The following is a 144,179-nucleotide window of genomic DNA, read 5'->3' as shown; positions in this document are numbered from 1 at the left end:
GGGGAGGGATCTGCCTTTTCTGGGGGCTTCATGGTGCCAAGAACAATGTTACAAGGTTGTTTGGGCATTAGCACAGATTACATAATACTTAGCAGCCAGCTAGCTGTTTAATTAACTGTGAGCAGCTGACCTCATCTCACCTGTGTTCTTTATAGGAGATGGACACAAGAAAGTGGATGTTAGTCAGATGAAGCTTTAATCGACAAAAAACTCATTAATTTTAAATAAAACAGGGCACAATTCCTGTGGCTCATTTACCTGTTGTCTTGCTTTTGTGTCACGCCTGATGAGACGTAAGTCCGTGCGTCGCAGTTCACCTCCAGCACCTTACCAGAAAACCAGAACAAAACTTGTGTGTACAACTTCCATTAACCTAGGGAAAAATGAACTTTTGTAGATTGTGGTTTGCTTACTGAGTTAAGGTGCAGTTTAGCTGTCCTCAAGAAAGCACCTATAAACACCCTGTGCGGAGTTTGTGCTGTCAGGAGGGACGGTGCAGACAGAGGAAAAAATCCAGATACAGTCTGCCCAAGTGCAGCAGCCGATGTCTTAATGACTTACTGGAACGATGGCGGGTGGTTAGTTACACAAACACAAGCAGGTTCAGGAGCAGTTCCTCCAACAAGGTAAAGATTCTCAATCATCTTGGCTGCCAGTCTCAAATTCCTGGTGGAGTCGATGGCAGCTGTAGATGCAACTTTCAGAAGTACATCTTTAAAAGAGACTTGGAGGGTGCCTTGGGGAAAAGTGCTTTCCCGCCTCCCTCCCCTGCCCCCTACTATTACTACATGATATACAAAGAGGTCTTGAAAAGATGGAGCAGGGAAATTTTCAAATGAAATCCTTCTGGGTCGTCTTTTTATATCCTAAAATAAGCTGAAGAGCAGAGGCCTTTAAAGGCTTTTCTTTTTGTTAAAATGTTTTAATGATAAGTGTATGAACTGACACTGATCTCTTCATGCTAGAGTTTATGATGCTGAGACTCTGGAGATGTTTTTAGGTGATAAAGTTCTGCTCAAGTACTCCATAAATAAATGCAGTAATAGAGAGAGATTTGGCTTATGTCAAGAAGAGATGAGCTGAACAGAATAGACTATAATAGGCAATTTTTTCATGAAAATATTGTAGTATTACAAGAACAATGGGGTTGTTCGGTCTCCTTGTCGTCTTTGAATTCAATGAGAGTGAGTTGTGTGTGGTCTTATTTTAAAGATGGGGGAAGTTGGATCAGATCTAAGAGTGGCTTTCTAAATTTTCCTCTTGGCTCTTCTGTCATCTTTAGTAGATGTTGCTGATGCAGATCAATGTTTCTGTTGATGTAAAGTAATCTTGCCATTGGAAGAAGTCTAATTTAGACGCAGCCTAATTTAATTTGCTCTGTTTGGACATGCTGTATAATCCAGTGTTGAAAAACGAACCTTAGAACAGCTTTTCCTGACTGTACTGACAATTAGACAAGTTAAGTGGTTGTGCCTTTTGGGACAGCATGTTCACATCTTTGTGGCAGGTTTATATTTGTTTTATTTAGGTGCTATTTCAAGTCAGGGTTTATGTGATAACCACTCGGGCAGACAAATTAGCTGTTTCTATTCTAATTAATCTCAAATAACTTCTACTGGAAGCCTTCAGGAGTATTACTAATGAACATATTCAAGATAGATTACTCATAAACAAATACTTATGTCTTTATTCATAAACCATCATTTAAGTCTGAAAATGTTATCACACGATTTCAGAAAGTTGTGTTCTATCCAGCATAAATGTAATGATTACATTACCATCACATTCACAAGCTGTCAGCTGTCAGATTTTACTGGTAAATATATTGAAGTAAATAGCGAAGCAGCATTGCAATTTCTTATGGTAATATGCTTCTCTAGCTATTAAAACAGTCTAAATACATAATAAGTAAATAAAAGTCAACTTTATATAAAATGCTGACACGGGAGATGATTTGTTTGCCTCTCTGGCGGTTTGTGGCATTAATGTCAGTGTGAGGTGGGGACGCTCTGCCGGTGGCTGGGATCAGGTGTCCCCGGCACGTTCCGCACTGGCGGGGACACACCTCGCTGGTCACAGACCTGGCGGAGTGTTTTGGGTGCAGGTTGCCTGATGCCAGCCTCTCGGCCTCTCGGAGGGACTGGGTTGCTCTGTTGCTGAGTTTCCTGGGGGGAGATGGTAGATAGAAAAGCTCACATTTCAGAAATGAGAGAACAAAGAGGCAATTGGTTTTGTGTTGATCTAACAAAGAGGAGGGGAAAGTCAGGCTAGCGGGGTACTTGGGTGAACGTAGCTGTGGGCGCTCTCAGTGCATAAGGAAAATGACCCGTCCTTCCCCCCAGTGCAGACCCATTCCTTGCTATGGAGCTGAGAATAACACTGAAGTGAACAGTAAAATATAAAGTGCACCATCTTACAGTGTGACATATCATTTTTCCTTGACATCTCATAACTTACCCTTTTCTACAGCTTTTTGTTCTGAGCCAAATGTCACAAGTTAATGCATGAATAAATGAGGACGGTTCTCACCACTTTCATGATATGTTGCAAAATATACACAGGTGGTGCTTTAAAGCTTGCCATTTGCCTCAATAACTAAATACCATTTGCATTTTACTGGCTTCTATGTGTGTCAGATCCCGCACCTGTTCAAGACCGATTTCAGTAGGCATTATACGAGCGCCTATATTTTACTCCTTTCCAGTGGTAAATAGGTCAATATTTCAAGACAGAAATCTATTAAACAGAAAGTAAGTGTTCTGTCTGAAAGGAAATATGGTACGTATGAAGTTAAATTAAAAATAAATTGGGTAATAATCAGTCAAAAATGATAGAAGTGCTGAAGAAATCAGTCCAAACAGGAGGAGTAAAAAAATCCAAACAAACCCCAACTGCAAACTCTCATGCATTAAACTCATGTTTCCATGAAGCCTTTAAGTATGTACTTAACTTAAATATACGACTTGCCCAGCTGTAGTCAGGGTGAAGCACATATGCTTGAAGTTATACTTGTTCTTATGTACCTTGCTGATCTCTGGCTAAAGTGATTGAGTTGATTAAGTATCTCTGGAAAGCATATTTCTGATTACATGTAAATAAAACCCACTTATGTTCACAATATTCATTATGTTGAATATTCCTTAAAACACAGCAAGTTTGACCACAACTGGAGGCATTGTGACACTAGATGCTGAGACACTTGAAGAACAGTACCAAGATTTTCTTAAGGGTTATTCTGAATGCATAAATGATGCAAAGGACGAGTGGCTTTGGGAAGAGGTGACTTTTAATAGTCCTGTCAACACCAGGTGCTGCACTAAGAAAAACTCCATGATCTTTCAAGGCATTATACCTATCTGGGATGATTACTGGTGGTTTTCAGCTTGCTGTACCCTAGTAAGGTGCTAGGAGTGTTCCCAGTGCAAATTTGAGCAATCATGCCTAAAACCATCCATCATCATTTGCAGACATTTCATCTCGTGCCTCTCAGCCCCAGCTAAGAACTTTGAATCAGTCTGAATGAGAGTGTTTGTGATGTTTACAGTTTACATTAAGTGCCTTTTAAAAAGGAAGAAAAGCTTTTATTTCATGAATTAGTTGTTCTGCATATATTATTATGATGGTACTAATAGAAGCTAGTATACACAATAAAAGCAGAATCAAAACATGTCAGCTCTGGTTGTCAGGAAAATCAGAGTTTTTAAGAGTTGCATGTATACAAATTAAATTATGTTAAGAAATTTGTAATGCTATTAGGTGGCCTTTACAGGCTTTAAATTTATGAAGCAAGGCTTAGGTTTTTCCATTTTCCACTGTCAGTGGGCACGTGGGTGCCCTGAGAGCTCGAACTGGAGAGAACTAGAGACCAAAATGGACACAAGCCCAAGAACATAATTCGGCTTATGACTGGAAAAACAAACTACCAGGGACTTGAATGAAAAAGTGCTTATGCATGTGGATACAGAATTAATGGGAGGCACCTACCACATAAGTGTTTAGGTCTGCGACTGTCCTGTTGATGGAGTGGCTCTGCACCCCAAGAAAGCAGTTGGCTGCATGGGCTGATTAGATGTTGTTCTCACCGGAGCCGAGTGGGAGATGGACTGTTGGCAACAACAGGAGGGCTGGAGTTGCATCAGCCCTGGAGGGGCTGCAAAGAGCCCTCTGACCTTCTCTTCCTTCACAAAATGCTTGGGTGATTTGATGTAGTAGCATTTTGGGGGACTTATTTTTCCACAGCTCTTTTAGAGAGAGAATAAATAGAGGAAAGGCTGGGTTTCTCCTGTTGACCTCCGTTGATACAGGTGGAGCGGTCAGGAGTGTGAAGCACTCAGACCCTCACTAGCAGAAGCCCTAGTGTAGAAGTGGGCTCTTTGTACAAACTGTGTTTTCCTGAAGCAGCTTGTACAGGGCTTGCTGGGGGAATCTTAATCTTGCTTTGCTGATACCTGTATTCCTGTCCCAGAGAGACAGGTTTCCCCAGAAACTGCTCTTGCTGTGGATGTTAGTATGACCAGAGGCCCTTCAAATTGGTCTCACAACACAAAAGTTACAGAAAGGAATTGGTCACATAGTGATTATGGAAAATATTAACCTTGAAACAGAGGTGGACTACTGTGAGACCAATCCTCTGCTATCACCAATAACTCTGTAATAAATGTCCAGAAGAGTTCTCAGGAACATCTGAGCCAAAGCACTCCATGCTTCATACCTCTCCTCAAGGCACAATAAGCCAGTATATTTGTTTGGATGAAGAAGTGAAAATAATGTGACTTCAGCTCAGATATGTGCTGTTTGTTCTTCAGCATTAAAAAAAAAAAAGTAAGTATTTCAGAAATGTGTAGCTTTTTCTGCAGGAAAGTGTGGAAGTTGTATGTCAATTAAAATGACAATATTTATAAAGTAAAGGTAGTGAAAGCGTTTTCGCAGTGTAATATTTTGACTTTTCTCTCCTAAGCCATTATGAGAAATACAAATATCCATCTGGAACTGTTGGAAAATACCATTTATTGAAAGAAAATTACTCCATCTTGGCTTGCTGAACCAATATCTTAACGGCTGAAGTACATTTACTCCTACTGGAAGAGAAAAGATGTTTTCTAGCCTCAATGACAAAACCAAACATGATCAGTAGCATAGAGTTTACCTATGTTTTTCCCGTTTTCCTGTAGCAGGAGGAAGCACACAACTATGCTGCCCCACGAGCAGACCCGGGAGATGTGTCCTCCTAGAGTAAAATCAGGGTTACATGAAAGTTGTGACCATTTCCCCCCACTGAGTGGCCGTGGTGGCGTTTTGGCCGGTGGGTTCTTGCTTCTGGTGGCTACTGGGTGGCTGTTAATGGCAGCAGTAGTTTTCCCTCTGCTCCGTGTCAGCCCCTTCGGACTTGCCGTGCGTGACCCTTTGCTGCGTGAGCTGCTGAGGGAGGTCCCAGCTCTGCCTTTCTCACTGGGACTGGTGCCATTTGCCGCAGTGCAGCCCTCATTGTCACCTCCTTCGTACAATAAATTAATGAAGAAAAGCACCTATGCAAATAGAAATTATGTGGTGCTGAGCTGTTATTCCTAAATATAGTGTCTGCTAACCCAAGCCCGGGTGCTGGCACCATCTAGCCTGAGGGTCACTGTGCCCCATGGTGTGCCTCTTCAGTGGGTCTGAAGGAGCTGAGCGGTGCAGCTCCCGCTGCTGGTGAAGGAAACTGCACAACTGATGCGCCAGTCACTCTGCCAAAGTTTTTCCTCTAGAAATATCATAGAGGGAGCCGCAAAGCACACAAAGTGCACATCAATCACAGCTGCACCCTGGCTCAGTGCCTACCTGCTGCTCCGTTCAGAGAGCTGCAGCGTGCAGTCTCTCTCAGAAGGTATCTGCTCTTATCTGGGTGGAGAGAGTTACAGCCTGTCTTATACACCGTGTGGAGCTGCTGGCAGTGAGTCGTCCTGAGAGGCCATGTAGAGTGTTTTTGAAACACTGTGAATGAAATGGAAAGGAATTCCCTCCTTGAGTGCTTCAGGTTGGGAAAAATGTGTTGCTGTACACAGCACAACAGAGATTCCAGATAACTTTGCTGTCCATAGGCCATGTTCCTGTATGAATTATGGCATCTTAGACCCGCCATCCTGTGCTGTTATTTGCTGTGTTCTACCTCCAGAAGACACACCTCTTGGCAGCAGACAGCACATGCTGCATTTCTGATGCAGCCGATTTGCATTCCTGCATGCACCCCTCAGGCCACCCCTGGGGAGTCAGTGCCTGCAAGTCACTGCCCAAACATGAGCATTTTCCTATCCACATTTAAGCAGCTTAAAAATTAGGCTTTTTGGCAAGTAGGCTCACCTGTAGCTTCCCTTGGCTTCAAAAGGATGACTTCTTGGTGTTTCTTGACATTGGACTAGTGTTTGATTCCTGAGCTTTGTCCAGCATTTTCAAACCTAACGTTGTGAAATGTTTCTTGTGTCTGTAGGCCGTATGATAGGAAAGCTATAGGATGAAAGCAGAATCACAGATTACTAACCACAACTTGCTTTAATCATGGGTATAACAGCCTGTTCAGAGCTGTCCTTCCTTCTAAAAGAGCAAATTCTTTAAGTGTTCTTTAAAAAGCAGCTAAAACTAATGTGTATTTTCATTTGCAAAGTTTGGATTTTTGTGACTTTCTGTTTTCCCAGTTAAGTTCCTTTTGACTCTTGCTCCTGCAGATTACGGTGTAAATTTTCCTTGAGCATAACGATTGTTTGGGCTGCTACGTGCACCTCCTTGGGTGTAATGATCATTACAGTGGTGCCATCATGGGTACGAAACCTCAGCATCTTCAGAAATTCTGATCATACCAAAACACCTCTTCTCACAAATGCTCTCCGAACTTGAAGATGCCAAAATCCTTTTGGGTATTTACCTGTTCTTGTGTTTAAGAAGCTTTTCACTAAACACACAACATTTCTTATGTGCTTGTTTACTTGGAACGGTAGCTGCTGTTTTATAAACACTGACTGCTGTACTGTAAAGGGTTGGCATGATTCTTATAGCAATTAAGTAATATTTTTCCTTCTGAGATTTATTGTCTACATTTCTGCATCAGACTGGAAAACTACATAAAGATAAGCCCTTTTAGATTGTCTGGTACAGACTCAGTATAGTGGAACATGGAACAAACTTTTATATATTATTGAGGATTTCTACAGACCTTCAGTCTGGCAGGAGGTTGACGGCTGGTGCGAGCGTGCCTGGCTCTGTTGGGTTGTGCTCGAATGTGCCCTCCTGCCCCAGCCGTGAATTTGGCATTTAGACTTGTGTTTGTTTGAGTTGTAGGCTAAAGGAATGTGCAGGGATATGGGCATTGTTTTGTTGGCATGGAAGTTACCCAGACTAATGTATGTTTATTTTTCTGAACCTGTGGGATGAAGTGCTTGATACGGTTAATTTATTATGAGACATAAATTCAGTAACATGGTAAAGAACTTACTGTGAAATGATGGACAACTTGTATTAGAATTCCTCTACTAATGCTGTGCAACACTCATTTATTATTATTATTATACATCCAAAAGTGCTTTTGGCACAGTTTTGACACACTCTACTAACAGACATCCCGTCCAAATTTATTACCCAAGATAGATCCCCATAGGAATGGCAAACTATCCACACTCTTCCTGCACTGTCAGATACCACATGCTGCCAGCTATCCAAACAACTGCAGGCAGAGCGCCAGGGAAAACATATTATAACATATTATAAAACTCTATTTTGACTTGCACCTTTGTTAAAAAAATAGGAGACTGAATTTTAAAGTAATAATAATAGAAGAAACGCTTTTGAATTTGGGACCTAGTAATCTAAAGGCAATTCAGTGACCCATCAGGTTGATCACATATAAAGACTAGGCATAAGCATCCAGTAAAATTCTGCCATCAGTGCAGGGAATTGAAATGCTAACTCCTACACCTTGCTATTAATTTTTTTTCTTCCCTTTATGATTTAATATTGAACAACAATGAAATATGTCATCCATAATGGGAGAACTGGCTGAAGTGATTTTCCAGTAATTAAAAAAATGTATGGAATCTGGGTCAGTCTTCCAGCAAAATACCCTATATAAATTCAATCAGAGAGAGCCTAATCCTTGAAACATACGATTTCAGTTCATTATCTGATTCCTGAAATGTAGTACCTGAGGATCTTGTTTTCATTATCTAGGCAGATGGAGAGGAATCCAAAGTCCCTTTAAAATGGGAGGATGCATTGTAGCTTCCCCGCAATGGAAAGTGTACTGGACATGATTGAAGGGAGTGCCAAAACTTCAGCAAGTTCAATGTGTAGGCAGGGAAAAGCATGTTAGATCTCAGATGCTGTGGTGGTCCCTAGGTCTGTCCAGCAGCGATGGGCCAAATCCTGCTTGCTGCAGCCATCCAGTTAGTTTGCTTGAAGCCAACAGCATTATTTTTCTAAGTAAGAAAAATGGTCTTTAGCTGCATTAATTGCACTCCTTTTTTGTATATTCATCAAAAAAACTGCCCACTGATTTCAGTGAGCATTAGATGCAGGGTTTATAGCTTATTTCTTTTTTACTATGGTAAACTCTACTTGGCTTCTGAGATGCTTTTCTGGCAGGAAGACTGCAAGTTCATCCAGACTGCAAGTAACTCTCTGGTAGGATAGTTATACCTTTTTTTTTTTTTCCCAGCATCAGGAACTATAATCTCATTTGAGGCCAGACGGTTCCTCTGTTCCATTGTCAGTAATTTCAGCAAAGTAGATTTTGAGATTTTGTTGTTTTAAAATTAGAACCTCTGTATTCCTCTTTCATTAGAAGTAGTTCAACAGATTTGTAATAAAGGATTTGAAATCACTCTAATTTAATGGAAGCTCTTTCCTAATATGAATGATAGAACTGGTACATGACTAATCAAATATACTAGTGCACAGAATGGAGATTGCATAGGCTCATTTGTCTTTTTGTCCATGTTTTATATTGTCTATATTTTACTTTTTTTTTTTCTTTCCTTTACCTTTTCTCTGAACTTCAACTGGACAAATTCACTTAGAGTTTATTGTAAGATGGTCCTGGAGTACATTACATAGTGCTTAATGGATTGTATTTCTGCAAGACCATTGAAGTTATATTTATTAGGGAGTTTAGTTTTACAGAAAATTAATACAAATATCAAAAGTTTTGTAACATTATGTATGTTTGTGGGTTCCATAATTTTAACAGTTTTGTACAGAGGTCTACCTTCTGTGTAGATCTAGCAAGTGATATGTCAAAGAAACACATTTGCCACTTTCTATTGAGTTTTGATGTTACACTCGGTTCACTTAAGATATTTTAAAAATCAAGAAGTCATATAAAAGTTAATTAGGTCTTTAAAACCTGAAGTGTAATCAAAGAGTTTTGCTTCATGTCTGGATTTCAGTGCTAGACTATTGGCATCATATTGCATGATTAAGAGTCACTCTCCTAGTTTAGCTATTAGACAATCATTAGCCTGATTACTACATATTGACTGCTGTACTTAGCTCTCAGATCATACTACACGAGGGAAAAAAAAAAGTACCAGCAGAAAGGAATAATTTACTGATGACAGCTTTGCTTAACAGTTCTCAGAGCTGTTCTGGTTTTTAAAATGTTTTCCCTTTCAAAGTAAATGCTCACCTTGGCATTTAGTGATGTAAAAGCCTGTCAGGCTGTTACAGAGACTGTGTGGCCAGGGCTGAATTTCATGCTCTCAATGGCCAAATGCACCTTTGTGTCTTGGGCTCTGAAGGTCACCCCAAAATCAGGCTGTATTTTCATAGTGGGAGAGGGAGAGTGTAATTCTGCTTCTGAGACCCAGAAAGCTTGAAAGTCGTATTTTAGTAAACATTTAGGTTCCCAACTCTCGTTGAAATCCTTCTATGTCACAGCTTCCTGCTTGGAAAGTAGGAATGAGGTTAATTTGGTCTGTCTAGCCCAGTTAGACTGGAAACCCTTGGGAAGAGGGGCTGTGTCTAACCATATGCTGGTGCAGTGCCTGGCATAGTGGGGACCCGACTTCAGCCGAAGCCTCCAAGGACAATGGCAATACAAACAGCAATGATGCGAAGTCAAAGAGGAAATTTTGACCCATGCAAAGTTAAAGTGATACTACATGATCCAGAGCCTTCAGTGTCACTTTTCCCCAGAAGTGTTGTGGCAGTGGACAGCCGGTCCGCTCTCCTGGGACATGGACCTAGGGACCAGCATCCCACTTGCCTGTCACCTCGCATGAGGCTTCCCAAGGGCATCTCCTCCCTGCGTGTAAAGTCAGCTCCCACACGACAAGAGTGAAGAGGAGTCTTTGCTGAAAGGGACGAGTGAGAAATCTTTTATCTCCTTTTTCCCTGCGTGCCTAAACATCCCCGTTCAGGCTGCTCTGAGCTTATCAGTGTCCTCTCTTGCCTGGGACACCTCACCAGGGCCCAGGTGTGTCAGTGGGTGCATGGGGTCTTCCCGGAGCTCAGGCAATCCTGGGCATAGCTCTGCTTTCCTGCCATCCCTTCAAATGTTTGTGGAAATGAGCTTTAGCTGGGTCTAGGGATGGACAGCAAACCAGGACCGTTGCTAGTGTAAAAATGGGTTCTGGTGAAATCTAACCAATGCCTTGATTTAATTTGGGGCAAATTTCTCCCTTCTGAGTTTGTTTTGACATAATCAGGATTTTTGAAGATGAAGTCCTTAGAACATTGCTCTGTATCACCTGTATTAAGGCTGATAGCTGTTGGTAATAACTGATACTTTCATTCTTCCTCATCCCAGCCCCATGACCACCTTTTGTGCTGGTCTGTTTGGTGCCAAAATGGAGCTTGTCATACCTAGGATGAGCACAGGTGCGTTATCCACTGCATCTGTGAGGCTTGCTCCTTGGCTGCGTTCAACAGCATAGTGAATATCATCCATAGTAAGTAGCTAATTTAGCATCTCCTGTCTGAAAATGTGGTAGTGATGAATAATCAGCAATGATTTAAATGATCAGAAACTTAAATACTTTCTGAAAGACTGAAGGATGAAACTGAGATCTTCTGTGATAGTATTTTATGTGTATTATATAATGGCGAGTGCCTATACAGACTCTTATGTTAAAAGATAACATGAATGTTGTTGGGACTTAACCCAATGTAATGCATTTTTATTCTCTCACCAAGTAATCTTAAATGATTTTCCTTGTCAGGATGATTGACTGATCTTGGTTGAAGAATCTTTCATTGTTAGAGAATACCTTTTTGTTTTATAATTTCACTAATTAGCTCTAAATCCTGCTACTCCTTTCTGTAAAGAACTGACGTCTGCCAGAAGTAACTGCCCACATAAATGCAGACCCTTTTGAATACCGTCTCACAAAAGTTTCTTTTCCATATCAAAAGATGTATGTGTCACACAATAAAGCTAAATCGCTTCAGCTAGAAAAATGAAATTAAAGAAATACTGCCTCAGATAAAATACCAATCTGTGCAAGCCTCCTTGGCATACACAAGACAGCCCTGGACTGCTGGCGCTTGGATGCGTTCTGATGGCTTTTGAGGACGAAGCCCAGCTGTAGGGACCCTGGTGTGCAGCATCCCTCCATGGCTTTGTGGGGAAAATAGCCCCGATTTGCTTTCTGGCCTGTGGAGGTTGTGGGTTAAGGCTGCTGGCTGCTACTGGTGCCTGTTCTTACATCTCGGTCCAAAGCCTCACATTTCTTTTCTACTTCTTTCTAGTTCTCTTCAGCTTCCCACCGCACTCCTGAAGGGCTTTTCTCTTTAGGGGTGCAGTTTACAGCTTCAGAGGAGGTGCACGGAAAAGAGGAGGAAAGCAGCAGCAGTGGGTGTCGAGGCGATGCCGCAGCAGGAGGTGGCTGGATGCCGGTGGGAGCTGCCTGCCGAGCCCGGCCGGGCAGCTGAGCTGCCCCATGTCCCCTGTCCCCACACAGCGCTGGGCTTCGCTGGGTCATGTCACCAATTAGGACTGCTCCGTGATGGGGAGGTGACCTGCCTGCAAGCAGAAAATAGGACCAGTCTTGGTTTTCTGAGGCTTTCAACTGTATAAAGGGTTTAGATCAGCTTTGGACAAGTTTCTGAGCTTAAGCTTTTGTGGGGCATGAATCTTTTTTCTACTCACGTCAATGTGTTTTGAATCAGGCCTCTTGTTGGGATAGGCTGACCCTTTTGATATATTAGCCTGTTGCTGATTAAATGTATATTTCACTTTTTAAATTTCACTTTTTAGGGTAACCATTGCTCTAATGGAGACCCTTTTAGCCATTGCTATAGATCAAAAAAGCCAAGCTTCCTCTGCACCTCTATGGATTTTCCATGGAGCTGCCCATAAGAGCCTTGAAGTTATTAAATCCTTTTGTTTTGCTGTCAATTAAAGACGGGTAAACATCAGTCAAGGAAGGGTGGGTTGGTTTTTTTCGGTTTGGTAATTAATCAGTGAGCTCCTTCTCTCTTTCCTCTCTGCTTTCCCTCTCCTTTCTGTGCTTTATTTTATGTCTGTCCTGGTTTCTTTCTAATAGTAGCAGGCAGCTGTACAGCGTGGTCTTCAGTGCTTTGGTAGCAGAACTCTGTGTCCACATCAGTCACAGCCTTACAAATTAGAACAATCCCTGGTACGCATGTCAAAATATGAAAGTGAATAGTCCCTATTTCATTTTATTTTATTTTATTTTACAGTGCTGCTTTGCACACAGCACACACAATGTACTTTTACATTAAGAAATGAGTTACATTTCCTTGATGGCTCGGTTTCTTATTAGGTCACACTTGGCATAACTGTTCAGCTCTACTTCTAATTATTCGTATAATATCATCTTACGTATGAGGATGGCCCATTTTCCACTAATTTCTCAACCCTGTTTTTCTTTCTCTAATGGCATGTGACCAGCTCCTAGCATAAAAAGAAAAGAAAGGAGGGTGAATAAAAGGATAGGAGAAGAAAAAGAACTCTGCCGTACAACTGAAACGAGTAATTATGCTCCTCTAAGCACATCGCTAGAGCCCAGCTGGCACAATTAAAGAAATAGCTGATCAGTTCCAGTTATTGATTCTGCTAACATGTTTGTTCACGGTTGCTTCTTGTCTAATTAGTTTTTTCTGCTTTCTTAGTCTGAAAGCATACCTTTTCAGTCAAATCTGTTTTCAGGCATCGGATAGCAATGCTTTATTTAGACCACTTGGTAGCCATTTATTTTAATGCAACAGTACTTCTGTTCACTTTTTTTTTTTAACCCAATGTGGGGCTGAGTCTTTGGAACAGTGTTGGATTTCCTAGAGCTTTTCGAGATAGCCTGAAATTTAAGATGATGCTTCGTAACAGTAAAATGAACAGATCTGAAAGTCAGGGTTAGAGGATCTCTTGGCAGGACCTAAAAACATGGAGATACCTCTTGCAGGTTGTAAGAAGTTGCTGGCTGTACTTGGCAATTAGGGAAGAGTGAATGTTAAGGCCCTGTGCTTGCATTTTAATTGTGTGAATAGACAATTTTAACTCTTTAGAGACTCTTTTTACCTGAATCTGGTCTTTTTTTCTCTTTTGAAGAAAACATCTCCCATATAGAGAATAGTGCTTTGACAAAATGGCCCTTCTTCACAAAATGGGGATTTGACAAAGAAAAAGGGAGTGGGAACTTAGTGAGAATCCACGTGTGCTGGGTTTTGTCATTCTGAAGTGCAAATGTGTAGCTATAAAATGCTTTTGGTTTCAAATGTGCATTTTACGTAAAAATGAAGATACAACAAACAAAAAATAATTTTCCTCCTCTAGCATTGCACCATGCGAAAACATTTAGAAATGTAGCTCTTTGCTCTGATTCAGAACAGCAACAACAAAGAAGAAATCCTGGACTGTTTTGCAGGACAGAAAATCTATTTTCTAACCAGCTCTAGTTCTGGTGCTCCTTTGTGCCACTGAGCAGCTCTCACACTGCACCTCAAACACGGATACATTGCAGTGGCGGATAAAGCTTTACATATTTCAATAAAGAATAAATAGATCATTTCAGTCCAAATAACTTTTATATTTAAAAACAGTAAACAGGCAAGAACATGCTGCAGTCTCCATGACACAATGTGTGTGTCTGCACACATGAATGAACACAATGAGCCTAAAATGGATAGTGGTAGTCTGACAGATTTAAAGGTGCAGAACATAGAAAAGGCATCATAATTCTCCAGCTTAAAAATGTTGTTCAGCAAGGATTTCTTCAGGAAAGAGAATTGCTTATTACTTTGTGCAAAGATATTTGAAGGAGTGCATTATCTGAACAGAGAGAATAAAAATGACTTTTATGTCTATTCAAATCATGCTGTTCTTAAGATTTCTTTTTGGGTTATTAGAGCTGTATAAATACAGGTTGTTATTAACTGCTTTCAGCACCCAAAGATGTATACACATTTTAGATACTGTCTTCGTGACTGACATCGCTCTTTCCTGATTTCCCATTTTCCGTTGAGCGGGGGAAGCCAAGGAGTACTGCAGCTGTTAGCAGATGAAACCTGCTCCCTACAACCTGGTTATCATTCCAGGAGCATCCAGCACAAACATCCAAACGGTTTTGAAACATCTGGGCTTCATCACTTCTTCTCTGGCCAGAATATTCAGTGCAGCTCTTGTCCCAGCCTCTCTGGGACACTGTGTCCCCCCTGCTACCCGAAGGTACCTTCTGCAGGTGCCTCCCCGCTACAGCTACATGGCTCTCCCAGTGTGGAGGAGCTGTGAGGAAGGAAGGAAAAGGTACGAAGGAAAAGGTGTTAAATGTACCGGGGGTAGGTGCTGAAAAAGTCTAGGGAGCCATGGCTGCGTACTGGGGATATGGTTGTGGAGGATGTGGGGACCTGCAGAAGGTGGCTCGGTGGGGTACAGCATGTAGTACAACGTTGCCCAGCACGGGGGGATTTCTGAGGTCTGGCCTGCCCAGGGCACTGGTGAGATGCTGGGGCAGGCTGGCAGGGAGGCCAGGAACGCCCCACCAGGAAACACAGGATTTGGGGTGATTAAAATGTTGAAGACATCACAGCGAGTCCCCCACTCTCCACTCTCACAGACTGCTAGGAGGATTTTAAGAGATATTTTGCTCTGCCTCAGTTTGCTGCAGAAAGTAAAGAAAATGTGCTTCTCTCCACCCAGGGGCATCATTTGTGAGGATGAAAGGCATTGGGGTGCCGGGCGTGATGGGCAGCGCGGCTGGAGGAGTGAGGAAGAGGAGCTGCCGCTGGCAGAGGCCCTGGTGCTGCCGCGGCCGTGCGGCTCTGCACAGCCAGACGCGGGGGCCGTCTGAGCTGTCTTTGTTGAAGCTACAGCTCATTGAGGTGAAGCTTTCTCCTCTTCCCACCATAAAAAAACCTGTAAATTTGAAGGGTACAGCACTTCTCATAAAAACTCTGTGTATTTATATTGAAACACTGAAGGCACACCACTCCCTTTTGAAAAGCCCTCAGCTCTATTGTTGCACATGACTAGCGCAGAAAGAGACCATGATACTCGGAAAAAATGTATTTTCCTTGCTCATTTTCCTGGAAACAAAACCTTCCGAGCCCTGGTGGCATAAGCCTCACCAAATGGTATTGATAAAGAAGGAGAAATTGCACATGGCACTGAATCACCGGCTCCGTCTGAGAGGGAAGGGATAAAGCTCCAAAATATGGCAACAGATGCCTGTGTGAAATGGCGAGATTGCCTTTGTGGCAACGCAGAACAGTTTACCAATAAAGCTCTCTCTGGCTGTTATAGTTGTGTTCAATAGCAATGACAGCTGTCAAGGAGCTCGGGGACTCGCTGTGATGCCTTCAACATTTTAATCACCCTAGCAAAGGCACGGAAAAACTGTTTGTGTTTGGAACACTGTTATTGCCATATGATATTTAAAAGGATTTGGTAATTGTTATTTACCTAAAAATTAGAAGGAGCTTTTGATTGTTACAATACAGCTCTCATTTCTGTAAACAGAAAGGACAGGTCCTCTTGCATTTTAATTCTGAGTAGTTAATTGGTGATTTACATACCCCCTTTGCCATCATGCTCTCAATCCTCAGACGATGAACTGTTTTTCCCTGAGAAGTTCAACTGATGGATTTTAATATTCCATTAACTCTACAGTTTTACTATAACATTGCATCTTGAGACACTGGGGCACTTTGATTCAAACTACAGGAAATTAATTTTCTCTCTTTTATTATACCACCAGTAACTACCTTAAAAAAAACCCCAACTTTAAAACTCCTGATGACATGAGTATAATATGTAAAAATGACAGGAAGAATTATGAATTTTATTTCCGTAAGAGAAGGGAAGGGGAGGTAATTATAGTACTGAACCATTGTATTCCATCTGAAATCAGGATACTTTTCTAAGACATGAAATTTGCCTAGTGAAGAAATGATCATGATGTAAATCTTTGCTGTTGAAAGGCATTAACAGTGGTTAACCCCTTTTGTTGCAGCCAAAATGTTTTGACTGAATATTTCTGCAAAAGAGAAAAAGTAAAAAAATTTAGTCTTGAGAAGACTGAAGTTTTTCATCTTGTCTAAGATGACCACAACTTTTCCTGGGCAGACAAAAAAATATAGCTGCTTCACTTAAATTTTCTCTCTCATTTGAATGAGTTCAGTTTCTTGGTAATATTCTATTATGGCAAAGGTCTAAAGTCACGCTGAAATACTTGCAAGTTATGGCAGTGTGTTAACCTAAATTTTATAGGTGAATATAGAATATATAGATGAATATTAGAATATAGGTTAATCTATATTATGCAGACAAATATGTATTTCAATATATACGAGTATCTATATATTCCCTGAGCACAGACAATGGCTAAAAGTTAAAATAAGTTTAACTGGAAGAGCGTGTTGTTCTTCACATACAAAAAATGGCAGGTGTCTGTACTGAGAGGAGAGGGGTCGGTAGTGGTATTAAAACGGCGCTTCGCAGGGCAGTGCAGATCGTCTTGAGAAAAGGTCAGCAAACGTCTGTCTGGAGCATGATCCTGCTTGGGGACAGCGGTCTCGGTTTAGACCTCTGGAGATCCCATTTGTCCTATTTATTTTTAATGATTCAGTGGTTAAAATGGGGCAAGAGGACTGGATTTAGGGAAATCTGTCTGGCCAAGCAATGACTGAGAATATGAAATAGATTCTGAAATGTGGTAGTGTAACCCATATTATTGGGATCATAGAAGAGCATGTATGGAAGGATTTAACACAGCTTTGTTTTTGTTTTTGTTTTTTTTTTAATTTTAAATCAAACAAGGATTTACAGGCTCCCATGCCATAGAATTATTTTTCAAAAAGGGATTACACAGATGCAGATTTCTTTCGATTTATCTGAAGTTTAAACAGAATGGATTTTCCCCTATTGTGCTGGGTTGCAAAAGACCTGGGATGTCTGCACATCATCAAAGGCAACGAATGATATAATTGCCGCACAATTTGCAGCACAGGTTGAGAAGGCACATCAGTTGCCAGGGGAGGGATCCTGCTAGCAGAAAGGTGCTGATTGCAAAGTATTCACTGCTTCTGCTTTAAAACAAAAAAAAAAAAAAGAGAGAGAGAGACAGCAGCCCAGAAAATGCTTATCCACAATAAGAAAGTGAGATTTCTGATTTGCTTTTGGAAGGTGGGAGAAAATATGAGCACTGCTTCCGAGGAGGTCAGATGAGTTCCAGTGCAAAGCAAACCTGCGCTTGCTCTGTATTGCTGGATTTAAGGCAATCATATAGAGACTGAAATCACCTGAAGCTTCTGTCTTCTCTTTTTCAAAATAGTAATATTCCAATAACAGCGTATCTCCTTAGCTCTATCCTAATGAAACTTTTGTCCACCATCTTAATCTTTTAACGAATTCCTGTTTATGCATAATTACAAAAACAGAAAAACAGATTTTACTCCTACTTTTTGTGACACCTGTGTTGGATTAGGGATGACCTGGGAGTTATATAATAGTTTCTGCCTGCTATTTTCACAGGGCTTTTAGCAACTAAAACCTGTGCATTTATATCCATGGGTGAAGGATTAGTCACATGGAGAGGAACCTGTGCGAAGTAAACAATGTGATCCTATATTCCCTGCTGAGATAATAACTCCACTTTCACGACAGGATGAGTAGAGAGGTAATTGAGATCTCAAAGAAATTAATTACATGTACATTGCAAGCCAAGACTATGGCTCTAGTAGCTTTATGTTACCATAACATTATAGCTTTAGTATAACTTCCGTGTGCTTCACAGGAAGCTGAACAGGGATTTAAGAGTTTTTCAGTGCTAGAACAGAGTATGAACATAAGTGGCTCCTTGAGGCTTGCACTGAGATTTGGTAAATAGACTTTGGCATTTAGAAACAACTATCCCGATGAGCTCTTCTGCCCTTCATCCACATGTTTCCCATAGCTTGAGAAATTCTAGCACAAAAGTGTTGATTAATTTGTATAAATTATCAGATGGAAACTGACATTCATCCTTAGCCAGCCCTGTAGCCTCCTGTGATGATTCTGTATTTATTATTGATATAAGATTTTGTCTACGAGGTGATAACGGAGAGCAGAGGACACTCCTCGTGGTTCTGCCACATAGATCTGCTCTGTCAGTCCTCTGCCATTTCAGCCAAGCCAGCACAGTGGAAGGGAAGGAGAAATGCCAGTTGTGTCACAGTGAAGAAGTGTTTGTGGGGTTTGAGGCAGTTGTTTTATGTAGCTCTTACCTACCAATGCTTTTTCTCTCACAACCGAAGATCCCTCTAGTCTTTCAGCTTAATCCCCATGAAACACAGTAGTAAATGTAGGTCATCTTACTGTACTGATTCTGAGCCCTGGAAATTTTACTCCTCCGTTCTGCTTTGATAGCTTGTGAAGAACCAGCTTTAGCAAAACAGTATTGCATTTTTACTCTCAACCATAAATCCAAATCCCATTGACTTCAGGTGCCAGAGCTGGCACACACTTGCGGGCCCACTGCGGAGCTCCTTGCTAAGCCAGAGCCAGCACCGTGCAGGATGCTGGTGGGGCAACTGTAATGCTTCTAGTATTTTCATATTGACAATACAAGCACCTGAGAAGCTGCAAATATTTATTGCTCCCTTTGATTTATTTGTAAGTGCCTGTTGTGGGGCAAGTCTACTGTAAAGGAGCTGTGGAGGCTGAAGGTTTCCATCACAGACGCAGCCGCGCAGCCTGGCAGCGGGGAGGTGGCGGGACGGGGTGTCCCCCCCTCGCTGGGCGCAGGGCTCCTGCCGCGCTCCCCCCGCCACTCGCCTGTTGCCATGGAGAGCAGATTTTGTCAGGCACACTAGTGGGTCCCGCGCGTCTCCTCTCTGTCAGGGTAATCTGCTGTCACGGCGGTCACCACAATAACTAGACTTTTTTTTTTTTTTTAATATACTCTTCTCAGTACCACATATTACTTTCAGCTGCCTAGGTGTGTTCTTGACATCAGCAGCATGATGTGCTGCTGCTCGTTTAAACTAGGAGACAAACAGATACACGCAGCTCAAAAAATTGGTACGACTGTATATTCTGCAAGGTTACTCAGGATACATGCAGCAGTGTTTCACCTTTTGTCTTTAAAGTGATGTAGGATGAATGTCTTTCAAATGAAAAGACAGGCGACTGGAAAAAAAGGGGGAAAAACAAGTAACAAGATCAAAGACATAAATAGAACAAAATATGCACAAGAGATCTCATCTGAGATCAAAGATGTGAGCGTAATTACCATGAATAAGACGTGCAGAGCTCACCAGAACAGAATGGTCTGTGCGCCTGGAGAATTCTGCAGAAATAAACCATTCTGTGGGAAATCGAACACTCCACAGAGTGAGGAAAGAACATTTTTTCTGCATTGGAGGGGAAACAGCAGAAAGTTCACCATTACAGCAGGTTTTTTTATTGGTGGCTGACCCTGTGCAGGGCTGCAGCCATCAAAGTAGCTCAAAGAAAACCTCTGAACCCTTCATGTTAAAAAGATTTTGATCTGGGGAAAACAAACAATCAAAAAACAACCACCAAACCCCTCACTCTTTAACCCTGGGAGATGTGGAGTTTTCAGGCAGATGTTTTCAAGGCTAAATGTGGTGATTGTGTTACAGGTGCAGTTGGAAAGAAAACTATTGCTTGTTATTTAACGCATAGAAGAATTGTACAGAACATGAAGAATTTATTGTGACTAACTGTGTTCACTCAGGGATTACAAATGTATTTGTGATTTTTGTGGCTGTTATGTACATGTGTCCACAGGCTCTAACAGAATATCCTTATAGAAGGAATAAAAAAGTTGCCTGGATGAGTAGGTAAGGAAAGTTACAGTGACTGAGCTGAAACTGCAAAATGCTGATTCTTCCCAGGGAAAGGTTTTATGAGCTATGTGCTGGTCATATGCACCAGAATACTGTTTGATTTTTAGTGGAGTTGCTCCAGATTTATTCTTCTTTGCCCGAGAACACATTCTGGACACTGATCAATCCTTGCTATTCTTCCAGACAAGATGTACCTTATCCATCAGTATCTTAAACAAGGGAGAAGTGTGGAAACCCAGGAAGTTTTAAGAGTGATTTTTACTTTAATACCTCTCTCTTTCTGTCAGCATGAACCAGAAATTCAAATACAGGTCCACATGTCAGGCTTATTTCCACTTGGAAGAGGGGACAAAAAGGAAAGCATGTATGCTGAACCTACCATCAAAGCTTATTTTCACAGAAACTTTACAGCAACTGTGTAGCATATAGATTTTTTTTTTTTTTTTTTAGCAGTAGCTTGCTCCATCTTTGTATAGAAACACCTGCTGTAGGGAACCTGGAGAGCATGTGCAGTCTAGAAATTAATATTTCCACTCCCATCATTCTTCTAACTGCTTAGTTTTTCAGAAGAGCCCAGCCCTGCCCATGGGTTCTGTTGACCGTGACTTTGAGTCAAACACTGAAAGTACAAGCACTGTGTCAGATCCCATATTGATCTGCCAACTTTACAACCTGTGGTGGCATTCCTGCTCTTGTGACAATAGACTGTCTCTATTCCAAAGTCCCTATCAACAGTCATGGTGATGTACTGTGCCAGATAATACCTTCAAAGGGTTGTTTCTGTATAAAGCACATTTCTTCCTTCCATGATAAAGGTATAGAATGATTCTGCTGCATACAATAATTTTTCAGGTACTGTAGAATTTTTATGGTACAATAATTAATTTTAAAATGTGTAGTTTTCAGCAGACAAAAAATCAGTTTACTTAAAAAAAATATTGCACAACCTTTTCTATTCTCTTCAGAATTCTGTCTCCTGTCATGTCCCCACGATCTTTCTGAAACAGAGGTATACAGATTAAACTGAGAGAAGATTTTGTCCTCTTGCAGGAAACATCATTTCATAAAAAGAGCACTGTCAAGTCTTTAGGCCAAGATGATTTATGATTTTTCATCTTAAGGTCATCAGATGTTGTCAGATTAGAGACTTGGGAGAGTTTATCCAGTGAAGTCTCCTACTGCTTCTCCTGTGGGCCTTTGCTTTGACTTCAATGTCAATGCTATCAGGAATCTATAAGCTCACTCATAAAATGAATTTTTATATATATATATATACACACACACACATATATATTTAGGTTGAAAATGTTGCTAGTATTCACAGATGCTTTTAAAACAATGAGCATGCCCATGGTGCTGGGCAGCCTGCTATAGGTGACTCTACTGGATAAGACGACCTCCAGAGGTGTCTGCCAACCTCAGCCAGTCAGTGACTCTGTATTTGTAACTCCTCAGTCTCTTTTATTTTGATTCAGATGATATAACACTAGAAACCTCCATCCTGTTTTATTCCATAAACTGGATCTGTTCTCCAAAATGGGCTCCACAGGAATGGTGATCGCAAGTTTTGTATGTGTCTAATATATTTAGTTATTTTTATTAGATAATGCTATAGGCTTTTGTTCAACTAAATGCTTAAATGCCAAAGGCAGGCATACGAATAATCCTGAGGAAGTCAAGAGAGGTGCTTTTATGGTGAATACTTAAGTGCTTGCCTGAATAAGAGCCGTACTCATGATTTTCATTAAAACTGTACTGAGAAGAGCACGTAGTTTGTGCAGCAGAGAGAAGGGCACGCGTTGCATGCAAGTCTCTACCTTATACGTAATCTTTGAGATTTTGATGCTTAGCATTGGTGAAGGATGTAGAGTTGTCTCTGAAAACACCATTCAGTGTTGCTTAGCAATGAAGTAAACTGGATTTTGGTTAAACACCGTCTTGCCCAATAACCAAATGGTAATTTGGTCTTTTTGCTGGTAAGAGGGAGCCGTCGAACCTATTTTCTGGGCCAAGAGCAATGGAAGAGAAGTTCTTCTCCCTATTGCCTCATCCAGCTATGCAAGTATTCAGTCAGTTCAAATAATTTATTATTACATGAGAGTTTCTGTAGCTCAGGGCAATTGTGAACAGCTGCAAGGGCATCAGAAGGCAGCTAAAAGGCAGTACGGCAAAAGAAAGCCATAGATACTCTAGGTTCTCTAAATATATCTCCTCCTTTCTTGACTCATTTAACTGAGGTTATACTGAATTTAGATAAACTGTAAGATAAAGATTATTATGCCAAAGAGCTGGGTCTCTACAGCATGTCATGGGACGCTGTGGTCTTGGTTCACCCCGGTAAAGAGTGGCCTGGACGCGACTGCTCAGCATGGCAGGGTGCACAGGCTCATCACTTTCTTTCAGAAATGCTTTCTGTGTCTTTACTGGCATCTGGGAAGTTCTACACAACCATGGCATCTAAGTAAAGCAATCCAATGAGAGTTGGGTTTCAGTACAGTAGGGTCAACACAGGTCTTGGACACCAGTCAGGATCAAGCCTTTCATTCCATGGGTGGCAGTGCTGTCTCTGCAGTGTGGTACCTCCTGTTTGAACTGGCAATTTCAAATATGTTCCTCCTGTGTCAAAATATTTTGTTCTACCTTCTCCCTAAGACTAAAGCCTTCCTTGCGATTTCAGCAGTGAAAACAATTTTACAGTGTGTGTAAAGATAATGCAAACCTTCGTTTAAGTGGGAATCAGGCCCAGAGTGTGTGTATTGAAGACTATTTGCATTACATTCGACACTGTTTATGGTTTCTGAGGAGTTGTAGAGCCTGTTAAAAATGAAACACTGCTTACGAAAGGGGTTTATGTTTTCTATTCTGCTGAAAAAAAGAAATAAGGAGGAAAACATATTTGTGCCTGTTCAAAGGCTGCCCAAGGACAGCTTTCATTCTTTGTGACCCAGTTACATTAAAAGCTTTCACAGTAACTCCTCAGATACTTATTAAAAAAAAAAAAGAGAGAGAAAGAGAAACAACACAGATCAGTGCTTCTAATCTTCACTCTGATGGTACATACAGGCTTAGAGCCATTGACAGATATCTTGCATCCCTAGTTACCTGTATGAAAAATAAAGCAATAGATGAGCAGCACTGGAACTGAGAAATTAACTCTGTCTGTGTAAATATTAAATAGCGTAGCTTAAGACAATTTTGTTTTTAAGAAATTGGACAATCAATTTTAACTTCAGCCAGCACAAGATGACTTTTGCTCTTGTCCTCTTTCCTCAGTCAATTCTTTTTTTCTTTTGGCACAGTGTGAGTACTTTGGGTATTTTGTCTGGTATTACCAGACCTCCTTGAGTTCATCTGGAAGCTTTCACTGGCTTTTGATGCCCATGCTGCAGACACCACCACGGTGCACATACAGTCAAAGTGGTGCTTACTGAACTCTCATCAGACAGGAACCTGATAACTTTGAAACCTCTTTGTGTGGCAGGAGAGCAGCACTGATGGGCCTCTGTGACAGATGCACTCGACCCCTTAACCAAATGAGCAGTAAATTGGCACAGGCTCCAGAGGAGGTAAAGGCCTGAGCCATAGTTGGGCCAAGAACTCCTCTAGTTTCAACCTGCAATTAACCTATGAATAGTAGGTGGCTTTTCCAAGACTCATTTATCATGGAACAAAGAAAGTTTTGGGTACAAGGAGTCTCATGTCTACCTTTCGATGGCATGCGATTTGACTATGAGCCAACCCCTTTATTCCACAAATATGACAGCCTAAGCAAACGCTCTTTGAGCTCTCCCTGCTCAGCAACATGGCTACGTGGCACCTCTCAACATTGCTCCTCAAGGCAGAGAGACCTTTTAGCAATGGCAGATCTTGGTAAGTGACTGACAGCATGCTGAATTAATAGTAATGAAACATTACTAATCCATGTAGCTACTCAATATTAATTACTATAAGCTTTGTATAGATAATTCTATTAGACATAATTGTCCAGGTCTGAGACTAAGATTGGACCTAGCTGCACATAGGCTCCATAAGGAGTTTAGAAAGCAAGGGTGTCCACTCTGAGCCTCATGACTCAACGGGGAGGATCTTCCTTAACCTTTTGCATCTCCAGTCTCTGTGCGAAACATTCTAACTAGTTTCTAATTAAATTTTCCTTTGTATGTTTTTTTCCATGCATTTATTAATAGGTTGAACTTTGTCATCAAACTTATTGAACCTTGGTAAACCACTGTTAAACTTTGTGAAATTCCATGAAATTTATTGAACTCTGACAAATTATTATTTTACCTCAATAAAACATACCGCTGCTTCTCTCTTTTGAGTGAGGTGCATTCCACTCGTTCTCAACAACCGCAGCCTTCCCTACATCTTGAATCCTGACTAGATTTACATGGGACCTGATCCTTCTACCTATTTGAATCAGGATAGATATTGTTGATAAGTCAAATTTGTTTTAGACTTTGTTTCATCCTTCCTAAAAACCAAATCAGTCTGTGCTCTGAGGGAAGAGAAACAAAGCTTTTCCTGATACTTCTTAATGTTGTATCTGAGTAAGGATGTTTGATGCTATTTGAAGAATGTGCAACTGGAAGGATTTCTCAGGGCTTGTGGTCTATCCCTTTGCACCTCCCAGGGCTTCCAGAAGGGAAAGAGAGAGCGCAGAGAGCTCCAGAGAGCACCGGGAAGCAGAACTGCAGGTGCACAGTGACAGAAACAGCTTTTTGTGTAAACAGAGGGAGTTAAATGTTAGGTGTGGTAAAACAAGTGCACTTGGAGTCCTCTTCGGTATCTTGTTGTCAGTGACTAAAGTAGTGGCAAATATGTTCTTCCTGATATTGTTGCATCCTAACAAAGAAGAAAATAGAAACTAACAAAGTCTGTTGTAGTTGCTTGTTGTGATTTGAAGAAGATATTCACTGTCCATTATACTAATTCTTCTGGTACCGTGCCACATTAGATCTGCCAAAATAAAAAAGATATTAAAAAAAAAAAAGTCAGTGTTTTCTCGATATGAGCCCTGAATTCTTTTTTCATCATATGAATATTGAGTCATTTATATTATATGTGTCATACAGAATAGTTGAGATATCAAGAGAAAACTGGTGGTTTGCATAAGCCTCCCGGAGGCATTTTTGGCTTGCCAGCATGCAGAAGCTTTAGCCTGTTCCCTTTGCATGGAGTCTGCTGTAAGGCTGCATGCCAGAGATGATAATTCATTTTGTGAAACATGATCAGAAGAACCTTTATGGGGGCGCGACAAATGCAGCTGTAGCCATCACTTGAAGCACTTTCCCACAACCTGAAAAACATATCTGCTGATTTTCTTTCTTGATGACATTTTTAGGCATTGTTGAGTTGCAACTTTTGCACGCAATGAGATGCCTGAAAGAGCAAGGGGATAAAAAGGTTAAAGTGCCTGCAGCCACAGTTTCAGGACTTGATTGGACACTAGCTACTCAACTATGAGCATTACCCCAAAGAATGGTGGAGTTCTAGTAGGCTTCAAACAATGGAGATGCGTGGGTTGATGCCATCTGCAGCCTAGGGCTTGTGGAACAAAAAGATGTTTGAAGAAGAAGGAAATTCTCAGAGATATGGTAGAATAGGAGTGATCTGAAAGCAATCAATCATTACGGTGACATAAATCACAACACACCACAGCCCACAGCCAGAAGATGTCAAATACCACCCGCAGCGCATCAGTCTCTCTGGCATCATCACTTTTGTGTGTTGTGCCACTGCTCTTTTGTGGGCCATTAATTTTGTTGGGTGATGAAACTCAAGAATGCCGCTATTCCTCCTTCCTCGCTAATGCAAGCTTTATGATTGCGCACCCTAACGTGCACTTAGGGCGCATTCATCCTTTGACCCGAGCTAACAATCGATTGTGAACTGGGTGCCAAATCCACCAGATGTTGCTTGATCTCATAATTACGTTAGTGCTATTGCTCCAGCGCAACAGCATCAAAACAATACCAGCCAATCTGAGGCACAGAGAGTGTCTGCGGCTCTCATGTGGTCATCTGGTCCACGCCTGACATTTTTGCCTAAAGCTCTCAGATGTTAAACTTAATTTCACTTCCTTGATTATAAGCAAAATGATCTGTGCACAATATTAAAAAAACATTTATCAGCTGGAAAACAGTAAAAGGCATGGCATAAACTCATGTAAATGTTAATGAAAGGCAGACAAAATTAAGCAATAGTATTGTGTTCCTCAGGCTCTTACACACTTTTACTTAAAAGAGGATCTAGTAGAGAAGGTCAGACCAGAGTTGGAGGATAAGCAAAAATCCTTTGTTTTGAAATTTACTTCAGTTCTTCTTGAGGATCAAAACACAGGTCTGGAAGTCCTGTTAAACGGAGCAAGCATAATCCTTCTTTAACTTATTCCAATACTGATCATCAGATCAATATGAATCATAAATCTCTTTGTTTCAATAGAAAGGCTCCATCTTTCTGCTGTTGCCTATAAAGTGAAACACGAGCTACTGGCTGCACAGCTCCTACCATGAAAGTGTCCTGAGTAGTTAAGCTTTGACTGTGGCGGTTGTCTGATGGGGTCTGATCCTCCAAGTTGGAGTGGTACTGTGTCGATGGTCTGCAGGGCAGTCGAAGCACAAGGCTCCAAACCCCAGTACAGAAATGCCTGAATGCAAATGACTCAAGCTACGTTATCCTTCATCTTGTCAAATCGAGCTGTAGTCTGCCAACCTAGAGCCGAAATAAAACAAGGACGTTTTCAGCCCTCACGCACCCGAATTGCCAATGGGCACAGTGTCCCTGTCCCCTTCCCCTGCCTTCCAATCTGCAGAGCTCTGAGACCTGCGCTCCAGCTCTTCAGCACTGCTGGTGTACATAGGTGTAGAGTCTCAGGGTGCACTAGGGCATTGCACATAGCGCACTGTAATTTTCTGCTCTTTCAAAATGAGTGGGTGAGTTCCCATCAGCGGCAACTGCAAAATTACAGCATTTTCCTTCCCTCTCGACTGCGAGCTACAATGCATATCTCAAACCAGGCACAAGGAAAATTGTAGCACAGGACAGTAACTATCAGCTAGAAAGAATTTCTAAACAATACGAGTTGGCTTTAGCGTGCCGTACTAATATTCCCCATCTTACAGTATTTTCATTTCAAATAAGGATATAAAGTCTTACTACACATAAGAGAAATTTTATTTCCTGTACTACTACATTTTTTAAGCATAATGGCCCATGTAGACCAGTGGGCAAATATTATATCCTAAAGTTTCAAATAATTGCCATCTTTATGCTTCATATCCGATCTTTAATAAATGTTATTTTACACAGTGCAATTAGACTTCAGGATGTAAAACTCTGAGAGTAGTCCTGAACCTTTTAGCAGAACTGGGTATTTTCAGGGTGCACTGACATCTACATTCTGATCTAACTAATGGCACAAATCTGAAGCAATTTCCTTGAAATCCATACAATTACATCAGCACAAACCCCATAAAAGTGGGATGAGAGTCAGACCTTTATTTCTTTTCCAGTCAGCTCTAGAGATATAGTATTTTCCGTTTAGTCAACTGAAAACAACTATAAAGGAATAGCAAGAAATGATAAAACTAAATTTTATTATTTAACATGTGGAAAACTTGGTTATTATTTTACCATGAGCATATGTAGGAAAAAGAGCCTGCTGAAGTAAAATGGAAAAAATTCACCTCAGGTGTTGTATCATGAAATCCAAGGAAGTGACATCAAAGATTAAACCCGGTCCATTCATTTTTAAGCTATTTTGCTTAAGTATCAGATTTTATGTCTGGAGTTTTTCTCTACTCTGTGAAATTTTTTTTTGATGACCATAAAACTGAATAAGGTTACAAAAAAATTTATTTTGTCACCTCAGTAGCGACATAAGACCCTCACATTGGGCATTCAAATTCTTTTGAGGATTTTGGGCATTGTGTGTGGAAAAGCTGCAAACTGGGGACAACGTACACAGCAGGTGTGGTGCACTGGTGGCTTTAGCCGAGCAGAAGGCAACCAGTTGCCCGTAGAGAAGCCATGGCTCACCGAATGCCAGAGAAGCCTTTCTATTCAAAGGACTTGTGGACTACTTGGTCATGCTGGGATAATCTTAATTTTCTGTTAGATAATGCTACCTCTTGGGCATTCCTCTGTCTTGGAGTGGGAGCACCAGCATTCTCGGGCAGTCGGAGCTGCCGTCGTGTGTCCCCTCACCCTGTGAAGCCACAGCCCATTGCACCAGCTGGGGAAGAGACGTGATGCGCAGCACTGGCTGCTGCGGCCATCTGAATTGTTTCACTAGTTCAGAAGAGGGAGAGAACACCCCTTTGGAAACCACAGGAAAACTTCCAAACTCTTACAGGAAGAAGAATTAAATGGGCACAAAAGGTCTTGTTTTGGTGCCAGCAGGGAAAATGCATCGAGGAGAGGTGAGGCAGGGACCTTGGCAGAGCTGGCTCCAGGGCCACCCGTTCCCTGCGGGCAGCAAGGTGCCCTGCAAGTCCTCGGAGGATGCAGGTCTCCTTTGGGGCTCCCTGGCACAGACCAGCCTTCCTCCGAGGGCTGGGGCGTTCTGAAGTATTTACCTGGACTTTCTGGAGCTGGGGAAGTTCAGAGGAGAGTGGAAAGCTTGGTACGGATAAGACACGTATCCGTCATGCTGAACTTTGTTCTAAGTCCAAAACCGAAAACCTTTTTGTGGGAAGAAGTTAACTGGAACTGCTAAAGTTTCTTTTCATGGATTATTTAAACAGTACAAGATGTCGTTAATTCTGAGTTTCTTCCGTGTTATGCAGGAAAGTATGTCTGATTATGTAAATTAAAAGTTGCTGCTTAAAAATATTTTGCTTGAGAGATTGCAAAGGCAACACAGTAAATGAATTAAGATCAGAGTCTTGCTCAAGTGAGAAGACTGCATAAGTAACCACATGTGTTATTGAAAAATACATATTGTTTACAACGTATTCTTACAAGATCCTTAAATATTTCACTTTGAGGTTTGCTTGATATAAAATAGTGCGTTCGTTCAAGTTGTCACACAGGCTGGGCACTAAGCTGATTTGCAGCTACATGCAGATTAAAACCACTATGTTGTCCCACTGCAATTTTGGATTTAATTTGGTTACTCTCCGTCTTTTTAAGAGAAACAAGAGAGTTTTCAAACCAAAAGGCATTGACTGCTTACCTAATTAAAAATGTATCCATCTGCTGGTTTGGTGGCTGACTTGTTATTCAAAGCATGCAGATCTAAGTAGGTTGATTTATTTATGAAGACCTTATGACACTGAGAGATATGCACTCAAAAACATATAAAAATAAATGTGGCTGCAGATGGGTAGACACACACAGATCTTTATGGGGTTCTAAATAACAGATAGAGAGAATTTGGAAAATGTGTTTTACAGGGAAGATCCTTTTATGTTGCTTCCACGTGTTTAACATTTAGAGCTCAAATAACAAAGCAGCCAGCTAACATGTTGTGAGATAACTCTAGTCTAAATATCCTATAGTGCCTTTTAAGTTGCAATGATTGTTTCTGAAAGCTTCATGTGAGTGATAGACTCTTAAGGAAATGCTGGATTTTAAGCAATGTTTTATTTACAAGACACTTTAAAGTGAATTTTAATTAAAGGGTAAAAAATCATTATTCACAAACACCATGCGTCGGAATCAGGGTAAATGCTATCTTCTTATATTTAATTTCGTTGATGTATTGGTGAATCTCTAACTAATTAGGTTTCTTTGTAAGTGTGCTTAAGCAGCTTTGGAAATGTCAGGTTCAAATAGACTCGTTCTCAATGGTAGAAATATTGTTGCAATCCTCAGGTGAAGTTTATTCATTGGTTTATGGAGTCTAGGAAATTCCCAGCCTAATGAAACCATCACGGTATTTGCTCGTGTTAAACCTCACGTCATTACTGGTGCAATTCCACTGTTGCGAGGTGGCTTCTTAAACTAATACAAATGGAATAATACCCATGACTTGTATATAACGCTCTCTACGAGGCTGTATTTGTTGGTGGTCTGCAAAGGCCACCTGAGAGGTATGAGGAAAATGGAGAATGATGTGGCTGGGACCAACTTTGGAGTAGCTTTACGGCCTCTGTTTCTGTTTACAGCACAGTTTCTAGTGAGTCCTTCTGGGGTTTTCTTCCATCTATGTGCCTGGCAGCACGTTTATTCAGGTTTTGTACATGTTTGCATGTGTGTTTGAGTTCATAGGTAAAACAAATCATTTTATCCAAAACAGACAGAAATTGTTCTTTTATAGACACTGGTATCCTCTTAAATTGAAACTGTCTTCTGCTAAATGATAAAGTTGCTTTCAGCAGAAATGTATTTTTTACTGTACCATGCATTGACAATTGTGTTAACTTTCATAAAAATGTATTTCTCTAATCTCAAGGTCAGTTTAAACTGGTTCTCCAGTATATACATTTTTAAATTCCCTGTGAATCTCTTTTTATTTCCATGTCAAGACAAGTATGTGGGTTTCTTAGTGCCAAAAAAATATAGAAATACAGTTTGTATGTACATTTAGCCAAGGAGGATATTAGACTGAGCTGGCTTTTGGTAGGAAGCCATCCTGGCATTTCTTTGGAAAACTCCAGAGATGTTTGAACAACCCTTATACTAACAGATGTCACCACTGGGAATCTGTTTTACTTTTACAGCTCTTTATTTGAGTGTCTTGCTGGCATTTTTGGATGTTTTGGAATGGTGGGGAAAATTCAAACAAATCTACATTGTCTTTTACTTTCATCTCTCCCAAAGATATATTTTGATGAACGTTTCAGATAGTAACCAAGGGAAGAAAAAACATAAATTTTACTATGCAGGCTCCCTTTGTGCAGAAGAGAGTGAACAAAAAAATGACCAGTAATCCTTTCCTTTTGTTTCCAGCACACTGCAAATGGCTCTTTTCTGTTTTCCTGGTACTGTGCAAGCCCTTAAAATGGGGGACAAGGGATCGCAATGGATCAAGGCAAGTAGTCACACTCTTCCCTAGAATTGAACCCATTGTTGGAGTAGGGTAAGCAAGTTTTACATCACTAATTTTAGTCTGCATTAGGAACTGTGGCCAATGCGGTAATGTGAATAAAGATTAGTAATGGTGATGGGCAGGGTAAGGGTGGCATTTTTGTGCCTATCGAAGCTGTAGTGGTTGCACGTTTCTCCCCGAATGTAATATTTTTGCTGTTTACCTCAAGATACTGCAAGACGAAATGTTTGGGAAATAAATGCTGTTGGAAATATCAGCTGCATATGTGTTAGGAAAGTCTTGCAATTGACTGTCTCAGTAAAGCAATACCAATGAGTCATTTCTAATGGAAACCTTGCCTTAAGGTAGAATTCAGAGAGATGTGTTCCTGCTCTTTACTGCTGTTACAGACCTGTGTACAAGAAAATATATCCAGGGTATGAGGCTGACTTCCATTAAAGGAATGAGACGGTTATTGCTGAAGGAAAACTTAAAGGAGTATGGGATTTGACAAAGAGTGGATGCAAAGAAAAATTTTTTGTTGCTTCCATCACTGTATGAAATAAGAGGAGGTAATTTATACATCATTAGTTTAAAAAAAAAATCTTAAAATGAGGTTCATGCGTGTATAACACAGGATGCAGGTACAGACCTGCGCACATCTTTTGTTCTAGTGCTACAGTGATGGTCTGATCCCTGGGAGTGGATTTGAGATCTGGTTGTGCTAGAAGGCATACAAGAATCTCTCAGTACATGAAAAGACCCAGCAGATGGGTATAAATAAGAAGAGAACAAGGAAATACAGTGGCAGTGTTGCCCAGCACAATGAACCGTTATACCTGTTCTCTCAACTCTTTCATGGCCAGTAACAGTACTGAGGAAAGCAATAGCTGCCATTTTTCTGACATGAAAGTGGTGGCTCTTTTTCCATTGTCCTTCTTACAGGTTTTCATTTCTGTGCCTGCTGTTTTGCTTAGGTGAAGCTAATCCAGAATTTGCAATATTCTGCTATAAAAATCAGTGCAAATACTGAGCTAGAAAACACAGGTATGCATATGCTCACTTTCCCCAGCTAGTTGTTCCCCTGAAGTAGGACAAATAATTTCTTAGATAATAAAGAGCTGTTCTTTGGTATTTATAGCTTCTCTGAAATCAGGACGGAGAAACACAGGCAACGCTTCAGATTCTGAGCTGAGCTCATTGTTATTGCTTTAAGGCTGGCCAGTTTATAGACCTCAAGTCCCACAGTGCTGTATAGGTGTAACCAAATGAAACCGTACATCCCCATATTCTTTGCAAGAATGGAACAACAGGTGTTGGATGCCTACAGATCTCTCCAATTTGATATTTATTTAACATTGCTGTTTGAAGGTGGGCATTTAAGGTAATCATCTACATCGAACTTCAAAAGTTTTGCTGCAGTGGCTGTTTAAGGTCCCTAAGCAAGCCTGTGCAGAACCCAGAGCAGAACCCTTCTCCCAGATTAAATTACCAGTATTAATATTTCTCCTGTCCTGTGAATGTACCAGTCGTGTCTGCATGCACAGGAAAAATGCACAAAAGCTTTCCACTTTTTTAGAACGAAAAGCAAGGATTTTTAATTTAATGATAAAGACAAAGAGGCTTCTTCTGCCCTACTATTAAAAAATGAGAGGTTGCTTTTGTTTCTTACTTTAAACACAAATGGTTTTCTTCTATATGGTTGCAAACATTTTGTTCATAATAATGTGCGGACCATCTCAGATAGGATGGTTTAATCCCAGTTAATCAGGATCTACACTCTATTAGAAGTGCCAGAAATCTTCAGTGCTCTGTAGGGAACCTGTCTCTGGTGCAGTTTGATTGGTACCATCATTGCATAAATAATCTCTGAAAAGATCGCTGTCTCTGAACACACAGAATAAAAATGAATTAGAGCTCTGACACTCTGTTCTTGTGACTATTTTACCAAAAAGACAATTCAGAGACTTTGCACAAAAGTTATCTTTATTTATACAGAACATTTAATGGTGTAATAAAAGTAATGCTGTTTCTTAAATTAAAAAACAACAACAACAACAAACTAAACCCAAAACAAACAAAAACCAAACAACCAAAACAACCTGCAGTAGATTATGGCAGAAAACCTACAATTCCAGTATGAAAACAAACCTGGGAAATATTTTTTCCACTTATATTAATTTCAGATTTATTCTGTTTCACATGAAGGGCCCAATTTCGCCTACCTATTAAAGCTCAGTAGCTCAACTGGTACTAAAATTCGACTTTACCTTAGTATAGACCAGAATTTAATTCAGAAATTTTAAACTGTGACCTATTCTTAAAAGCAGAAAGCTAAGTCTGTCCGACTAAATATTTTTCTTTTCCCCACTGCTGAAAAACGGGTGCGTGCTTTTAAAGAAATCTGGATGCGGTTTGCAATTCTCCGTGCTTACGCCCTTCCAGTTCGACGGAGGTTGCTCTGAATCGCTGCGGCCAGGTTCCCCGCGGTTGCGGGCCGGTCGCTGGCGCCCGTTCCGTGGGTCCCGGGCCGGCTCTGGCAGCCGCTCCAAGGGGACGGGGGTACCCCGCTCGGCCGCAGCCGCCCCGCTGCCCGCAACCACCCTCCCGGAGGCCAGTCCTACATCTTCATCCCGCGAACTGCTGCTTTCTGGAAGCTGATGCTACTCCCAAATGATCGTGGCTGAGTGAGACGCACAGCTGCTGAGGAATGGCAGTACAAAGCCAGCGATATTTGAAAGCAGTTTGTAATAATTAAGGTGTCCGTTAACCTCCACAGCTTTAAATAACCTTTCAGTGAAGCATAGGCTGGCACATTCCTCCCTGGGTTGCCAAGCATCTGTGCTAGCACTGCAAACAACTTGCAGCCCTATACAGTTATTTGCACTGGTTTATTGGTCACACTTTTACATGAAAAAACCCTGCAGGTTGCTGCTTGCTCCTGCTCTGGAGGCGGCCGAGAGCCGTGATGAGCTCAGCTCACACCTACATTGCAGAGGTGGGCACTGGTATTTATTACATTGGATCTGCTTGTTGGGTGAAAAGCGGTAACACCTGGTTTGACATTCTGGTGCATTTTATTTCTCCTTTCTTTGCTCCGTCTGTACAGCTTTTCAGATTTTACCTTTTGCCAGTGCCCTTTGATGTTTGTTTATTTGAGGAAGCAGAAACTGCATCGTAAACGCTCCTGGCTTTGTAAATAGTTTTGGTGATAGGGTTTCCTTTCAGAGACTTGATAATAGCATATTATAAATTTTAGACTAACTATGAGGTTTGAGCTATGTTGTCAGGAGCAATGTAATAAAAAGTACTACTTGTCATTTAGTTGTCATTAAAATCCTGTTACGTTTCACTTACGATTATCTAGTTTCCTTAGAAAAGGCTGGTTAGAAAAGGCAAAAAATCTATGCATCTGCCTGTCTGTGTGTTGTCAAGCCACCACATGTGCCTGGTCTGAATAAAGACACAGTCACAGGTCCTGTAATCAGCATCAAGGTGGTAATAAATAGGAGACTCTTGTGATGATGATCACGATTAAGAAAACGAAGTGTAAATAACCTGCAGTACCTGAAGCTCATTTTTTTGCAGAGTGGATTTGCAAATGAGCTATAAACCTGATCCTTTTCTTATCGAGGTCAGCAGCAGAACTGCTAATCCCAGCGGAAACAGAATCATTCTGCCAAGATCGCTTATAGAAATGCATATTACCTTCACGTAGATGTTTGACCACTCTGGATATTTGTAGTGCAGACCGCAACTTCAGCTAACGTAAATGTGAGCTAAGGGATGAAATCTTACTCATATCAGATAAAAAGATGTTATTCTCAAATAGCTAACAATAAATTTTGTCAAGTAATTTATTGGTAAATGTTTAATACTCACAGGTCCATCAAGAATCAGTGAATCCACGGAGGGAAAGGCCAGGCACATCTGAGCACTTGCACGGGGAGGGAGCAGCAGTCAGGCTCTGGTGCCAGGCCGGATAAAGGTGAACCTTTGGGGCATTATTCCCCTGGACAATGAGGCTCTGTGTGTGTGTGAGTGTGTGTTAAACTTCCTGGGGTTATTTTGCACTCTTTTGCAAATAGCTGAGTAGTGTGGAAGTTGTGTGGGAGTGGAGTAAGCAGGATTGCATTTTTGTGGGAAAAGGCTTTTCAGAGGAGCTGGGTGAATTTTTTCCTGCAGGCTGTGGAATTACATACTAAAGGAAGAGCTTGTGCATCCTCCCCCCTGCTTGCCTTTTTTTTTTTTTTTTTCTTCCATCTAAGTGTAGTGCTGGGCCTCAGGAGGCCCATGAACACACAGAGCTTCTTACTGACGTTGTCACTTGACTGACAGCAAAAAGCTTCTGGGGAGATGGACGAGCACGAGTAGGTGGACATAGAAAAATGGAGAATGAAAAGATAAAGTAAAAATAGAACAGAATGTTCACCCAAAATCACAGCCCTTTGGGGGGCTGTAATATGCTTAGCTTATGAATGTTGTGTTTATGATTGGAGAAAATGTAAAGCATATACATATACATGTATATAAGTGTTTGTTTGTGTAAGAGACACTTAATAACTATTCAGAATGCTCCATTAGAAATTATATTACTTCCAGAAATGCATCCAAGACAAATCATGTGTACCAATGCCCAACTATTGGTATATTGACATATTTCCTTGGAGTTCTAAAATAAGAGGAAAACGAATTGTAAATTAGTGGGAAATACAACAATCTTTCAATTGTTACATTTCAAGATGATTTACAGTTTCTCAAAAATTCTGTGTTTGTGTGTTCATGTACCTGTTTGTCTATGCCATGTGAGTCCTATAAACAGCTCCCTAAATAATTCAGCTGGGGTTGACCTCTGTGAAACAGACAGGATCAAACGTTTAACACATTGTTGTAATTATTGCAGTGTGTGCTGCAAGTGAATATAGTTTCGCTAAGGAGCTGAGACAAATACAAGATCTGAGACAAATATAAGAGACACTGCCAGTGCTTTTTTGAGCTGTATTAAACTGACCATTTAAATGGTGTAAACTTGATTATGCTGCAAACATGATTATTTTCCGTCAAAGCCAAATCGCTCCTGATAGTGAGTTACAATAATATAAGCCGGCAGGTTGGCAGCAGCGCAGGCTGCTCAGTTAATAGGCAGTTAAGAAAAATGTAACAAATCCAACAGCTGTAACAAAATTTCAAGGAATAATTTTTAACGTCAGGTACTTTGTTGTAACGTGGAGTCCCTTGCTGAAGCTGAGGAAAGAATTTAGTCCAAGTATCAATGACATCTGCTAAAACCAAGCTGGGCTTTTACGATCCGTTGAAATGACACAAAGTAAGGAAATTGTGATTATTTTGGCAAGACTTCTTAAAAAAACCCCTTTATTGAAGCCAAAATGTAGTGGATTTGGTAGAATTGTGAACATTTTAGTTTATGACATTTGCAGGCCCTTTTTACAGTCTGTGTTTATTTTATGTGAATTTTTAAAACAAATTAATATTGCATTAATATAATAAAAATATTTCTAAGGTTTCAAAGTATTTAATTTTTTTAATGACAAGTGACTTTTCTGGCATTGTAACAAAAATAACCTCAGTTAAAAAACCAAGACATTTTGATGCTCCACTATTCCCATAAAGTTTGTTGTGAATTACAGTAGATCTGTCAGATACATCAAAGATGTGAAAACAAGAACACTCAAATTGCTTTAATTGAGGACTACCTGTATTTTTGTGTAAATAATAAAAAAGGAACTAATCCTTTTCTTCCTCCTCATTAGGCCAAGAATTCTTGTAGATAGTTAAAGTCAGGAAGTACAAGTTTTAACAGTTGCACTGACTGTGCTACGCTGTTTTCAAACTTCCATTATCCAAGCAGCCGCTTAAAAGATTTATTTTCTACAGAAAGAGAAAAATACACCAGCTGTCTTTGCAGAGTAATCTCTAAGGTTCTGCCAGTGGGTGCTCCAAAATAAATGTTCAAGGCAAAGGAGAACAATCTGAGCCTCAGACTACAGAAACCTCATTGTAAATATTGTGTTAATAAACCTTTTAAAGCTATTTTACAAACAAAAAAACCCAGGTATCCCATCTAGATCTTGACCTAAAATTAAAACAGGTGAAAGATACTCTATATTTTGAAGCGAAGAAGTACTAGTAAAACTGTGTTCGTCAGTATGATGTTTTACAGATATTTGAATCTGGGAAAAAGTAGAGTGACTTAAAGAGAAAACAACTGATTCACGAGAGGCAGTTTCCTGTTGCACACAACTGTTAGTCGAGCTTCAAAATGTATTCAAAATATACTTTTTTTAATCGGGCTTCTATAGGGTCTCTGTGCTTATACTGAAGTTAATGTGGCAAAAATCCGTTTTACCCCAGACAGAAGCAAACTCTCTAGAGAGTTTGGGTGCGATTCCCTGTAGCCGGGCTGTTGTTGGGATGCGGCAGCCGGGGTGTTGTTGGGATGCAGCAGCCGGGCTGTTGTTGGGATGCAGCAGCCGGGCAGGATTTGTGTCCTGCGCGGGGAGCGATGCTGCGGCTGCCCGGGCACACGCACCGCTGCCGGGTTTGCTGCCACAGGGTTTTGTCCCCAGCCGAGGGGACAGCATGCCCGGGTGCAGGGACAGAAGGAGCTGCAGCCACAGGTGAATGGGTTTATTACCGCCCTGCTCATCTGGGGGAACTGAGGCAGCGCCACCGCCAAGTGTCTCCGGTGAAAACCACGGGAGGTTTCAGTGCCCGGGAGCTGGAGGCGCCTCACAAAGTGGCGTTTGTGAAGCTTTTCGAAGCCGAAGCAGCGCAGGGTGTTTCCCGCAGCGTTGCCGAACGGCCCGGCAGGGTTTGGGGGGCGGCGGCAACTGTCCCGCCGGAGCTCGGTCACCCCCCAGCTCCCTCCGCGCTGCTCTGGGAGGCGGCCGGTGACAGGCAGGCCTGGGGGCAGCTTTGTTAATATGGGCTGTTTAAGGACGGTGTCTGCCAAGATAACACTGCCTGACACACCGAGGGCTTAGCGGACTTTTAGAAAACCATGGATTTATTGTAAATATGCATGTAGGGTGGTTTGTTTGTTTCGTTATGTCTCATAGTGAAAGCGTTCAAAGCAAAGTAAGAATGCAACCTCATACTTCTTGTTAAAATTAACATCCTTTCTGTTACTGTAAAGACATCAGGCAACGCAGGTGCTATTCGGGGCACAGCTGCTTAGAATCGTGGGGATGTTCCTGTGTATATGTTCCATTTATAGGTGTGGAATAGGGCTGTGTGCATGAGCGTGTGCTCAGCGTTCGGAGGGAGTCACTCCGGACCGTGGCTTTTTTCTAAGCCACCCCCCCGGGCTGCTGCCCTTGTGCATAAAAGCGTTAACGATTTGCACTTTCGTAGTAAACGGGGGGCTCGTCCTCTGCCGCTGTGGCCGGGGAAGCTCCGCCGGGAGTTGCTGCGGGTCCGGCCGAGCTGCCCGCTTCTCCCACCGCTGCCCGGCGGTGCCCGGGCCGCCCAGCCCGGCGCCTCCCGCACCCGGGGCACCGAGGGGCGCCTGGCCCCCGCCAGGTGGCGCTGTTGCTCAACGGTGGCGCGCGCCGGGGCGGCGGGAGGCTCCCGGGACCTGGGGCCGCCCGGGCTCGGTGCGCGGAACGTCCGTTTGCGGGCGCGCCTGCGGCTGCTCCCGCCGCTCCGCGGCACCGGGGGAGAGCGGGAGGGCTACTCCCAAGCTTTTTTTTTTTTTTTTTTAACTTTTTCTCTTTTTCCTTTTCTGTTTTTTTGTTGTGTGTGCGTTCGGACGCTGTTAATGTTAAAGACCCCCGCGGAGCGTCCTCCTCGCGGCGGGACCGCGGCCGCTTGCTACGGCGTGCCGGCCCGGGGCGCCGCGGCCCCTCCGCCCCCCGCCGCGGCGCCGGCCCCGCTGCCAGCTCCGCGCCGCCGGGCGGCAGGGGCGGGGCGCACGGCGCGGGGCGGGCGGCGATTGGCGGAGGTGTGTGACGGGCAGGCGGCGCCCCGCCCCCTTGGCAATGTCTATCGCCCGCCGCGCGCCCCATGTAGGCAGTTATTCCACTGGGATAGAGCGGCCGGAGCGGCGGCGGCATGGCCGGGGTCCCGTTCTGCGCCCTCCTCCCGCTCCTCGTCGGTGTCTGCGGGGCCGTCACCGGCTCCCGGGTCTATCCCGCCAACGAAGGTGAGGCGCCGCGCTCGTCCCGCGGTCGGGCTCCGCGTTCCCTTGGCGGGGCGCCGGGGGAAAAGTTCGGTGTCCCCGGGCGTGCGGCGGAGCCTCATCGCTTCTCCCCTCGCCGCCGGGACCGCGCTGCCCCGCCGGTGCCTGGGCGTCCGGCAGCCGCTGCCTGGCCCGAGCGGCGCTCCGGGGGGCCGCCCGCAGCGGCAGCGCAGGTGTCGCGGGGCGGAGCGGCCCCCGCCTTCCCCGCGCCGCCGCCGGTCCCCTCGCTCGGGCCGGCCCGCGGGGCTGCAGCGCTCCCGCGAGCGGCGCCGGGGCGGCCGCGGGCCGGGAGGGCGGCTCATTAAACCGGTTCTCCCGGGAGCTCTCGGCGGCTCCGCGCCGTTCCCCGGGGCCGTGCTGCAGCCCGTCCCGTGGGACGGTTCGGCGGGGGAAGCCCGCGGCCGTCCCGCTGTGCAGCCGGGCGGGCGGGAGGCGCCGGTCCCGTCGGGGAGTCCCCCGCGAGGTGTCTCGGTGCCCGGCCCCGCTCCCGGCCGGGACCGGGCGGCTCCCGAGCTCCCAGTAAGCAGTTTTCCACTCATCGCCAGCGTGCGGCTGCGGCCGTGGCGGCCGGCGGGACACGCCGCGTACCCGGCGCTGCGGAGCGCAGCCGTACCGGGCAGCCGGTAAAGCGGGAGCGCCCTGCGGTGCCGCTGCCAGATGCGCCGGCGGGTTCGCTGTTCCCTCCGCGCCCTCTGAGCGGCTTTAACGCGCGAAGGAATGAACGTGCGATTCCTCAGATCTAAAACTGACTTTCAAATTATGTAAGGTATTGGCGCAGTCGGAAATAACATTTCATTTCAAGTTGAAGGTGGATGCGATCGTGCTCCACACATATGGAAACGCTCAGGTAAACGATTTATTTTCATATTGCCTTTTGGCAGCTGGAATTTAATCTATTTTATTTGTACCTTTCTGCAGTTACCTTGCTGGATTCCAGATCAGTTCAGGGAGAGCTGGGGTGGATAGCAAGTCCCCTGGAAGGAGGGGTAAGTTTTAAACCGCTATCTGATCAAAAGGGTAAAGGGGATGATTAGTAACTTTCAGAGAGTCCTAATGGCTCGATTATTGTTGATTGTGGTGAAGAGGTCAGATTTCTTCCCTGGCTTACCAAGTGAATTACTCTTTGTTGGAGAAACTCTATACTCCCTTTGGATAGTTCTGTCATGGAAGAAGTAGAAACCAAAAGGGCAGAAAAGAGGTTTCAGAATTAGGAGATTGGTTGAGGCATGGGCTTAGGTGCCTATTTAAAACTGAAATACCAACAAGAAATGTGATCTGGCAACTGAACTGGCATTCTTGACTGTAATTATTGTATCTATGAGCCGTTTCAGCTGGGAGATGTTCAGGGCAATTGCTGTTCTCATTCTGGATGAAGGAATATGGATCAATATACAAGACAGACCTTCTGGCGTGACGGGCCAGTTGTCCTATTTCAGAGTGTAAACATAATTTGTTTTGGTCTCTGAACAGATAAACTGAAGCACCCCATGCTCGATAGTAATTCCTTGGAGTTTCTTTTTATGTACTTTTCAAAGAGACAATTGTAAGAGAAGATTGTTTGAAATCACTGCCTGATGGTGATGTAATGACATTAAGAAATTCACACATCCATCGCTGGGGCTTAGAACCCCTTGGCTAAGTGAGCTGCTGGCAAGGTATCTCTACTAATTTAGGTTCATATTAGTGAACGGGCACCTTGCTGCTCCCTCACCTGTGCCCCATCCTGCAGGGCACCCAAGGCCTCTGTGGGAAACTCCTGAGAACGGTGGACTTCACAGCTGCTGGGATCTCTTGGCATTTTTTTTAATAAGGGGTTACAAAGGCTTTTTGTTTCTTAAAGTGAACAATTAAAGAAAAATGCCAACAACGCACACTAAACATTAATATATATATATAAAACCTACCCTCAAATCCTTTTAATATTAAATGAGTAAAGCAGCTTAATATGCTTAAGCAGTAGTAGCTAAGCCAAACTGATTGAAAAGTAAAAGTGCTGGAAGATCGAGACCTGAGCACAACAAAGCACTGGATTCTTCAGGAAAACTACAAATTTACTTTTTTGTGTGCATTCCCGGTGGTAATTAGAAGAAGCAGAGCTAAGGAAACAGCAGTGGGCGGAAAGAATCCGAGGTTGCGTTGGCCGGTAATGCATTATGCATAAGCTCTGAATAACCATAACATGGGAGAATGGGGGATTGTTTTGCTCCCCCATTGTTGTTCTGGGTGAATTTGACTACAGTCCTGCTCTCCCCCGAAACTCGGGTTTTTCAAAGAGTGGGGAACTGATTGGCAGGCCTGTGGCAGTGCAGACATGCACATTCCCTGCTGATCACAGGCAATTGCCCTCAGCTTTTGACGGTGTGGAAAGGTACAGCTCTATCTTGGTGAGAGTCGAGCTTCCTTGTTAATTCTATGCCCTGGAAAGCTCAGTTAATGAGACAGGGTCTTTCATATGGCTCTCTGAGAGATACCTATGCTGTATATTAAAATAGCACCTAAAATACAAGTTCTAAGTCGTCAGTAGTAGAATTGATGATCAGAGGACAGCTGTATATTATTAACAGCTGTTGGATTCTCCCTTTTCCCCCATGTTTTCTCCAAAAGCACCATGCAAGCTTGAGAAGGGAATGTGTGCTCTTATTGTGAACGTGACTTATTTCACTAAGCCTACATATGTGTGTTCTATTTTTAAGCCAGTAGTGAAAAATTTAAGAGTACATGGTCTGTCTCTGAGATACAGTGCTTGGAAAGCATTTATTTTAACTTCATATGCTGCAGTTTTATTTCAAGCAGCAGAAATGGATTCCTCCTTCATCTTCCTGGGGACATTCTGTCCTTCAGTGCTAGTTTTTCTTTAACTGTGAACACCTTACTGTCTATTACAAAAGGTATTTTTCTAGAGCTATGCCATGCAGTTCCTGAGGTGGGACAGTTGTGTGGATAAGAAGGGCTGGAGATAAACATAGGCATTTAGCAGTGACTAGCAGTAATCAAATATACGGTAGCCCTGGCGGAATTAATGAATTACATTATAAATGTAATTAATGATTTACTCTTGCATTTCACAGTTCAAAAGCAAGTTTTGTGCTCAGAATGTTTTACTCTGCATCATTAAACTGTGGGAAGAGTTGCATTCTAAAAGTTAATTTTAGGTTGAAAGCAAAAAGTTACAGCTTTGACCACGTACTTAGCATTACAAATAATTTACAGTGGCTGGAAACTTGGGGCTGTAGTTAACTTCAGCCCTGGCAGTAGGATGCACTGAAGTTTGTTTTGTGTATGTGTTTAAGAAAGAAGAAACCCAGCTTAATCTATTTGCCTGTTTGTCAGGAGACAGGGACATGTTGAGAACTTGGTCCGAAACTTGGTGAATTCAGCTGCAGTCTGTCCGTTGACCTCAGCGGTCTCGTTATTGAATCCTCTAGCAGCATCCTCCATTGTATAAATGTACTAAAGGAAATCCCATCAACAAGTATTATTTCCCTCTGCTTCTTCCTTTCTCTTGTACCACACACAATATAGGTAGCGTAGACAGTCTGAAGATAAGCAGAATGGAAAGTGATGGATCATAAAGACAGTATTGTAACAGTAAACTAGCTCTGTAGCAGCTGTAAATTAAAACAACTCTGTCTTCTTAATAACACTGCGTTATACTTTACATTGATAGATGACTTTTTAAGATTTATTTTTTCCTTTTCTGTGAAAAGGAGTGACGTGCTGACTATTGATTTCCCCCTTCTCCTTCACTTTAATTTGCAGTTATCTCTAGGCAGCAAATAAAGTATTATTCTTTCTGCTCCTAGTGGCTCATGGTACTAACTACTGTCATTCTATAAATGGATTCAGCTAAGCTGGAATCTTAAGAAAAATCACTTGCATAAGAGCAATCCTTGAGGAATGCTGGATATTATGCAAGAAGCCCCTAATGTTAAGAAGGCTTCTGTTTATCAAAGCCACAGCTTCAGTAGTTCTGAAAAGCACTTCTGGGAAGTTTCTTTAAAGTTACTGCTGTTTTCCAAGGGTAATTTTATATGCTTCATTGTATCGCCTGCAAACCCAGAGAGTATATCATTATCTAATCTATTATTTTTTTCTTTTTAAAGAAGGATTTTTCTGACACTGAAGTGCTATGAGGTTTTTCCTGGAAAGATGTCTTACCCTAACGCCCCTACATCCCCCTCTCTCCCTACCAGGAGAGCACTGTGATAAACTTTCTTCTGTCTACGATAATCTTTTAAAACTTTTTTTTTAAACTGTTGGTTATGCTTGCTTTCCCTTTGTAAGTTCATCATGCTGAACTACTGAATTAGAGCCAAATCTCTTCTTTCCATACTTTCCTTGGATTGTTGTTATTTCATAATTATGTTGCCTGTTAGTTTGGCACTTCTGAAGTTGCCTGAACCTCATGTGAAGAGTGTAAGACTTTTGAAGCATGCTGCTACCCTGATCTTTCAGCACTCATCCTCTCTGCTAACCTTTGGGGTTTTTGAGAATATGAATTTTGTTATTTCCTGACATTTCTTCTAGGACAAGATGTGTAATATTCCTTTTCCCACCTTCCCACTAATGAGAAATTTTGTTTGGATTGCGAAATTATGGCAGTGTTGCTGGTGAACTGATGATGTTTTCTTACCTATCATTTCCCTGGAAAAAATACAGTCTCCATGTTAGTAGTGGAAGTTCAGATTATGTTTGCTGGCAACCTCTGTTGTTCCTTTTAAGACTGATGGATTTTTCTTCCCTTTCCCCTCTTTGCAGTGGGAGGAAGTAAGCATTATGGATGAGAAGAACACTCCGATCCGCACCTATCAAGTCTGCAATGTGATGGAGCCCAGCCAGAATAATTGGTTACGAACTGATTGGATTCCCCGTGAGGGGGCTCAGAGGGTATATATTGAAATCAAGTTCACACTAAGAGACTGCAACAGCCTGCCAGGTGTCATGGGAACTTGCAAAGAGACTTTCAACCTTTATTACTATGAATCAAACAATGATAAGGAGCGTTTTATACGAGAGAGCCAGTTTGCCAAGATCGACACCATTGCTGCTGATGAGAGCTTCACCCAGGTGGACATTGGTGACAGGATCATGAAGCTGAATACAGAGATACGGGATGTGGGACCACTCAGCAAGAAAGGGTTTTACTTGGCGTTTCAGGACGTCGGTGCCTGCATTGCTTTGGTGTCTGTTCGGGTCTTCTATAAGAAGTGTCCCTTGACAGTCCGAAACCTGGCACAGTTTCCAGACACCATTACCGGGGCTGATACATCCTCTCTGGTGGAGGTTCGTGGCTCCTGTGTCAACAACTCGGAAGAGAAGGACGTGCCAAAAATGTACTGTGGGGCAGATGGCGAATGGCTGGTGCCCATTGGCAACTGTCTGTGCAATGCCGGCTATGAAGAACGTAATGGTGAATGCCAAGGTAGGATGAGCCATATTGTCCTCTTCATTAGGGCTTAGTTGAATGCATAATTGAATCGGAGATGAGAGTAAATGGAGTAAAGCCAGTAATTAGCAGCCCCTGTGGGATGCGGTGGGACAGAGGGGTTTAATGAAGAAGTCCAATAGCTCCAGGTGGCAAGGCTAAGAATTATATAATGCAAAACAAATGATGCTGCCATAACAGGCAGAAGGCGAAATGCATTTTCTAGCAGGCGCCTTGATTTGAATTGGCTCACGATTGTTGCCAAAATGTGAATGACTGCAAAACAGTGCAGTCGAGCTACCATTGTTTAAAGAGACAAATCTTTATGAAGTTTTATCGGAAGTGAAATTTGTTAAGCACAGGAAATTCTGGCGAAGTCTGCTTTGGATAATGTAGTGGGGTAAGAACCAGTCGGGGAGGGGGAAACAGGATTTTTAGCTGGGTTACTTTCACTCTTTGGAAAGGGGAAGTCTTGGGTGTTTTACTTGTTGCAAATTTTTACCACTAAATAACCCTTTGATATTTGACACTGCTGCCTTTGTTAAATATTTTAATTTCTCAGAGGGTCTCTATTGTCAGCTTAATAATAGAGGTGCTAGGATACTCTTAGAAATGCTAGAAGTCTCCACCCCACCCTCCCACACACATACACATCATCCTGTGTGCTGCGGAATTGGGGATTAAAGTTTTATATAAAAGACAGATTATCCTAAAAAGAGAGAACCCCTCAAAACCTATGTTCTTTTCACCTCCCCTTTCTGGAAAAAGAAGTAGTAAAAGGTTAGGAAAGGAGAGAACAGAGTTTATAAATAAAATATCTTTAGCCTTAGCTTTTAACTCTTGCTCATGGAAGCATAAATTAAGATCAAACTTGAATGGCTTCTTGCACAGGTCAGTGGGCTTGATTTTTTGCTGGGTGCTGAACTGAAGGTGCTCAATTCCTTAGTGGATTTGGACTCTTGTTTTTGGAAAAGGTTCTTTGGAGCCAGATGACTTTGCTTTACATCTTCTTGTTGTTTTTTTCACTGGGTCATTTTTTTCATCTTGAGACTAAGAAAAAGATAGCAGAGCAAGTAGCTGCTTTTGTGCTAGACTCCATGAGAACAGCATCTTTTGAATGCCCTACTTGATTTCTTTTAAATGATAATTTACAGTCAATATGGAGTTCATTATTATGCTTTGAAATTAAGCTTTGGTGGGGGTAAGCACTGAATATAAACTTCAGTCTTTATTTTTAGTGTTTTTTGCTATATGGAAAAAGCCTGAGTGTGCCATGTCAGCAACAAAATTAACATGGGCTTTAGAGAGAACTGGAAGGTGAGCAGCATGATGACAGGGCATCCTGTCTGGGGTAAATTACTCTTCTTTTTTTATTTTTTTTTTTTTTTTTTTTTGCATCCTGTGTGATGGAAACTTGAAAACCTGTGTGTTGTTAAACATGTGAACCTGTGGCTGTGGCACTGATTGGGTGCTGCTGGGGAGATGCTGCTACTTTAAAATGGCTCGTTAGCTTCTCAACACCTTTACAGCCTGGGTTGTGACAGGAGGAAGTAGATGAGGGGAAAAAGCATTGTGGTTTATTGCATGGAGATTATTTGGCCTTCTCCTAAAGGCCTATTAGGTCAGTACTGGGTCACTCCAATTGACACAGATCTACCATTTTTCGGTGTCAGTGGCCCAGACGTGATGAGCTCATTGCCTAACAAATCCTGTGTTGTTCAAGGGAAATCACTTGAGGTTTTACTGGTGGGCAGTGGTGATAGTGGGATGCTTCTTGTTTTTATTTTTTTGTGGTGTTGGACTAGACCTTGGGGCTGGATGTCAGCTTATCCGCCGGCTCTCAGCTGCAGCCGGGGAAGCTTGGGCTTGGGAAACCCAATTCTCAGTTTCCCAAGTAAAGGAAGATCAGGCAATACCATATTGACCAAGGAGATAGAAATGTTCCGTCTCTTGGGCTTTCCGCAGTGAAGTTGGCCTGTACAACTCATTTTGAGAGGATTCGAGCCAGCATGTAATTTGAAAGCGCTAAACCCATTTCATCAGCGGTTATTTGTGGTTTCCTTTTTCTCGCATTTGCCTTTCTCCAGCCAGAACAGTTTACTGGGAAGCTCCTCTTCATGAATTCATGAAGTTTACCAGAGCTATGCAGCTTGCTCTCTGGTTTCCAGCGAGGCCATTAAAGCGGTTTGGCCTTTAACACCACTGAATGAGGCTTCCCCTTTTCATACCCCACTTAACTTCATAGTTCAGCAAATGTTCTGCTCTGACAGGTTTTTGGAGGGGAGGAGGATTCCTGCAGTTTTGGTACAGAGGATTGGGGGCGGAGGGAGAGACTCTGAGTTTGGGAAAGGCTATAAAAGGGTACCGGGCTGGGACCGGAGCTGGTCAGCAGGTTCCACCTCAATTGTTTTTCAATAGGTTGGCTGTGGCAGGACAAATACAAGGAAAGGTCAGAGGTTGTCTGTTTCCTCATCCATCTTCCCCTGTGATCCTAGGGTCAGAGTTAGGATTGATTAAGATCTTAAATGTTTGACAAAAGCTTGGTGGGCAGAAATAGTTTAGGCCAGTGGGTTGGGGCTTTGCACTTGTTGGGAGATCCATGGGAAACGTTGGAGCTCCCTGTCCTGGGACGTGTCCTCTGCTGCCAGTGCTGGGATGGACCAACTGGGGCTTGGGTTGCCCTAAAAGCTGCTTCAAGTTCACTCAACCTTCTGATTTTTAAAGAGTACATTTTCCTTGAGCTGCTTTTGCCTTATTTCTGGTTTGTGTGTGGGAAGCATAATGGGAAGCCACTTCACATTGAAAGTGGTTCCTGTAAGGGGAGTTAATGACTCTCTGACCTTGAACAGGATTGCTAAAAAATTGTGCCAGTGGTATGGACATGTTTGAATAGATGACAAAAAAACTTTCCTTCCTCTGACTGCTATTTTTTTTTCCAGCTGACTTTATTGACAATAATTATCTTGCTGAATATCCGTGTGTGTATATACACAGGGCAGGAGGGGAAAGGAGTAAAGTATTTAATCCACATTTATTTGGGAAGCTTCTCAGGTGTATCACAGAAGTGGTTCTGCAAAATTGGTCCTGATCAGTAGAAATATTAGGTGAGCACTGATTCTTTTCTTACAGCTGAATTTGTAGCTGTGAACGTGATGCTAAAACCCCCCAACTTGCTGTGTGTTGTGTGTGGTTTTTTTTTTTTTCCCTTATTACTATTTATGCTTCTCTAAAGTTCCTGTGTTAATGGGTATCTGTTTAGGAAAGCATAAATGTGGAATATTGTTGATGGAACATGACTATCCCAACTAGTGGCACATCTCAAGGCTAAGGTAATTAGTGCTTCAGGGCGAAGTTGAGACAAAATAATTTTAAACTTCACTTGTATGCATCATTGTTATGTAAATTGTTTTGTTACACATTAATAAAATGTGGTTTGGATTTAGTTAGATTTCCTTATGATAAAACGCATATCTTTTTAACTCAAAGCAGGAGGGGGGAAACGAGGAAGGGAGAAAAGACAGATTAAAGAAGCAGTAGACTGTAGCCATCTGTGATGATTTTGATGCTGTGAAATTACAAATCTCAATTTTAGACCTGCCATTTAGTATAAATATGTGAGACAGTTGAGATTTTTACTGTGATATTGTAAAGGTTATGAGAGCCAACAGCTTTGTCTTCATCTACACTTGCTTTTTTGAGTTGTGAATTGGCCAATTGGCAGAAAATCCAGTGTCATTTAAAATATGGCTCAGTCCTGGTTTCATATCAGGGCTGTTTGTAGCATTTTCCTTCAAACTTTGATAAGAGCATCCCTAAGAAGTAATAATTTGAATGATAAGATTCTTTTTATCTTGGAAGCTTTGAAGAGTGGCTGTGATCACTGAGAGCAGCAGTTCAGTTTATATCAGAAGAGTACAGTCTAATTATATTTTTTTTCTGTGATAAGATTTTTGGATAGTGGGTTTTGTAAGGGTGGGGAAGTGAAGTAATTTGTGTGTACTTTCCCATTTTAGTCATAGACAACTTTTTTGTCAGAATAACACTGATGAACAGTCTGGCTGCACAAAAGGGTAATCAAAAGGGTGACTAAGACTGCACAGACTCGAGACTTCAGAAAGATTTTTTTTTTTCAGGTTGATTATTTTTGGCAGGGGAAAAAAATGCACAGACTCAACATGTTATGTTTAAAAGGAGCTGAGAAGATGGAAGCTACCAGGAGGGGCCTGGGAGAGACACCATAACACAGTCTGTCTGAACTGAATTTAGTTGGTTCTCTGCTGAAGGAGTGATTTTTTTTTTTTTTTTTTTTTTTTGTTATGTTACCTTCTCATGTAGCTCAATAGATCTTCCAAGGGTTGCTCCTTCTGTGATTTTTGTACCACATGGTGCATTTCAAAATCTCCATTTAAACATCATTGCAGGCTCTGTATTGCTTTCTTCCTCCGTCCCCCTTGGAAGTCAAGCTACAGTTGTCAAGCAATTGTCCCTTCATGTATCCCTTGGAGAAAGGCTGGGATTGCATCCTTCTGAATTCCTGACAAAATCCGTGCTGGTACACAGGGGAGCAATATCTGGTCCTTATTCTGCATGTTACTAGTAAAAAGCACGGTCCTCAGAATCAAAGCCAGATGAGCTGTTGTGGTGGTATGAATTTCATGGCAGGTCTGGGTAGTCTTTTTTGGGGCATACAGACCATCCTCTCTGTTGTGTGGTGTCTGTGGTGTGTGTTGTTTTTTTTTAATTACAAACCAAAACTCTCAAGACAACTGATCTTGTGTGAGATGACTTCAGTATTTACATCTTGGCTGGGTAAGGGTTATTATCTGTCTAATAACATGCTCCACTGAGCTTGGTCCTTGTTGTGCTTGTGAGAAGTGATTAAAGAAATGCTCAGCAGTACACTTCAGTCTTTTTAGACTGCATCAAAAAGCCCCCCCAAACTTGTGAGATAAATATCTTATCTGGTTTTGTTCCTTTATGCCACATCCTTTTGATATGTTGTGGGGAGCAGGTGAGGCCACGCAGTTTTGTGAATCTGAGACAATTAACACTCCAATGACTAAATGGCCATTTTATGAATATTCAGAACCTGCTTCTCCTCCCTGGGAAGCAACATGTTGGTTCCCTTCTCTTTCCTCCTGCTGAAGACTAAGGAAGCTCTCCCTGTGAATGAGGATTGGCAGCTGTCGGCCGCTTTGCCTTTTGCATGCAGCAAATTCCTCATTTACATTTTTTGTATACACCCTCATGCAAAGTAGCACACCCATTTCCCCATTTCACAAAGAAGATAAGAGCTTCCTTTGGAAACGCCAGCCAAAATCTCCTTCTGCTTATGCAGAGCTCAAAGATTTGGATTTTATGCAAATAGATTCTGTTTTGATTTTTGGTTTTTTTGATCTCTTTGTTTAAGAGAGAGTGTAATATTTGCACAGTGTGCTCCTTGTGTCTCAGGGTCTCCTCCTGACTATGACTGTCACTCTTTCCCCAATCTCCACAGCCCACTTGCTTGATTCAAGGGGGTGTGTGGGAAAGCGCTGTGCTCCGAGACCCCGGCCCTGGTTGTGGAACAGGGCTGGCGGTGTGGGCAGTGCTGCTCCTCGCGCCTGCTGGGGCTGCAGGCTCCTGGGTGTCATCTCTAGATGTTCACCGGTGACCACAAAGCCCTTCTGTAGCTACGACCTCAGCCAGGGGGATGATCATGTTCAGGAGGTGGGATCCCCCCATGCTCCGAGAGTGTGCACACATGTGCATGAAAAAGCGCTACATTTCATGACATTTCTGTGTGTTGAGTCAAGGACCTGCTCAGCCCTGGTGCAGTGCCAGGCGCCTGGCTGCAGAAGTGGGCTTGGCCAAGGCTTGTAGTTTGGTGCGAAGGGGAGTAAACACGCACAAATGAACTGCTGTCGTTATTTATCGAAATAAAATAATCTGTGAGAAAAGTTCTGCTTTCTCAAGCCTTGTGATTGCACAAGAACGCATATTTTATTTTTGGTTTTAATGGCTTTCTTTTCTTTTTAACTTTTCTTTACTTAAAACTGCCTTTAGCTTGAAATAAAGCTGAGGCTGATTAAATGCTCCCAAAACACAGCCTTGTTCAGAATGGGTTTGTTGAAAGGTTTATTGATATAAGTTAGAACACATGCTGCATGAATGTACTGTATTTCTTTAAAGTACTGCTTTTCATTTTGTGTCTTTATAAGTCAGTGGTATGAAATTGGGACCTTGATTGTGTTGGGGCTACATCCTATAAGAAACCAGAAGGAAAAACAAGGTTGTGGGGGGTTTTAGTTTTTGTTGGATGTCCAATTAGTGTTTAACTTGAAGGTAATTTCACAGGGGTAGTAAACTGCGCAGTGTGAAACCTGGTGGCATAATTAAATGGAGGAAAGGCTCTTTAAAACAACAAAGGAACGTGCAGAAACTTTGCATTTGTCCTAATAGCCACCCAGAAGGGGAGGTCATGCTGTTTAAAGTACAATATGGATGGGCTATTAAGATTTAAAAAAAGGAAAAGCTATACTGTAAAGTTAGTGTATGTGCGTGTGGTGTTTTTTGTGGTGGTGTTTTTTGGCTCATTTAGTCATGTCTAGAGAGCTGAGTTTTCTGATCTACTTTTCTGGGGGTTGTTTGTGTGGTGTTTTTTATTCATCTATACAAGCCCACTGAAAGAGGTGTACTCAGAAGCAGGCCTTGTATTTCCTGGGGCCTTGGTGCAGCACAGCACAGACTGTAGAGGCTGCGGTGTGGGCAGGGGGAGGAGGAGGAGGAGAAGGAGGAAGGGTGCCCTGGTGCTGCAGCAGCTGAGGATGGAGGGAGGAAGAGCAGGTGACTTTCCCAGAAGCACGCAGCATGTCTGCCACTGAGATGAGACCAGAGCCAAGACTCGGTCTCATGTCCTAGCTGCAAGGCAGCTTCTCTCTCCTTACACTCCTCAGAAGGCATCGGTCACCTTTCTCTAATGAGTTTCCCACCTTCCGTGCTGGAACTCCCTGAAACGTTTGAACGAAGGTGATCGGTAACTATTGCTTCTGCTTGTGTGCGTGAGTACTTGTACAGCCACAGTACAAAGCTGCAGTACGGTGTCTTAATTACCCAGATAATCCTGTTTGCTTGTATTTTTAAACTATGGATCGCTGGGTAATTATTCAATTCTTAATAGAAGGCAAATGGCAATGTAAACAATAATTAGGATGTTAGACTAATGTGCTTCAGCGCAGATTGGATTTTTTCATACTGTTCAGCATGAAGTCCCATAAAGCTAACAATTTAATGGCAAGGAAACAAGTTCCATTTTGTTAATATTTTCTGGTGTTGTCTCTTCATGCCTTGTTTCTGTGAATGAGTTTGATGCTGCCTACTCCAGAGCCAATGCCAGGCTGACAATTGGCTCCCCCCTGCTCTCCCATGGCTTCCGATGGGGTTGTTGTCCCCTGCGCACAGGGGTTAGAGGTCAGCAGCATCCCAAATCCCAAATTCCCTCCTGCTGCAGGGGCGGCTGGTGCTGCGGGGGCAGCCGGGGCTGGACTCGCTGGGTCTGGAGGGGCAGGCTGAGCTCGGTGGCCGAGGCTCGTCCTTCAGCTCTCGCTTGCTGACAAGGCTGGATTCGGCCTTGGAAACAGAGGTGTACTTGAAAGGAAATTCAAGTTTTCGGCTCTATAATCTTTGAAAGTAAGGTAACGCGGTGGGTCAGAGCTACAACTCATTATCTCCCTTAGCGTGGAGAGCGCTCCTGGTTTTCACAGCTCGTCTCCGGTTTTACTGGAAACATGTGAGCCACAAACAGATGCAAAACACTCAATTGATTTCTGTTCTGTCTGCAAATCTTGTGTATATAACATATTTCAGTACTTCCACAGACTGTTAATTAAGTCCTGTCATTGTATCCATTCCTAACATTGTATTTAGCCAGTGATCGAAGACTGTATGCTGGTAGCAAAGGCGTCAGTCAATAACACTGCTGCTTTCTGAAATATTTTAATAGGGCCTCTGTCACACTGAGGATTTTGTGTGGCCTTTGCTGTGGGTTATCAGTGGTCTTGAAGGGATTGAACAACTGGCTTTATTTTCCCTATTATCAATGCTAAGAAAGGCTAAAATGTTCTCCAGTGTTGCTGCCGAATTACAGAAACTGAAGTATAGAAATTTAACTACATTTTACATTTCTTCTGAGAAGTGATGGTCAGGGAAATCAGTGGAACACTTGAAGAGTTTATGGCTGAATTTTTTTTTGATACTATGCAGGCTATCTTTACATTAAAGTGTTTACTTAAAGGGTGTGGATTTTCTTATTTTAAATCCTGGAGGATCCTTGCCAGGCCACATTTTAATAGCATTAATTAACAAGTCTGTCTTTCTATACATCAAACATCTCTGTCTGGGGAGCTGAAGAATACCGACCAGTGCTTCTGTGAACTTGGTGCTTGAATTTTTTTTTTTTTTTCCAATTTTAAGTGTTCTCTGCAGTTGAAAAAGACATCGCTGCTTTGAAAACAGTTTCCTTTTGAAGTGTCCAGCCTGGGAATGACTGAAGCAGCCACTGGGCAAATTAACATGTTAAAAGGACCGGATCAATACCTTCCCCTCCTCTGGGGCTGGGTCGGGGCAGCCCTCGCTCGGGGTCCCACCAGCTGCACCCTGTGTTTCAGGGGAGCCGTCAATAGCAGTGTGGGTGTTATCAAGCTGAGACAGCTTGATCCAGTGCCCAGGCTCTTTCAAGGATGGCCATTTGAAAATGGTTTTGGGGGAATTGACAGCTTCAGGAAGATCAAGCAGCTCATGTAATTATGGAGAGGATTAGAAGGAAAGTATAGGGAGAAACAGGAGATCAATCATGGGGCACAAGTTGCCTGAACTCATCTTCATATGCTGGAGTATTCCGTTTTGTACTTTGCTGGTGTGTGTAGATGATTTCTCTGGGTTTTTTCAAGAGACAAGTAAACACAAATTAAAAAGAGGGTGTGTGGGTAGTCCCTGCTGTTTCGCAGAAATGCTTGGGGGCAGTGGCTGCTGGATAACTATAGCAGCAGATGCTTAGATACAACTGTGTTTGACAACAAACCGAAGAAGATGGTTCTGGTTTCCCTAGTGCACAGTCTGCAGCTCCAGCCTCTGTGCCTTCAAACCTACAGCAGCACCCTCCTGGAGCTCTGGGTGGGATGCTCTGACACTGGCCGTGGCTTTCTGGCTGCCAGACTCCTGTGCTCTGACTGAGCCTTTGGGCAGCGCTCCATGTCTGTGCCCTGGTGGGAGAGAGAGCCCCTCTGCCCATCCTTGTGAGTGGGGTGAGCATCGAAGGCTCCTCCTCTGTCCAACAATGTTAAAACAAGTGATTACAGTAGTCAAAATGGCACTGGAGCCATTCTGAAATAGAGACTTTCTTGGGAAGCTTCCTGTGGTCTTGTGCACTGGAGATGCTGGAAGGTAGATGAACTCTGCTGTTTCTGTTCGGTGGCTTTGGTGTTTGCATTTTGCACACCTGCCAATCTCCCCTTAATCTCTGCAGTACTGCAACACAGTTATTAGGTTGACACATTTTTGCCCACTCATAATTAGTTCTTGGATTTCCTCATTTATTTTGGTGGTGATCAGAAATGTCCAGGGTACAGCTAATAAGACAGCTGAAATCAGGATCAGGTCCCTATATGCGCTCTGCCTGCTCGTTAATCAAGGACTCCGCAGTTAATGAGAGTACTTCCCAGTGATGTTTAATCTCAGAATAGCAATAGTAACACTTAATACAAAACAACTTTTTTGCAGTTTGTTGCTGAAGTCATTCCCATGGCAGATGAGAAACTCTCCTCCTGTGCTAATCGCAGGCACGGTTCTGTCATGCTGATTGAAATTTGGATGACTTCTGAAAAATCTATACAAGACTAAAATACTTGAAGCTGGACATGTCAATTTAGTGAGTGCTGGGTACACATGCATATGTATAGGCATGGCTGATAGCGCACGTTGTTTGAGGTTCAAAGGCCTGTCTGTGCAGGGAGGAAAGTTGAAAGGAATGAACTAAAGAGGTGAAGTCAATGTGTATGACTTAAGGTGCATTGCTAATCACCTGCGAGACTATTTCCATCCTTTTTGGCTGAACCTACTCATGTGCAGATCCTTTATCCATTTAGTTGATTCACCTTAGAGTTCTCTGTGACTCTTTGAAGACAAGCGCTCAGTGCCTGATTTTAATGTACCCAGAATTAATGTACTCTGTAACCTTGAATTGCACACACCCAATAGCTTGGGAAAGTGAGCTCAAAGGGTTGTGGGCACTGTGAAAACACCCATTTGTAGCATTAGGAGAGATAGAGCACTTCAATTTGTGAGAGAAAGGAGAACAAAATCCTGTGTGCCACCCACTGCCACTTGCAGCAGCGCGTGGGGCGGCCGTGGAGGGAGAGGAGCCCGAGCGTGGCCGTGGCGTTGCTGAGGGGGCGGCTGGCCGGTGCCGGGACAGGGCAGGACAGGACACCCTGTCCGTGGTGCAGGGGAGCAGCGCTGGCTCCGATGGAGGCTGGAAGAGATGTGCCATGGGTCTGATCAGCACCGCAGGGAGCTGCCCTCACTCTAACAGAGCGGTGCAGGCTGGAGAGCAGTGTGTGACTTGGGACAGTGACTGTGCAGAGCTGGTCCTTTTGGTTCAAGATGAACTGTAATTGAGGTATGAAGCTGTGAGAAAAGAGGCCTTCTCTCCTCTGTCTTTCCTGTTCAGTTGGACATTGGTTTGTCCCTCCATGCAATCCAAGGAGCCCTGTAGCTCTACCCTGCACCAAGCTTTTAGCAGCGGCCAGTTCCCTGCGGGAGGATGCTGGGGAGAAGGAGCTCTGCCCACCGCATTGCTCGACTTCTTTAAAGGTCACTATTAACTCCTCTTTCTTGTGGTTGTGCATTTAGTCTTCTGCAGGGATCATGGTAATTTGACCTCTCCATACACCTGTATTAAAGTTTGAGTTAAAAATGCACTGCAGCAGAGCAAAGGAGAGACGTTTTTCCGTGGGATTGTTGAGCTCTTTGAGAATGCCAAATGGCTAAGTTAACTCTTGTGCAAACACTGCCTTTTATTTGACTTTGTAGTTTGCCCTTTGAAATACAAACATATTTGTGTCAATCAGCAAGTCTGCCTTCCGGAGCTCTGGTTGACCCTGTGCAAAGAAATGTGACTGTGCAATTATTAAAGGCGAGGCCTTCGTTTTAACAAATGCTGAGTAATTGCTGTTCACTTGCCTCTGCACCTCCGTCATAAGTGACGGTGAACTGCCTGTCAGCCCAGTTAAATAACAAGGAAGATACTTGTTGGAAGGAATAACTCTTCAGAAATTTGCGATATGTCAGAAGTATTGTGTCACAGGGAATGGTGGGTAGGACAAAGGAAAATCTTGTCTGGCTCAGCTTAGAGTGCAAGAACCTTATTTGGGCTTTAAAATGCAATTAGGTCAGATATTATAACTATGTCACTCAGACACAGTTAGTAGGGGTTGTCGAAGTCTAGCAGAGGGCAGAATTTGCCCATTATAAAACAATTTGAAATGAATATGGAAATGTGATACTCTGGCAACTTACCTAGAGATTCTTATGATGAAAAAGATGAAAGCTTCTCCTGCTCCCTTGCCATAGTCTGGGCAGGTATCAGAAAAAGGCTCTTAAATGTTTCCCAGGAGTATTCCAGTCTGGAGAACTTTGAGCTTGCTGGTGCCACTGTCCTGACTGATTCTGTACAGGGAAATTGTCAGCCACAGTGATGAGGCTATGGGCAGGTCATGCCAAAGAAATAGAAAATCAGACCTCACAACTGTTCCTGGAGAACATCCGCTGTACTCTTCCAGATACTCTTTTGTTGTTGTTGTTCTTAGCAAAAATGTTCTTAAGAACCATACTAAAATGAATTTTAGTAAGCGTTACTGATGCTCTATAGAGATACTACCAAGGTAGCCCAATGCTGGTTTGACCTGCTTCTTCTTTCTATATTAGCTTGTAATTCCTGTATCTGAATATTCATTCAGTGTGTATGTGGTTTCTCAAAATAAATTGTTTGTTGCCTTGAGCTCAAAATCATGATTTTTGCAAGCAGACCTTTGATAACAAATAAGTAGTATACGTGATAAGGGGAAATAAATTTTCTTCAAGAGAGCACTTTTCGATTTGTTTCTCACAGAGGTTTTTCAGAAAGTAGTGGATCCTGTTTTACCTATTCACATCAACTAGTGTATTTTGGCCTTATTCCAGAAGAAAATAATTGAAATACTAGGCACTGTCTTTTTAACTAGTCCAGACCTTGACTGATGGATCTGTAGCCCTCATGCAGGCGTAAGAGATTAAGGCATCCCTTCTGCAGATGTTAGCATTACTGTCCAGCTCACTTTAAGGAATTCAAAGTTTGGACTTGCTTAGAGTTGAAGTTATCTCGAAATGTCTATCACCTTTCTTCTTTAACCAGAGGTGCGTAGAAGTTGGCTGTAAAGATGGAGCTGGTAGCAGGGCAGGAAATAATGGGCTTAAATTGCAAAAAGAGAAGGTTAGGCTAGACCTGAGGAGGGGAAAAAAAACCCTCATAATCACAGAGATCTGTAGTGCCAGTGCAGATCGCCTAGGGATGTGGGGGAATCTCCGTGTTGGAGGATTTTCAGACTAAGTTAGTTAGACATCTAGTAGTATGGTTCAAGTACAGGTGATTCTCCTGTGGGGCAGGGGAGCAGACTGACTGGGCTCGTCTCCAGCCTCATCTCTTGTGGTAAATGTTCTTGCACAGTTGCTATGGGATCACCATCATTTTACAGCTGAAAGGCAGCGCTTGATGTCTGACCTAGAAATAGACACTTAGCACACTGTCTCGTGACCATTTTCTCCCCAAGAGGTCTCTTGGCTGCTAGAGCTCTTTCCTTGCGTTTCAGTTCTGCAGTTAACTAACCAGCTATTTCAGCTGACCAGAACCCTCTTTAGGCATCTTGGATACTTCTATCAGTTTGTTTCAGTGCCCCGCAGAGCCAGAGTGGCACTGAACAGGCCCTGGCTTTTCCAAAGGATTGTGGCTCTACACATGAGGTTCCTAGCTTTGTTTTACTGGCCTTAGTGTCCCTTCCTTATGTGAGCCCCAGTAAGGACACGGTACAGCGGGGGTGCTGCGGGGCAGCCACGGGGAGCTCTGCCTGTTCCTGGAAAGATGGGCAAAAATGCTGCTTCTGCCTGGGTCCCCCCTCTGCGGCAGTACTGCTTTCATCGCTCCGAAGCAGCACGCTGTCTCTAACGCTTCAAGAAGCCCAGAGTAGATCTTTGTAGCAGATGCAGTGCTGTGTGCCTTGCTTTGTGAGTCTGTGCTGTGTTTTGGCTTAATTTCGCATTCCCTCCCACGTACCTCAAATTTTTGGCAAATTTATCTCAGCTTGATGAAAGATGGCCTCCTCACGTGTACAGAAACCTCTTTGCATCCAGGTTGGTTTTAATGGGCAGCACATGTGCTCACCTACAAGCTGAATAAACAAGTACCTACTGAGGAGATATCGGCTGCTCAGGTGGAGCCCTATATCTGTTGGGATGCAGAGAAGGGATATTAAAATTGTTTATGAGGTCACAACTATAGCGAGCCTTGCACCGCCTTTGAGTTACGATATCATTACCTGAGCTGTGGGAACCAAGAAATAAAACCTTTTACCGTGAAATATGAGGAGTCCTTATGACTTTGAGGTATAGAGAAGAAGAAAAATCTACACTACGTCTAAGTACATATTTTTTGTTCTATTACAGTGGCTTTGATTTTTGCTTATTGGTGACACGTATAGAATAGATATGGCATTTGTTAATAATGTTTGTGCTAGAGTAATGTTCCTTTTGCTAGTTCATTTCTTTTTGGGTAATGCCAGGAAAACTGTTCCTTTCTAAAAGGAATAAATTATTCAAGCTTGTTTAAATAAGCTTACTATTATTTCTCTACCTGATGCTTGCACTGTTGCAAGTCCTGTCGCTTGTTTTCTTTTACTGCATTGTGCTTCCCATCCTTTATGTGAACAGGATTTTTTTCTGCCCTGGTGTAGAAGGCAGCATTATGTTTAGGCCAAATGAAAAGTTGCACTAAAACATTGATGGAATAGAACAGAGATTGCTGAAGCAATATTGATTAAGCTGATTATTCTCAAATAGATGAGAGCAGCTAGCCGTTTACTTCTGTTAGGAGAACCACTGGCAGTTTTTCAAAGACTGAAAGCAGTTGCTGTCTGTGTGCTCTATAGGTAGCAATCTATCAAAACATATTTTGGCAGTTTTTGTATTGTCCTTTATAGGTAATTATGTCATAAATCCCTTTTGTGGAATTAAATAACACTATTACAAAGTTAAGTATCTGCAGAGTGAGAATTTAAAAGCCATCAACAAGAGAGAAGAACGTGTAGGTGTAAAACCTGGAATGAATGTGGGATATTGGAGCAGAAAGATGTGCTGCAGACAGCAGGAGAAGCAGCAAGGACTGTCCCAAGAGAAGCTGAGAGGCAGCTGCCATGGCTGAAAGCGGTAAATCAGCATTTAGCAAAGTTAACTTTCGGTTTCTTCAGAAAGTGGATTTTGTAATCTTGCTGGTCTACTGTTATGTCAATAACTTGCATCAAAAGTTCCTTGAGCCAGAACATCTGTTGTGGCCAATGGAAAGACTCTCCTTGACTTTAATGTGCTTTGGATCAGGCCCAAAATGCAAATAGTTTTTTTCTCTCATCCTTTGAAGTCTTTAACATTTCATGGGCTCCCTTATGTTATTGGTAACTTGCACCAGAGGTATTTTGCATGCAAATGAAATTTCGGCAGTAACGACGACTGCGTTTGTGAATATGCATGTAAGCGCACACACCAGTATCAGTAAAGCAAATCTTACTTTTCAGTATACCAAACTAAGAATTTCTTTGTAGTAGTGAGTTGTTCATAGTAGCCAGAACTGCAATCAAATCTATCGGCAAATACATGTAAAAGACTGTACAAAACTGCCAAAATATGTTTTGATACATCTGTATAGAGCCAATTGATTTTTCTTTTTTTGTAGCTTGTGCATGTTAATGCATGTTTTCTGTATGAAACTGGCATTTGTCACTAACTTTTTACAGCACTGTAGATGTCATAAATTTCAATACTGTAATTGAACCTGAATTTGCTATGGATTTATTTACCAGAACAAAGAGTAACTTCAACCTACAACACTCATTTTGTTTGCTAGTGTAAACTCCTGAGCTTAGTGAAGTGGCAGAGAAGGATTATTCCTTTGAATTATGGGAGTGCTGGCAGATCACAGGGGTTTAGTTTTTAATAAACTGGAGGTGTATTTTTTTACCTGAGAGATCCTACCAATTTTAGTATTAACATTTTAAAGTTTCTGAACTTAAAGACTATTGCAATGCTCTCACAGAGTCTGAATATGTTATTCTGCAATACTAGTGCAATAAATATGGCAAGTTTACAGTGTGCTGCTTTGCCTGATGTTAAGACCTACTCTATCATGTGAGGGGGGTGAAGGGGCTTTTCCCCCCGTACCTGTCCAGTTCAACCTGTCTGAAAAGCACCGAACGCTGATAGGGGCAGCATATTGACATCTCATCACCTGCGCCGTCCACTGGGATGGGCACTTTTTCTTGCTTATCTGTTTAGTTTCTTCCAGCCATTTCTGCCCAAGCTTTCATTTCCAGGGCAATCCTGCCAAATCCCAGCAGGTTCAGCTGAAGTCGCATCCCCTGGAGACATGTGCCCAGGTCCTTTAGTCCTCCCTGGGGGCAGCTGGAGCACCTGTTCTGCTGCACAGCTGGCTCGGGTTTACTTCAGGGGTGACTGGGAGGAGAAAGGGAAAAATAATTTGGGTTTCTAATTGCCCTGAGAGATGATTAGGAACACCTTCCCACAGAAAAAATGTCTGCTAAATGGAACATTGCAGGAAGGGCTTGTCAGTGCTGTTGCCTGTGAGGAGATCACCGCATATGACTGGAAATGTAAAGAATTAGTCACTCTTCATACCCCAGGCTGTTATTTAAAGCTCTTGCTGGGAATGTCATTGCAACAGGGCGGGAGTAGCAGGAAATAAGGGCTGGGGTCAACCGTGCCGGCACGGAGTGGTGAGAAGGGCTGTGCCGTGGCGCTGGCGCTGAGCTGCTGGGCGAGTACCGGCCCACAGGGACCCCGCGGCCCACAGGGACCCCGCGGCCCACAGCCACCCCGCGGCCCACAGGGACCCCGCGGCCCACAGGGACCCCGCGGCCCACAGCCGCCCCGCGGCCCACAGCCACCCCGCGGCCCACAGGGACCCCGCGGCCCACAGCCGCCCCGCGGCCCACAGCCGCCCCGCGGCCCACAGCCTCACGGGGCGCGAGCTGCTGTCTGAGTTCCTGTGCGGCTCTTTGCGGACGTTAAGAAAGAAGCACGTAAATAATCGCAAACTAAAAGTGTTCTTTTATAGACTGACATGATTGCTCAACTCCTAAAAACAGGTCACCAAAAATATTTGATTGTTGGCAATGGGAAGTGTTTAGAGGAAAGAAGTATCTTTCTGGTTCTTTGCATTTATTTTGTGGTGATTTAACAAAGTTTAATTTTGAGAAAGAAGAAAGACAAGGTAAGGGTGAATATATGAAGGGAGGTGATGTTACAAGCCATGCTGTGTAGCTGCTTGCAGTACTGGGACAAAATAAGCTGGGCAAATTAAGGTACTTGAACTGTTAAGGATAGCAAAGGTATTTGACTAATGCTGGTCCTGGTCTGGAAAATATTGAAGGGAAGGAGCAGGGCGATGGACCAGGCTCTGCTAAAAAGTGAATCTGGAAGTGCCGTAAGAAACCCTCCTCTCCCACGAGGCCGTGCCTCGCCTGAAGCATCCCCGGCCCTGCTGAGTCAGCACCTGCAGTCCCAGAGGAAGGAAGGAGCCAGGTGGCCTCGGTAGGTTTTGCAGTCCTGAGAATCCAGTGCCAGTGAGCACACATCAGAAGAAGTCTGAGGCTGCCTTATTTAATCCTGGAGCCAGGGGCTCCTTGAGCAACATCCCGCTTCAGAGGGGTACCGCTCTGCTTCCTTCAGATGCTTGCACCGCAGGGTGGTGCCAGAGCCAGGCTCGGCTTTCCCCCAGCCCTCCTCCGGCCTGGCGCAGGGCACGGCCTCGGGCGAGCGGAGGGAAGGGTGCAGTACGTTCATGCAAATCCTTGGCTGCTTTGAGCTCCTCTCTTCAAACCCAGGCTGCGGAGGTTTCTGATTCATGGGCTGTTCCATTTGCTTAAACATCCTGCTTGCGTTTTCTGAAGGCAGATGGTGTCCCAAATTACCGTGTAGCATGGGCTCTTTAATATCATGAGTTTGAGGGCTAACTTTGATATGAGCTGCATAAGCAATGAATAATAGCAGCTTCATTCCCAGCAGAGGCTTGGTGACAGTGGCAGGGAGTATCTAGTTAATTTTGGAACTCTGTTCCTCCATCCAAAGTTAAAAGCTGATCCCAAACTATCAATGACACGTGGCAGATAAACTAGGTTGTTAAATCTCAACCCATCAGATTTTGTGTTTCAGGGACCCTGCTTAAGCCATGCTGTGGCACCCGAGTGTGTTTGAAATTCATCTCGCAAACGTGCTGTTGTGTTCCTAATTCACAGCCACCCCTCTGGAGAGGCAGCAAGCGACCAGTCAGTGCAGCGAGAGCTGGGGTCTGTCCGAATTAGCATTCCAAAATAAGTGTGAGGTAGTGCCCAATTAATATATTCTGCATTACCTAAGACCATGAACAGCCGCTTTTGTGAGGACCAAAGTTGTCTTTACAAAGAAACGATACAAAGATGTCTTTAAATATGCATGGAATGCATATTGATTATTTTAAACACTAAAAAAGCCTTGCTTGTTATCTGGGAGACCAAGGACAGTTGTTTTATTGTATTGAGTCTTACAACATCTTTGAAACTTTTCAGCTGGGTACAAGTCTAGAATGACAATGATTTTCTGAGTCTGAATCACATATAACAAGTTGTAGGGGGAGGGCTGTCCTTCCAGTAGTGAGACAGGTTTAAAATGCAGACATTGGGAGTTTACATACTGTTCTTTTCCTTCTGTGGTTTGAGGAGGTTGGTTGATTGTTTTATTTTTTTTGTTGTTTGTTTTGGTTTTAATTTATTTTTTAAACCTACTGGAGAATATTTAGGCCTTAATTCCAGGCTTTTTGCACTGCCAGGAAGGATGTGCTTTGACTCTTAGAAGAGAGTGACAGTGCCCACTTAATTGTCTTTAGAGAGTGAGATTTTGAAGAAACAACGCATACTGTGCAGATCGTGCAGCAACCTGCTGATAGCTGGCCTCTGGCCCATACAGTGACACCTAATGCAACCACGCTCTGATTTAGCGTAGTGCACAAATCTTCTTGTGAGTCTTCTCAGTGTGCAGCCCTTGTGTCTGCTTCTCCTGCCTTACAACTTTCATAACAGTGAAACACTCCACTAATGATGAGAATTTAAATTTGGTACTTAAATTTATGTTGATGTCAATGCAAGGAAACTGAGACTGTGTGTTATTAGGCTGGTTTTATGAGAGTGGTGATCAGGCTGTTGAGTCATTACATCCACTTTACACTTTAGATTTTAATTGCTTTATGGAGCTTGTTAATTTTTGTTTAGTTTGCTGGTAGCTTAAGAATGATAGCCGTCTCTATCAAAAACTGCCACCAGCTCTTTCATCACTACTTCTGTATAGCGCCACTGTTCTTAGAAACACACAGGCAGGATTTTATCCTAGGTAACCATTACATTGTAGCTTCAAAAATACCATTATGTTTTGTTTTGGCTTGTTTTCTTCTCTGTGTTACTAGGAACAGATATAACACTCAGAACAATGTGACTAATAATCGGAACTTCTTAAAGATCAACTGATGTGGGAGATAAAACTACCCAGGTGACGTATTTATAAGTGCAAGCAGTAATAAAGCCATATGAGAAGTCATTATCTCCACATTTTAAAATCATTTGTTGAGAAGTATATTGCTGTTTATTTAAAATATCCTTAGTATAGAGCTCCTGGGAATATTCTGCTGGAACATGATATGCAAGTCCCTCTGCGTGGGGTTTTCCATAGGCAGCTGTTCTTTGACCTTGCCCTACATGAGGAGTTTTAGACTTTCATTTCTGGATTACCGACTGCCCTCTCTCAGTATCACACATTCACCTTAGCTTTCTAAAAATGCAGTGGCAAATCAGATTGCATTAATGGGAAGTGCCATGGCCTAGAAAACAGCTTTTACTGCTGACAGAATGGGCTGATGAAATCCATGCTGGTAAGGTATGCTATTTTTGACTGTGAAAAGTAGCATTTTCTGAAGGTTTGCTGAATGCAGTAATGCAATTTCATGTTCTTCTTTGTTAGTCATCTCTAGCTGCTGCTGATGGTAATGTAAGTTGTTAATGTTAAACATTTAATCAGCTGAAGTATATGTCTGCTTTTTGTTCTCAAAATTAGTGAGGATTGTTATCAGTTCTGCATATTTTCCAAAAAGTCAAAAGCAGCTCGGAGAAGGTGAACAGAAATCTACAAAATCCATTTTAGAAGCCAATGAGTGCAAATGAATGATTATGTGAGAAAAACTCAGTCTTCTCAGTGGCTAAAGAGGTGTTTGCAGTAACCATTGGCTGGTACTGTCTTTCTCCAACCTTGCTGTGACCATTTAATGGGACCTGATTCAGACTAATTCCCACAATCTGTAGGTTTTACTACCTTTACTACCTGCTGAGGCTGGAATATTTGGATGTCTGTTCAGACATATAGTTTTCTTTTTAATTAGCACAACTGATTTTTTTTTTTTTTTTTTTTTTCCCCCTCCCCTGAAGGCCACAACCTCTGTCCCAATCCACGCAGGTGAAATTTCACAAGCACTTTATCATGGCTCATACCTCAAGCATCCGGACACACCTCTCTAATTGTCATTTATATCCGCCTGTCATTGCCTCTGGCATTTGCTGAGTTCACATTTCTGTGTGATTTACTGCAAAACATTTTGTTTAACAAGTCACTAACACACACTGACAGGGAAGTCCCCTTCAAGAAGCTGAAATAATGATTACTTTAATCTTTGATTTCTTGAGGTAGATGCTAAAAAATCAATCTGTTTGTATCGGTGCTTTAAACTTTACACATATAAAGAATTCTTGAAACTGGAGGATTCTGACCTTGAATCCGTGAGTGCTTTGACTTGCAAATGCTTCTTGTCACGGGCTCTGCGTGTGGAACAAGGCAGACGAGCTCTGAGGCAGCGCGTTTAATCCCCAGTTGCAGAATTTCGAGTGCAGTTGGTTTATGAGTCAGCAGGTGTTCAGGTAACTATTAAAGTATTTGGACGCCAAGGCTGGCCCTTAACAGCAGTTCTGGGAAACTTTTTAATACACCAGGGCAGCTGCTCTGTCTTCTGGACTTGGCTTCTTCGGTCCTTGTCCAAGGGTCCTTGTCAGGGAAGGAGCCCTGCCCGTGGCGGGGACACTCCTGTCACCTCCATGGACCCGGGAGCCTTCAGCCAAGGGATTTGGTGAGCTGGTTTTCAAGGCCATGGCTGAATCCAGTGTAACTGTTCCCATGCGGGAGCAACTTTGCTTCTTTCCTTGTTGCCTTAGGGCAATCTGGCTAGGGGACATCTAATTTAGGCCTAGAATTTGCTCTTCTTTAGCTAAATATTCAAGCGCTGTATTCCTCTGAAGTCCTAAAATTACCGTGCAAATTAACAGTTCTGTTTGTCTATTTCAGAATAAAGTCACTAAGCATTTGCAGTGTTAAAAGCCCCTGAATGTTGACAAAGGTGATTCATTTGGTTCTTTCAAAAGATTGCTTGTGTCTCATGGTGAGTTGGGTGCAACCTAAAAAAATAGCTCTGTTAAGTGGTACATTCACAAAATGTAAGCAAATGCGTAAGAATAAAATATAGTGAAATATCCATCTTCCCTCTTCCCCTAGTTGGATGCTGTTCATGTACTCAGGGCTCTGTCTGGCACAGTGCTAATTTACTGACCCATTAGTGGCTGCTGTTCAGCTGCACCTTCACAAAGGAAAAATACATCTAGAAAATAAACTTGACACATCAGACATGCCATAACTAATTCATTGCAGCCAGCAGTTTTCCTCCTGCCCTGCTTAACTCCTTCAGGTTTTGATTATGTACAAATTTCATGTTTTGGTTCCTTTAGAAAATCCTGGTTTTGTTTATTTGAGTGTATAGCTCTTAATGAATGAATGAATGCAGGCAAGAAAAAGTGTTAAGTAATTGCAAGTAAGGAACATGGGAAACTATTATGCCGATCTGAGCATTAGTTTTTGAAAGAACAGGTTCTCCTATGTTTTTCCGGTGAGCTAGTAAAGATTTCGGTAATCAAGTGATGAAGCGTTTGAAAATTCAAGCAAATGGTGGTCCTTGAAGGACTTCTGGCTGGGGCAACAGAACAAATTCATGGTGAGCTGGGTTTTGGTGGCCAGAGGCAGAGGGCAAGTAGTCCTTCTGTGGGATGGGCACGGGGGAGAAGTTTCTGGTGGCCCTAGATGGCTGCTGGGGCTGCTCTGCAGGATCATCCATCTGTATCTGGATGGTGCCTTACTGCATGAAACGTGACAGTCACAGGAACACCAGGAAGGCAGTGAAGTTTTGCAAGGTGGTTTTCTCTAATTTGGGATGAGTCCACTGGTAGTTGACAAAGACAGAGAGAAAAAGAGAAGCATTTCTGCCTCAAGTTTGTTTGGCTGAAGTTTGGAATCAGAGGTTACTCCGTGTGAATTTGGGATCTCTAGAAAAGTGAAAGATACGTGCTGAAAATAGGTGGTCTTGTATAACCAAGCATATTTGTTTTACTGGTGTAAGATCACCTTATTGACAATATTTTAAAACCTCACTCTCCTAAGTTATCTTAGATGCAATTTGGATGCTACTGATAGCATTCTGTTAATTGTTGAGGCAAAATTAAGTCTTGATATGGTTTAGTGGGAGTAGATAAAAGTAGCGCTCATAAGAACTATGAACTGATAACTTATCGTATCGGGAAGAGCGCAGGGTGGTTGGGGCGGACGTGAGTCACACGCCAGCTCCAGAGCGTGGGGAGCCTTGGTGAGATTACTGCCAGATTTCTTTGCCAGATGAAATTTTTGTGGCCTGGACTGAAGTCAGTGGTGCTGTTGGCCATTTCTAAATAGTTCCATGGTTACCACAATTAATTTCTTTGTTTATTATCTTGCACTAATTTACGTATCATGTAGGTATTTGAATAAATAGCTCTATCATGTCAGCCATGAGGACCTCTGAGCCAAAACGGGATGTTATTGTTAAGTTTATTTGCCAATAGTTTTGTTGGAGATGGATGCTTTTCCAGATTAGAAGCAAAATTATGTTTGTTTTGTCACTTTCTCCTAATTAGCAGCTGTGCGACATCCAGCAGGAATTGGAAAGGAAACTTTTCTTCTTGTGTGTCACCATTGACAGGGCAAAGGCTCTGCAGGCTGGGCTGTGTTTTGACCGCTGTCCCAGCCTGCGGCTGTGCCCTCCGGTACCTGCTCTGGTGCCCAGGGCTGCGGGAGGCGCGGGGCGAGGGGCAGAGTCCCCCTGGGGACAGCTCATCAGCTGCCCCTGCTGGGGACGGGACTGGCTCCCAGTGATCTGCATGGAGAAAAGGAAGGAACTGGTCACTTGTTTGTCAGCGCTGGTTGGCACTAACCCAGCCACCGGAGAAGTGTTAATTTGCTTGGGGTCAGCTGTGGGCTTGTTCCTCGTGCTGGAGCTAGTTTTGTCTTGAAACTGCGTTATCGTGCCTTGGTTTGTATGTGTCCTGCAGTGCCCAGAGTGTGAGCTCTGTCTCCCGTGTAAGCAACAGGCGCCCCCACCGTGTAAGCTTTCAGGCAGTGCGGATTTGTTCCAGTGGAGATGGATTCACACTCTGGATGCTTCACCTGGAGCAAGTCAGAGAGCCCCTGCCACCCCTCTCCTAAGTCCTCATTTCCATCAGCTTGTTGGCACGTCTGCAGAGAGCTTCCCTGGAGCTGCCTGGCAAAGGCTAAGCTGAGGGAGAAGAGACCTATCATCATTATTTTTGTTCATGCCTGCCATCAGTTTCTGCAATTATTTTCCCCAGGATTTTATTTAATTTCATGTATTTTATGTACCTTTGCATAGAAAGGGAGACTTTCTGCAGAAGTCTTGAAAAGCTTGGCTTAAAGCATTCATCAAATGGTTACCTCCATAAACAAATCTACTTTCAAATTTTACCAGGTGATATGCCCATTGCACAACTGGGCCAGATCCTGTACTCTCAGAGCAGCAGCTGTGTTGTAAATCTGTGGGTTATCTGGACCTTGAGGATGGATGGGCAGAGCTGTGATATAAAGATACCATACATCAGCTAAAAGGAATTAGTGCATGATGTGTCTTGTCAGTTCAGGATAGAAGAGGCTTTAAAAGCTAAGTCCGACTCAACTTGTAATTCTTCTTATCCAGAACTCTGAGCGGCCACTCGTGAAATGGGTATCTCTCTGGCTACTCAATTTCTGAGCCTCTGGCTTGCTGGGGGTGCTAAAACAAGTCCCCCAGCCCCTCTGTACATCCAGCGCCTTTCCTCCACTCTGCAGGGAGGTGTGATGGTGAGAAGAGGTGCTGGGTGCAGGCTTGGGAGAGACATCTGCTCTCTGCAGAGCACGCGCTGATTCACCAGCCTGGTGGAAACCACCGTGAGTGCACCTGAGCAGGGTCAGCAGCGCAGCCTGGACGGCAAGAGCGCTCCTCTCGTACTCCTCCTCGGCTGGCACGGTGCCACTGCCGGCAGCTCTTTCAGGATGCCGTGAAATGCAGCTTAACGGGGGGGTTCTGCTGCACCGGTGTTTCCATTCATGACCTGACAGATTGTGCTTCAGTGCTACGAGCGATACGCTTCTCCCCAGATAATTCCCTCTCTCGCTTTTATTTATTGGTGATAAAAGACTGTCACAGATAAATAAGCATGTTCTCACTTGACTTGATAATTTACATGGTATTGCTGAAGGTGATTTATAATTTATACATGGAAAGGATTTGCTGATCTCATTAATAACTTTCCAAACATCTAGATAAACATGCTGTTCCTCTGAATCAAGTGAGCTTGAAAGAGCCAAGGTATTCACCTGCAAGGGCTTCTGGCACTCCACTCATTCCCAGATAACACAAGTTTGACAAAAGAATGTGGGAACTGCCAAAACGCGTTTCTCCTCACAGCCACCCAGATCACCCTAAGGTGGGAGATTTCATCTATTCTTGCTAAATTATTCTTTGCTATTGAAAGGCTTGTTGACAGGAGCAGATTCTCAGGTCCTTGATTTTTAAGTAGGGACTGTATTTCACAGCTCTGGGCGCTTGGCCCATGCAGGTATTTTCTCTCCATCCTCTCAAACATCCCCTGCCAATGCCTGTGATACAAAGGAGCAGGTAAACAATCTCCACAAGCTTCCTCTGCTGAAGCTGTAAAAGGAGAGTTGAGACAGCCCTGGATATTCCCTGCTGAGCACACCAGGTTGTTGCCATGAGATTTTGTTTCATCTGAAGTAATCACCTCCTCTCTTGCATGGGCGCCTTTTTATCTGGAGATCTCCAAGTGCTCTATATGCGCTTATTGCTTAATTAAACCTGACAACAGCTTTTAGATGTATCTATTGTGAATTTTATTGCCACTTTGTAAGTGGATAAACCGAGGCACGGATATTGAAGTTGACACTCTGGGTGTCTGTATAGTTACACCCTTCAAACTAGGAAGCCCAAAGAAGCAGCCCCCCTTTCTCTTCCACTGCCCCCGGCTTCTTTCTTGCCATTAACTCCTGCGAGAAAGGGTTATCCACGCCTGGGAACCTCCTGTGATCTGCAGGGAGATGACCTGAACTCACTGAGCAGAAGGTGTGGCCAGACCAGTTGGGAAGGAAATGGATGATTTTTCCTCTTAATACTGTGATACACCTGTGTCCATGAATGCCAGAAGAAGGTCAGGCAAGTCCTCAGCCTCTGTCACAGAGCCAGGAATTAGTCCTGGGTGACTGTCCCAGTCTCCCTGTAGCCATGAGATCACACCTCGTTGTGAGGCATCAGGCCATAATTGAGAACAAACATAGAAGGATGGCTTCCAGATGCCTCCCTGCATGGTTGGGGTTCTTTAAATTAGCCCAAGGAGGAGCAAATCTTCAGACTGATTTTCACATCTAAGAATCAGGGAAAAAAATATCTGGAGAAATCTGGGGTGGTTTGAGTCTTCCTCTTCCACTTTCAGAACATCTTTGGTAGCAAATGCTGTGTTTAAACAAAGGTGCACCTGCATGTGCCCCACGTCTGACGCTTTTTCTGAAAAGGTGTGATCTGTGTAGAATAAAGAAACATACGGCCTGAGCAAATTTAAGGAGGAAAGGATAAACAACTGAGCTGCTGTTTTCCTCTTGTTGAAATTACGCTTTGTGCTAAACTTTGCATTGGTAATGAACTAAAAGTGGTCATGCACTCCAAATAGCAAAGGGCAAAAAAGAGAGAAGCAACTCATCAATGTATGACCCTCTCTAAAATGTCCTGGGTAATCAAGTGTAAAGTACTTAATGGATCACGATTTGCATGCCACCATTTTGATTGATGTACTACTTAGTAGAGGATTGATAGTTTTTTACAGTCATGTTGATGGGAGGCTCTCAGAAGCACCTCCGTCTGTTTTCTGTGGTGCTGGGCAGAGCCAAAGCAGTGTTTGTTTGAAGCCATTGTGTTCCCTGTATCCTTGTTAAATGGTCAAAAATAGAGCAGAGTTGTTATCTTGCATAGACCCGGATCTCACCAGAACTGTCTATATTTAGGCATCTTCCAAAACCTTTGTGTGAAGCAATTCTTCAGGGAGACCAAAATAGCGCTTTTTTTTTTTTTCTTTCCTCTTAAATAGTGTCATACAGCCATTTAGAGAGAATGTGATGATTAAACCATATTAAGGCATCTTGCTCTAGCTTCAGAGATATGAGTTTGCACTCTGTTCTGGCCCGTTCACAGTTAAGTATAAAAAGCCCAGAAAAAACCCAACAAAAACGTAGTTTTTAGCTTGCTGGCATGAGGTGGCTCCCTCACAGTCGTGATGCAAGTTCAAACAGTAGCAGAAAACATTACAGCTATGCCAAGATATGCCGCGGAGTGAAATTCCACTTGCACGAAGGAGACAGCATTAAAGGATTTATGTGCAGGATCAATCCACGAATTCTTGACAACAGAATTCTTTTAAAGGTATTAATGTAATAATTATTTCAACCAACTTGCAATGTCTCATTAGCATGTAGGAAATGCAAACACTTTTAAAATAACTGTAAGGAACACATTAAGTGCTCTTTAATAGCTTACGAGCACTCTTTTTCGAAGTGCAGGACCCTCACCCGATGCTCGCGTTAGGAGCAGTCATAATGTCAGGGCTTCGTTAGGCCTTTCCATGTCAAACTGCTCAAGCTGCTACTGTGCTCTGTCGCTGACTTCATTGAACTCTGGAAGTTTAATTACCTTTCTACAGAGCTGTTAAGATTTAGGAGATGAGAGATAATCCCAGGCTGGCCGGACAGTGCTTTGAGATACAGATCTCTGTTCCCATCAGTGCTGCTACACACTGGGGAGAGCAGCTTGTAAGCAGGTCTCCTGACAAGAGGATTAAGGCTTGTTAATGTGGAGATTCAGGCCAATTAATCAGCTTTCACTGGAGTAACTTTAGTGGTGATTTTTTTTTTTCCCTGTAAAATTCATTTGCTTGAAGAACAAAAAATCAGAAATTAGTCTTTTTAAAAATTATTATTTTTTAAAAGCCCCCTTAACTACTGAGGTTTACGTAAAAATCTGTTAGTTTTTTCATTCTCCTCATGCTGCTTGTGTTCAAGGGAAACCATCAACTTATTTTTCTAATTGAGTAATTATTTGAAACTGATTAGTTGACTCGTCTCTTAAATCTCACAGCTTGCATAAAGGTGATTAACCTTTCAAAGTTAGATGAAGTCTGTGATAGAGCACAGTGGCAGTTCGAGCACTCTGAAATGGAGAACACCTCACACTTGACTCGGACGGTAATGTTTTAAAGATCCTCTTAGCACTTGCACGAGTGTGCTAGCAATGGTAGTACTCCCTGCACTGAAAAAGGACGCAGCCGCTCAGTTGATGTTTCTAAGAAGAGGGGTCTTTATTATACCATAGCATCTGTTTGTTTTTATTTTTTTAAATATTTAAACAATAAAAATGCAAACCGTTGGAGTGCCAAGTCCCCAGTTCAGCAGTACATCTCCATTCATTAAAGCACTTAAATGTGAAGTTATGCGTGCTTTTAACGCCGCTGAATTGGGTCCCGCAGCTGCCCGGGAAGGAAGGGACATCTCCTGGAGACACTGCAAGGACAAACAGTCCTTTCCGCTTCCCGCTCCGGAGCGCGGCCGCTCCGCTGCCATCGCCGGTCCTAGCAAACATCTTCCTGTAGAGAGCAGAGCAGGTTGGGATTTTCATGCCTTGTGGAAAGTGCTGACTTCTCACTGAGAAAGGCGTTTGGTAGTTTGTTTTGTTTCAGTCAGGAATTGTTTCACCCAGACCCTGAATTTCTAGTTTTCTAATTTTTGTTTTAATTTCAGATAAAACCTCAGTGCAGCGAATATTCTGTCCAGGGGCTGTTTTTCTGTTTACAATGTCTCGATGACACTTTTCAGCTGCCCCTCCTAGCAAGGGGCTGGAAGCTGCCGTGTTGACAGTGCTAGTGCAAGATTAGGGCGCTGTCAAAGATCAGGAGCAGTCATGATGTGGAAAATGTCAAACTTACCCCCATCTATTGTCCCCTCACTATCACAGCTATAGCACGGATGGGTATCGCATATGTAAGCTATTATTATTAATTCATAGAAATACAAGGTTTTCAAGTCTATATATTTTTTGAGGGTTTTTTTTAGCAATTGCAATCTATCAGCTGTGTAGCAAAGTTCAGAATCATTCTGAATAGTTTTTAAGAATGAAATCTAATTTTTCATTTTTGGGCTTTTCCATGCATGTGCCTATTGAACTTGTTTAACACATGAATTGTATATGTATTTAATTTTTTCTTTTATGCTTTCGACTGTCTGGTTTCCTTAGAAAAGGGTGGCTGATAAAGTAGGTTTTTTTACAATGATTGGGTTATCAGCATCATTATATTTCTTTTGTATGAGATACAAGTTAGTTTGAGAAGTTTCTTTAGAAAGACAAGCGTAGCATTTCTCTGTGTAAAACCCACAGAACTGATATTGCTTAGGAGTGGCACTCCAAAACCACCAGCTGTGTCCCACAGAGCAGGTTTGGAGGTGCGAGGCTGCCAGCCGTGCCGTGGGTCTGTGCCGGGTGCGCAGCTGCGAGTGCAGGGCTGCACCCCAAAAACGGCTGGGGATGGGCTCTGAAGTGGATGCACACCAGGCAGTGCGTTGTTGGATTGCTGGAGATTTCTGAGTGCCGCTGTGACCGCCTGCAGCTACTGACTTGGTATACTGCCCTCCTCTTCCTCATCCTGCTGTCTGTGAATGAGTCTGTCCTGGTAGCCAAAAGGGCTGCAGCCGTCATCCACAGCCGAGCCACCATGGACCCACCATGGCCGAGTCCTCCCATAGTGGCTGCTGTCGGTGCTGGGGCGGTGCAGGTGGCTGATGGATAGTCACCTCTGCGGTGCCCTGCAGCTGGAGAGCCACCTGCCTGGTGTCTGCCAGTCTTCCAACATTTAGAATTTACGGCATTGGGAAAAATCCAGCCAGATAAGGTCTCCGTTGGAGGATGCAGACTTTGACCTTGCGGGGGTCGTGCTCAGGGTGGGTCGGAAGGGAACAGCCCTGTGCTGGCGGCTCCAGCAGTGCCAGCCCAGCAGTGCCAGCCCAGCCCGGGGGGGCCTTGTGTGTGGGCACCCAGCGCAGGAGCAGGCGGAGGGCGCCCCGCACAGCCCCCCAGCACAATGGCCTGTGGGCTCCGCAGGGCAGCTCTGCTTCCCTTTCCGCTGCTGCTCTACTGTCAGCACGGGGTCACTCCCTGCAGTTAAAAACAAAACAAAAAAAACACACAACAAACTTCAGCCCTCAGCACAAGATGCAGCCAGGGTTGCTACGCCGGGGAAAAAAAAATAACCAAAGATGGGTTTTCCTCTTTTTTTTTTTTTTTTTCTTTCTTTTTTTAATAGCTGCTCAGATTGGCTGTTTGAAAAGCTCCTCCACTCGGTTTGTGCTGCGACTTTGCACGAGAGGTCTGTGTGTGTGGCTGCGAGTATACCTGTGTGCACAGTTTTGGTGGCTTAAACAGAGTCTGGATTTCATGTCATAGTACATTTGTGCTCTGAGGTCCCTTTATTTCTATTTTGAACTTCCCAGGTTTGTATGCAGTCATGGAGTAAAAGTGCTCTGAAGTCCAACAGTCTAGGCTCTTTCCCTAGTGGAACTGTGTGTATGTTTCCTCTTGTCATTCAGGCAACACAAATACACAGTGTGTAGAAATGCTGCATTTCTTATCAGAGATATGAGTTAAAGATGGGGAACTCGTTTTAATTTGTAGCAACATACAGTCGTTATTAATGGGAGGCAAAGATCTTACAATGTGAACATCAAAGGAATCTGATGTTATTTGGAAACAGCATTTGGTACGTCGCGTCAAATTCTACAATGACTTTTAAGAAAGGCTTTTTTTTTTCCCCCCCTAGCTTTTAAGGATCTTTATTTATCACCCTCAGGAGCATTACAGTGAGTAATTAGATTGGACCAGGAGAACGACTTAATTTTACAAGAAACTCATTAATTCATCCTATTTAAAATCTTCTCATTTCACCCAAAACCCAATTATGCTTGTAGTGGCAATGATCTGGAAAGGCATTGTCTTGTGGGTATTAGGGGGGCCACTGGGACTCCTGTGGTATTCATGTTGGGGAGACAAGAGTGACTCCCTTTCTTTGACTTTTAGGTCAAAAGAACTAGTCGCTGGGACAGCTTGACAATTAGAAAACTCGGATGAGCATTTGGAAGTAAAACAGCTGTACAATAACAGAGAGGTTCATGGTGCGGGGCAGAAAGCTCATCAAAAGAGACTATCCAAACAATTGAGTTCTATAATTAACACACAAAAATCTGTTCAGAAATGGTAATAACAGTAAAAGAGATCTGAGAAGATGCTGCCTACTTATGTGGCAGATGCGGTTTTGTTACAATTCAAGAGAGAAAATCCATCCTCTTAAAGAATTTTTAAGAACAACATTCAAGGGGAAAAATAAAAGTAGCTTTTTGCTCCTAATGGTGCAGTTAAAACATGATCTTAAAATATTTCCAGACAGGGAAGAGCTATAGAAAAAGTAATCGGTGATGAAAGACATGAAATACACTATCAAAGTATTTTTTGAGGTCTTTAAACACAATTTTCTCACTGAAATTTATAAGCCTGACACTGAAATATCTTTTCTTAAATTATTTGCTTTGTCCTTCATTTCAACGAGAGTGCTATTTAAGGGTGTTCCATTAAAGTTGGCTACAATCATCGGCTTAACAAAAGATTCCCCTCTTCTGTTGTGTGTGGAGGGAGGTTTGATTCAGAATTGCATCTCAAGGAATTTTGAAATTTTCATGACTATGTGGCTGATAAATTTTTCTGCTTCAAAAAATGGAAACTATTAAATTAATGGTTGCTGAAATTTCAGCTAGCTCTACGGGTTTTTAGCTATATTATTCACTTGCCTGTGATAATAAATGTTCTTAGTGGTGCGCTGGTGCGTTTTGGGAAGGAGGGTGCAGCGGGAGCGCGGTTTGTGTTGGGTTGCTGACCCGGCCCTGGCCGAGGGCCCTTTCCTTGCGGGACTCGTGGCCATCGCAGCTTCAGCCCCGGGATCTCTGGGGTGACGGCTCTGCAGCCCGTGTTCCCGTGTTCCTGCGCGGCCGTGGCACCACCAAAGCTGCTGCTTGGAGCTCGCTGGGACTTTTGTAAAGATATGCATTGCATTTGTAATGATTTAGGAACTTGTCCACAAAGAGATAGGAATGGTTTCTTTATCCAAGCCTTTGCAAGACATTACACTCTCTTTTTTTTTTTTTTTTTTTTTTTTAAGAACTATTAAGCATGTCAAGCCTTTTCCAGACTATGGTGGAAAGATTCATTGCCATTTCAACAAGGACAAAGCAACAATTTAAGAGCAAGCACTGTGGGATTTTTTTTTTTCAATATTCTCCTCCCCCATTGGGGAAAAAAAAACCCAAACATGGCTTATTTAAAAATGGTTAAAAACAATTTAATACATGTGTTTTGTTGTAGTTGTGACTAAAAAGAATGTAACTAGAACCCCATCCACTATGAGATGAGTTTTTAAATTCTGAAATTGCTGGCTGAATTTTTCTAGTAGAAAATTCGGCATTTGGAGAGACCAAGCAAGCAGACTTTCCAGCCCACACATGCATTCTATTTTCTTTTCTTTTTTTTTTTTTTTTTGAGAAAGCCACGAGTCTGAAAATCAGATTTTAATGAGAAAATGGAGTTTGAAAAACAGCTTGTGAAAAATTACATCCACTTTTGACTAAGTTGCATAATTCTTCAGAGCAGTTTTTGCAGTTTTAACATGTATCAAAAAAAGGCAGTGTTTGACAAATCCTGTTTCACTCTAAGAGAAACAGAAGTCGAATGGATGTTCACGTTAGAACTCAAAGATATCAGCATAATTATTTCAAGCTGATGTCCATTTAAAATCAATATGATTTGTTCTGAGGAAAAACTGTGAGCTTTTCATGCTGAAAATATTTCTGTTTGAGAATTTAGCTTGGATCTAGTGCAGATGATTGTAACCTTATGCTTGTGGGTGATCTGGATGCAAGAAAAGATTTTTCTTTTAAAAAAAACAAAACCAAAAACCAAACCAAAACCAAACCAAAAAACCTAACAGAAAGAAAACCTAACAGAAAGAACCAATTAAGGCAAAGCTAAGGAGCTGAATTCCAAGTTTGCATTGCACATGTGAATGAATCTTTTTACAATGGTATCTTTCGAAAGCTGTGCAAGAACACCATTCGTGGCAGGTCTCACCCAGCAAATCCTTCCCAGAAAAGCAGCTGCATGAAGATTTGTCATGAGCAAGCGAGCAAGATTTTCAGGGAGCAGGCTCTGTCCAGGCTTCTTGTTTGCCTTCGAAATCATTAACCTTCAAAAAAAGCCCATCCGTAGCCTGCCCAGGTGCTGGTTGCAATAGGTGTGTCAGCTGTACTTCCAGCTAAGAGCAGCGCTTACAGGACTAGATGCGAATTTTTAAGTGACGGTACCATGGAGCTCTCAGGAGCAAAGAACTACTAGTTTAATGCAACACATTCCCTGATGTCTTTTTATGCCACGTGCTGAAATGTGGTGAATCTCTGAGCGTGCCGAAATGAAGAAAACTAACTGTTCCGGAGTAGGGGATTTTTGCAGCAAAATGGCTGCGTGTGCTTTAGGAGCAGCCACTGCGTTTGGAGAGCTTTCTTCAGGTCTTGAAATATTAATGATCTTGGCTTAATATAGTAGAAAACAAAATACAGTGCATGAAACGGGGGAAAAATCCTTCAATTACAGACTGTTGACTGTGCAGTACCCACTGTATGTATCTATTCCCTTTTAAACCACTGAGTCTGAAAAGACTGAGGAGGACGAATGGTTGCAAAAATCTTTACCAGTGACATTTTTCCTACCTTCGCAACAACATGTTATAGCCTGAACAGGATCTTCAGCTTTGTGCTGGGTTGTTTATGATCTAAGTAGTTTAATATTAGGAAGATGTAAGAGACAGCTCTTAATTTAATAATTTCTGTGAACTATGATTTTTGTGTTAACAGTAATGTTAGGGTTTACATGCTGTATTTGAATAACAGCAAGAATTTTGTGGATAAGAGCAGTCAGCCTGGTCTCCTCTCGTATTTTGTTTTTCCATGCCTCATCATTGTATACGGCAGCAAGACTCCTGTCAGTGTCTGTCCTGGTCATATACAGGCTTAGGTGTATTTCTGATCCGAGCTGTGACACTGAAAACCAGGAATAATATCTCAGATCAGAATCTGCCGCTTGACTGCTGCTGTTGTTAAACCAGGTACAAGAGGACATGTAGTGATAGTAGAACTCACTCACCAGATATTGCAAATCACATCAAAAATGAAAGGTAGTTTTCCATGCCTTTTTATTTTTTCCTGGGTAATTCACGTCACAAGCAGAATAAGCTATTTTATACAAGTTGTCTTTGTGTACCGTGGCAGCCTGGCTGATCGGCCATACCCAGTGGGTCTGTGTTTGTGTCCAGGGACTAATGGTCTCCAATGTGGGGAGGCTGAGTTTGACCCCCGTGATTCTTCCTGCCAAAGCTGTGGTTTCTGATGTTAATCGAAACCCCAGGGCTGTTTGAAGCATCGCCAAAAAGCACCTTATCTAATAATGCAATGCATGTAAACTCTGGAAACATAAATCTTATATGAGCGATGTGTTTTTATAAGATCCCCCGGTCCAGTGACAGGCACAGTGAGGGAAAGCGGACTGAGCTCCCAGTGCTCTTACAGATGGCGCGCGGCACGTCGTAAAGTTAGGACTCGTTAAGGAAATTCCATAGATGGCTTTGGTTAACAAGAATGAAGTAACTTGCTGTTTTATAAATGTGTTACTAAAATCCCTCTCTGTTTTCCATTGGGGGGCTTCATAAGAGAAAGAGGGACAGAATGAGGGGGACCAAGGGAAGGGTAGAACAGAGAGAGCAAGCCCCGGCTGTGCAGGGGGCTGCGCCCCGTTTACTGGGGCCTGTGCATAGCAGGGGAACCCCAAAGGTAGTGTTTGTGTTAAACGATGACATGTGAGAGCAAGTCACGCAGTAAATACTGGGAACAACTGTTCTCTTTTACATGTTTGCATGCCTGGGTATCTTCTCTGTTTTCTGCAGCGCTGAAAGCCAGTGGTGATGGTGGGCTTTTATCTGTAGCCAAGGGAGAAATTTCTAGGATGACATACCTGTTAGCCACTATTAAAATGTGTTATTAATGATGCTAATGAGTTTTTTCCAAGTGATGTAAACGTAGCCATCCATGTAAGCATTGCATTTCTGAAGACAATGTCACCGAAAGCTTGCCAGCTGCCCGTGGGACTTGGTGGCGCTGGTGCAGATACTGCTGTGGCCTGGCTCCGAGGTGGGGAGGGCTCTGCTGATTCCTCCTGTGGGGAGAAAGAACCAAATGAGTTCTGCCTTGCCAGGAGGGAGAGGTGCCATTTCCGCGCAGGGGAGGCTGAGGGCCTCGCTGCCAATCCCAGTGGGTTCCTGTCCTGCTCCCTCTTAAAAATTGGCAGTGTCTGGCCGTCAGCTGCCATTCCTTAACTGGTCATAGAATAAACCAATTGCACCCCTTTTGTCATGCGCTCTGTGTGTGAATGCAGGTGGACATGGGTTAAGCATCATGCAGCTCCACAGTCAGCACAAAAAGGCAGCTGATTTTCTGGCAGTGTCAATAGAAGAGTATAATTTTTTTTTTTTTCCCCAGCTTTTAAAATGACTCTTGTTGGAATTAGAAATCAGTATCCCCTGACATAGGATTACTCATTAAGACTGTGATGATTGTTAATTCTTCACCTGGGGCTAAGAGGACATCATTAGATCTCTTTGAAATGTCTCCTGCCTTGATTTTGAATAAGTAAGCCAGCAATTTATGGTCACAGCCTGGGCAAGTAACACTCTCCCTTCCTGTTCCTCCGTCTAGCTTGCAAAATCGGATACTACAAGGCTCTCTCGACAGATGTTGCTTGTGCCAAATGCCCGCCTCACAGCTACTCCATCTGGGAAGGCTCTACCTCCTGCACCTGCGATCGGGGCTTTTTCCGAGCTGAAAATGATGCTGCCTCCATGCCCTGCACTCGTAAGTTGGTCTTTGAACAGTCTCTTCCCCTTTTATCATCCATTTCTTCTCCTGTCTTTCTTTTGCTGTGTTTGTAGGAAATATCGCCTGCAGATGTGTCTCTAAGAAGTGTCTGACTTCTTTGAGCAGCATTCAGTAGCTCTTACAGCTCTTTGCAGATGCAGTTTGCATTTTGGTTTACACTTCTGGGAGAGAAAGTTCTCAGCCCTGAATCTCTAACAGTGACACGGTTGCACTGACTCTTGAGAGCTTACAGTCTAAATAAATCAGGAGACTGTAAGGAGGCAAAGCCGCAGAAGAGGAGTGACTCTCACACATCACTAACAGAGTTGGGAATAAAATATAGGTTTAAGTTCCAGTTTGAGGACCTGCCCGGTAGATCACTTCACCTTTCATCTCTTTCAATATTGATATTTGTAGAAACTGGGAAAGCTTTTCTCATAATTGTATGACCTAGGGTAAATAGGTAATATTTATAATGTCATTGTATATCTAATTTGCTCAAAATACAGCTGGTGACCCTTAGGAACATAAAAGTATTCCTCTGGAAGGGGTGTTAATAATAAGTCTTAAACCTTAATGAAACAAATACCCGAAGTATTCTTTATTTTATCCTTTGTGCAGCAAAAGGAGTTCTCTTTAGTTCCACCAAAATGCCTTCAGCAGGGAGAACAAGAGGTGCAGTGCACTGAGCACACCCATGGGGTTGCTGGAACAACTCCTTGTTCTATGTGTTGGTTAAGGGCTCACGCAGCCAAAGACCTGGGATTCCAGCCATGCCCCGGTGTTAAATCGTGATGATCTAGTTCTTTGGTTTTCATATCTATAGGAGCAGAGCAGCTTGAAACACTAAGTGAAAGGACTGTATTTCACCAGGGGATATCCATGTGTGGCTTTCCCTGAAAGCTATTGGAAATGCTTCCAGATTTTTGGAGTTCAGCTGTATATTTATGTAGAGAGCGTGTGTGTGTCTGTGAGTGAGGGAACACTGAGAGGTTTCTTTTGTAACATTTTAATATATTCCAAATTCATTTTGGAGAGATGACTCACATTTATTTAAATCTGAACTTCTCCCTTACAAGGCAGAAACCAAGTATGTCCATAACAAAGCCAGCACTCGTCCCTTCCCCACACCCCCTTGATTCCAGCTCTTCCTCAGTGATCTCCTCCTTTTCAGCTGTCCGTTTGGCTGGGTGCTGGTTAAGCAGGTCTGGGCATAGCCAGGAGCAGCTGCTTTTGCTCAGTAGGAAAGCAGAGAGGTCTGTATATCCCTTGCCAAGTGTTGACTGGGGATGGAGGTCTAACTGTATTGTGAAACCCTGCTGAAGTGGGTAGGAACATGCTTTTTATAATATAACTTATACTAGGAGATATAAATCTTTGCTATATTGATAGGAAAAAATGTCTTTTTGCAACAATAAAACTGTTGCTCAGAAGGTACGCCCTAAATAATATTATACCAGCAAAAGTTTCTCAAAGCCCTGGTCCAAGTGGGTGATATCCTGACCAAATTGAAATCAAATTAGGAATCAACTGGTTGAATTTAAGTAGGCTTGTGCAGTGAGCGAAGCATGAGGGAAGAGCAAAACACTTCCAGATGTGGGAATTGTGAGCAAATGATAAATCTGTTTGCTTGTATTGCAAAATGTACCCCTGCAAGCTTAGCCCTTTTTTGCCAAGTCTTGGGCCTGCTTCTGGCACCCTTCCCCGTTCTTGTCTTCAGAGGTCAGTCAAAGTTGAAACTCTGATCTTGGTCTTTTACCCTGAAAACATGAAGAGGGAAGAAGAGAAGGCAAAGGCCATGGTGCTGGCCTCAGTCTTCATCTCTGCAGCAGCCTAGGAGGACCCGGCGCGCAGAGACAAGCCAACACCACAATCCCACGGACACTCTGGAGGTCTCATTTCATAGCTTTGAATTTTCCTGTAGCTTCAGGGCTTCATTTTCTGTGATCCAAGGTGAAGGATGACACAGAGGTTATTTCTGAGCTGGCTTGTGGGGCAGCTTTGCTCCGTCTCTGACCACTGTGCTCGCTAATACCCTCTCTTTGAGATCTGCCTTAGCAGATGTTTGAACGTTGCTACGGTGGTGGTACTTGAGGCAAGCAACAGCAAGTGTTCAGAGGGCCTTTGCTGAAAGAAGCCCCTCTGGAAGAAGCTCCCCGTTTGTCTGCCCTTCCTGACAAGATGTGGAGACAGAAGGGAGCATAAACATCAAAGGTTCTTTCAGACGGTTTCAGGCTCTAATCAGTTCTTACCAGTTGGTTAAACCAGGTGACAAACCCAATTCCCTTGTGATGACAGCCATAATAATCAGGCATCTTCTTTGTTCATTATGCTCTCTTTACCCCTGGTATTCTCATTCAGCCCTGCATTTAGTAATCGCTCAGTGTGACGGCACACTAATGAAGAAATAAAACACAGTATCTGAGATCCATTCTTCTAGCAAAAAGATAGACTCTGCTCCACTGGCTTGTAAAATCAGGTTTCTGTTCACTTGGAGAACTATTAGACCAGGTGAATAAAAGTAACATTGGGTAATCTGGACAGAACACCTGGAATGGACTGTGGATTGATCCTTTCTTTATTATTTCTAAACACTTTTTAAGATTAAGAACTTCAGCCTTCTTAGGATGTGTTTTTGTAAAGCTTCGACCCTTGGCTATTGATTTCCTTTAGTAATAAACTGTCTGGCCTCATCACTTATCTTGCCTTCTAGGTTGGGGGAGGAAGATGGTTATGACTTTCCATTAGCCTGATTGTGCTAGTGGATGAAAGGGAATTGGAGAATTCCCCTTCCTTTTCCTTTCCCTTTCTCGCAATTCCCATGGTAAGTAATAAAAGCAACACCTACTTCCTGATGCACTGGTCAGCAGAGGTGCTCCAGAGCTTTCTCATTCCTTAACACCATCTCTGACATCTCCATCCATTGTTGAGTTGTAAAAACTGTGCCTAACCTTCAGGTAAGCCAGCCATCCAATCTCAACAGATAACTCAAACTCTAGTTTTAGTATTCTGCTCTATTTTAGCTCTGCTAGCGTGAGTAGTTATGTCTGGCTTAAAGCCTGTGCAAGTAAGGGCAGGATGTGACGGGACGTGAGCGTAGGAGACATTGGAGCACGCTGTGTTGGAAGGCCAGGCATAGATACCCTGACGTACACATGTTTATTGATGCATCTTTTCCCCAAGTTTGCCTCATGGGGATAATCATCAACGTGTCTGTCACCACCGAGGAGCAGAGCTGCTCTGGATGTGCTGCTTTGACCTAACTCAGGAATTTAGACTTTCAGCTCTGAAGCACAGTGAGCTTGTCAGCTGTGTGCTTGGGCATGAAGATGGTCTGATTGACCCATAATACACTTGAGCACAAACTGTGGAAAACTTGGACACCTTTCTCTTTTGGAAGTATACCAAAAGTTATATTAAAACAACTATTCAGACCTTCATTGTATTTCAGCATTTGCTGAGAGGACAGGTGTATCATAAGGTTAACAGTCTAATGCAGAATGAATTGCCTTACCAACACACAAATCTGTGAGGCTGGAAAACAATCAATCTCAGTCATGGTCCTCATCCCTGAATCTCCTTCTCTGGAAGGAGATACTCTGTGAACTGCAGCCTGGCACAGGCAGGTGCAGTTCCCACCCAAGTTAATGGCGTTGCTCCTGCGTCCCATTAATGAGTTGGGTCCTGTAACTTTTTCTTAACAAACAATGCTCACATTATGAGTGAGTACGGGATGGTATTGTATTGTTTTTATTGTCTGTTCGGTTCAGATTATTAATGATTTTTAATTGGGAGCCCTTTACAAAAGAGAGATTACCAGCATAGACTGTCCAGCTTGAAATCTGTCTCAGTAAATGACCCTGAATAATTTAGTCCGTTGAGCCACCCAAACAGTGACTGATTGATTGATATTTTGGCGTGGCCTGAAGTATTTCTAAAATGGTTGCATTTAAGACAGTTTATACCAGAGAAGCTTAGAGATAATGAGAGCAAATTTAGTGAGATGCAAGAGAAAAGTGCCTGCTTTAAAAGGGCTTTCTCTAGCTTAGCTTATCAAGAAATCGAAGACCCTGACTTCAAACAGCAAACGTTACTTACTTGTCTTTACATTCGCCTCTTCTAATTGAATTTAGTGCACTGCTGTATTTCCTTCAGAAAGTATATTGTTTTTAAATTACCATTTCAGTGCTATTACTCAAGGCTTCTGCTTCTAATGCTTTCTGACAGTTATCAGCATAATGAACCATAATGAAATGATGAGCAATCTACAGTGGAAACTCAATGTGGATTCCACTAGAGCTGTGTGACTGTGTTGTTAAAATTTGAATGCACATTAAAATAACACTGTCCTTATTTGTTTCCAAGGTCAAGGCTTTAAAAAAGGTCTGAAAGGTCTAAACACTTCAATTTTGTCAATGTTACACTCTAATATATGTCCATAGTGCAATCTTGTGTTGCATTTAGTGTATCTCAGAGATAAATATTTGACCTGTATTTTCAAAAAAGAGTGAATTTACCTACCTAATAACTGTGCTTGCAGATGAGTAAGTGCACAGGAGCTGATTATTCCAGCATATGTTTATTATGATTGCTTAGACTTCTAAATAAACAAATGTGCTCTTTTTCCTTCCACTTGACTTGTGCCTCTTCTAAATTTCCAGACAGATGCCGATTATCACTGTTTTAGCTTTTAGAAGAATAAGAAAGTAGAGTGCAACACGCGGTCATGCTGCCTAGTACGTTGTAGGTAGCTTTGTGCCGGCTTTGCCACGCTTCCTTCCCAGGGCTTGCCCACTAGATCTGGCACCACTTCAGTCCAACCTCTGCTGCCATTCTCTGTTGTATGAAGTATATGCCAATACAGCCTCTGATGTTCAGAAGTTAAATTTACAACATCATAATTCTTCCACATATTTATATGTCTATACCTTAAGTAAATTATTTTTCTCTTAAAAAATCATATAAGGTTGTAAACAGTAGGTGAAAATGCCTTTTAAGGTGCAGTATGGCAGTTGCAAGAGAGGAGGGAGTGAGTAGGCAGTATGAAAAGCATGATTTTTCTTCTTCATATAGGCTGGGAAAATAGACCATCCATCGCTGCCAGACTGAGAGAAGGGAATTGTGAGTGATGGGAATCTCAAAGGAGAAGGCTGTCTGCCCTTGTCTGTGGTGACAGGCTGAAGGACTTGAGAAAACGTTGAATAAGAAGGGGAGTGGTTATGGTTTGAACAGAAGAGAAGGGAGTAATTTGACAATGTGTGTTTATAATCAGTAGACTTAAAATCATCACTCTTTTAAGTACAGCAACTGTTTATTAGCTGTCTTCTGATTTTCTGGCTAGAGCCTTAAATTAACAGAGACATTTACTCAATTAAGTGGGGGCTTTGATTTGGTTAGTCAGGACCCAGTTCTGTAGAGTCGTTGAAGTAAATTAGAGGGCTAACAGAATAAGAAATTCAGCAGTCGAGCCAATGACAGAATAACTTATTTTTCTGCTTGGATTTTTTCCTGTCAGACTGTCAAATAACTTTCTGGTATCCACAGTGGAATTCTTTTTATCTCAAAAGAGTGAGCGAGCAGAGGTGGTATTGTCTGCAGCACAGCATAGTAGAGTAGATGCGATAACGTGTCTTAGCATACGTGGCAATGCAAAATGTTCTCGTATGGCAGTTTTTGGAAGAGACACCCAGAGCCCACAGGGGTGGTACCTGCAATCATCAGTTTTCCCACACCTCTGCCAGTGGTAACTGGACCTCTTCACTTAATGCTCTTAGCCTGGACAAAAGATGAAATATCGGTTGGATTGATCTCTAGGTGAAAGGAGCAAAGCCTATTGTGAAGCTGGTAACCAGGGTTCTTTTGGCAAGCCAAAAGGAAATCGTACATGCCAGTAAAATGGGCATTTTATCATTGGCAGTGGTCCAAGATCCCTAGCTTGGCAGAGCTCCCACTGAAGTCAAAGGAGTCTTGCCTGAGTAAATAAATTAAGAATTGTTTTCCAAATCATTTGCCATATTAAAACCCAGTTGTAATGCTAACTGTGCACAGAAAGGAGAAGGGGGGTGGAAATAGAGCAGATGACTGATATTTCAAGTGGCTGCCGCATCTTGCGGACTGTTGACTTTGGCCTCACCATTTGTAAAAACACGTAATCTATAATGATAAATGGTCAGGAATAGCCAGGCAGACAAGAAGCAAAGGTTGTCCAAGCTGTCAGTGCTTGTGTAAATTAGCCCACAGCAACAGGAGACCTGTCCACAACTGCTGAAAGAAGCAATTAGTGGCAGCAACATATACAACTGTCACAGGAAAGCGTGGGCTTTATTTCTGAGCCTAAACTTACACAGCCCAGGTGTTTACTCTGCGTTATAACCTGTCTTTCAGATGGTTAAAGATCAACAATAAAGGCTTATCTGAAGGGCTTCGCAGCTCACATGCTGAAACATTATTGACAATTCCACAATTATACATGTTTAATGAAGCTTTAAAAGATGGAAAGAGGAGGCCAAGGGGCTTTTTCTTGAAGGCTGTGCCTGGCACCACTTTTGCCAGGCATTTCAGTGAGGGAACTGAAAAGAGTTTAAAGACATTGATTATTTAATTACTTTTTTTGCATCCACTCTGAAAATAGTAAACTCTATTTTACACACAGCCATGCCTCCAGGGAGATGAGTTTTAGGTTCATGATAAAGTTCAAGAGTATTGATTAGAATTGTTAAAGGCTGTCCGTACAATAATGGTGTTGTAAGGCCTCATTGAGAGAGTAGCAGTCTGGTCCCATTGGTGAGGCGGCAGCACGACCAAAAGCCTGAGCAGAGCTGTACTGCCTCTCAGTGCTTCCGCTAGCTCCTTCAAAGGCACTTCAGGTACTGCCAGTGACATTGCAGTGCTCTTGGGAGATAAGCTCCAAAGGTCTTTGGAATTGTTCATTGTATGGATCTTCTCTTTTTTACAACTCTTTATTTGTTCTCTTTACTCTCGCTGTGTTGTACACAAAAGCTGGCTTTCAGGTCTTGTATAGCAGAAGATGTGCTAAACTTTTCACTACTTCTAGTTAGGTTTTCTTGCTATTAGACAGTTGGATGCTCACTCCCAAGTGCTGGCTGCTCCTGTAACTTATCAAAGACTTTACTGCTCCACCGTAGTACATTCAAGGCCAAGTCACTGCTTCAAAACTGGCCGGTTCATACCAGGCTCCTTTTAAACTTAGCAAATTAGCTCAAGATTCCTGAATACCCTGGGTTCCCTTTGAAATCACCAGAGATGAAGAGGGTCAGTGTCTCTGGAGCAGGCTCATAAAGGGGATCCGTTGGTCAGTCTCGCTCCAAAGCCCACTGCAGCCTGCTGGTCTGCCTGATTAACTTCGATTAACAAACACCGGTAGCTGGCACTCTGCTGCATTTAACAGTGTGTTTATAGGGTGTCCTCAGTTTTAGGGTGAAGTTAAAAAGCTTTGAACTGCTGCATGTTATTGTATTTTTTTAACTGTTTGTTAGAATAGTTTTTAATCCTTATCAAGCTAAGGTCTACTTTTTCTGCCTCAAAAGAGAGAGGTGATATTTTCCTCAAGGAGAGTGTGGGAATGGTTAAAGAAGATTAAAGTCTTTCCTACATGCTTGAGGCTTTCTGATGTCTGGTGGGAATTGCCAATGAAGCTTCCTTCCGATTTCACACTGTCAGGTGAACGCAGACTGAATGCAGGGTGACAACCCACTTGAAAATAATTATCCATTGCCTTGGCTGCAGAGACATCCGTTACCTGATAGAGAAATGTGCTTTTACACGCATGCACACACAGACTGAGTGAATTATATTTTTAATAATTTTCTCCTTCCAGGGCTCAAAAGCCTCATCCTGTTTGTTACTTAGCCACATACATATCTTTTGAAAGCATCTTTATTTTGAAGGAGGGTACATTTTAAATGCACCGGTTTAGTGACTGACAGAATGTTCATAGCGAAGGCTTGCCTTCTTGAGGATGTGTATTTGAAATATCTCCATTAGCACTTCCATGGAGAGTGTGGGTTTCGGCTTGTGTTTTTAATAGATCTCCTCCCACAGATACATCTTTCAAGGTAGTAAATATTAACCATACCATAGGTTAGTAGTAAAGAGATGTGGTTAGAGTCCAAATACTGATAATATCTGTTTTGTCCTTAATGGGTAATGTTGCTGCCAAAATAATCCACTACCACTGTTAATGGTTGAGGACTAAGCTGGCATAAAAAAAGGAGCTCCTGGTAAGGAGCCCTCTGCCAGGGACATGCTAAGACAGAGGAGTGTGGGCAGGCAGTTGTTTGTGGCTAGAGAGAGCTTTATGTTGGGTGCCATCAGAGTGGGTTTCTCAGAAGTGCTAAATTCAGTTTAAAGGCATTAAGTGTCAGAACCCTACGCCGACATGTTTTTTGGCTTGTTTTGCGATAGGGTTTTTTTTTTCAAATTAAGAAAATAGTATAGAATGGCTACTCAGGTCAGATAAAATTGGCCAAACCAAAGCCCACAACATTATCTTCAGTGCTTTGTCCACTGAATCTCTGAGAATAGGAAAAAGAAATTTTTTACTCACCTATAACTTTGATGAACAAAAGCTGTTTGCCCCTAATTTGGACCTGCTAGTTGTCTAAAAGTGGGATTCTGGCATCGTGTTGGCCTGGGACAGCAGAGAACCAAGCTGCAAGGTCCTCCTTATTTCTCGTCATTTTATGGGACAACAAAGTCACTCGGGAGCTGTTTTGCTGGGAATCATTTTTGTCTTCTCTTTTCACCATGCTTTAATCCACACCTCCTAACCATACACTGTTGCTGAACTAAATTAACTGGTTTAGTGAAGACAATATTCTCTATGTCAAACAAGTCTGTCTGGTCCAGTTGTAGAAAACTGTAATTGAATTTACTGCATACACCCACAGAGACTTTTAGAGAAGCACCTTGCTGGGCAGATCAGTAATAAAAAAGGAAGATGTAAAATCAGGGATATTAAAACTTTTGTCATAACCATTTAAATACAGTTCCCCAGCACAGTGCACTTAGAGTTCTAACCTCAGATCCCAGGGTTAGTTTCCAGAGGTATTCTTCTGTTGGGTAGATCGGTCGGGTTTACAGCTGTAGGGAGAAAGGGTGGGCTGGCTTGGTTGGAGTCTGTCTGCACAGCCGACAAGTCGTGCCTGTCTGTCTGTCTCGCTGGAGTCCCTCCAGCTCCGGGAGCCCAGCTACAGCACACCCTTTGACGTGGGTTTGTGGTAAAGAGTTTGTCAGGGGGCAGACACTTGCCTTTGGGCTGGTGGCTCGGCGGCGGTGCCGAGCTTGCCGCTGGTGCAGCCTGGTTAGACCCGGTCCCTGGGCATGCTGAGGGTCCCGCTGCCCATGCTGTCCTTCGGCAGGCACAAAGGGCTGGGCGCGACCCATCCCTGCGGGCAGCAGGCATGTTTGCTTGGTTGCAGCTAATCATCTTCATGCTATTTGCCTTTGAAATTGTTCATTGCATTCAGGATAGACCTCCCTGGCCGAACAATTTTGCCAGTTCCACTAGGTCGAACCTTCTCCACTTGTACTGTTATCTTGTGGAGGCAGGAGAGGGGCTGTGGGATAACCTCCTCAGCAGGATGGTGCCTGAACAACAGACAGACTTTGAGCCAACAACCTCTGATGATGCCTCAGTGTGTAGGGCAGCTGATTTAAATGGAAAATATTATTTTCCTTGCAAATAAGCAGTTTACTGAAACGTCGTTATGCCCAGTGTTAGTCTGCAGCCTGCTTCGCTTCACAGCTGTGGCCCCTTACCACCTGCACCCCACAGGTGTACCTCAGTCCCGGACAGCAAGTTCATTACTGGCTCTTCACTGAGGAAGGTGCACGTGAGTCACTTTGGTGCTCAGATTGGACTTGATCCCTGGTGTGAATCACAGAGGTCCTTTACTATGAGCACAGAGAGCTGGCACACAGGTAACATAGCACATGGAGATCTCCTGTGGGGTGGAAGGTAGGAGAGAGCCCATCAGGTGTTGATAGGTGCCCTCGTCATGGTTTTCATCAGGGCTCTTGTCAGTCTTGCAGTGATGTGTGGGAGGCTTCTCACTGGAGAGGGACTTGAGTATTTTGTAAGAAGGGAGGGAGAGAAATATTGATGGATGAAAAGTTAAAGTGCAGCCTGAGATTGTGGTGAGTGCTAAAATATATCAATCCTTTTAGTACAAGTCATGCTTATGCTATTAACCCCTTAAAAGCTCTAGTCTTCCTGAATATTCATTTGACATAGGATACGACAATGTCCTCAAGACAGACAGATCTGTCTGTGGGTGAAAGAGACAGAGTGATATAATGGCTATAGCTTATTGCAGCAAGAGAAAACCAAACAATCTGCATTGCCCAATACATTTAAGTAAATCTAATAGGAGGGTTGAGGAAGATAGCAAGATTAGCTTGACAAAGATTGTTTGTTGCTAAACAGGCTCTTCAGTGTTTCCCTCAGCCCTGACACACACAATGAACAGCTCCACCCAGGGCCTTTCCATTTGCTTCATGGCTCAGTTGATTTTGATGGGTTTATTGTGAAGTGAGATTTATGGACCCCAGGAAGGAATAAAATTAACAACTTCCGTTCCCTGTGTTCCCACAGAGGAGTCCGCCATGTCCGCTCAGGGTGCTGGTAAATGGGCTGGGTGAGGATCCTGTGGTCAGGCCCCATGGTCAAACCGTGTCCTCCTTGCAGTCCCCGACAGGAGAACCGCGAGCGGCTCTGCAGATCCATTCCTTGGGTTCTGTTGTCTCGGGCAGGGAAAGCAAGAGGATCTGGCTTCCTAACATCATAAAATGAGCTTTAAAATTAGTTGTTTTCAAAATAAAAATGTCTGGTTTTTTTTTTTTTTTTTAATTTCTGTAGGAACTGTCACATTTTGAGCTCTTCTGGGCAGTATGGCAGTGTTAGCTCCATGCTTCCAGAGTGCCTAATGGCTCATGCAAGAGCATGCTTCCATCAGCAGGAATTCTAAGGAAAATGCTGTAAATGATGTAAATCACTTGAGAAAAAAAATCACAGAAGTTGGCACCAGTGTTTCAGAGGCACAGCTCCTTGTCTCCCCTCTCATCTGCCCCACAACTAGAGTTTTCTGCCCGAGGATGGAGGGTTTGTGTGGCGGGGGTGGTCTGGCTGGCAGGACGCTGTTTCTGCAGGTAGATCCTGCTCGCTGGGTTCATCTGGGAGCTGACTGGCACCTCCAGCCTGCCACAGCTCTAGAAGGGTTTTCTTCTCATCTAGTGGCAGTGGCTCTGTTGTCAGAAACAAAGCAAATCCTGATCAGCATTGAAAGAGCAGATATGCCCTGTGTTTCAACATCTGAAACCGGGCCCTTCAATCCGAAATGATTCCCCACTCCCAGTGCCAACAGCTCCATTGATACCTATACTCCAGAAAGAGAAGAAATTGCTTTTCCCTTCACTATAATGTCAGCCCACCATTTGGTGACTCCCCCACATCTTCCTTTTTCGTGCTGGAGGTGGTGCACACATCTCTGTGACCTGCAAGCATCTGCTTCCTTGGTTTTCTGCTTCATTGCGTCTCTGTTTAGACGCTGCAGTGCCCTGTCCCACATACTAATTACTGACTTTTTGCTTCTGAGGAGCTTGATTTATTCTGGCACATTTTCCCACGTGAAACTGGACCTAGAGCCTTGGAAAATATCTTAATGGACATCAGAGTAAGTCTGAGTTTAACCCCAAACTGGCTGCTATATCTGAGCTAAAAGGCACCTCTTTCAGACCGTAGTTGTGGCAGTATGACCCTTCCTTGTGGAGCACTTTGTTTGCCGAGCATCCCCCTGCAATGAGGGCAGCCCTGGCAGAGCCGGGTGTTGCTCGGGGAGGTGTTTGCGCTGGCACCACCTTATCTCAGCTCTCGTGGCTGCGCTCCGAGTCGATGCTCTCACTGGTGTGATTGCAGCAGGAGAATGCTCTGTAAGAAAACGCCTTTTGCCTTTTCTCGCTGTAACGCTCTTGCCGTTTCTCACAGGAGCAGTTTCTGTTCAGGGCTCGCTGCTGTGAAGTGCTGAAGGGCCTCTGGGAGGACTGATGTCCTCAGCTCCCACCGCCTAGGTCAGACCTTCACCACCCAGCGTGGGCTTAGGCTTGCAGTCCACTGAGGCCGAGCTTTCCTCCAGAGGCTTTTGTTTGTTCTCCTGCCTCCTTGACAGAGCAGAGGGACAAATGCTGTCAGCTTGTGCACCTGCCTGCTGTGAAGAGAGAGCCCTGGTGTGAGGCAGTTTGGGGTAGATGGGATTTAGATCAGTTCCTGCTCAGCAGTTCCTGTGCTGCTGCTCGAGTTCATGGTTTCAGGAGTGTCTTCCACCTCATCGCACTCAGAGTGTGTTTTGAGGAAGAGGCTCGTGTATTTGCAGGGTGAGGACAGGCCGCTTTCTCCTGCCCAGGGGAGCTGGCAAGCCCAGCGTTTGGGAGGAGGAGAGCTGGGCACAGGGCCCCCGCGCTGGGCTGGGAGTTGTGACCCATGCCCAGATGTGCAAGGCATGTCTGGCGTGCCCTTGTCATCTCACCGTATCGCTCTCTACTTCATTTTTCCACATGATGAACAGAGATTAAAAACAGTTTCTTTCCATTTTCTTTCTCTGCTAGTTTCTAAGCGTTTTTGGAGCAGGAAACATCTCTCGCTGTGTTTGATAACTGATCTTTGAGTAAAAGGGTTTTGTCCTTAGGAGTTCTAAATGCTGCCAGTGTATAAATAAAAGCCATGAATGGCAGCCAGTGGTGCAGGAGGACTCCCCGTCACAGGGGCTGGCCCTGGCTCTCTCTTCTTGCAGTAATTCTACCTGTCAGCCCCCATTAACTCAGAGACTGTTTCAGAGGTTTGGCAGGAAGAGAGGATTTCCCTCTTTTCAAAACGAACATATTAATTTTGTATTTCTGAAGTGAGCACAGAGAGACAATCCTTGTTCAGCTACTCTTGCAGCAGAGGCCTTTCATTTAGGTACTGAAGATAAGTAGATACATTTGACCTCAGTGTAATTTAAGACTCTTTTCTTAACCTACCTGCTCCTAAATAAAAGTCCTGACTCCTGTTGAACATGTGTTCAGGCAGCTTCAAGCACAGACCCAGGGACGTGGTGCAGCCCTCAAACCCTTGTCCTCCACAGTGAGCTCAGGTCTCAGGCTGCATTTTAGATGCACCTGATGAATCGAGGCAGGCAGAATTAATCTTCATCATAGTCACCTCTTAATGGCTTAACCTCTTCACTGCCATGCTTGAGTCACTTAGTAATTTCAGCAGAATTTCACCATAATGTACATAGGTCCCATCTGACCCTGATGGCTGCTTTTGTGCCTTTGACGTATGAGAGATTATGATTGATTTATTTATACACTTAATGAAACTGTTGGTGCTGGCTGAATTTTTTTTTCCAGTTTTGTAACATTTGACAAATAACAGAAATGGAAAACCTGGAATGAAATTTGCCAGAGCTTTTACTTTGCCTTCGTTTTCTACCAGGAGATCTGGTTGAATGTTTTTTGAATTCCAACCATCAAATGTATTTTGATAAAATTTAAGAAGCTTTCACAAGCTCTCCTGTGTCTTGAATAAAAATCGAATTTGTGACTTTCTATGGCATTATTTCCAGTATTTTTCTGGTAATAATATTTGCATTTAAAGGTCTGAGTAATTAGTAAGGACTGCTATTTTTACTGTATTCTGGTTTGGATCGTTACATTTTGCAAGGTTGGGTCTCACTGTTTCATTTCTACTCGATACAGTAGTTACCTTATGTCCTGTCCCAAAGTATTGCATGGGTAGTCAGAGCACCCTCATGCTCTACCCCAGAATAGGCGGGATCAGCTCTTCTTTCAGCTGCTCACTGTATTTTCCTCCCCAATTCTTTCATATTCTCCAGCATTCCCCTGTTGTAACCTTTATTCTCCCCCCTTCTTCAAAGCCTTAGTTTTCTACTCAGATCTATTTCCTGAATCCCAAAGTGTCATGTCCAGCTCCCTGCTTGACGGGCTTCAGCGTTCACTGAATGTGATCTGACTTCAGTTTGTCTGGAAAATATTGCACTTCTATTCTTAAGAAAAAAATATCAGGAGATCAACAATTTCAGTGAGTATCTGCCTGTAGGTAATGGAGGACCTTGTAAATGCCAGGTGAAGCAAGAGTTGTGCATATGATGCCTTGCTTGGGAGATAATGGAAAAATGAATGTAAAATATATAAATTTTAAGTTTTTCCAAATAAGTATAAATAGTGAACGTGAAAAAAACCCCATGTTCTTGTTTAATTGTAATACAGGGTTTTCAGGCTCATTTAGAGCTGGAAAATACTGTTAATTTATCAGATTGAAAAGATCAGAGTTTGACTTACGAGTTAATTTTTCACATTCATTAAGAACACAGGGAAAGAGAAGTAAAATTTTCTGCGGTCTCTGCTGTCCTTGACGTAACTGGGAGGTGCAGGCGCCCGGTATCACTCGGGACCCTAAGTCTGAAGACACTATGTAAGGTTTTTCTAGTTACTAATAACACGTTGACTTTTCTTTCTAGGCCCTCCATCTGCTCCCCAGAACCTGATTTCCAATGTCAATGAGACGTCGGTGAACTTGGAGTGGAGCCCCCCCCAGAACAAAGGTGGTCGTGAAGACATCTCCTACAACGTGGTGTGCAAGAGGTGCGGTGCTGGCGACCTCGGCCGCTGCCGGTCCTGTGGCAGCGGTGTGCACTTCAGCCCCCAGCAGAACGGCTTGAAAACCACCAAAGTCTCCATTACCGACCTCCTGGCACACACGAACTACACTTTTGAAGTCTGGGCGGTGAATGGAGTGTCCAAGCAAAATCCCAGCCAGGACCAAGCGGTGTCAGTCACTGTGACAACTAACCAAGCGGGTAAGAACCTAAACACAAATTCTCTTCCTCTCTCTTCTGCCAGTTTTTTTCAGGAAAGCTGTGATTTCCATTACGTTTAGCATTAGCAAATGAATGCAAGGAGGCCTAAAATGCGTAACTGGGTCAAACCCTTATTTTCTGGTTATTTAGATGGATAGTTTAAATTCTTTACGGCTAGAATAACAGAGGAGGGTTTGACTCCCGTGGCTGGGAGCAGAGCTGTGCTGCAGCACGCTGCGAGGACACGGGGAGGCATCCGTTCATCCTGCAGAAGCAGAGCAGCCCGGTGGCCCTGGGCCACACAAGGGGACAGAGACAGGGCCGCCAGCAGCTCGGCCCTTTGTAGGGGAGACCCTGCACACGGACACAATTGTGCCCTTGGTGATTGCAGAGGGCAAATGAGCTCTTGGGGAGCACAGGGTTATGCTTCTGCCTCCTTCTGAAAAGGGCTATGTAAGATTCAGAGAGGAATGAGTTGCCGTTCCCTTCCCTGCCTGCTCTCTCTCCTCTCCCTGCAAAGTCAATTAGATTCCCTCCCATTGTTAAATAAATACCTCCTTAACCTGCTGCTAACAACGTTTCAATTGATCAGAGTTGGCATTACTTTAGAAATCCTATATGAGCTTTCATCTTCGTGCTGGCTGAGTTTTGCATTTCACTCATCTGGGAGAGCGAATACCATTTCTGCGTATACCTGATTATTTCAGACACCCTAGGCAGTTCTACTTTTTCCAGTCCCCTGTGCTTGACCTAGTAAAGGCTGCTGCAGCAGATTGCAGTTTAGTTTTGATGACCATTCGTATGATTTTTTTTCTTTAATTACGCAAAAACATTTCTTGTTTGCAGCTAGTTAGGGTTTCAAGCCCAGGGTTTCAGCTGAATTTTTAATTTAATGCACAAAATTATATACATTTGAATATGACACTCTTCTGCATGCAAATTAGATATCCAGACTGTCAGACTGGCTACGAGACCGTCAAACCTGTTATCTAATTGCTCACAGTGCTGATTGCCTTCAAGTCCCACAGATATTGCAGTCTTTCAGCACCTTAGAGCATAGCTTACCGGGTTATTGTTTATCGTTAGACTTATGGTGTGTAAGACAATACTAATATTGTATATTTTGATAGCACTGGACTATATAAATATTTTGAATTCTGTTTCCTAGTAGATGTGCACGAAAAATAGGTATGCATCATCTAAATCTACAAATTTTAATGGTAGTCTGGAACACTTCAATATTAACAGTGAAAGATACATTCAATTTTGCAGTGACAGTTACAAGCAAAATTGTCAAGTCCACGCTGAAGCTCCTTTGAAAATCTGGTCCAGTGGTTTTTGTTCTTTACACATACAGTTGACAGCATCCCTTTTAAATTATGATTCAAAAATTCAAACTATCACTTTGCCTAGTGAAAAGACTAATAGAGAGCCAGGGCTATTACAGAGTCTTGGGAGAAAGCTGCGGGTAAATGCTGTCATAGGCTATACGAAAAGAGAAGGTTGAGAACAGCAGCAGGGACAGTGTTTTTGTGCTATGAATGCCTAGCAAAGAGAGTATTTCTGACTGATTCTGGCATGTGCAAGGATTAGTGGATGCATATATGCATGAATAAGTGAGTGGGATCCATCTACCGTGTGAAAATTCTACCATCTTATGCTTTAACATGCAAACCGAAATCTGATTGAATATGCAAATAAGAATTGATTTTGTTTATTATCCATGAGTAGCAGTTCTTCACATCAGGAAATTTGTATTTTTGCCAACATATCCAATTATGAAACATGCCCAGTCTATCAAATGCTTCAGAGGGCCGGAGAAAACCGTACTGGTACAAATGAAAATTAACTCTGAGCTGCCAGTGTTCTCCCATTCTTCATACAACTTTGTGTATTCCGCTGCAGAGAAGATCTAAATAGAAATGTGTGGCCTAAGCCTACAGATCTCAACTGAGATAAATAGTCCTTATATATGCAAATAATCTCACTGATTTCAGTGAAACTGCTTGCTTGAGTAAAGGTTTGTAAAGTTGGACCCTTGGGTTTTACAAGTACTGATCTGTTTAATCATTGTAAATGTGCATCTGGGGTGCATTAAAATTCTTGTGCCACTCATTTTCTTCCACTATATTTCATTATAAAGAGATCATGTCATAATAGAACACTGGCATGGGCTTGGTTTTCATCTTGCACGTTTCTTACGCTAATGTAAGGCTACCTCGGTTTCTTAGCAAAAATTTTTAAATTCAGAGCAGAGCCAAGCTCCTCCTTTAATCACACTCCTTCCCAAGAAAAATGAAACTACCAATACTGAAAATCTGTAAACAACTTTATTGTTTTTGCTTTTGTTTGTTTTGTGCTTTCCAACATTTAATATATATATAAAAAAACTTGTTAATGTGGTTCTTTAGTTCATTAGATGTGAGCAGTGCTTTTGGGTCATATTCTGGGGAATTTGCTGGAATTGTTTGCAAGAGGTGTATCTTCAAATTAAATTCAGTGGGGATGATAAATAGGCAAGGGACCAGGAAACCCTTCCTCTTAACAGCAGTCTCAAATTGACCTTGCAAATATGCAACCATATAATTTGACGAAAATATACAGAAATGTTAGAACCAGAAATCCGTGTATTTGTATGTTTGCTTGCATTGGTGCCAGCCCCTATAGACGATCTGCATTTGGAGACAGACAGAAAGCAATGGGAAATCAGTTACTGGTATATTCAGCACAAAATTGAAGAAATGTGTTGCAGTGACATAAAAGGTGCAGTTGAAAGGCACAGGTGTTTTTTTTATTTGCTTTTGCCATTTTACTTCTGGAGATAATGAAATGAGGCAGTTTACTTTCCCCCTTTATTTAGAAACTCTTTTCAGTTTCCAATACTGTAGAAAAATGTTTAAATTAAAATAAGCTTTTGCCATTCAAAGTAGGATCAAAAAGCACTAGAAAAAGTATTTTTCCTGCTTCTTTTGAAAGAGTCCTGAGTTTTATGGCTTTTTTTCTTTTTTTAAGAGAGAAGCTAAATTGCAGACTTCGAACCAAGTAAAAATTTCTGTCTCCTAGTCTGAAATACTTCAGTGTTGTGGCATTTTAAGAATTTTGAATGGTGAATTCAGCTTGCTATTCTACATGTTTAGTATAATAATTTTTTAATTTTTTTGAGATGGGAACTGCCACTCTCTTCCCATATAAGACGTAATAGGAAAAAAAAAGTCCAAGGATGGAACACTAAGCTGTTGAAACTTGGAGCCAGTGCCCTTACCACAATGAGTACTGGGAAATGCTGGTATTAAGGGACTTCACCAGGAGTGGTGAATTTTGTGGCTGTTTTCGATCAAATGAAATCAGCACTTTGCCCATCTTTTAAAAATGTGAAATGACTTGTGGAAGAGATACAAACCAGCAATTCTCATGTGATGCTGCTAGGAGAAGCTAATTTCACTGAGAAACCCTACCAAGCAGTTGACTGAATAGCTCAAAAATCTCCATGCTCTTTTTTTTTTTCCCCCTAAGGATAATGCTGCGAAGCTGTTCAAAATTAAAAGTAAATCTCTCAATAAAGAGACCTTGTTCGCAGCAAGCAGGAAGCCTTTGGTTTTGTGAAGAGGCACTGTACAGTTTATATTTTTATTAAAGATTACAGCCGAGCTGTTTGAGTCTCAGCCTGACAGCCGGGTTCGCCGTAAGCTGCTCTGTGCGTGTCCGAGGGGCAGCACCGCATGGACCCGGGTTTGCAAGGATGCTGAAGGCATCTGTAAGGCAGGGGAGCAGTGCGGGGTGGAGCGCCTACACAGGCTCTACATCAGATTTAAAATCCAAACTCATGTTGCTTGCTTTCCGCCCTTCTTTTTGTTCGCATGTTATGAGGAATGGGTGTCCTTCTTCCTCCTTTGCGTGTTGGAGTTAAAATGGTTGGTATTTCTGAATAAGCAGCCTGCCTGCTGATTTGCTACGTTGTTAGGTTACCTTGGGCTCAATGCTACCTTAAGTGGTCCAGCACAGCTAGAGGGAGGCAAGATGTGCCAATTAGGATGAAAATGCAATATGAATAAATAAACTTCCTCTTTCTCTCATTGCATCAGACTGGATGTTTTCAAGCTGCCTGTGCTGAGGATCAAAACCTGATCTTTCTTGCATCTCAGGCTTTCTGTCCCGTTTTTCCCTTTCTCTGTCCTCGCTCCTCTCCCCGGCTCCTTTGTCCCCGCGATCCTGCACACCTTGGCTGTGAGGCTGCGGGTTCAGGGGCGGCAGCGCGGCAGGGCTGCTGTGCCACATCCTCCCCGCTGCTGCCGGCTCCCCGGCCTCGCCGCTCACAGCCCTGCAGGCTCCCCCGCTCCCTTTCCAGGCAGGAATTAAATGGGTCACGGTGCCACCAGGACTTGAGCGCTGCTGAAAGGACCCGCGGGAATCGAGTGTTCTTCTGGGACAGGCTGCAGTTGTGGTGACCAGACTGTGATGAACCCAAAATATTGACGTTTGGTGCAGGGAAGGAAAATGTCAGCTCTTACTCAGGTTTATTTAGCCTTTAGGCTTGTTCGTTGTTTATGTTCTTAATTCCGTTACTAAAAGGAAAAAAAAAATCTGAAATATCCTGATCCTTTGAGGATGATTTTGTTTTAAGTTAGAAATGGGAGTGGGGAAAGAAGTGGCAGTTATTTGATTCCAGATGACTCACAAGTTCTACTAGATTTTTGGTAGGGGAATATATATTCCCATTGTGCATTTTGGTGCATCTTCTTTGAAAGCCCACGTTTCCTTTCAAATGCTGATTAGCATTCCTCACGTGTTGTACAGAACAGCACAGAAAATGCATAGAAAGTCTTACATTCTGCCAGCGTGGCTTAGCCTGTGCAGAGCTAAATTTGCAGTCAGTAAAAATTCATGGGGATACATTGCCCTTGGTCAGTGTGCGCTCCTCATATCGACAAAGTAATAGCTGCTCAGGCAGATCAAAAGCAACACATGCCAAGCCCAGGAAACTGAAGGCTTTTCAGTATTTTCTTTTTAATGTGCTACTTTCCTGGATATTTATAACTTATCTATAAAGAATTGTTCTGCAGTGAAACATCAAAAGACATTGTTGAGTAGATTTCAGTCGCAGAGCTTTCTTTGGGTGACTGCATGAATCCCCTTAAACTAGTACTGGAAAATAAAATTAATAGATACTCTGAAGATCGATCTGTCCATCTGATTTTCTAGTCTCCGTGATGTTCTTTGAGTACAGTCCTGGTTTCAGTATGAATAACAGTAAATCAATTCTATTTGCTGAGAGGGAACATAACATTTATTGATTTTATATGTGGTGATATTTATGTGCATATTGAGAATCTTATCAACAGGGAGGTGGTAACAGAAGTTAATTTTGTTTTCAAAACCAGCAAGGTCTCTAGTTGTTTAGACTGCTATAGTTTTATGCTTAGTTCTTGCAAAAAATTTATTTTTTTAGTGCAGGCCTGGTGACAACCTGTTTATTGTGTTGAAACACAATTTCGAAGGCCCGTGTAACCCCAAGTAAGACTTCATCTCCACAGAGCCGGGGACGGAGCTCTGTGAACTCAAAGACAGGATTCATCACACAGTTGTGTCAGAGTTTCTCAGACCCTCTAAAATAGCATTTTCTGTTCTGACATCACCTTAGTGCCTGCAGAGGATGTTGAGAGGCTGGTGCAGGTCAGGTCGCCTTTCCTGGCTGGTGGGTTTTCCAGTCCAGCTCCCGCGGGTGGTGGCAGCCCCGGGCGGTGCTGGTGAGGTCTGGGCGTTGTGGCGGGCAAGGCGCTGGGACAGGCTCTTACTAGGCGCGTGTTTTGGACCAGCTGGGAGGTGTACAACAGCCTAACCTGGAAGCTGTGAATGTGGGCAAGTTCGTGTTTTTGCCCAAACGAAGGAGCACGTGGCACTCCCCATGCTGGGCACCATGGCCCGTGGCTGTGGCCTTCATAGACATCCAGGAGTCGATTCACTTGTTTTTTTTTTCCAAAGTACTTGCTACGACCACGATCCCACCCTTTCCAGTTACTTGTTCCCTGCAGCCAAAAGCTACAAATAGCCTGTTCCAGGAGTCCTTTTACAGGCACACAAACCAGGAGGAAACTCATGCACGTAGCTGGGTGTGTATAAACAGTCACAGCACCTTGGCCACCCAGTTCCCCACAGCCTGATTTAAAATAATCTCTTGGCAAACATCTGGATACACGCCAGATGTCCAGAGCATGGGATGTGTGTGTGATACTTGTAGCTGCTGCGTTCTTTTTTCTGCAAAATGTCAGAGTAATGGAAAAGGGAAGTTGCAAAAGGGTTTTTTAATTTTTCCTTAAAGGTGTTTGTTCTAACGATGATGGATCAGTAGTGTCCTTGTTCTTCAAATGGAGCCGTCTCAAGCGTGAATTCAATAGGCAAAGAGATTCAAAACTAGTAAGCAGGGACTTGAAAAAGGGGTGATCCGTGAGCGTGACACTCCAAGTGATTTGTTGCAGCATCTTGCAGAATTCCAGGCTAATAGTATGCAACTTTCTTATTTTGAATCTAAACCAGTGTGGTTTCTCAGGCTTCACATTTATGTGCTAGACGTAAGCAGCAATCCCCCCGTCCACCCCGTACACACATTTTCAAGCAGAAGGATGGGTCAAGTTGTCAGCTGTTGTAGGTTTTTGCTGCTGTGGTCGGTGAGGTGACCTGCCGGGCTGTGCAGGACCAGGACCCGCAGCGTTCTGCCCTTGCTCTCCGAGGCTGTTCTGTTTTGGGTTTTGCTGTCTGAAGATTTACACTGAAGGGCATTACCGCAAGGACTTCTGAAGCAAACCAAATAATGTATTTTGGGAAACCACAGACCTTTCAAATATAAACGCAGTGGGAGATCCACAAAGAAGATAAGTGATCCCAGCACAAGAAATTTGGGAATTGCATGGAAGCAAACAGGAATACTTCTGGACTGGCAAATTTCAGTGTTTGGCGTGGGATTTCTCAGAGCCTCAGAGATGTCATGTGTTGACCACTTCAGATTTCTTCTGCTGAACGTTTAATTATGTGTATAAGATAATGTGTCTGAGTAAGGAGCTTCTCCAAGCTGGCAGATGCAAGTGGGAGTTTCTTATTAACAACTCTGTGTTCTTGCACAGGCTTTAACTGATGATCTGTAATAAATGCGTAGTTATAAGCATACGTGCTCCCGTCTCAAAAACAAAACTGGGAAAACTATTGTTGGGAGGGATTAAATTATTATTTTAATGTAACTACAGCTTTCCACAAAGAAATCATAATTAAAATAACAACTGCCTGCTTGCTGGCAAAGCTGTCTGCACCACCCATTTCCATGAATTTGTATTCAAGGTGGGGGTTACAAGTCTTGGTCGGAAGGGAAAAAAAAAAGTGCTTTCTAAAGATTCTTGGTAAATAACTGACTTTCAAGGTTCAGTGAGCAGCTTAGAGAAGTTGCATGTCAGATAGTGCCAAGAAGTAATTGCAGCATTTAAAGAAAGGTTTGGTCACATTTTTAAAAAAGATCTCATGGTTTGCTATGGAAAATGGACATTAGTTAAATATCCTCCTGGGGAAAACAGCATTTACTTTCAGGACTGGGTAGCATTGACTATATTTAAATTATATAAATTTACTTTTGGGAGGCATGAAATCTGATCAGATTCTAGTCTCAGTGATGTTGGTACAGATGAATAGTTACCAAACTGACAGAGATGAAGATACGGTCCTGCAGCTTTGCTCTGGACTATTTAACAGCGTGTTTCCTTTCGCTGACATTTCACATTCACAAAGCTTGTCGTCCAGTCTGAGCACTCCCCTTAAACACTTGGCAAGGAAATATTCTCATATGGAAGGAGACTTTGCCCAAGAATGTTTGTGGCTACCAAATGTTTAGATGGGCTTCTGAATTTTCTGGTTGTTTTCGCAGCGGACTAAATTAATTGGAAATCAGCCAGAGAGACAGCAGAGTCCAGTCTGTAGTTGAGCAACAATAAAAGGCTTTGGAGAACTTTATCAAAGCTTCCATTAACCTCCTGCTGATGTCCTCAAACAGGATTTTTTTGAGAGAGTGGAGACACAAAAGCTGGGCTGCACAACTGCCCCTGTGTGTCCATTCAAAGGTTTTAAATCCGCACAGTTACTAATTAAAATGCCATGGAGAGTAGCACAAATAAACATCACCAGTCCCTGAATCCCCAAGTTTCTGCCCAGGCTCAGAGTTCGGAGGGCAGGATGCTCAACTGACCCCCCAAGGGTGGGTGAAGCAGCCCCCTTTGCTTCAGACATGCTGTCCTTGTATGAGGAGTTGCAAAACCATGTGTTGAATCCATCTATATGCGTGAAGCCGTACTCCCAGAATGCCATCCCAAGGCAGCCTGCAATTTTTAATTTATTTTTTGCATAGCATTGCATTGAACCAGGAGGACTAAATAGAGCTGTGGCATGCCTGCTGGATCTCTATAATCATGTTTGCCAGATTCTGGCGGACATCAAAATGCTGAGCACACGAGTGAATACTGCTCCTTTCATTGAGAAATGTCACTTCAGATTTAGCCCCACGTGTGAACAGGCGTGCAGGGAGCGCTTTATTATCATGGCAGGGCTCCAGTGGGCTTCCCCTCCCAAACAAAGCAGCCAAATGCGTGGCCTCTATCTGCATCTACTTGAAGGATTTCATGGCGTCTCTTTAGATTAAGGTAATCTGCCTTCATTACTAAATTCAAGAGCCAGAGTCCCAGAGCTCTCAGTAGTGCACTCCGAGAACAGATTCACAGCTTCTGAAAGTTGTGATTTTTAAACTAATAATAACAAAAGTTGATAGTGGGTTTGGATTTGTTTTTTTTTTTTTTTTAATGTGGTCTAGAGAGATGTAGGAAGCTCAAGCACTTTGTATTTTACTCCTCTGGTCATTTGTAGTTCAAAACATCCCTTATGGAAGAGTCCTACTGTTGATTTGAAAGGAAATGATAACTTTTGTCTCAGCCTTCTGAATCGTTTTTTCTGCAGAATTTATTAGAATTTTTATCCCTGCTATCGAATTCTATCACCTGGTCTTAAAAAGAGAATTGACTGATTCTGATTTTTTATTAAATACTTTTACTGTTCCATAAAATCTCTTTGGTTTTGTCTGTATTAAAAACCACTGAAGGTATCCATGGATTATTACAGACAGAAAACCCCTTAAACTGTAATGTGCTTTGGATATAAATGTCTTTCAATTCCATGGATTACTGATGACTAAAAGGAAAGCACTGAATTTTTTAATTATCTTTTTATTATTTTTAATTTTCTATGTGCCATTAAGTGGCTCCATCAATAAATAATAGAATGAGACAGTTTTGGCTAAGCAAAATAGGAAGGTATAGTGGGCTGGAAGAGATGTCTCATACGCGAATTGAGCTTTGTGTGGTGTCCATTTATTTTAGCAAACAAATAAAGGCATGATTTCAAGAGAACCCACAACGACTCCCTGGGAAGATTGCGCTTGTCTCGATAACATACTGCGTTTTTAAATCTGTCCTGTGAATCAGCCTCAATTTATCTTTCTTAGCATTAGCGGGAATGCAGATGGAATGGCTGCAGCCTCCCTTCTAGTTTATCAGGATATTGTGCATGCACATAAATAAGACAGAAAGCAACTGCAGTATGCAAGTGGCTGAGTGTTAAATCCCGTGGTTTTGGGCTCTCTGGGTGCTCTGGGACAGGGCAGCCGAGGGGAGGGAGTTCTGCAGGAGCTGCAGAGGCTCGTGGCCTCTCCATCGTGCTCCAGACACAAAGTGCAAATCCAGCGGTGCCTTTCCAGGAGCGTTTCAGCCCTTTGCTTCGCTGCTGCCCGTGCTGAAGGTTAAAACTGCAATTATGCTGGTGCTGGGGAGAACTGATCTGAAGAGAGTGGACTGGGCTCAAAGGGAGGCTTCTTTAGCACGGCTTACACAGGTGGCATTATTCTTTAACCAGAGAATTTTTTCATTTATATTTGTTGCACCTACAAGGTGTGAACATCACAGGTTGGAGGGGCTCTGTAGCACAGGAGTTTCCTAGCTGATTTTCAGTCTGACTGATCCGTAACTGGAATTTACCAGCTTCCTCTGGATCAAATGAGAAGATAATCAGATTTTTGGACCTGTCGATGACGAAACCGAACTAAAACCAAAACCACGAACCTTACAGGGAGGAGAGACCTAACACTGAAAAGTGCTTTGCATGGTGTTGGAAGAAGAAATATTTTTTCAATTGCAGGTTTGGAACGAAGATTATATTTTTCTTTGCAGTCCCCATGCTGTGTACTGGTGGGTTCCAGCCTGTGATACCTTTGGGGCCCTGGTGCGGGGAGCGACCCGCTGCAGAGATCTGCTCATGGGGGCTCAGGTGGGATCTCAGTGTCCTCCTGTCCTCTGTGAATCTGAGACTGGGCATGCAGATCCTCACTTGGAATACAGACCCATCTATGCAATTGCTGACCTGGTTTGGGATTATTGTTTTCACAGGACTTTATTTGCCCAGTCTGTATCTCAGTACTCCTCTGGGACATAAACATGGCTGATTTCTTTGTACAACTCCAAATGTTCATAACCCCATGAGGTTATTTTTTATTATTATTTTTTTTTTTTAGAATTGAAATTATTCAGACTTTGTAATGGCCCTTGCATTGCACAGGAAACTTTACCAATTATCTTTCTGACTGTTTTCCACTGAGGCAGCCACCTTTAATATTTAATTGCTTATTCCATTTGGGGTTTTTCTAATTGACACCATTTTAAAATGAATAATGCACTAGTTTTCAGTATCTGGCATAAAACCAAAATAATGAAACCCATTTATAAGTTTAATTGTGTGCCATCTATGACGTAATCAGTTACTGACATCATGAACTAAGATTTTAATTTTAAGGTTTATGTGTTTCAGGAAGCTTAAGACTTCCCCAGTTTGTCCCTCATCACTTTTTTTTTCTTTTTTAAATGAACAACAAACTTCAGGTAGCTTTGCTTTTTGCAACAACACTGTGTTCAGAGTATAGTTTTCTCTCTCATCGGGTCTATTTATGATTTTTAATTTCCTGAAGAAATCTGCCTGTTGCGGATGGAGGAAAAGGGGCTTAATTCAGTTCCAGCGAGAGGAGCTGGTAGGAGAGCTCTGAGGGTGAGAGTCTGGTGCGCTGCCGTCCGATTCTCTGTGGCACTTTTCCAAAAGCACAGAGTATCTTTTTCCCCTGAAGCAAGGGAAGGTTGGTGGGGTAGCATGGCAAGGTGTCTTGCAGCATCCTGGCAGAACTAATGATCACCAAGTGCTGCCAGACCAGTGTCCTGCACAAAGTGCTACTAAGTGAGCCCAGAAAACCTAAACCTTGATTCAATCTCAAGAGTTTCTCAACAGCCCAGAGGCAGAGATCATGTCATGTCAAATCCATCTAACCTTTGTACAGGAGGTACTTTACCGACCAGAGTTCCAGCTGAACACTCTGAATATCAATTATAATTAAAATGTATAGGTCATCCAGCTGAAATGTAAATACTTTAATGGCAAAACTTCTGCACCAGCCTCCTTCCGTGTGATGGAGCTTAAAGTAAATAAAGGTGAAGTTCCTTAATTTTGGTGGCTTGGAAACAGTTTATTACTTTCAAGTGTTAAGATGGGAATTGTGATTTTTATTGTCAGGTGAGTCCTGGGTTTTGATTTGTTTGAGTGCTGCAGGCTCGGAGGGGAATGACTGAGACCCATCCTGCAGTTGCTGTTGGAGCCGTGTACCACAGCTGAAGTAAAATGTTTATAATTTTATTATCTTTTCTTTCTCCAAGATTCTTGCCATTTCTGACTTTGGGTGATTGATCTGAGAAACCCAAATGGCAAAGTCTAACTCTGCTATTACCGTAGCACTTCAGAAGTCAGGATGAGACAATGTGCCCAAATCTATTTATTAAAATAGTGAATGCTGCTTTAGCAAAATGAGTCATAACATTTTGTTTGTTTGTTTAGAAGCTACTTGAGTATTTCCAAAGCGTCTAAATGGCATATAGGACGCAGGCTGGATTTCAAAAAGGCTTTTAAGCAGCTCTTTTTACAAAATCTAATATTCTTAATGCTGAAAGTGAGAAAGGAAGTTATTTAGCACATATATATATCATCTACATGTCCGTGATTCAAGTAAATAAAAAGTAACTGTGTGAGAACCAAGGAGAACAGCATTAGGAGATGTGTCGCTTTGGGTACTAAATAACACATTTGCCCCATAGTGGGTTGAGCTTTACACCATAACTGTTGGGGTAACCATATGCTCAGATGGCTTTGTGGTAGGGGTAAGAGAGCACCAAGGAGCAGAAACGAGGCTTTCTGTTAACAGAGACAGACATGAGGCATCAGGTGAGACCTGTCCTTTGCAACGTGAGACAAAGGGTTGCCCCTTTGGGATATTAATTCAGCAGAGTCAATATTTTTGCTATTCTTTTATGGATTGTTGATATGCTACTGTAGGTGGCTGGAAAGCTGCACCCAAGAAGTGGTTTGCAGGGCACAGATACAGTAAGTTATTTTGTTGGTCCTGTACAATTTAAGAACAGCTCTAGCCCCTCGCTCTGTTGACCCATGAGGTCTATGCAGATATGTCTTAATTCTTCTGACTGTGGGCAGGAGGATGGAAATGGGAGGAGGAGCAGCTGGATGGTTGCTTGGCTTGAGGAAGGGCTTAGAGAATGGGACAAGGGTTTCATTTGGGGGATCTGATGTGTCTTTGAGGGTAGCTGTGATTTTGTTGTGGAAGGGGCTGGAGGGAGAGCGGAAGAGTTTGTTTTGAAAAAGCAGCTCAGCAGATCCTCCTTCTGTGCAGCAGTACAAAGGTGAAGCACAGGCTGTTTCTGGGGGGATTAGCTCTGGTGGCTTCCTGGGAGGAACAGCAGGGTGTGTGGGCGAGGGGATGGTGGTAAGTGGGTTAGATTGCTCCAGACTACTTATTTTGAGTGGTCGGGGAATGCCCTGTTTCCAACATGGTTATCTGTTTTAATAACTAGAGGTTATGGTCTCTAGTATCTCCTTCTGGCTCCCCCAGAGCCACTGTACCCTGGGGTGCTGGATGTTGTGTCCCAGCATCAGTGGTTTCTGGCGGGCTGTGCTTGCTGGACCGGCGTCTGGGAAATCAGAGGATGATTACAGCACATGCTTCCCAGAAGTGTTCAACCCACATTCGGGTCATGGGATCCTACCTCTGAGCGCGACTTGTCTGGGCCCTGAAGGAGAACTCTGGGAGTTACAGGAAATCTCTCTTTGTCTGGACTGCGTGGCCCATTTTCTCTGCTTCTCTCAATTCAATATAATGCAGTGGAGCATCGGTGTTGGCTTCTTTAGGCTACAGAATTTATTGTTGTTTATACTGGGTCAGATTCTAACCTCAACTAGAGGGAAGAGTAACTGCAACGTGACCTGCTTTGTGACCAGCGGCTCCAAACCCGCTCAGGTCAGACAGCTGCTGACTAATTCCTTGTTTTAACAAATTGCTTGTACCTCTAGAGTTTCTTAGAGCAATTCACAGTGCCAGGTATGTTCACCCTTCTTGGGTTAATCATTCTAGTTAAAGCATTTAGAAATGTTTCGGTGGTTGTAACGTTCGGACAGATTTTTATAAATTGCCTTCCATCTGAAAGACTTGTTTTCCTGTTTGTTTTAAACTGGCATTCATACACACAGGAAATACACAGTATTCTGCCATGTTTCTGTTGGCAGCTATTAAGTTATCCTTGTCAGAACCTGCCAACAGGATTTTTTAGCAAGCTAACAGAAAGAAAACAAGCCATTCTCAGACTAAACAGACCCCATGCTTGAGTTGTAATACAGATCTCTTGCTAAATGCTATGTAGAATCTATAGTCTTTTGGTTTAAGGCAATATTTGGGATTGCAGGTTGCAGATTCAGATCTTTGGAGTTGCTCCAGACCTGCATTGCATTAGCTGACATCATTATTTGGCCTTCAGAATTGGAGGGCCAGTACCTGAAAATAATGTTTTGCTGTCAAGGGCTAGTCCTCAGAAATTAATACCCAGAACGAGCCATCTCCTGGATGTGCAAAATCTTCTGTGTCACCCCTGTCTCACTGCAGTTCTTGATGTAAACCCCAGGGAACTGTGGCCAGACCTCAGCTCCTGTAGTTGTTTTGAACTAAATTAGAGCAGTTCTGGTATGCTGAAGTAGCCTGGGCTAAAACTGACACAGAACTGGACGTGCAACACAGAAAACACACAAGCTCTTTGTGGATGTCTCCAAGAACTGAAGCCGGGAGTAGGGTGGTATAGATACAGCACTCTAATAATCCTCAGCTACTACTATTTGTTGCTGCAATCAGCCTGGGTTTTCCTTCAAGCTTTTGATTTGATGCAAGTCAGAGCCAGCTTTTGTGGTTTGGCAAGATTTGTAGCTCAGGTTCTTTTGGGAGAGGCAAGAAATGAAAACTTTAAAACAGAGGAAATGTTTAAAACATAATAATGCTGTGTTAACAGTCTTTAAAATCTCATTTTCTAGCCCCTTTCTTTATGAGCACATCATTACAAACATACCTGATGAGAGCTGGTCCCTGGGTTTGAGAGCTTGTCACTTGTTTTTCTCAGAGATTTTTGGCAGTGACTGGGTTGCAGAGCCTGGAAAGAAAGGGAAGACCACTTCTGCCTGTCCTTCTGGGATGAAAGTGTCCAATGAGAGTATCCTGTGGCTGAGCCGGTGCTTTTCCTGAGCAGCGTAATTTCTAGTAACAAGCAAGGAAAGTTTAGTTCGGAAGTATTACGGCTGATTGAAGGGATTTGAGAGAGAGGCCAAGCTCAGCTGTCACACCGCTTCACATTACCTCGGCCGGGATTTTCAAGTGTGGGCGGATAACCTTGGGCGCTTTACTCTAGTGGTGTAGATTTAAAGTCTTTGCTTTAAATGCTAAACCTTGAAAATGCTGGCCTGAACCTTGGCGTGTCTCAGTTTCCAAGCTGGGAGGTGTTCCCTGCCAGTCGTCATTCCTGGGGGAGGGCGAGGCAGACGGTGGGAAGACAGAGGACTTGGGAATGTCTTGGGAGGCTTCCAGTGGCTCGGTTGAGCAATCAGGCCACTAGATCCTTGTCCAAGTCCTAACCTGGCCCAGTCATCACTAGTACAAATGTTTGCTCCACTTACACAGAGGGAATAATGAGAAAAAATAAAATACGCATGTGGATAGTTTTTAAAGTGCACATGCAGCCCGCAGGCTCCTACTGGTCCCCAGGAGAAGGCGTTGTTGTCAACCTGGGCGCAGAGAACGGGAACGCCGAACTCCAGCTCACTTCTTCCAACATGCACAGACATCTCGTCTCCGTGTGCGCATGTAGGTTCACATGTGCAAAACCCTTTCATGTGCTTATCCTTACGTACATACATGGCTTATACATATGCCATGCATATGTTTGGAAATGTAGTCATGCTAAAATGCATTCCCCTTTGTTTGTGAAGCCATTTGCTGGGACTACTCAAAGAACAGGGGTGGTGGTACTCAAAAAGATGGGTCCTGCAGCATTTCTACCTGGGTGAGAGAGAGGAGAGGGGGTAACAGGCCCAAGGGACCAACGGGAAGCCAAACTGAGCATCGGCATCTTAGGAAAGAGCAGAACTCCTTTCTTTTTAATTTAGTCTGGTACATGTAACTAAACAGGGCTGGGTACTTCTCCCTTCACTTGATCTGAAGTCTGTGTGGCAGCTAGTAGAGTAAATTGCTCTCTTACATGAATAAAATTACTAGAATCTGGCCTGGAGAATGTTGCCTTTAGAAATGATTAAAACATATTCGATTCTCTGTGTTCTATATCCTTTTCCTGCTGTGAGATTATCTGATAATATAATTTACAAAATCCCATGTAAAAACCCACAATATTACAAGGTAGATATTCAAAGACAAAACGCAAAATGTGCCGGGTTCCCTTAAATGTATTTTGTCCAAATTAATAAAAGATATTTCATTGTTTTGCTTTGATTTCTAGGATCTTCTTCTTTTCTCTGGCGTTAGATTCTCAGAATTTTTTTTAAGTAATTAATAATGGAGCAGGCTTTTAGTATCTTCCCTGGAAGGTAAAAACCCTTAATCACAGTAACATCATTAGTGCTTTCAAGCATTTAATTTTGATGCTCAACAAAGCACATAGCCATTGATAAGAACAAATAAGTGTTGTTGTGTGCAGTTGAGGGAAAAAAGAAAGGCATGAAAACCCCTAAGCTTCAAGTAATTAAATTTAAATATGTTATTTGAATTTAGCTGAGATAATGTACAAACTGTGGGTATATTTTTTCAATCAGTGCAAGACCCCTTGAGTAAACATGATCCATTTAAATTCAAATCATGGGGAGTGGAAAGTAAACCCTGCTGTGGTTAAGAAGGCATCTTCACTAAAACACTGGGCATTGTGTATCTTTGATATCTGAGTACTGATGTGTTGTAGTTTTATAAAGGGCTGTTTTCACTCACGGATGCCTACATGCCAGAGACTTTATTGCATCTATTTATTTCCTGGTTTTTTTCCTCTCCCCCCCTTCCCTAATTTGAACCAGTAATGAAAAACTGACACTCTGCTTCTACCATCCTTTAAAGTGCCTCAAAACTGTTATAATTCAGCACTTATTAGCCTTGGGATATGGCTTTATGGCATTTGGGTGAAGTTTTTGTAGTACATCTGTGCTCGCTCTCTCTCTCTGTAAGCCACAAGCTCAGAACCGCAGTAATAAAACTACTAGTAGGTGTTTAATGGCAGGTTATTGAGGAAGTAGATAAAAGAAAATTGCAACATTCACATCAGTAGGGAGTGAGGTTTTTAAGGGAGAGGAACTGCTGAGCTTTGAACTAAGGAAAGTTACACTTGGTGCTTTTGTTCAAGGGGACCTCTTTTTAGACACCAACACACCTCGTCGTTCTTCCCTCTGAAATGGGCTGTTCTGGTAGAATTGGTGCTTGGTATGTACAATCTGTGCATGTGTGCCAGAAAAACTTGCCATTGTAAGCAATGATAATTGAGAAACAAATTTTCGCTTAGCGTACCTTTCCAAATATCAGGCAGGAGGAATTTGCAAAAAGTGAAAGAACAAGTGATCTCCCACTCTCTTCCAAAAGTATTATGTGACCTTATTGCAAACATCTTAATTGTGTACGTTTTTCTTTTTGGTCAAGCTGTCCTCCGTATGTTTGTGTAGGAATGTGTGTATATTATGAACAGTTAGCCCACGCACATATAGGAGAAGATTCTGTCTTTTATTCTGCTCATGATCAAAGCATCATTTTACAACCTGTTATGTGTTTGTCTTCACATCTTCCCAAAGAGGTAATTTAAAGGCAAAAGGCAGAAGAACAAAGAAGGTGGATATTTTGCACAAGCTCACCCAGAAGGCCGTGACTGCCGCCTGGGCTGCCACGAGGAGCTGGCCGTGGGAGTCTCCTCTGTCTGGACTCTGCTAACTGGACTCTTACGCCCTTTTGGTGACATATGTCCAAGGAGATCCAGACCTGTTGGATCCTGTGAAACAAGGAAACAAACCAACCTGATTTGTTTGGCTATTTGCAGAAATAAGGGAGCATTCGTAATGAAGGGGTTTATCCATGCAGTGGGATAACTGTTGTAATCCCTGTGGTTACTGAGCCCAGTTCGTCAAGGCCCATTGCATAGACCACTACAGGTTTGTGCTGCAGAGGTATCAAAGAACTCCTGGACAGCCTCTTGCAATTCTGGTACTTCATCCTGTAGCTGGACTTCAGCACTCTTATGATTTTTGTATAGCATATGCAGAGGCAAGACGTAGAGTCGAAACAAAACAACTCGAACAAATTGCTCATCTGCGTAACACAGGACAAAGGAATAAAATAAAAGTTAAGCAGGATGAAGTTGCATATAAAGGACAAGAAGGAAAAACTACAGCCATTCTTACAATTGTAATTGTAAGGAGTAACAAAGGAATGGACGTACAAGCCCTGTCTGTGTCCTGGAGGCCAGGACCAGGTTGTTTATTCCAGTAGGATGTAGTGCCAAGGATCAGCTGTCCATTTTTGGAGAGACATAAGAAAGCACTTGTCAAACTGTATAAAGCTAAGCATATTCCACAAGAAGAGATAGTTAATATATATTCTTCTGCTGCAAATAGGCATTTTACAACAGAGAAGAAATGCGCTTTCATACAGCATTTACCAGCGTAATATTGAAGGACGCTCTGAATTCCAATATAAATGCCCGCAGAAATGAAATGGGAAGCCAAGGAGGTTAAAACAGGGATAAAAGAAAGAAATTGAACTTTCTCTCTGCAATTCTTGAGGTCAGACCAGCATCAGTGGCAGATTCTCAGTAAAAAGAATTGCCTGTCTGCCCTGCATGAGGCACCGATTAACTAAGCAGATTTCTCTCTGGTTGGTTTATCAGTAATGTCACGTCTGTGTGTTTTAGGGTAACTAATCTCTTTTCTAATTTATCAACTGAGTGGTATTCTTACTGCAAAGGGGGGAAAAAAGTCAGATTCTCTGTTGAGGAACTGTGAGGTTATTAAGCAGGTTCTCAGTCATACCACAGATATAATTTGATGGAGCACACCTGGACCCTCCCTGTTGGCTGCGTTTATAGTCTCCTCTGTCATCCAGTATTTGCCTTTGCCTGTGAGAGACAGACAATGAAAAAGAGAGAAAGGTTCCGGAGGCATTTCTAACAGAGATGCCAAACTGTCAAATAGTAAATCGGGAAGCAGCTCCCTGATGGTTTCACATCAAGAGGAGACACCCTTTTGTGACTGTGCGGCGTCTACTGGTTATTTTCACTTCCATCAGAACTGTCCGATACGGTCAAGTAGGTTTGAGGCTTTCAACATTCAATTTTCCTTTCATTTTTTGTGACTGTTTTATTTATTTGTCTTTCTTGGTCGTTTTCAAGGATGCATGTTTCAAGGATACTTTTTACTCTCTAACGTTTTCATGAATCATCATCTCAAAGTTAAGAGTAGAAAAAGAAACAAAAAGAAAGGAAAAAGAGGGAAAAAAAAAGAGCAACATGTCTACAGCTTTAGGGGACAAAAGAAGAAATATATTCAATTTAGGAAGACCTCTAATCTCTGGTTATACAGGACAGCTTTGTTAGATAAGATTAAAAATTTCATGAATGTCCCTTTTTATCCTTGGAGACTCCGCCATTTATACCAGCTATTGTCAGCATCAAAAGAACTTGATAACAGCTGGCTCGAGATGTGACCACACAGCAACACAACAGCAAGAAAGGGGCAGCCGGGTTCATAAATCTTCAGAAAACCGGTTCCCCCAGCGCAGCCGTGAATCTGCTGCTATCACAGTCAAAGGGAGAATGCATTGTCCTCCAGCCAGTCAAAAACCTGAACTTCAGCATTAGCAGGGGCTCCGTGCAGGGTGCACAATGCGATGGTTTCCATTATCTTCTTCATTGCAGCCCTTATTACTGCACACAGATACAGTTTAAAGGATCTTTGAGTTGAGCTTGTTGCTAGGGAGAGTTTTTCCAAAAATCACGCAGCCCTTACCCTTGGCAGCGTAATCCTGCTTTTTCTATTCATCGCATCAATATAGGACCACATGGGGCAGGGTCAGATGATGCCAGGTTGGTACACAAAGGACCAATCTCTGATATCTTCTGGCTGGGAAGGAGCTATCAAAGCCAGAATCTGGCCCTTGGGCGCTGAGCTTCCTCGTTCTGCAGGGACTGCTCACAGACTCGGGCGTCAGCAGGGCAAGTTAGGAAGCACAAATTGGCTCAGACTCTTGAAATACAAGTTTCCTGGTTTTCATGGGAGGGTCCAAATGCATATGTATTCAGCTTTATTCTGGTCTTACTTAATTCAGTGGCAATATTTTCTCAGCTTTACAGAAAACCAGATTGGCTCCTCAGGATTTCAGAGTTCTGTAAAGCAAATAGCTAATGAAGTAACATCAGGTAATTTTAGGAGACGGAAGAAGAGAATCACTATGGACAACAACAATAGTATAAGTCTATGTACTATGCCTAAGAAAGGAGAAAAATTAGACAGAATCTTTTGGTACCTTACCCTATCAGAGGGATTTGTGAGCATTTCAGAGTAATGTTACTTCAAACCTGCCTGTCTAGTACTGCCCAGAATCCAATTAAAACCTTTATTGGAGAGGAATTAAATGCAATTTTGTTAAGAGAAAACTGGTGAAATACTTAAATGCTTCTAACCCTCCTGCAAGAAAAACACAGTTTCTGAAAATGCTCATGTTGTGAAAGCTATGATTAAAAACTTTAAAATTAAATTATTGCTTATATATTTGTATTTTTTTCCCTGGCAGCTCCATCCCCAATTGCTTTGATCCAGGCTAAAGAGATAACAAGGCACAGTGTTGCCTTGGCTTGGCTGGAACCTGACAGGCCAAATGGAGTTATCCTGGAGTATGAAGTCAAATACTATGAAAAGGTACTGTTCAGAAATGGACAAGCAAGGAATTTTGTTTGGGTTTGAGGAGAGCTTTTTACTTCATTCCATTACAGTTTATTTCCAGATAGGATTCCGTCGTTTGAAACAAAATAGATTCAGTTTAATAAAATCCAATTAAGGATTTCATGCACTTGAATGGTGGCTTGAAAGAATGAGACTCATAGGCTGTTCCAGCTGTATGGTACGAGTTTATTTTGTTATTTTTTCCTACCTAGGAACTGCTCGCTTTTGTAGCAAGCATATTTATAATGAGAATCAATAATGTTGGGCAGAAGTGAGACATTAGCTTTACTTCATAGACAGAAGCAAAATAATGAAGTATATAACACAGTAATAATAATAAGAAAATCTGTTTGCCGATAGCTTCTGCTTCACATGATAGTGTGGGCTGGATGGCTTTTAATAGACAATAGGGAAAGAAAATTACATTCTTCATACTTTCCAAGTTAGAAAGAGATGTTATTCCTACAAATAACTCCTCAAGTATGGAACTATGAGAAGAGCTATTTTATTTGAAGGTTCTCTGCAAAAATGAACAATTACCTGCTCTTGCTTGTATGCGCTCTCTCTCGCACACACATGGATACTTGTAAATTTTTTTTACAAAGATAATCACATATTTGCTTCCCTAACACGTGCTTTAAAAGGCATCTGATTTGCAAAGAACCTAGTTACTACATTTTCAGATGGATTTTCCAGCCAAAAATAGAATAGCTTTTAAGATTGGACTTTCTGGAAGACATTTTCTAACTCTCTTATTTTTAAAAATATTTTAATCATTTTTTTATATAAATATGGCTCCTGTCTGGTGAGAAGAAAAAGAAAGTGCCAGCATGTGTGAGTAAAATGTTGCTCGTTCATCAAGAGGATCCTATTTGAAGGTTTGGCTATTTTCCAAAGGATTTCATTGTGTGATTTCTTGAATAATCAGTGATATATGAGCATCATACCTACTGCCTCGTCACCCTTTTTTGGCTTGCTCTGTGCAGCACGCAGTGTGGGGATATTGAGCAAGGCCAACAGCAGGAGCCCTCGGGACATATTTTGGGAATTCCATCATTGTTACTCACCTTTCATCGTGACAGTTTTGGCAGGGAAGCGGTGTTCCACGGTTCACCGTGCAGCAGTTCATGGTGCAGCGCGGCATTTTCACTTGGTCACCACTGTGTTCTTTTGTTGTTAGGACCAAAACGAGCGCAGCTATCGCATTGTGAAAACAGCCTCCAGGAACACGGACATCAAAGGCTTGAACCCCCTGACTTCGTATGTATTTCACGTGCGGGCCAGGACAGCAGCAGGTTATGGAGACTTCAGTGGACCGTTTGAGTTCACAACTAACACAGGTAATGACATGCCCACTGATCTCCTTTTCTTTCGCTGGAGCAAAGAGCACAAATGCAACTGAGCTGTGCGTTGGGAGGTTCCAGTTGGATGCTTGGACCGTGGTGTGTCTGTTCTAGGAATATGCTCTTCCATGGCTGCATGACTGTTAGTGATGCTTTGAATCTGACCTGACACGTCTATTAGATGTGCTATTAATATATTCTAGATTCTAACAATGAAAATACTTCAGTGTGGCTTAAGGAGACACACACCCTATAAACACTTGGAAGCCGTTGGTGCTTGAGAGATCTATGTACCTGTTTTGTGTATTGTAAATGTAGATGTTTGCACATGTTTTTGGAATATGTCATTTGCAGGAGAATAGAACCCCGTTCCCCTTTGCTAGCTATTGACATAGAGCAGTTAGGTACCCTACAACAGCTGACATATTTGCACTTTTCCTTAAACAGTCATATAAAGACAGAATGTTCAAATTATGCTGTCAGTAGAGCTTTTCACTTTGTTAAGGAAACATGCAAATTTAGCCCCCAAAATATTTGCTTTTCAGTGGCAGGAAGGCAATGTGACCAAGCTTATTTTATTTTGGACGTACAGATCTGTTTATATCAATGTACGATCATGCCAGTTAGTGACAACATCCTTTAGGATGTTAACAGCTGAAAATAATCCAGCAGGAAGAGGGAAGACATTTTAAAATAACTTATTCTCTTTGCGTCAGTTGGGGAGTGATCATCTGGCCCCACTGAGAGAAAAAGGAGGAGGAAAGAAGAGTGGAAAGCAATTAGAAATGGAAAAAAAATAGCCATTCTACCCTCTGAGAAACACTGAAGGGGAGAAGGAGAGGGAGTCTTGTTCCCAGTGAAGTTCCCCAAATCATTATCAAACATCATGTCTTCCGCTAATTAGGGCCCTGTTGGAAAATTGTATCAAATGACTATATAATAAAGGCCTGAAAGTAGATTCGAGTGCTACTCTAAACTGCCTTCACAAGCCAGAAAGCCCCATTGAGTGCTACCTAGGTTGATGTTTTGAGGGTATCTGACACTAATGCTGCCTTTTCTGTTTCCAGTTCCTTCCCCCATCATTGGCGATGGTACCAATCCCACAGTGCTTCTTGTTTCAGTGGCTGGCAGTGTAGTTCTTGTGGTCATTCTCATTGCAGCCTTTGTCATCAGCAGGAGGTAAGAACTTAAGCTTCTCTCTCCCCCTCTCTCTTTCATGAGGGAGCTTTTTGTCTCCTCCAAACAAAGCTAAATTCTTTGATTAGCATCATAAACAGTGCATTTGCATTACAAGCCTTCTCCCATGTAGCTTTGATCTTCTCAACATTAGAACCAAGCAGTATGTGATGTAATGGCAATAGTTCCAGCTCTATTTGCCCTTCAAATGCAAAGTTGATTCCAATAACTGGCATTGAGAAGCAAGCCAGATAGAGATTTGCGGTTAGTGTAATTTGAAGTTAAGTTTAATGGGTATGGGTACAGTAGATTTTCTTGGACTCACTCCTCATAGACAGGGAATAAACAACTGCATTCTTGTGAACTAAGCCACCAGACTGCTATGCTAGTGATTTTTGTGTTTATATGAGTCTGCATTAGTCTTATTGGGTTAGTCCTTCCAGTGTGAGTGCATATGACTGTAAAACAGAAGCCACAGTCATTCAGCATCACATGCAGTAACACAGCAGACTGGATTGATGGTTATTTCATGAGAGCAGGACCATAACCTTCCACCAACTTCTTGTTCATTCTCCCAAATGCAACCCAGGCATCAAGAACAATCCTGAGAGTGGGAGGACAGGGTAGCAGAAACACAGCGCAAGTGTTTCTGTCTTCATCTTTGTGTTCAGTCTCATTTAAAAAGATCAGCATGGTTTTGCTTCAGTGTAATTCTGAGATAAAACTGAATGTATCATGACTTGCATCTGAAGTCTTGGATCTAAGGGATTCACATTTTGTCAGTTTCTGTTGATCAGTTTAATGGCATCAGCTATAAATGCAGATAAATTCCTCTTGATTTGCTCTCTTAATTTATGTTGTCTTAGAAAGCACTTACGTCACTATGTTTGTAATACCTGGAAAGTAAACATGCATTTTTACAGTTTTCTGTGGGTGTTCAACTCAAAGCCTCCATGCTGGCAAGGAGAAACCAGAGCAGAACATATGAAAATGTAATGAAGAGAGACAGGTTTATTAAAAGCCACTGCAACAGCAAATAGCATCACTGAGCTTGATGACTTAATCTCCTCTCTGCTTTTATTGATCACTTTATTATTTAAGGCAGGATTGATAGCAGGATACATTGGATTTCTAATTATGAGTCGCCACCTTGGAGAATTGAGCCTGTCGAGCTGCTTTGAGATGATTCCTTCCTCTCCTCCCCCTATAAAAAAAGTCGCTTCCCAAGCCTGATAAACACTGCTTGGTGATTGGCCCTCAATGCATCACTTTTTAGAAAATGAAATGTCAACCCCTTGCCCTCGTATTGATTCTCTTTAGTATCGGCCATAAAGCTGTCAGAGGAAAGGCTGCCTGGAGCCAGGTAGCTGACAGACTGGCTGCTGTGGGTGCGCTCAGGCAGGTCCTCACACCGCCCAGCCTGTCTCTTGGGTTATCCCTGCCCACAAGCATTGCACTGGGAGCAACACAGGACAAAGAGCAGGTGGACAGCAGGGACAAAAAGCTGGACCAAGTACTGGCAGGAATGGAGATAAAAGTATCCTGGTGGCCGTGGGTTCAGAGATGTCCCGTAGCTCTGCACTGGTAGGTCTCAGGGAGGCCATGGAAGGGGAAAGACAAATCGAGATGAATGAAATAATAGGACAGTGAAACTCCTCTGTGCATACTAATGCCTGGTGCCTTGCTAATTAATAGCCTTCCTCAATACACAGCTCTCCAGTAACTGGAAGTAGCCCTCAGTAAACAGAATCTGCTTTAATATTCACTATTGCTCTAATGATTTTAGCCACTTTTCCAATGTCATTTAGAGGTGTGGGCTTTGGGGATATTTCATGATGTTCCTACACCAGCAGAAGTTAATAGCAAAATAATTACACTTTTTTTCCAAAATGACTTCAGATAAGAAAAAGCTTTTCTGTCCATACAGTCCCCACAAGGAGGTTTTATAATCTAGCCATGACCTAAAACTCACATTTTTACAATCAAAACCATGCTTTGGCCTGCAGATATGGCCTCTCTGCATCCACGAGCCAAATGTAGGAACTGGGCATATGCTGTAGGTGCCCACTTTTGAACTCTGGGTTATTACTACTAATTTAGCATTACATTTTTTCAAATCATTGCTCAGATCCCAAAATTCATCTTACAACAGAATTTGCCAAAGGAATTTGCCTTCAGGCAGCTCAAGCTGCTTGGTTCTGTCCTGCAACCATGGCGTTTGTGTTAACATGAGAACTAGTCTGCCTAAATGTAAGGTTAAATTTACTGAGCTTAAGATGAGCATATCCGTAGAGCAGAGCTCAGGAGGTGGCATGAGTGTTTCTAAACCCCGCCTTGCAGGAGCGCTGACTGAAATTAGAATATCTCGAATAGAGTTGTAAAGGATTTAGGAAAGTCTGAAACAGAAAGACCCTCTTTCTAAAAGGGCTTGTGTAGAGTTAGATGGCCCTACGGAATCCTCTGGCCGTCTAAAAGTTTCTGTCAGAAATTTTTCTGATTGATAGAGTGATTTATCTTCAGCTCCATGAGCAGCTGGAGGTGTTTTCCCACCTTTGGCTGCTTGTGCTGGGTGCCCTGTGGCACCCGGCCCCTCTCTGGTGTGGGGAGGAGGAGGTGGGTGCAGCGCTGTGGCCCTGCATCCGTCCTGTTTCACCTCCGTTGTCACCTCCTCTTCATCACTTCCCCCACCTGTAGATCTGCCTGTGTCTCTGACCCTTCTGCTTTCTGAAAGCTTCTGTGTTCTCTTCCTGAATGCTGGCTATTTAATCACCACCACCGCCCAAATCCCTGTAATTACGGGGTTCAGATCTGTGACAAAGGCTGCCTTCTGCCTCCCAGGTGAGCAGCCCCGGGGGGCAGCTCCAGCCCTGTGTGCCCCATGGCACGGGGCTCCCCGGCTGCGCTGGGGACAATGGCACACAGGAGTGTCCTGCCCCCAGCCAAGCAGGAGAGGTCAAGGGGTGACACGGGGAGAAGTGGAAGTAGGTAGTTAGTTTGGAAGGTATTACGTAAAGTTAATAAGCTACAATTATATTGCTTGAACAGTAATCCCTTTGTTTTCCTTTGCTTTTTGCATGTCTTTGGATTTTAGTGGGGAAGGTTATGTTTTTATTGGTTGTTAGGGTGCTTGTACTTTTAAAAATAAGATAAAGAGCATTTTTTCATACCTAAAATGCTTTCATGCAAAGCCTGTTTGTGTTACCTATGTCCCATCTGCGCCTGAACTTTAATAAAATTAATTTGAAGGGGTCCTGTTTAAAAGGCAGAATCTTTTTTTTTCTTTCCTCTGAGAGAAGTTGTATAAAACCTGAAACCATCTCTGAGATCCCCTTAGCTGACTTGGTGCCGTATGGCACTGGGTGAGATTCGTGCAGCCTTTTCCTTGTTAACCAGTTCGGTAACTAGGAGCAGAACGTAGTCCTTTTATTTAACTCGGCTTTATTATACCAGTGCTGTAAGTCCTCAGGCGAATAAATGGTTTAAATTGATGTTTGGATCCAGTGTGGTTTTTAATAATGTTGCTTCTTCTGATTCGGAGCCATCTGCGTTTAATTGACTTTCATCAAGAAAAGAAGCTCCCAACCGTTTATGGTTGGATGTGTACCTGCATTTAATGTCTGAACACAAGTCCTGTTGATGTTGTTGGGAGCTGCGAGGCTTGATTCAAAGATCAGGTAGTCTTCACTTGTCAAACAGGATTTTTTTTCCTTTTGTTTCATGGTTAATATATAGTTTTTATTATTAGCATAGTGGCTTTAAGACGCAGCGCTAAAAGACTGCAAAGACAAAGGCTGGGAAATGGCCCTTCAGCTGAGGGTGGGAAGCTGCCATTCCCCGCAGGCCAGTTGCAGAGTGGGAAGTGAGATGCTTCTTGCTAATGGGCAGAAGGTTTTGCTGACAAGAGGGGAATGGTGAGACTCAGGAAAATTTGCTGCAAGTGAGGCTCTCAGTCATCTGTTTTCTTCCTCTTACCTGTGAGTTTTTGACCCCTTTTAACTCACATCTCCTGATAGGTCTTTCTCTCACCCTCCTCTACCCATTCACCATTTTCAGACTTTTAACCCGGTCTCACCCAGTGTCCCTGACAGGCCTGGCCATCTCCAGTCCCTCTGCAGGCAGCAGGTTGCACATCACAGGCAGTGCCAGTCTTGCCTCTGTTCCCCAGCCTTGGTTTCTCTTTCTGCCTTCCCTCTTCTTCACACCTGCCCAGGCTCTTGCCAGTTAGCTGGGAGACTAGGACTTCCATAGGACGGGACAAACTGAGGAGTGAGCAAAAATAAGCCCTTCGCTTTGGCAATGTCTGTTCTTATGCCTGGGTCTGAACTTCCAGGGAATGGCGGGGAAAAGTCCAAGTCTAATCTCTACATCTACAAACCATTAGATGCTGGGGAATCTCAGTACACATTGGACTGAGTGGACCTCTCAATAGCTTCCCTAACAGACTAACTTCTTGTATTAACTATTCTTGGTGCCACTTATCCGTTGAAGTTTAAAGCTGAACTAATTAAATGCATAACTGGATACAATATAATGTGTGTAGGTGAAGAAATAGTAATCTGTAGAATTAACATACTACACTACATTATTGTCTCCAACTCAGAGGGTTAGTAGAGGAGCTCTGCTGTCAGGAGTTCTTTACCCCCTTCAATTATATAGTGATTAAAAGAACAAACAAAATTTTGGGGATCTGCATTTTTGGTTGTCAGGGTTGTTTGGGGTTGGTTTTTTTTTTTGCTGCCATTCTGATTCCTATGTTACTAGACCGTTTCCAGTTTAAAATTTGCAGTTAAATAAGTGTGTTGGTATTGGCATTTGCCTAATTATGTTTGAAAATCGATCTACCAAAACACCGCTGTTGTAGCATTTAAATCCACACGATAGGTCCTTTTTTTGCACAGAATTGCAAATATACGTTTGAAGAAAAAGTAGTTTAAATGCAAGCTTTCTTTTCTTTCTTTAAATGCTGAGATGCAAACACAGAGACGTGTGTTTTGCTTGATGCTTTGTTGATGCCAATACCCCTTAGAGCAGTTTGGGGAGCGGAATGTCCCACCCCACCAGTGTGTGTTGTGTCAGGGCTGTTGCAGGGGAGCTGCTGAGCACAGGTCGTGGCAGGTGCAAACAACTCAAGTCTCGGCACGTTAAGAAGACTGAGCTTGTCTCAAAGATACTTATTTTGAACTGTAATGCTCTTTTTTCATTTTGACAGGCGCAGTAAGTACAGTAAGGCTAAGCAAGAGGCAGATGAGGAGAAACATTTGAACCAAGGTAAAAGGCAGCGATGCTTGGATTTTTTGATTCGGTTCGTAAAACATGTCCTGTGTTCTGATGCCTGGGAAATAAGGGATGACATTCCTCTGAGATTAATATGTTTCTGTTTTCCACTCTTGCAAACATCCTCCTTCAAAACTATGCACTTTAGTAACAGGGAAGGTATAAGTATCTGGGTAAAAAATTTTGAGGACACAGACAGGAGAAAGGTTCATCGTTTATTTTTCCATTTTTGCCATTGTTCTGTTTTACTGGTAGACATCTGTTCTTAGCTAGCGATATCTAGGCATGATTTTACCCCACAATACTCTGCTAAGGCAGTTTCTGGATGGGCCAGAGGCAATCCTGCAGGAAAGGAAAGGTGAACTTTGCTGCCTTTTTTCTAGGACTGAATCCTACTATTACTTCCATCTCAGTCACCCAGGTCTCAAACCTAGGACCTGAGCTGAGAATTTCTTGGCTCCCAAAAGGGAAATGTGATGTGTTTTAATCTCACAGGTCCTTAGACAGGCTATTGGCATTTTAGTGATGACAACTGATTTGTGAAGCTCATCTGTTGGCAAAAGCCTGATTCCTTATATTGGGAAATATTAAATGTTTACATTTAAAAAAATCAATTTTGGGGAAAAATACATTAAGTCCTTCCTTCATCAGTCATTCCTGGCTTACAGTACATTTTTATTGTACACTCTCTTTGCTGTTGTATATCATTAAGGCTTCAGTCTCATATGTTCTGTGTTCAGCAGCATGTAGATCAGTGACTTCAAATAAAACATTTCTGCCTTGCAGGTGTTAGAACATATGTGGATCCTTTTACATATGAGGATCCAAACCAAGCTGTGAGGGAATTTGCCAAAGAAATTGATGCCTCCTGCATAAAGATTGAAAAAGTTATTGGTGTGGGTAAGTGCCAGAACTTTTGCATTTTTTTCTGAAAATATAGTTTTAAGTTTGCTTTTAGGGAACATGGGATCCTATGATTTTTGTATGACGGTTCCTCCAAATTAACTGACATAACAGTTTGACAACACAGGTGTGTGCTTCGTGTTCATGACCATAGATTCTTGTGCCTTTTTCCTTAAGGGGAATTTGGTGAAGTATGCAGTGGACGTCTCAAAGTACCAGGAAAAAGAGAGATCTGTGTTGCTATCAAGACTCTAAAAGCTGGTTACACTGATAAACAAAGGAGAGACTTCCTGAGTGAGGCCAGCATCATGGGACAATTTGACCACCCTAACATCATCCACTTGGAAGGTGTCGTTACTAAATGTAAGTAGGTCATTTTTACGACAAGACCAATTTGGAAGTCACTGAGAAATTAAGTCTGTGGTGGCGTGTGCTGGGTTGGGGTTTTTTTTTTCCTTTTTACCCTCTTTCCTGTGAAATGACAGATGGAACAGGTCCACTGATAGCTAATAGAAGGAAATCGGTGCAGGACAAGTCATTAATCTTGTTGTCAGCTATAAATAGGTTTATGGTTTCGACTGATACTCTATCTGTAGGCAGCTTGTACAAGATTTTGTAGGGGGAATTAATACTGCAGGGGTTGGCTTTTTTTTCCCCTTCTTGCTATGCCAAGCAGGCATCTTTCACATCTTTGCTAGACTGAGCTGATTGTTACAGGGCAGGCAAAAGCAGATGGTGAGCAAAGAATTTAAAATGGTTGGGGGAAAAATATCAAAACAAAACTACAGAGTCATATGTTTAAGGTACAAAGCACAGATGTAAGGAGCATGCCTTTGAAATGAAGTAGGCTATTTTAGTGTGAAACTTGCTTATTTGTTTTCTCTGATTCACAGGTGTGATAATTTCACTCAGCAGAATTTACCTGGCTGATCTTTTTGTTGGTTTGATTTTGGTTTTTTTTAAGCCTGTTAGTGTTCACTGTGCCATGAACCCTGCCTTAGAGAATGACAGTGCTCGTTGGGTGCTGTTTATAGGCTAGAACTGAAAATACACCTGTGAGGCAGACGTGCTTGGGTCTGACTTGCTAAGGTTCCGCTGCGGCGATGTAGTTATTGTCCCTACGCTGCCCGCCTTAGGTAGCGTGTCGGCAAAGCTTGGCACTGGGCGCTGATCCTAAAAGACCCTTTGGGTGTAAGGGCTCGTGCTCAGGGTAGCAAAGAAAGCAGACAGGGATCTGGGGAGCTGCTGCTAAAGGGTGGAATTTGTGAAGCTTACCTTGTGCGGCTGATGGCGTGCGCGATGAACATGAACGCAGGATATTCATAGTGTAAGGAATTCAAATTAGATATGGATGAAAAGTTAAAAAATAAAATATTACTAGAAGAACAAAATATCTCCCATAGAGGGCTGTCAAAGCCATCAATAAATACCACTGAAAACCCTGTACTTCTTGAATGTTGGTGGGAGCTGGATCCTTACTCTACCACTTGTATTTCTGGAAATCCTACCCTTACTCATTTGTGCTTCCCTCTCTCACAGTTGTTGAAAATGGCTCAAACTGCTTGGTTTCCAAGACAGATTCCACTCGGGAAAATAGGGGTTTGGACTGATCTTGCTCATAATTTACTGAGGGCCTCCCTCTAAACTGAAATTAAAAGATAATACTCTGTTTAAATTTCGCAGGTCTGATTCTCTCTTTCTCTTTTTGTTGTTGTGCCAAGGGCAGGGGCGTTGTGGTCAGGCCACAGTGTTTGCTACAGACAGTGATTTTTCTAGCACCTCTCTAAAAGCAAGGCAACAGAGGAATCTTTGTGTTGAAATCCCACTGAGGCTGGAAACCCCTGAGCTATTACAGCTCTAGCAGTTATAAATTACTGTATGCATTTGCATAATGCAGTTGTCAGTGAACTGAAATGATTTGAAATTTTCGCCGAGGAGGTGGTCGCCTGACCCGAGAACGTTTCATTGCCTGGCTGGCAGTAAGCGGTGCCGCCGCAGCGAGCCGGCTCGGTTACCTCGGAGCTGGGCTGTTTGGTAAACAGGGCTACTTAAGAAGACATTTATCTCAATTTCTCCGTAGGTTTTCTGAATGCTATGATAAATGAATGCATTTAATAAATGGAAAATTAAAATGTGAGATAAATAGTGGTGTAGGTGGGGGTTGAGAGAGGCAGCAAAAAACCATGAATACATTATTGGCTGCTAGTCAAGTACTTTAATAATTGACTCTGATGGTAACTTCTCCTCTCTCTATCCCCCTGCACTGCTAAAGAAGTGCCCGAGTAATGAAATTACATGTTAATGCACTGAAAGAGTTTCCCTTTCTTCCTGTCTACGTTGACATAGTATCTTTTGATTGAGGAAGGTTAATTAAAACTCATTTAGCTGTATTTGTTCAGTGGAAGAGTTCCGGTCACAGTTGCAAAGGATAAATGAAACAGTGAGATATGCAGATTTGGTTGGAGTTTTTTCTCTTCCTACCAAAGGATGCTTGCAAAAGTGAATTAGATGGAGAATGATGTTTTATCACATCCCTTTTCTTAAGGGTGCACGTACTCAGCCAAGGTCACTAAGCCCTTCATCCAAAGCAGTTTGCTTTATGCAATGCCATTGCTTCTCTGCTGCAGTCATGCACATCAGAAAGGGTTCACCTGCCAGGCTGACATATCATGGACATGGCATTTTGCATGGGGCTGAAACAGGAAGAGTTTTGATACCAGTTGGGAAGGGAAGGAGAAGCAGGAATAGGAAAAGCTCTGCAAAGGATAGGTTGGGACTGAAAAAGTGAAGTAAGTAATGATGAGTGAAATCAGTGATGTATCACACTTATATGCTGGCCTAAGTGAAATAATGTAAAATTTTCAATACAGTCACTCCTTATAGCATATTGTTTTCAAATAAAATAAAATAAAAGTTACTTCAAAACCAGAAATCCCTAACCAATTAAACGCATCTTGGTGAAAAACACACTGAGTAGAAATGATCAGGGGAACTTCCAGTGCTGCAGCATGTCATGGTAGGGTGATTTTCCTAGCTGGTTGTTCTGGAGGAGATACTTGCTGGTGACAGACGCAAGGAAAATTTAGTAGTTCTGATACCTCTGATGCCAAGACAGAATTGATCTATCTACAGGCTAGGTGACATGTCCATTGAAACCATCTTTCCCCATAATGTGCCCTTATTCAGAGCTGCTCTGAGAGGTACAAAAGCAGATTTTCTCTGGGACACACTGTCTTTTAATTAGGAAAAAACTGTATAGTTCCTGTAGCTGAAGCAGAGCTGGGAGGAAGGGTCGCCAGGCCAGCCCAGCACTGATCATCAGGTGCTCCCTTGACTTGAGGTGGGCTTAGCAGTGCTCACCTTGGGACTGGGCTTTTGCCATTTGACCTTTGATAAGTCACTTCTCTATGTCTGCCATTGCTCACTTTTAGAATGGAGATGATATTGCACCTATTTCTGTAAATATGTAGATGCTGAATATCCAGCATGATTTAACCCTGTGAAATAATTAGTGTTACTTCTGTGTATAATACCTAGATGTTTTCAGTTTTAGCATCATACCACTTTGTAAAGCTCTTAAAAGCAATGTCAAGCATTATTTATGTATTTGCTGTTGTTTTAGGCAGGAGAGTGCCTAGAAAGCATCCTTATGTCACTAACGCTACATTACATTTCTCTTCAGACTGCCCAGCTTGGCTCTGTATTGCAGCAGGGAAAGCTGAGTGCTGCTGAAGCACTGTGCCCCACAAGTGACACAATTCATTGAATCATTTATTCTGTGGTTGACTTCATGAGGCAAAGGGCTTTGGCTCATTTATAAATAACGAGAGACATGGGATACAAATTCAGGACAGAGAAAGTTGAGAGGAACAGCTTGTATTTTGCACTCTTGAATCCAGTTGTCTTGGAATACCTTGTGGCTGCTGACAGCTTCTAACTTGCCTAAAGCGTTGATCTTTCAAAAGAAGCTGAGAGACCAAATCATTCACAAATTCCATTTTGAAAGAGGAAGGCTTTCTAGTCTGCAAGCAATTTAATTACACTAAAGATTTTTGTCGAGTTTGAACTGATCTTTGTTTCTTAGCTCTCAATTATCAGTTCATGTATTCCTTGGAGAACAGGAGCCACTTTAGTTAAAGACCTTGTCAATGAGTCAACAAAAGGGTTAACCTTCCAGATGGGGCCCTTTAGATGTTTCTGCCCTATAATATTTCTTCTCTTGCTCCCCACAGCTGAGGCATAAGCTTGGTGCTTTTCAAATTAAATTAGATTGTGTAAGCCAGGTGTCTTGGCAGTAAAATCATGTGCAACCCATTTTTATCCCATTAACATTGGTGTTCATCAAGGAATTGTGTTTTTCTTTCTGCAAATTCTAGGTAAACCGGTAATGATCATAACTGAGTACATGGAGAATGGCTCCTTGGATGCCTTCCTCAGGGTAGGTAATTTCTTCATAATAACCTAAGGAGATTTTATACTGGGAAGCATTTTCTAGTTTTCGTTCTGGTTCTTTTTTTGCAGAAGGATACTGAAAATTCAGCATTTTTAAAGAAATTATGTTTGTACTTGGAAAATTCTGGTTTCTGGTGTTGTTTCTGTCGCAAAACAGTAAATGTAAAGTGGAAGAATCTAGAATAAATGTAATGTTTAAAATAGCAGGGTCTTAAATCATCCGTGTTTAATGGGAACTGTTCTGATTTGCTCCATTTTTGAAAGCATCGCAATGCTGTAGAGTCATTAAAACCAGATTCATTGCAAACTGGATACTGCATCACTGAAAGCTGTGACAGAACCTCTGGGTTTTTACTTTACTGGTGAATTATAGACACTAGTCAGGAGAGTGAGGAAATAAGATTGCATTTTATTTAAGAGAAGATGGGAACCCAGAGATACGCTCCTTGCCAGTTTCAGCAATGACAATAATGTAGCTTTTAGCTTAATGCTCTGTGATTTTCTTCCTTTCCCCATATGCAGAAGAATGATGGCAGATTTACGGTCATCCAGTTGGTGGGGATGCTTCGTGGCATTGGCTCAGGAATGAAGTATCTGTCTGACATGAGCTACGTGCATCGGGATCTGGCTGCTCGGAATATACTGGTCAACAGCAACCTGGTCTGCAAAGTCTCTGACTTCGGCATGTCCCGTGTTCTGGAAGACGACCCTGAAGCCGCTTATACCACACGGGTAAGGAGGGACAGAAAACGTCCAGTGGGTTGGTCTGGTTTTGTCTGACTGTGTGGGAGTTGACAATGGTTTGTTTTAAAATAATCTCAGTCATAAGTGAAAACCTATGTCACACCTAAAAATAAAGGTTGGCCCAGACTCCCTAGCTGGTATAAATTGATGTTATTGCTACATCAGCGATTACATCAGTATTCCTCTGGTTCCTTCAGAGTGTTAGAGTGCGTGACAAGAATCCGATGCCAGAAATTAGAGCTTGGGTTTCTATTCCTTCTGATATATCTACAGACATCCATAAGTATTGGCAAGTGGCTAGTCCCACTGAGGTTTGATTCAGCAAGTGTAGATATGCCACCAAAAAAAAAAATCCACTTTTGCCCATGCAAAAGCTAGTAATAAATTTGACCTAAATAATTTGGACTGAGAAAAGTGTGAGGCCTGTATTCCCATTTTTTGTTTCTTTGCCATTTTATCTGTATTTCAGCATCCCAGTGTTCTAATGCAAGTACTTCTGGCCACAAAATAACATCCTGACCACTACCAGCCTTTGTACTAATACCTCTGTAATTAACATGCACACAAAGAAAAAAAAAGTCAGAGGTTATAAAGTCTTCTTTTTAATTGCTTATTTTCTTCGTTTTTAAATATCTGCCATTCTCCATCTGTTCTCCCTAGTGCAGAGTTTGTTTGCAGCACTCAGGTTTTGCAGTTTAATCCCAATGCTCATCCTTTAATGGATTCACAGTTCATTACAGGGAAGGATAGACACATGCAGTATTAAACGCTGGCCAGATTTGGTATTTCTCACTCATAGGGGTGGCAAGTGGAAGAGGCAAAGGTCTGAAAAGCTGTATTCAGGGAAATCAAAGTTTAGACAAACACACTAGGGCAAGACAGAAATGATTGAAAAGCTTCCCTTTGAATTTAGTGAATGGAGATATAGTATTATGTTTGCTTTCAAGAGTAAACTACAGGGAATCTTTGACATTTGCATTAGAGTGCCTTGTCTTCATTTGTTATCAGTAATGAAGGATCAGGAAAATTTGGATGAATTCCACTGTACTTGAGCAGCTAAATAAGAAGAGCTTATTGTCAATTTTTAGGATGACAATCATGTATAAACAATGTCCAGGCATCTGTGTCTGAAAGGAGGAATAGAGCTTTTTCATAACCAGACAAGATGAAATATAATGCAATTTTTAAAGCATCCTTTTTAAGGAAATGGTGTGTTCTGCTCCCCATTAGTAGTATAACTCATTAAAGTGAAAGCATCCTATAGCCACACAAGGCACATAGTGCTACAACCTGATTCTCAAAGGGCCTGATGCAAAGGCCAAAGAATCCAGGAGTCGCATCCCTTTTGATTTCACTTGGCTTTGGAACAAGTCCATATTAAACACTTGAGAGAGGTATTAGAACAATAAACCATTAAGTATGCACATGCTGCATTCAGTTATGGATAAAAACTATCTAGAAGAGTGCTGAGAAAAAGCCTACCAAAATAAACTTAATCAAAAAAGCATAAAAGCAAATGAAAAAACCCTAAAACCTTTGTTCAGCTTAAATCATTCCCCAGATGGAACTGCAGGAAACCAAAAGCTCAATTAAAAACACCTTGCATATTAGCATAAACAAAAGGAGAAATCTCTGGCCTGGGATCACTCAGCTAAGGCAAAAATCAGATAAACAGGATGGAGTGAGTTCTTTATAAAACAGTGCAGGACCTCGGTGGCCCAAATCAGAGGCCCAAGTGGTTTTATTTGTTTAAACAGAAGTATTGTAACAAGAGGCAGCTCTCTCCAACAGGTATCAAACGCAGCCTTGTACCATGGTCTGCTTTGAACTCTTCCACAGGGACTGGGAGAGCCCAGAGGCTTGCTTGCCTTCTCACATCTCTGGTACGAGTTGGGATATTGCCCATGGGAAACACCACAGTATTCATAAATCTTCCCCGTTTATCCTCTCTTTATTTTACCTTTTTGAAGAGCAAAACATTTATAATCCCATTTTTCTGAAACAGGCCGAACAGGTCAGACAGGCAAGCAAGGAAATAGTAATTAACAGCATGTACTTATTTGTTTTGTCAACTAAATCTCTAATATATACTTTGTAAAACCCCTGGCTTGTTCTCATGCTTCAGCATAGCTTTAAGCAGAGATCTCTTAAAGGGCTGATAAAAATACATTTAATAATTTACTGGTTCGCCTCCTTGTGACTGAAGAAAACAGATGGGCAGCATTGCCTCCTGGTTGGATCTGACAGTTTTATGGCAAGAAAAAGAGAAAGTGGCTGCCTTTTTCAGAAGGATTCTGGAATTGCATACAGAAAACCATTTTGTATTTTTAATGGCAGTGTAGGACAGTGTCAGCCATGCACATTACTGGGTCAGTGACTCACTAGCCTGTGGTTTCTTTTGTTTGTGACAGGGTGGCAAGATCCCCATCAGGTGGACTGCACCAGAAGCAATTGCCTACCGTAAATTTACATCTGCTAGTGACGTGTGGAGCTATGGCATCGTCATGTGGGAAGTGATGTCCTACGGAGAAAGGCCTTACTGGGATATGTCCAATCAAGATGTGAGTCTCCTCCTCTTCCTTTTCTCTCCCTTTCCCCCTGCACCTTTATCTTTGTCCTTAGATGTCTGCTGATGTGTTTCTGTGTCAATTGCTATATGGTTGTAAGACATTTATTCCACGTTTTGAGAGGGATATCGTGGGTGGTAGATTCCTGTTTTCTCAGGGAACCTCTCTGGAACTAAGACTTCCTTGAATGCTTCAAGCCTGGTCTGTGGTCAGGGAATAGGGGATTCTCAAGGTAGGGTCTATAACTTCTGCATGTATCTTTTGTGTCCCCCCCCCTTTTTTTTTTCTTCTTTTTTTGTTTGTTTGTTTAATTTTAGGAAAATATTATAAGCAATTTAATTAAGAAATAAGAATGGAGGAAAGGGAAATGAATATACTTAAACTGTCAGATAGTAATACTGTCAAGAGAGGGAAATTTTCAATGTTGATATAATATTAAATCTCAACTTCATTGAAAGTCTTTCAGAAAAAACATTGAATTTAATGGGGCTTCCTATTAGCAGTTAATTCTTCGAGCCCCACTATGCTTGTAATTCTTCTGCATGATTTTATTTCTTGTAGGATATCTAAACCAACACGTATGATATCCAATTCTGATTATCAGTCAGAGCATCCTTGCCACAATTGCATGGCTGCCCCCTGAGGATGTTAAAAAGCAGCTTTCGTAAATGACCATTCTTAAATTATGCATGTCCTGTTTAACCGTACCATCTGGACTACTTCAGTATATTCCAAGAGGGAACAGGCACAATGGCTGGTATTCCAGAAGAGTATTTAATAATAATGCTAATAAGAGCTTTCGCTAATAGAATTTTTATTAAATGAAAAAAAAAAAATCCCAGTGAAAATGAGGCATAGATTATGCATAATTCTTTTCCCAGGGGGTTTACAAACATATAAAGGAAGAAGCAAATGCTAATCTGAATATACGGTCATGGGAGTGGTTAAGTCGTTTTACAAGTCATCTGCTTTCTTATGTAGAGCTGAACAGTTTCAAAGAGTGTCTAGATGTGGATGGCATTTAATCTAAATGGGGGATATAATTTTAATTTCCTTCTGATGTGAAACGTCTCTTCTGGCACCCAATCTTGCCTTCCTTTGCTAACAGGAAGTCACCAAGACTTAGCAAGAAAATAAAACACCAGATGTATCTCGGTTTTATCAGGCTTGTCTCCACAGTACAGTGGAGCTCAATGCAACAAACACAGAGCTACCACGTTTGGCTGGTAAACGCTGCTCATGTGCCGTGCTAGACCAGGTCGAAAAGCTGGTTTGAACAGGGTGGTGAAAGCCAATATTACTGTCTTTGTACCCTCTTTTTAGTACATGGCATAGACATACAATTTTTTTCTCCTTAACGACGGTGAGAGCAGTGCTTTTCACAAGGAAGCAGAAGTGGACTTCAAATTATTCTCAGTGTCCGTTTAATCAAGAGAAATCAAACGGATCTTCAAACCTTCTGGAGTAGTGAGAGCCACTTTGTTTGTGGTCACTGAATAGCTGCTACTAGTGCAAACTTACCCCTTGCCCTGTCCTCCCAGTGGATTTTAGCCGCTAATTGGACAAGACCAGAATGAGCGAATTTAGTGCAATTCAGTCTCGGTGCGCTTCTGGTCTCATGGTGAATCCTGCCAGCAAAGTCATATTGATTAATTAAGATCTGAAGGCTTCTGGGTCATGTCCCTGTCATATCAGTCCTGGTCATGTCTCGTTCTCCTGAGAGAGCGAAGAAGCCATCAGAGTACTGAGCTCTGGAGCCCCTTTTAGAGGGTCTGAAATTACTTCAGCTTGTGAGTTTTTCTGTTTTCTATTAACTATGAAATGCAAACTTAAGCTGCTGCATTGGACTTACGTAGCTTTCTTGATAAAACTGCACAAAAGGGTTCCCGTCTCTGCTTGCCTTGGTTCAGAGCATACAGTGGAGAGAGAACAGGTGTTAGTGACAGAGATGAGCTGCCTCAGGAGGAGAGGGAGGACCCTAAAAATGATGGGGAAAATTTCATCTTCAACATATTACACCCAAATTTCACAGGTACTAAAGATTTGCTGTAGATCCATTGCTTCTCCAACCCTCTGTCCAACAGGGGTAGTCACTTGATTCTACCCTTGGCTATTTTGTCATCCCTGTATCCCATATGCTCTTTTGTGATACCTTGCCCTGGTCTATCTGATGTGTGCTTTGGATGCTGTACCCTTTAGTTTTGAATTGCTGAGGGGAAATAACAGTTCTGAGACCACCAGCTGCCTGCATCTGAGTGCAATTTTCCATGTTGTTTCACTTAATTGTGGATTTATTTCCATACTTTGGATCGCCCTAGGATAAATGATACTCAGCTGGTAGACGTGAGTAGTGTCTGATGTTCTCTAATGTCTTCCTAATTGTGCCATTTATAGGTTATTAAAGCCATTGAAGAAGGGTATCGGCTGCCACCCCCGATGGACTGCCCCATTGCTCTCCATCAGCTGATGTTAGACTGCTGGCAGAAGGAACGCAGTGACAGGCCTAAATTTGGACAGATCGTCAACATGCTGGACAAACTCATCCGCAACCCCAACAGCCTGAAGAGGACAGGCAGCGAGAGCTCCAGGTCAGCTGTGCTTCAGTAACGATGATGTACGCGGGAGCACAGTGGGGATGACAGGCAAACCTGCAGGTCACTTAAAGCTCTGAGCTGGGATTAGAGCGAGCTCTGGCTCTGCAGAGCCTGACTGCACAGCAGACATGGCAGCAGGCCAGAGGGCAGGGGTCGGGCTGGCACGCTGCTGAGCCCCACTGGGCACCCCCAGCTCCTGCCTCTGTGAGAAGGAAAATTGAATGAGCAAAGGTGTTACTGTGCACACAGCACCGACCAGGCTTATAGCACAGTCCTAACCATGTCCTGAAAAAGTTCGGATGCAGGCAAGCTCCATTTGAAGATGAAGTTGCGGCATCTATTCCCTCTCCCCTCTGGTGAAAGGGCTTGCAGGGGTGGCCTTAACGCAGTGGAGCTAACAGGAGTGATGTGGTTTTCTGCAGGAAAGGTATTACACATCATCAAGTTTTATAAACCCTAGATTTGTGTAGGATTTGCAAATGAGCGTTACGGTGTTACGGCCAACGCCTTGCGGGCATTGGGAAGGCGTGGATTAATTTTTATGTGAATTTGAATTTAATTTTGTGGAAAGCCTGTTTCATGTCCCCACCAATCCCACATTACATTTGTGTTTTGTTTGCTAAGCATGGTATACCTGGTACGTGCAAAAGAAGCACAGTAGGAAGGAACCTCCCAGAGTTGTAGGGTAAAAATAAAGTAACGTTGTTGGGACAGATCAGCAGTTTGTTTAAGGTGGTGAAACACTGCTGAAGTAACAAGAGCTTTACTAATTTACAACAGGTTTGTTCTATTTTTTTCAAATGTCTTTGCTTTGTCAGATAAACTTGCTTACAGCAAATATGGAAAAAAGCTTAAAAGAAAAGAAACGAGAGGAAGATAATGGTAAAATATTTTTCGGTAGAAGGGAAGGCACAAAAATGTCCATTGCACAATACAAAACTAAGTTTCTTAAATCAGTGAAGGAGTAACAGATTCTGATTCAGCCTCCAACAGAACAACATTCTGGAAAAAGCTATTCTCATTTTTAAACTCGTAGGTCCTTTTGTGACTCTTGCTTCCAACTTACATTATCAGAAGAGGGATTATTAACCCTGTGAGGCTACTGTCACCACGTATTTTCCAGATTGCCCTAATTGCATTGGTAGCCTGGCAAAAATGTATCCACCCTTGAGGCTTAAATAATTTACATGGTGAGAATCACTATATGATCTGCTGTGATAATTCGATTTGAGAATGACAGTATGAACTCCTCCATTTTGCTTTCTTTCCAATTTACCGGTACTCTTTGAAAATATATAGATTCTACAAAAGTTAATAGCCTGTTCAAGGTCATTTTATGTGTGTATGTATATATATGTGTGTGTATAGATATATAGATACAGATATATAGATATATACCAAAAATTAATAGCCTATTCAAGATCATTTTGTGTTCGTGGCTATTTATAGATCTTTATATTCTCTTTGGAATATGAATTCCAACTATGCATATAACATTATTAATATATTATATGACTATATATGTGAAGCATAATTGTATATAATTAGGTTGCCATCATTGGTCTTGTGTTAGCTTGTGCAGTAAAAGAGCTGTGTACCTAGTGTTACTGGCATGTACTCAGTGCCTTAGGCAAGATATAACTATGCTATTGCACACCTAATCTTTGATGATGTGCATTTTCAAATAAATCACTAAATTATAATTGTTTTGGTTAGATAGATAGTAGTAATTTATAATGGTTTAATGAAGCTGTGATTTACAATAGACATGAAATAATAAATGAGATATTAATAAGAGAAGCAAATTTCGTAAAAATAATTATTCGCAAACCTGTGCAAGGGGAAATGAGAAGCACATTCCCCAGTGCGAACAGAGATCAAAGCTCACGTGATTCCCGCCACTCCTGGCGCACACGCCGGTCAGGAATGGATTGATTAAAGAGAGGATTAACTCCCTGCTGTCCGGAGTCTGATTGAATGCACTGAGCTTGCCTGCGAACCTGGCTGGAAGCAGGATTTATCTGAACCCGCCCTGGGTTTTGCCCTCCAAACCAGTCTGGCAGGTTGTGAGCTCCCAGTTCCTTTGCGCACACTTGAGCGGTGTTTCTATAGCTGCCGAGCCGAGCCCCGACACACGCGGGGTTGGCAAGGTCTGGCATCGCTGCCTGCGCCATGCAGCCCCGGCAGCCTGAATGCCGTCCAGCACTGCCATCCGCTTTGTTTTTTGAAGTAAAAGCATTTTCTGTGAATTTGGTTGCATCTGAGGTGGAAATTGTAAGCGGCATTGTGGTTCAGATTAGATCTGAAAGCAAAAGCAGAAGCCTAAGGTCAAATTCATTCTTAGCAAAAATTGGCCTATTACTTTGCATTTTGTTAAGTTTCTTGCACTTCTCGACATTGCTGTGCAGAGCCACCAGTTTTGCTGGGCACATCTTGCCCCCGCTTTCCCTGATCACCGAGGATAATTGCTGCAGAAACTAGACTCTGGTTTGCGATTCACAATCCAGCTGACACCATGTCTCTGTCCTTTCACTGTTTGGCATCCAGGCCCAGCACAGCCCTGCTGGATCCCAGTTCTCCTGAGTTCTCGGCGGTGGTTTCTGTCAGCGACTGGCTTCAAGCCATTAAAATGGAGCGATACAAGGATAACTTCACAGCTGCCGGCTATACCACCCTAGAGGCTGTGGTGCATATGAACCAGGAGTAAGTACTCAGCGATATAACAAAGAAACTGGTAAATCTGGATTTAATCGGCCTCTTTTGCTTTGTGCTGCATATCATTACACTCATTAAAGGAATGGAATGCCTTTCATTTGGATGGAGGATAACTTTAAAATGCCTCCACGATGCCTTTACTTATTTAATTAAACATTTCTGTACATCTGCCTTGCTTTTGCTATGTTGCTTGTGGTTAACTCTTAATATTTCTCTCTGCACCAGCATCTGATCCATGGTTCTCAGCCCCTTGCTTCTTCTCTTGCTTTCCACAGTGACCTGGCAAGGATTGGGATCACTGCCATCACCCACCAGAACAAGATCTTGAGCAGCGTTCAAGCAATGCGCACCCAAATGCAACAGATGCATGGCAGGATGGTTCCCGTCTAAGCCAGTACTGAATAAACTCAAAACTCTTGAAATTAGTTTACCTCATCCATGCACTTTAATTGAAGAACTGCACTTTTTTTACTTCGTCTCCTCGCCCGTCGAAATAAAGATCTGCAGCATTGCTTGATGTACAGATTGTGGAAACCGAGCGTGTATGTTGGGAGGGGGGCCTCCAGAAATGACAAGCCGTCATTTTAAATCAGACCTGGAACGAATTGTTTCTTGGAACATACTCCTCTGTTGATCAACGATATGTAAAATACATGTATCTATATAAATATAAAGTCACATTCAAGTTTTGATGCTATGTTTGCTGCCAGATACTGTGCTTAAAAAAACAAAAAATTACTTTCCTTCTCCCTATGACCCATAGGATTACAACCATAGTGGTTTATTTGTGGGTGAAACCACCATTGTGCATCTTTCACTGGAATGAAGAATCTGCCCTAGGATATTTTTTGCAGACTTGATGCATCACTAATACCTTGCAGAAACCTCAGTGAGATTATCGTTTGGCTAATCAGTGCCTGCTGATTAGTGATCTACCCACTTATGGGCTTGAGACATGAAATGACCCACCTCGTGGATTACTGGGCAAAACTGGACTTCTGGGGAGATTATTGGCTGCCGTTGTGCCGTGCTGAAGCCTACCACTTTTGTGAACATCTTGCCAGCAGTCAGCTGTGACAATCGTGGCTATGGAGCTTTGAGACTTCTATTCTCTTTCAAGAAGTGATTCACTTTGTCACACAGAGAAGGTCAGTGGAGGTACAGTGTCCAGCATGTTTGTGGTGCTTTATTTCTTAAACTGTGGTAGGATTTCATCACTGCGGGGCGTGGCGGGAAAGATGCTATGGTATGTACTATTTGGGGTTCCCAACTGGTTTGTGTGAACCTGTGCTGGTTTTCCAGACCAATTGCTTAGTGTTTCCCATCATTGGCTCTATTTGATGACAGTGACAATCGGCACTGTTTCAAAACCTGGTCTTGCTCTCAAGTAGTTGCACGTTAGGATGTGTGGACGAGGTGTAGGAGTGTGTCTTGGGCTCACTCAGTTCAGTGCTAAGAGCTTGACCCCACTTCACACTGAGAGCAGTAGGGAAGCCCTAATATTTTTGGGTAGAAAAAGCCACACATATTGATCCCATAGAACATAAGAATAACCTTGTAAAGTACCGATACTCATACATGCACTAAGAAGAACCAAGGAATTTTCCTGCCCTCTCAGGAACGACAGTAAAACCAATATTTGTGTTTGAGAAAGATTAGTCTCAGTTGCTGTGTCAGTGGTTTTATGGCAAGGGGAGCAGAAGGAAATGGGGTTGTGCGTCCAGCCTTCCTGGTCTTGCATAGTTTGGGTGTCGGGCATGGCAATTGCTCTGTGTTACGCAGCCGTGTTACACGTCACGCACGGCGATCCGGCCTCATCAGCTGTAGGAACCAAACTCGCTTTTGAGCCCAGCCCCATGGGCTGGATTATCGAGGCAGCTGTGGGTGTGGGTGCAAGGTGTAGGCTGCATGGCCAAGGTCAAAGCGCTCCTCTCCAAGCAAACAAGATGGAGCGTGACCTGCTGGAAATGCTGCTCTCCAACTGCTCGGGTGGAAAGCTGAGCGAGGGAAAGCATCTCCTGGGTTGCTAGGTGGAGGTGGCTGCTGTAGGAATGTGGTTGTCCTCATTGGGTCACATCAGGTAAAGCTTTATCCAGTAAAGCTCTGAACACAGTCAGGCTTGAATTTTATGTATGTTAGAGCTTTTATTGCTGTTTTTGAACACACTGTGTAAATTAGATTCATTTTTAAGTCCTTTCAAGCACCAAAGTGATGAGATGACCTTAGAAAAGAGACTGGATCTGGCCCATTTGTGCTGTGCCTGGTAGGAGGAGGATTTTCGTGACACATCCTCTAGAATAGATATTGCATTTCAGCTGTGCCAGGCACAACGTCAGAAAGGTTAGATATATATTTTGATGGTGCTAGGACTGGCTCTTTGGTCACTAGTATTTTGGTCCCACTCTGCACCTGACAGCAAATTCAGAAATTATGTAGTGGCTTTGTATGTCTGATTTAATAATTGCATTTATTCTAAATCCAAACCGGCTCACTCGGTTGGACAAGTCACAGTTACTGTATCATCACTCACATCACTTTTTGTCATTTTTAACAATAACTTGCTGATTTTAACCACTAACTCTCCCTCACCCCCAAGTTTCTCAGAATACAACTTGTTCAGTATATGGGATGCTAAATTTGGATCCTGTCAAGTCATGACAGCTTAGTAAAAGCTGTTCTGCAGTATTGCTTGTAAAGGCTTTTCCATTTCAAGAAATTCAAGATTTCTTCTAAAAAACTACTTAAACCAGCATGTTTTAATATCATTTTGCCAGGCAACATAAGAAGTGGTTACTCATTTTAAACACCTGACATTTGTACTTTCAGCAGCAAAATTCATTTGCTTCTGAAGTGTAGAGGCACTTGAAGTTTCCTCTTGCTGTAAATCTGTTGCATTCTGTTGAGATTGTTTTTTTACATAAAATACACCCAATTTTCTGGCCAGTTTATAAAATTGCTTTCTTGTAGTCTAGTGACAGTGATTCAAAACGGTCCAATATTTTCCACACAAAATGAAAAACTGTGTCCCTGTAGAATGAAAACTGTGAAGGCAGCTCATATGCTGGGCTTTCAGAACTGCCATTGGTGTTTTTGTTCTTTGTGATAAAATGTGGCCAGCGAGGGGGTATCGGCTTCAACGTGATTTTAGCTAGATTAAAAAAATAGGTGGCATATATAAATATATATCTATAGATTACATATCTGTTTATAAGATATGTCATGGAAGCAAGACTTGGAAGTAGCATGGGGATAAGAAGAGGGACAAGGAAGGCAGCGGGTTCTCTCCCTTTGGGGACGGCTGGTTGTGTTTGCCTGGACGGGCGGCGAGAGCACAGTGATGCGCCACAGCCCCCTGCTTGGCCGTTCAGCCGCCCTTTTGCGCGAGAATTGCGTCTCTTCCTCCTCTGTCCTTCAGGAAATCCTTCTCCCCTCTGGGGAGAGGTTTAATTCCATGGACCTGCTGCCATCTCGCCTCTTCGCCAGGGCAGAGATGAGTCCAGGTCTTCTCCTGTGCTGGGAACCAGCCGCTGCACCGGCCAGGGAGGGCCCGGCTGCCCACAGCAGCGCTTCTGCTGGGAAACCTGGGAGGAGGCGTTTGAGCGGGCCTGCTTTCTGTCTTGTTGCATGTTAATATATTTGTGGTTTGTATTTGTATATGTTTTTTTGTGCAGGGAAATTAGATTTTGCTTTCACGGCCTCATAGCCCGTCCTATTGATCATATTGACCATGGAGGAACATAGACTGGACATGAAGCCTTCTGGATCCATGGCTGCATCTTCCCCAGCACCGATTCTGGAAAACACACACTGAACAGTCATCGATCCCTGAAGAGAGCGTGACTTTTACTTTATCTTGCCACCCAGCCTGTTTTTTTCCTTCACTGAGAGATAACTAACTCGATAAGACTCAGCACCCAGTTGTCACTTGAGGAATGTACTGTGTCAAAGCCCAGCAGACTTCTGGACTTTTTTTGTTTTCCTTGCCTCCTGCTTTCCCTTCCTACCTTCGGTTTTATTTATATATTTTGTTATTTTCTCTCCTCACCCCCCTGGCTGTCACTGCTGCATCTCAGATGAATGCAGGTGACAGAGCACTACACATCTTGCCATGGACGCCGGGCCAGGTGCCGCAGCAAAGAACCCAGTTCCTGTGAGCTGCCTATATATGTTGCTGAAGTGACATTTTACACAAAACGTGCCATTGCAGTGATATAAATATATTTTTTTTTCCTTGAATGGATAATGGATTATTATCTCATCTGAAAGGTGCGTACGTGTGCTTGTGTGCGTGTGTTTGCGTGCGAGTCGCCTCGTGTGTAGAACTGCCTGTGAACGTGCCGAAAACATCTCTGGAACCGCAGGAGTCCCCTGTCATATGAGAGCAGCGAACAGCTCATGTCTGCAAGGGTAGAAAGAACACACACATTAAAAAAAAAAAAGTTTAGATTTCTGTATCTATAAATGTATTTTTTAGCTGCCACACTAACCTTAATGAGTAGTTCTGCAGCCTGAAACAGGGGCAATTTCAAGTTAGTTTTGGAGTTGTGGATTAGGGGATCCGTAAGGGTGCTAAAGATTTTCCTAAGTGTCATTTATTCATACTAATACCCTGTTTATGATCAAGACGGACCAGTTTCTCAATGGCAAGGTGATGGAGGCAATACACGCATATCCATCCACTGGTAACCCTGAACTGAATTCTTAAGTAGCCTTTTTTATCTGTGAAAATAGGATTTTAAAGACTTGTTGAATGCGAACAAATATATGCAATTCTTCCATTCACAGAAGCACCTTGCTCTGTGTGCAAGCTGTGAAAACTTGTAACGTAATAATCAAAACACTCTGTTTGCTCCCAGCACAGTTAAGGAATAAAAATGCAACAAGACCTGTAAGTTAGCAAGAGAGTTGTGAAGCGTGTCCTGTTCCTGATGCGGGCGATGAGCGGGTGACGTGCAGTAGAAGGCACTCTGTGCTCCGCGACCTGAGGAACAGGGCTGTGACTTGTGGTACTGCCTAGAGCAGCTCTCTGTGTTTGGAGAACACACTTTAATGTCGTGTAAGCTGGTTGGAGCGGAGCTGTGTGCTGGAGCCCAGGGGAGGTACGGCCGCTGGGTATTTGGAGTGGGGCAGGTGGTGCTCCCCGCTTGCTCCGCGGCCGCAGGGGCTGTGTCTGCCGCGGTACCCGCTGCCCTACAGCAAGCTGCCCAGGGGACAGGCTCACCGCGGCCAGCACGGGGGCGGCTGGATGCTCCGTGTTCAAAGGGCACAGCCTTGGCCAGAGCCAAGCGCGGTGTCCCGAAGTCGCTCCTGCTTCCTCCTCTGCCCCCTCCTCACTGACCCCCGAGTTCATTGCCCCCCGCGGTTCTGCTGCCGGGACGGGTCGGTGGGAGGGAGCCCCCGACACCGGCTGCCTCGGGGCCGCTCCGCGTGGGGCCGGGGGTGAAGGAAAGCGGGGGCTGCGGCGCCGCGTCCCGTGTCAGAAGAGGCCATCACCAGGGCCGTCTCTCACGAAAAGCCTCTGTCTGTTAAGATTAATTGTCCTGCTCACACACCACTGGTTGATGTTTGTCCGGGTTTGTTGCTGTACTAATTTTGTGATGGATCTTATGTATTAAAAATATATATGTATAAAATACAAAAGGCTGGTAAGTAACCGGTAAACAGGACTTAAAAAGCAGTATTTTTCTTTTATGTGACATTTTCATAGCCAGAAAAAAAAAAAAATCTGAAATACTAATCAGACAAATAAAAAGAGAGTGCATTTATTTTTTTGTATCACTGCAAGTATGTTGGAATATGCAAGGACTGTGGTTAAAAGTAGAATGTATGAGGCATATTATAATTTAGTTCATACTGATAAAATCTAACAGCATTTCTTGGTTCATGCATTTGAACGATCTCTGGGTTAGATATATAGATTTTTCTATTTTGTTTTAATTTGTAATTTTTCCCCCCTCCATGAATTTTAGGTACACATAACTTATGTCATTTATTTATGGTCTTTTATACCTAGTTTGTAAAATTGTAAAATAGCGAACAATGCAAACATTTGCATTTGAAAATAATAAAGTAGTTGCTGTACAAACCTGAAATGGACTATTTCTAATTATTGCATGTTGTTTTTTTTTTTAAATTAAGTGTTTATCCACAACAGATACAGATACAGAACTCAGAGTAATAGCCTGCCCCAAAGGGATTAATTCTCTTCAGTAGATTTCACAGAACACTTTCCCAAAGTTCATTTAGACTGCGCAAATCCCGTGTGTACCTTAAAGCACGTTGCTTTTTCTTGTTACCGTCCCCAGTTGTGCGGTGTGCTGAATATTTGTGACGTGGGAAGGATGCTGCGGGCAGGCTGACCTGTTTAACAATCGCAGTGATTTTTCCTCAGAGACTGGGTAGTGTCCATGGATGCTGTGCCCGAGAACAACCTGCAGGATCGCACGGGGTTTCACTTGCACTCCTGGGATGCCTGGGAGCAGTCTCCCTCTCTCTGTCTGGACCTTGCCTGGGGCCAGACGTCACCTTGGCAGAAATCCGACAGTTTTTGCTGCTTCCTTTGGGCCAGGATTTCACCTCTAACGTGGGAACGGTGACCTTGCTGCTGAGTTACTCCACTTGTTGCTCTCCCCGTGGGCTACGGCTGCCTGGGTCGGTGGGCTCGTGTTGGAGACTCATGGCCAGAAAGGGAGAACACGTAAGGAGCGGGAGGGAGAAGCTGAGGGATAAAATGCAAACCAGAGGTGTGAGAGCATCGGGAGCAGCAGAAAATGGAGAGGGACAGTTTCCGTGACCGGGGATCCAAGCCTGAGGCTGAGAGTGGATATCGTGTAGAGGATATTGCTGTGTAATGGTAACACGTGTGGGCACGTGCTGCTGGTCTGAGTGCCAAGGGTGGAACGTCCTTAACCATCACTTCTTCACAATGCTGCTGCTTAGCGTAGGATGTACAGGCTTTCTGGCACTTCAACTATCTGAATTTTATATGTACACGGTTCACAAGTGGCTCCTCCAGGAATTTTTGTAAGCTTTTGAGCTGTCTATTTGAAAAATATTTTGAACCAAATTCTTCTTGGGAAAGATTCCCGTGACACTAGCAGAACCGTATCATACAGCATTGGTCCCAAGACAGTCCCGTTGATGCTGCTGGGTAATTGTATTTTAAAGCAAGTTCAGTGTGTTCTTTTCTATGAGAGAGCAAACCAGCCAACTGGGTGTTTCTCTGGTGCCTTTATTCAGCCAGTCGATGTATTAACAAAAAAATGTGTCTTGGCTGGAAAAACGAATTCCATTTCATAGGCACAAAGAAGTTTTACAAATTATTTAGTTTTATTGTGAAATGAAAGCAAAACCTTTACATCTTTGTAAGAAACAACTGTTTCAATATGTCCAGTGAGGACTGAACGCTTGCGTACTCTCCCTGCTCTT

At 42.8% G+C, this 144,179-nt stretch overlaps 1 protein-coding gene across 1 annotated transcript; it reads left to right on the top strand.

Moving 5' to 3' along the window:
• The first annotated feature begins 39,300 nt into the window (after window positions 1-39,300).
• On the top strand, window positions 39,301-142,697 carry EPHA4 (EPH receptor A4). The gene is made up of 18 exons (XM_065640495.1): window positions 39,301-39,407; window positions 40,362-40,429; window positions 44,202-44,865; window positions 79,534-79,689; window positions 94,230-94,568; window positions 114,835-114,959; window positions 116,164-116,323; window positions 117,394-117,505; window positions 122,712-122,770; window positions 123,563-123,676; window positions 123,857-124,042; window positions 128,056-128,117; window positions 128,654-128,863; window positions 131,287-131,436; window positions 133,837-134,030; window positions 136,584-136,739; window positions 137,027-137,899; window positions 140,423-142,697. The coding sequence occupies exons 1-17, from the start codon at window positions 39,317-39,319 to the stop codon at window positions 137,139-137,141; spliced, it is 2,961 nt and encodes a 986-aa protein (XP_065496567.1). The 5' UTR covers window positions 39,301-39,316; the 3' UTR covers window positions 137,142-137,899; window positions 140,423-142,697.
• The last annotated feature ends 1,482 nt before the right edge of the window (window positions 142,698-144,179 follow it).

Source organism: Caloenas nicobarica, chromosome 8, assembly GCF_036013445.1.
Source record: "Caloenas nicobarica isolate bCalNic1 chromosome 8, bCalNic1.hap1, whole genome shotgun sequence".
NCBI lineage: Eukaryota > Metazoa > Chordata > Aves > Columbiformes > Columbidae > Caloenas > Caloenas nicobarica.
Note: the sequence above shows the minus strand (reverse complement) of the source record. Positions and strands in the feature narration are given on the sequence as shown.

Bases quoted from the DNA above. Each gene is read 5' to 3' on its own strand.
- EPHA4 (XM_065640495.1), top strand. From the start codon at position 39,317: ATGGCCGGGGTCCCGTTCTGCGCCCTCCTCCCGCTCCTCGTCGGTGTC. The intron at 123,677-123,856 runs GTAAGTGCCAGA...TTTTTCCTTAAG, and splicing joins TGAAAAAGTTATTGGTGTGG to GGGAATTTGGTGAAGTATGC. The intron at 134,031-136,583 runs GTCAGCTGTGCT...TTTGGCATCCAG, and splicing joins ACAGGCAGCGAGAGCTCCAG to GCCCAGCACAGCCCTGCTGG.